The 134,647-nt window shown below is 37.3% G+C and overlaps 11 protein-coding genes, 1 long non-coding RNA gene and 1 pseudogene across 13 annotated transcripts; 3 read left to right on the forward strand and 10 right to left on the reverse strand.

The window, feature by feature from the left end:
• Nucleotides 1-10,066: 10,066 nt before the first annotated feature.
• Nucleotides 10,067-11,171, reverse strand: LOC121801067. The gene is made up of 2 exons (XM_042200533.1): nt 10,680-11,171; nt 10,067-10,615 (listed from the first exon to the last, which is right to left on the reverse strand). Exons 1-2 carry the CDS (start codon nt 11,169-11,171, stop codon nt 10,142-10,144), a joined length of 966 nt encoding a protein of 321 aa, XP_042056467.1. The 3' UTR covers nt 10,067-10,141.
• Nucleotides 11,172-18,936: 7,765 nt separating this feature from the next.
• Nucleotides 18,937-20,207, reverse strand: LOC121799699 (F-box protein PP2-B5-like). The gene is made up of 4 exons (XM_042199146.1): nt 19,907-20,207; nt 19,697-19,815; nt 19,447-19,625; nt 18,937-19,350 (listed from the first exon to the last, which is right to left on the reverse strand). The coding sequence occupies exons 1-4, from the start codon at nt 20,189-20,191 to the stop codon at nt 19,148-19,150; spliced, it is 786 nt and encodes a 261-aa protein (XP_042055080.1). The 5' UTR covers nt 20,192-20,207; the 3' UTR covers nt 18,937-19,147.
• Nucleotides 20,208-20,645: 438 nt separating this feature from the next.
• Nucleotides 20,646-22,531, reverse strand: LOC121799698 (putative pentatricopeptide repeat-containing protein At1g12700, mitochondrial). Its single transcript, XM_042199145.1, has one exon. The coding sequence runs from the start codon at nt 22,459-22,461 to the stop codon at nt 20,659-20,661; it is 1,803 nt and encodes a 600-aa protein (XP_042055079.1). The 5' UTR covers nt 22,462-22,531; the 3' UTR covers nt 20,646-20,658.
• Nucleotides 22,532-26,108: 3,577 nt separating this feature from the next.
• On the forward strand, nt 26,109-28,913 carry LOC121801068 (probable disease resistance protein RF9). Its single transcript, XM_042200534.1, has 5 exons — nt 26,109-26,234; nt 26,312-26,622; nt 26,682-26,686; nt 27,203-28,650; nt 28,737-28,913. The coding sequence occupies exons 1-5, from the start codon at nt 26,109-26,111 to the stop codon at nt 28,911-28,913; spliced, it is 2,067 nt and encodes a 688-aa protein (XP_042056468.1).
• Nucleotides 28,914-45,708: 16,795 nt separating this feature from the next.
• On the reverse strand, nt 45,709-53,526 carry LOC121799701 (glutathione reductase, cytosolic-like). 2 transcript variants are annotated; one of them, XM_042199148.1, is made up of 17 exons: nt 53,358-53,526; nt 52,384-52,535; nt 51,885-51,949; nt 51,407-51,476; nt 50,717-50,788; nt 49,749-49,952; nt 49,507-49,580; nt 49,344-49,427; nt 48,581-48,668; nt 48,310-48,391; nt 47,617-47,690; nt 47,299-47,406; nt 47,101-47,165; nt 46,704-46,817; nt 46,329-46,428; nt 46,160-46,213; nt 45,709-46,094 (listed from the first exon to the last, which is right to left on the reverse strand). In XM_042199148.1, the coding sequence occupies exons 2-17, from the start codon at nt 52,522-52,524 to the stop codon at nt 46,002-46,004; spliced, it is 1,488 nt and encodes a 495-aa protein (XP_042055082.1). In that variant the 5' UTR covers nt 52,525-52,535; nt 53,358-53,526; the 3' UTR covers nt 45,709-46,001. The 2 variants fall into 2 exon arrangements, with proteins under 2 accessions (XP_042055082.1, XP_042055081.1); XM_042199147.1 differs by having other exon boundaries at nt 53,354-53,524.
• A 3,912-nt stretch (nt 53,527-57,438) lies between these two features.
• On the reverse strand, nt 57,439-59,515 carry LOC121798779 (putative vesicle-associated membrane protein 726). Its single transcript, XM_042197957.1, has 5 exons — nt 59,156-59,515; nt 58,267-58,408; nt 58,070-58,190; nt 57,902-57,964; nt 57,439-57,786 (listed from the first exon to the last, which is right to left on the reverse strand). The coding sequence occupies exons 1-5, from the start codon at nt 59,343-59,345 to the stop codon at nt 57,643-57,645; spliced, it is 660 nt and encodes a 219-aa protein (XP_042053891.1). The 5' UTR covers nt 59,346-59,515; the 3' UTR covers nt 57,439-57,642.
• Nucleotides 59,516-60,115: 600 nt separating this feature from the next.
• On the reverse strand, nt 60,116-60,768 carry LOC121799343 (major allergen Pru ar 1-like). The gene has a single exon (XM_042198669.1). The coding sequence runs from the start codon at nt 60,702-60,704 to the stop codon at nt 60,228-60,230; it is 477 nt and encodes a 158-aa protein (XP_042054603.1). The 5' UTR covers nt 60,705-60,768; the 3' UTR covers nt 60,116-60,227.
• Nucleotides 60,769-61,484: 716 nt separating this feature from the next.
• Nucleotides 61,485-62,349, forward strand: LOC121799705 (major allergen Pru ar 1-like). Its single transcript, XM_042199150.1, has one exon. It carries the CDS (start codon nt 61,725-61,727, stop codon nt 62,199-62,201), a length of 477 nt encoding a protein of 158 aa, XP_042055084.1. The 5' UTR covers nt 61,485-61,724; the 3' UTR covers nt 62,202-62,349.
• Nucleotides 61,929-68,354, reverse strand: LOC121799702 (annotated as a pseudogene).
• A 6,903-nt stretch (nt 68,355-75,257) lies between these two features.
• On the reverse strand, nt 75,258-79,995 carry LOC121799704 (cyclopropane-fatty-acyl-phospholipid synthase-like). The gene is given in 20 exon segments (XM_042199149.1): nt 75,258-75,462; nt 75,544-75,649; nt 75,741-75,821; nt 75,910-75,993; nt 75,995-76,032; nt 76,164-76,257; nt 76,370-76,443; nt 76,534-76,695; nt 76,965-77,024; nt 77,101-77,163; nt 77,386-77,509; nt 77,621-77,673; nt 78,019-78,114; nt 78,192-78,294; nt 78,388-78,536; nt 78,620-78,642; nt 78,737-78,917; nt 79,023-79,146; nt 79,745-79,823; nt 79,940-79,995. Coding segments are annotated over 18 exon segments (1,659 nt in total). The 5' UTR covers nt 79,116-79,146; nt 79,745-79,823; nt 79,940-79,995; the 3' UTR covers nt 75,258-75,387.
• A 12,158-nt stretch (nt 79,996-92,153) lies between these two features.
• Nucleotides 92,154-94,569, reverse strand: LOC121799125 ((-)-5-epieremophilene synthase STPS3-like). The gene is made up of 6 exons (XM_042198467.1): nt 94,390-94,569; nt 94,016-94,289; nt 93,549-93,921; nt 93,217-93,435; nt 92,991-93,129; nt 92,154-92,880 (listed from the first exon to the last, which is right to left on the reverse strand). The coding sequence occupies exons 1-6, from the start codon at nt 94,489-94,491 to the stop codon at nt 92,329-92,331; spliced, it is 1,659 nt and encodes a 552-aa protein (XP_042054401.1). The 5' UTR covers nt 94,492-94,569; the 3' UTR covers nt 92,154-92,328.
• Nucleotides 94,570-99,321: 4,752 nt separating this feature from the next.
• Nucleotides 99,322-109,038, forward strand: LOC121801069 (transcription factor MYB114-like). Its single transcript, XM_042200535.1, has 4 exons — nt 99,322-99,351; nt 107,518-107,659; nt 107,779-107,908; nt 107,973-109,038. The coding sequence occupies exons 1-4, from the start codon at nt 99,322-99,324 to the stop codon at nt 108,289-108,291; spliced, it is 621 nt and encodes a 206-aa protein (XP_042056469.1). The 3' UTR covers nt 108,292-109,038.
• A 5,009-nt stretch (nt 109,039-114,047) lies between these two features.
• On the reverse strand, nt 114,048-114,671 carry LOC121800302. Its single transcript, XR_006050472.1, has 2 exons — nt 114,539-114,671; nt 114,048-114,335 (listed from the first exon to the last, which is right to left on the reverse strand). It is a non-coding gene; the product is annotated as an uncharacterized LOC121800302 (long non-coding RNA).
• Nucleotides 114,672-134,647: the final 19,976 nt, after the last annotated feature.

Here is a 134,647-nt window from a genome sequence, read left to right on the forward strand (position 1 = left end):
CAACACAAGTCCGTGTCTCAATCCTCCTTTGGGAGGCAGAGCGTTGGACAAGGTCAAAGCACACCACTCAACAAACAAAATGTGTAATGACCTCAGATCCAAGGACTATTACATACTTCATGTACTAATAAACTGTAGACACTTAACAAAACAGTTTAATAGTAGGGTATACCAATACTCACCAAAGTATACCATGTGTCCATCACGAGTATCTAATATCTCATAGTTGTGAGAACAACTACATTCTCGAAGAATGTGATGCAAACCACATGCTAACCTATAACATATCTTCAATATCCCATTCTTGACGATCATTGGTTAGGGCTATTTTAGAATTATACTATATCATTAATGTCTCACACCATTAATGACAGTCATAATTCAAGGGAACAAATATTTAGAATAAAATCAAACATTTAAAACAATTATTCCAATAAGTGCACAAAACCCATAGAAAATGAAATTTTCATATAATGTGATCAAGTAATATTGTCTCAACACAAAATGTTTCTAAGACATATAAAACTGTAACTCCCACTGATTCAAAGCCATCTACCAAGATGCTTAACACCTAAGCTCTCAAAGTGCTTGTTGTGTTTTGCTATACATAACGGTTTGGTGAAAGGATCAGCCAAATTATCATCAGTGGGTACTCTTTCTAATTTTATGTCGCCTCTTTCAATTATTTCTCTGATCAGATGATATCTTCTGGGAACCCAGTTCTTTAACGAAATCTAACAAAGCAACTGCTTCTTTGGCAGCTTCAGATGCAGCAATATACTCGGCTTCGGTGGTGGAATCGGCAGTTGTACCTTGTTTGGAACTATTCCAACTCACTGCTCCACCATTGAGGACAAAAACATATCCAGACTGAGACTTATAGTCATCATGGTCTGTTTGGAAACTAGCATCAGTGTACCCAGTAACTGATAATTCTGGTTGTCCACCATAGACTAAGAAATATTCTTTAGTCCTTCTAAGGTACTTGAGAATAGTCTTAACTGTTTTCCAATGTTCCTCACCGGGATTTTGCTGAAGTCTGTCTGTCATGCTAAGCGCATAAGCCACATCTGGCCTAGTAAAAATCATGGCATACATAATAGATCCTATAGCCGAAGCATACGAGATCCTTTTCATGTTGTCTCTTTCTTTGTCATTAGAAGGACAATCCTTCTTTGACAATACAATGCCATGTCCCATAGGAAGAAAACCTTTCTTAGAATTCTCCATTGAGAAGCGCCTTAGCAACTTGTCTATGTAAGTGGATTGTGATAATCCTAACATCCTATTTGGTCTATCTCGATAGATCTTAATTCCAAGGATGTAGGAAGCATCACCCAGATCCTTCATCATAAAGGAACTAGACAACCACTCTTTCACGGATTGCATCATGGAATGATCGTTTCCCATAATCAAGATGTCATCAACATATATGATAAGGAAGACAATGTTACCATTCTCGCATTTACTATAAACACATGGGTCCTCTTTGCTTCTGACAAAACTAAACTATTTGATTGTTCTGTCAAAACAAATATTCCAACTCCTCGAAGCTTGCTTAAGTCCATAGATGGACTTCTTTAGTTTGCACACTGCATTCGGCCTTTCTTTCGATACAAAACCTTCAGGCTGCGTCATATAGACATCACCTTCTAATTCTCCATTGAGAAATGCGGTTTTGACATCCATTTGCCAAATGTCGAAATTGTAGTATGCAGCAATTGCAAGTAATATCCTAATGGACTTGATCTTAGCAACTGGCGAAAAGGTTTCATCATAGTCAATGCCTTCGCGCTGACTATAACCCTTTGCCACTAACCTAGCCTTGTAGGTTTGTACTTTGCCATCTGCATCTCTCTTCTTTTTGAAGATCCATTTGCAACCTATGGGGTAAACCCCATCTGGCAAGTCAACTAGTTCCCAGACTAAGTTGAAGTACATCGAGTCTATTTCAGATATCAAGGCTTCAAGCCACTTCTCTCGATCGGTGTCTGACACCGCCTCGGTATAGGTCTTAGGCTCATCGTCATCTAAATCAACTTCATCATCTTGGTTCTCAACCATTAGATTCAGTCTCTCAGGTGCACGACGAATCCTTCTAGGCCTATTGAGTTGGTTTTGCTCTGGTTCAGGCTGTTCATTCTGTATGTGAGAAGGTTCAGGAATATCACTATGATCTTCTTGAGGTAGATGTGATGCAACTATTGTATCATCTTGTCTTTGATGCATCTAAATGTCTTGAGGTGGTCCTTCGAGAGTCTCTCTAAGGTCCTCTCTAAGAGTAATTTCCCCTCCCAATAGATCATCAAAAACTCCCACTGAGTTATTGTCCAATCCAGTGGATAATATCTCATCCTCATTGTTAACTTGTGGTTCTTGAATTTCTTCAAGATCTACTGTATTTTGACCTTGTTCCTTGCAGACATAACTGTCTTCAAGGAACGTCACATTCCTTGATGTTATCACCTTGTGATTTTCAGGACAGTAGAAATCGTATCCTTTAGTTTCTTTAGGATATCCCACAAAATAACATTCTCACTTTTAGTTTCCAATTTATCAGTCATCATTTTCTTAACAAATGCTGGACAACCCCAGGTCCGGATATGGTTAAGACTTGCTTTCTTGCCAAACCATAACTCATATGGTGTTTTCTCGACTGATTTAGAAGGAACTCTATTTAGAATGTAAATAGCCGTTAGTAAAGCATGACCCCAGAGAAATAAAGGGAGACTAGCTAAACTCATCATGGATCGAACCATATCTAATAATGTTCGGTTTCTCCTTTCAGATACTCCATTCATTTGTGGTGTACCAGGAGGTGTCCAGTCTGACTGAATTCCATGCGATTTCAAGTAATCAAGAAATTCTCGGCTCAAGTATTCCCCTCCTCGATCTGATCGAAGAGTTTTGATACTTTTCCCAAGTTGTTTCTCAACATCACACTTAAACTCTTTAAATTTATCAAAGGCCTCAGATTTGTGTTTCATAAGATACACATATCCATACATTGTCAAATCATCAGTGAAAGTAATGAAGTACGAATAACCACCTTTTGCTTGAGTTGGAAACGGTCCGCACACATCTGCGTGGATCAACTCTAGCACATCATTAGCACGCACCCCTTTCCCAGAAAGTGGCTTATTAGTCATCTTTCCTTTGAGACAGAATTCACAAGCACCATATGATTCAAAATCAAATGAATTTAGATAGTCTAACTTTCTCAATCTCGCTATTCTTTTCTCATTGATATGACCAAGTCTACAATGCCAAAGATAAGTAGCATTATCCGTATTACATAGCTTAAGTCTTTTATTTTGCACATTGAGAATATTCCGTTTGTATTCAAGCATATATAATCCATTCTCTAAAGAGGCATTTCCATAAAACAATCCATTATTAGAAAACGAGCATCTGCTGTTTGCAAAATGGAATGAAAAACCTTCGATGTCCAACATCGGAATGGAAATAATATTCTTTGAAATAACTGGAACAAAATAACAATTATGTAAATCTAGTCTATGTCCTGAGGGAAGATCTAATCTATAAGTTCCCACGCGTTCGGCAACAACTTTTGCTCCATTTCCAACACGTAGGTCTACTTCCCCAGGCCTCACTTTCCTGCTGTCAATTAAACCTTGCACATTATTACAAATGTGTGAACCACAAGCGGTATCCAATACCCAGGATTGTGAGTTATTCATAGACATATTTATCTCAATGACAAACATAGCTGAGCTCCCACTCATTGCACCTTGTGCCTTGAGTCTTCGGCAGTCTCTCTGCCACTCCGTGAAATTTGACCTAGTCAATTTGTTTGTTTCCATCATACACTCATAAGATAAGTTTGACATATTATCTGAACAGAAAATAAAACGCAAGCAAATCAGAAAAGCATGCAAAGATCACATTCGCATCACTAATCAAACAAAGGCTTATTGTATTGATTAGCTCCCACTAATTTTGACATATATTATGTCCCCTAAACATAAAATACGAATTTATATCACATATAAATTTTAGTGGTCCAAGATCCAAGTCTATATTATTGCAGCCCCTGCTTTGGCTGATCACTACATTAATATCACAAGGTAGGCCTCCAAGCCAATTGCAACAACTATTTTGCAATTCTTGGTTTATTAATCCAATTAATATGCATCCATAAACTATTTAGGTCGCTTTGGCGTCACTAAACAATTTAAGCAAGTCAACCCCATCACACGATGCCAACCATGCATCTATGAATGAGCCTAGGCCTTGTAGATTTAGAGTAAACACTTTGGCGTAAAACTCATGGTCGAAAAGGCTAGGAACATCAAACAATTATGATGGACGATGCGTTTGTTTCAAAACAAGACTTATATTTTATGGGGAAAAGTGTGATACTAGTTCTGTGAATATAATATCCAATATTAAATTTCAAACAATTACTGGGCACCGCCTACCCAGACATAGTATAACACGGACTACACATACTGGGCGCCGCCTACCCAGACATAGTATAACACGGACTACACATACTGGGCGCCGCCTAACCAGACAATAAAACGGTCTCTAACTACTATAGTTAAAATAAATAAGCATAAATCAAATAGCATGCTTATCACATAGGATATCAAATAATGCTCAATGAATAAAATCAAATTTTATTCTCTAATTACATGTGGATTTAAAAATATATTAATTCAAAATAATTGAGGTCAAAATCCAAAACAGATTGCAATTTGCCGTAATTTTTTACAAAATTTTGTTAAAAGAATCGAAATCTAATTAAAACTTCTAAGCAATTATGAAACCAAATTCTTGGAAATTTCGAAATCAAATTTCGAAGCAGATCAATATATACTTCTTCAGTTCTTCTGATCCCATGTTTGTTTTAATTTCTTGCGGTTTTGTGCTGCGATTTATCTTAAACTCTCCCAATCTGGTATTGCGGCGAGGATGAAAGATTTTTCGAAAATTTTATTTTGATTCAAGATTCGAAATTTTGAATCTAATGCAGTTTCTTAAAACCGTTTCTAGAAATTCATCCCAACTACAATAACATGATTAATCCACATATAATTAGCAAATAGAACAAAATAATTATGAATCGAGCCCCGAGCTCTGATACCACTGTTAGGAATTCTTGTATTCATCTAATGAGCGCAGCGGAAATTGCATACAAGAATAACAGATCTAGATTCATAATCATATTGCAAGTTGAGCACGTAATACACAACGGAACTAAATCTTACTTGTTGTGTTGTTTTCTTCTACGATTGTGTCCTGCAAGTTGAATCCACTACTATCGAGGTCCACGTGTATTCCAATCCGATGCAGGAATTATCCCGGTACAATTGCTCCGTAGAAGAAAGCTAGGAATTCTCTCTACAGAGCTTTACGTATTTTCTCTCTAATGTTACGCTATTTCTCATCTCCCACAATGGAGAATAAATAACCATATATATAGACAAAGAGTCATTAGAGTTTCATGATTGTTGGGCTTATGGACTAATTATAATTGTAGCCCAACTATAATTATTTAATCCATATTAATCTAATCTAGCCCATATCCTTTCAAAACAACCGCATTTTACAAACAGAATCATCTACTCCAATATGTGCTACTTTTGCTAGCCTAGTTGTTACCAAGGCTGCACCCTTGATATTGGGGAATGACCTTTTCATGTATTCCAATTAGACGTCACCACGGTTCCGGAACCGGCGGTTCACGGTTCGGAACCGCCGGTTCCGGTTCAATAAATTGATGAACCTGAACCGGCCCGGCCAAGGTGTGGCGGTTCCGGTTCGTGAACCGTGGAACCGCCGGTGATTGGCCGGTTCCGGGCCGGTTCCGGGCCGGTTCGGCCGGTTCGGCGGTTCGTTTTGATTTTTTTTTTTTTTTTTTTTTTGCATTTTGTAAATTGTAATTCAAGTTTAAAATGTAAAAAAACTTGCGTAAATAACATTAGAATGAAGCGATGTACAAATGTAATTTTATTGATACAAATTACAACTTCAAAATTACAAATTACAACTTTAAAATTACAAATTACAAGTTAAAATTTACAAATTACAACATAAAAATTAGAAATTACAACTTCAAAATTATAAATTACAAAAGACTTAAAGTCTTCATTACAATTTACAAAATTACATATTCGAAATAAAGGGGAGAAAAAAGAAATAAAGGAAAAGGACTTGAGCTCAACTTAAATTTAAACTTAAATTTAAAATTTAAGTTGAAATATAAGTTGAGATGCCTACGTATCCTCAATGCTCAATTGCATTTTGGAATCAAAGTCCACGTAGTTCTCTTACCTTGCTTACCTATTTGGCTTGATCGGAAGTATTGGCGCCTACTCTTCTTCGTCGGGGAAGTAGTCTTGGTCGGGTTGTACTACTAGTTTGTCCCAATCCGGTTCTTGGTCTCTAATTTCGGCGGAGCACCAATCATCAAGTAACATGGTGGCTTCCATGTTTTGTCCGGTGAGCCTACTTCTTCGGTCGTCCAAGACGTTGCCTCCAACACTAAAGGCGGACTCGACGGCGACAGTGGAAGCCGGAACCGAAAAGATCTCCTTGGCCATTGATGCAAGGATGGGAAAATCTTTCTCGTGTGAAGACCACCAATCTAGGACGTCGATTTGTTGGGGAACGGGACCTCCTTCTTCCTCATTGAATGAAAAGTGTGAGTCTAAATATAAATCTAACTCACTTACCGAATGTGCCGTCCTTCCTCCGCTGCTGAAGGCGTATAGGTCCGCCAATTGGGATTGGGTGTCGGGGTCATCAACTTGGAAGAAGCCAAAGTTCTGTGTTTGACGGGGGGGTCTAGGTCGAACTTGGTGGGTAGTGTTGTACTTGACTTCGTAATCGTGAAAGAGAGACCGCAAGTCGAACTCAAAATTTCTTTGGAGGCTTGGGAGGTGGGGGAGGTTTATTTGGAATGTTTGGGCAAGGTTTATGTAGTTGTCGTCGTCGTCAGTTTGCAAAGCTCGGAGTGGTTCAAGATCAATAGAAGCTAAACTGTTGTAATAAAATTCTAAAATTTTGAAAGTACCAACTAGTTTCCACTTTGGATCCAAAACTTTGGCAAGCAAAAAAACTGTTGGGATCTCATTGAAATACTTGAGCCATTTTTCAACCATGTAATATAAAACACACATAAGCTCAAGATTGTTTGCGGAATTTTTCATTGCAGTTTTAAAACCAAGTGATATGATCATGCAATGTTCTAAAACACGAACGGATGTGCAATAATACACACCCGATAACTCCATAGTTGCACTTCGAAAATTTTTGAATAATTTAAATAAACTCAGGCTTTGTTCCCAACAAGAAGATGTTAGATATAAATCATCAACAGGGTAAGTTCTATAAAAATCAACTAAATAGTCTATATGCTCCATTGTAGATTGCAACATGTCATATGTAGAGTTCCATCTAGTAGAAACGTCTAAAGTAAACTTTGTGTACCTTATTTTCTTCGAGTGGCAATACTTCTTCCACGCCTTGCCAATTTGAGGCTTCCAGTGGATCAAGGATACAGCTGTAGTAATAGGTTGAATATGTCTTTGCCATAAAGACAAAGCATCTTGTACACATAAGTTTAAAATATGACAAATACATCGTTGATGAAAATACTTACCACTTATCACCGGGGAGCAAGCCGCAATTAAATCGGATATACTTGCGGTGTTGGCGGTTGCGTTATCAAAACCAACCGAAAATATCTTGTTGCATAACTCATACTCATTCAAAACTTGAATAATTAAAGAAGCAATTGCTTGTGCGGTGTGTGGGGGAAGGAAATTGTCTAAAACCAATCAAACGTTTATTTAAAGACCAACTATTGTCTATAAAATGACAAGAAATACCCATGTAAGAATTTCGTTGGAAAGAATCCGTCCACACATCGGAGCAAATATTAACTTTGTGCCCCAAGGTGGATAGACTCTTTGCAATTTCCATTTTTTTTTCAAAATACTGCCGGTTGTTAGATCTTTGAGCAGTAGAGGGGGGAATTCTTTTTGCAGCAACATTAAAAGCTTGTTGCATAGTCATTTCATATTTTCTGTCATTAAAAAAATTGAACGGCAAATGTTTCATTGCCGCCCATCTTACCATGGTATCGGTAGTATTTTTGGGATCGTATTTAAATAGTGGCGTACCTGTTTGAGACGATGAGCCGGCGGGGAAGTTGATTTGGGTTTGGGATCTAGAATGCCCAAATTCCACGGGGTGTTTTGCCTTCAAATGGCGTGTGAGAGTACCATATCCCCCACCGATTACAAATGGATAGACTTTATCGCAATAGTTGCAATAAGCTTTGAACTCGCCTGTCTCCACGGTAGTGGTCGAATCATCAGGATTAGAAATTACCACCGGGACCTTCTTGTAATGTTTGGTGAAGATGTCGGATTTCAACTTTGGAGGCATCTTCTTCTTTTGTCTCCCGGAAGGAGGAGGAGCTTCGGCCTCCTCGTCATTTTCGCCAACTTGGCCGGCGCTAGAAGGTGGGAATTGATGCGATCCATCGTCGCCTTCGTCCGATGATAGATTCACATCGTATTCGAAACGCGAATCCGAATGTGGCTCTTCGTCGCCGAGGGTGGCAAGTAACAAGGCCGCATTTCGATCTTCTTCCTCCTACGAGAATTATACACATTAAAACATATCATATAACATATTAAAACATATTAAAACTTACTAAAACATATTAAAACATATAAAACTTACTAAAACATATTAAAACTTACTAAAACATATTAAAACATATTAAAACATATTAACATATTAAAACTTACTAAAACATATTAAAACTTATAACATATAAATCAAAGGAAGGACCACGCTGAGGCATTCCACAATAGGCCATCTTGCACAAGGATATAAGAAAAGGCGGTAGTCCGCACATAATCTTTTTCCGAGCAAGTATACCAAATGGTGCTCTCAAATTAAAGACTTATCATATAACATATTAAAACATATTAAAACTTACTAAAACATATTAAAACATATAAAACTTACTAAAACATATTAAAACATATTAAAACATATTAACATATTAAAACTTACTAAAACATATTAAAACTTATAACATATAAATCAAAGGAAGGACGACGCTGAGGCATTCCACAATAGGCCATCTTGCACAAGGATATAAGAAAAGGCGGTAGTCCGCACATAATCTTTTTCCGAGCAAGTATACCAAATGGTGCTCTCAAATTAAAGACTTATCATATAACATATTAAAACATATTAAAACTTACTAACATATTAAAACTTATATCATATAACATAATAAAACATATTAAAAAACTACTAACATATTAAAACTTATTATAACATATTAACATAGTAAAACATTTAATTTAGAAGTTTAGAACTTACTTGTAATCGAAGAGCGGCTCGCCTTCCCACCTCCTCCGCAACTTGTGCTCTAGAAGGGGCACGACGACGACGAGAGTCACTTTGATCTTGGGCAATTCCCTTGCCCCGATCACCACCACGACGAGATGAAGACATGATATTATGGAAATTGGAAGTAGAGAATAGAGAGTAGTGTTTATGTGATATTAACGTAAACAAGAACAACGTGAGTAAATTATGAGCGCAAATAACGTAAACAACTTGAGAGAAAGAGGATGGAGAATAGAGAAATTGAGATTGAGAGAGAAATTCTTATCAACACAAGAATGGGGTAAGTAGAAAATGAAGATGAGAGGGTTATTTATAGGGGAAAAATGTGATTAAAAAAAGAAAAAAAAAAAGAAAAAATTTCAAATTTTTGAAATCCGGCGGAACCGCCGGTTTTACCGCCGGAACCGCCGGTTTACTCGTTGAACCGCCGGTTTTTGGTCAGAAACCGCCGGTTTCGTCAACGGTTTTCTGACAAAAACCGGCGGTTTCTGACCCGGTTTCTGAAAAGGCTACGTCTAGGCCGGTGGTAGCCTGAAAAGGTGTCGGAACCGGTGAACCGCCGGTTCGGAACCGCCGGTTCCGGTGAAAACCGACGGTTCGGAACCGCCGGTTACGGCTCGCAAATTTCATGAACCTGAACCGGCCCGTCGGAACCGCCGGTTCCGGTCACGGTTCGGAACCGCCGCCGACGGTTCCGGTTCCGGTTCGGAACCGCCGGTGACGGTTCCGGGCCGGTTCAGCCGGGCCGGTTCGGTTTGGTGATGTCTAATTCCAATGGCTTTATGCTCCACACATCATCCAAAACAATGAGACATTTCTTATCCAACAGCTGTTCACACAATCTCTTACCCAAATCCTCATCTTGTTTTATCCCATCTTTATCAATGTCCGGACATACTTGAGAAAGAAGATCCACCAAGATTTCTTCAAATACATATTCGGGACCTAATGTCAACCACAAGTGGTGGTCGTAGCAACAGCGGATCATCGGATCTTCAAAGATTTCCTTAACAAGCTCGGTCTTAACAATACCCGCCATTCCAAGGAAGGAGATAGCCAACATTTTAGGGAAGAACATTTGGGGCAACATCACTTTCTTTAGATATTCTATATGCTTAGAAAAGTTAATGAAATCAAGAAGTAGATCTCTCTCATCTTCATCAAGAAAGGAATAACTCTCACTAGATAGATCTTCCTGGATTTTACACACCTGACATATACAAAATCCAGTTCAAGAATGGTCCAAGAAATACTAGAATCCAAAAAACTAGTACCTCGGATATTTCATCATCAACCATGAAAATGGGATTTTGTGGATCCGCTGCTAGTTGGTTCCAGTACTGCGCCGTCTTCTCGGCCTTCAAAAGGTGGAGAAGAACCTTCAATATGACAATATCAAGACTCCTGCAATTCTGGAGAATCATCTTACCAGCTTCCTCGAGTTCAGCAGGGCACCCCTCAGGACCAAACAAGCGACTACGAAACATAAACCACCATGTGTCTTGAATGCGGCAGGCCATATTGTAAAACATGTATCTGTTTCGAATCCGAAGCGGCTTCTTTTCCTGCCTCCTCGTAGTGAGCACTACTGCGCTTCCATTAACTACCACTGGAAACGAACTTTCCAGAAAGTTCCAGATCCCCACATCGCGTACACCATCCAACACGATCAAATATCTCCGCCCCTTCAAACTCTCATACAGAAACTCACCATTTGGGGCGGTGTATCCGCCATTTGTACCCGGAAAAAGAAGAATTCTAATCATAGGAAAGACGCGTTAGCGTCTCGCGTGTTTAAATTATACACGCATTAGGCTCTCGCGTGTTTAAATAAAACACGCGTCCTCCTCTCGCGTGTTTAATTATACACGCGACAGCCTCTCGCGTGTTTTATTTAAACACGCAACACGCTCTCGCGTGTTTGCCTTGAATCAGAAGACGAGGCAGAACCCCTTCTCCTTCATTCCAGCGATCCCCTTCTCCCCCTATCCACGCGAAAATCGGCGAAATCGGCCAAATTCCGACGAAAATCGAAGTCAATCGGTGAAATTAGCTGCTCTCATTCCGAACTTAATTGTTATTAGGTAAGTTTTGACCCTTAATTTCAGTTTTGTTGGTTATAGTTTTAGGTTGAATGATTTTAAATTTTTGGTTGAATTATAATGAATTTGTACATTATTGAAATTGGTGTCGATTGCTTGTTGAATTATTGAAATTGGTTTCAAATAGTTGGTGTTGGGATGAGTTTGTGATGAATGTTGTGGTTAATTGTGATGAATTTGTGAATTATTGAAATTGGTGGCAATTTTTTGGTGAATTATTGAAATTGGTTTTGAATGTTTTGTGTTGGGATGAATTTGTGATGAATCTTTTGTTTAATTGTGATGAATTTGTGAATTATTGAAATTGGTGGTAATTTTTTGGTGAATTATTGAAATTGGTTTTGAATGTTTGGTGTTGGGATGAATTTGTGATGAATCTTTTGTTTAATTGTGATGAATTTGTGAATTATTGAAATTGGTGGTAATTTTTTGGTGAATTATTGAAATTGGTTTCGAATGTTTGGTGTTGGGATGAATTTGTGTTGAATTGTGAATATTAGGATGTCGCAATATGGACCAGAAGATCCTTCTGTATTGCATTATCAGCACAGTCATATATCTCGCAAGGCGTGGGCAGGCGAGGAAACATCTCCATTCAATATTCGGCGCTTTGAGGGACATTTTTGGGAAATAGATAATCATCACAGACAAGTGGTTGATTATGTCTGCAGGTTTGGTTTTGGTGGTGTATTTTTTTGTGGGAAGGCTCTAGATGTAGATCATTCATTGATTACAGCTTTGGTCGAACGTTGGAGGCCAGAGACACATACATTCCATCTTCACGTAGGGGAAGCTACTATTACATTGCAGGACGTGCAAGTATTGTGGGCTCTACGTGTAGATGGAGCACCGTTCACAGGAAGTGGTTATTGTGACTCTGGGTGGAGGAGTCTATGTGAAGAATTGTTGGGCTTTTATCCCCTTCAGAGTGAGATGAAGGAAAACGGCATCTTGGCATCGGCCCTATTATCAGAACCATCTGAACCATCACAATTATCAGAACCATCTGACCCATCACAATTATCAGAACCACCTGAACCACCATAACCATCACATGTCACATTTGGTACATCTGGTTGTTCATCAACCTCCCTCCGAAATGTGTTGAATTCAAACCTATTATATTCATCATCCCTCCTAGATGTCCCGATATCAAAACTATGATAATCATCTCTCCTAGACGGTCCAACATCATGATGAGTGATTGGTGGTTCAAATTGCAACGCAGTAGTAACAGGAGTATATTCAATAAAAAGTTCAATTTGCCGTGGATTTTCAGAAAACATATACTCCAACAAATTATCATCCACTGGTGTAGCTATATAATTCACCACTCCACTAAACAACACAGGATGCCTCCATGTTAAATCAATCGTATGTGCATCCAAATCAATTCCAATTTTTTCACATATCATTGAAACTAGCTGATAATAAGATATCTTTTCATTCAATATAATAAATGATTTTGCACGCGGAGGATCATAAGCAACACCCAAACCTGGGAGCTGAATGATTTTCCCATCCCAATATAAACTCACAAACACCATCAAACCTGCAAGCAAAATAAGTACGACATAACATCATATACTTTTAATTCAACATACTTAAATAAATATTAAATCCGAAAATTCAATACCAAGTTCAATGCTTCGATAATATATTACGTTTACAATGCTCACATATAACTACATCAATGGCCTAAATTTAATGTTTTTCTTGTCACACAAGGTCAAACCATGAACCCTAGATCTATGCCTACATAACATATAGCAAAGATAATTGAAATTAATGCTCAAAAATTACCTAACACCACTTAAAATAGGAATTAGAACATCAAAATAACGGATTACCTTCGATTTCCGTCGGCTAGAGAAGTTGGGTGTGAATGAGATTGAGAGAATTTTTCGATTTGAAAATGAAGATTTTGCCGTCTGGAGTGGAATATGATTCAATGCAGACACGCGGGAGCGTTTCGTGTGTTTAAATGAAACACGCAAGAGCGTCTCGCGTGTATAATTAAACACGCAAGAGCGTCTCGCGTGTATAATTAAACACGCGAGAGCCTAATGCGTGGTTCTTTTAAACACGCGACACGCTCTCGCGTCTTTCCTATGATTGGAATTCTTTTTTTTCGGGGTACAAATGGCGGATACGACGCCCCATAATGTCGTTTCGTGGAATTTAGCCCATTTCTGCTTCTCCTATGGCGCCGAGCGACTCAATACTAGGCTCGTTTATCTGAGAAAGGATGCAAACAAGGATTTCCCTGCGGTCGTGTAGGGCCCCCACGCGAAGCCCCGCGGCGCAGTCGAAGCAGTGCTTCAGATCTTGGAGAATGGCTGCGGCGGCGATTGTTGTGCCGCAGCCGAGCTCGCCGGTGATCTGGAATATTCCGAAGTCGTTAGGCCTCATTCTTTCGGTGAGACGATCTCTGGCCTCGTCGTAATAGACTGAAACTGTCCCCTTTTTGACATAAGATTGGTCATCGTTGTCATGATCTTGCTCAGGCGAAAAATGGGGGATTTCTGCGACGGAATCCTCGGTGATCTTGTCGAGTGTTTCGCAGAAGGATTTGATTCCTTGACTTATTTCTACGGAGTTTTGCCAGCTTCCAGATGTTTGTTTTCTGTTGTCATTGGAGTCGTGGAATTCGAGGAGATTTTCTAGGTTGTGGGATTCGTGTGTGATTTGTTGGTCGAGAGCATTCAGATTTGGGGTGCTGCAGTCGTCTAATGCGGTGAGAAGTTTTTGTAAGGATAGGGTTTGTTTATATGCATGTTTAAGGAGTTTTCGAGTGTTGGGAAGTAGTAAATGAGAAGAATGGAGAAGGCGGTGCAGTGTTTGCTTGAGAGAAATCACAGCAGCATGAGCATCCCGATGGTTTTAGACGATCAATAACTCAGCTATAGCCTAGCCACAAATTCCTCCTGCCACATCATTAGGGCAAGCAACTGAACAAGCAATAGTCTAGTCATAGCCTAGACACAATAAACAAAATAATAAAAATAACAATCATACAAAATACGGACTTCAACTTTTGACACAGATACGGGAAAATGCAATAATTTTATTTAAATAAAAAAAGGTATATTAAAAAAAATTACATAATTTAAAAAAAAAACCTAACTCCGTGCAGTCATCCGCGCCCACAACTCTTCAATTAAATCCTTTTGGAGTCGAATATGAGTTTTTACTTGTCGCATGTCGGCATGTGCTTGGAGGCGGCCGGCTTCATCGTGAGGTACCCCACTTCATACGTTCGGGGCGGCCACGTCGTGGCTTGGACCGGCTTCATTATCGTCGTTGGCCCAACTAGTCAGTTGTACACCTTCATCTTCGACAATCATGTTGTGCATGATAATACAAACGTACATTATATCAGCAATGCAGTCGACATGCCACAACCGCGTTGAACCCCTAATTGCCGCCCATCGAGACTGGAGCACACCAAATGCGCGCTCCACGTCCTTGCGCGCCGACTCTTGCCGTTCCGCAAAGTAGGCCTTCCTCTCATCTGATGCGCACCTGATCGTCTTCACAAAGACGAGCCACCTAGGGTAAATCCCATCCGCCAAGTAGTAGCCCATATCATGCTGGTTCCCGTTGGCGATAAAACTAATGGCCGGACCGACGCCCTGGGACTGCTTGTTGAAAAGGGGCGACGAGTTGAGGACGTTGAGGTCGTTGTTCGACCCGGCTACCCCAAAATATGCATGCCAAATCCACAGCCGGTAATCAACTACGGCCTCGAGGATCATCGTTGGATTCTTTCCCTTGTAACCGGTCGTGTAGAACCCCTTCCAGGCAGCGGGACAGTTCTTCCACTCCCAATGCATACAATCTATGCTGCCTAACATACCTGAGAACCCATGCTTCTCCCCGTGCATCTGCATCAGCTCCTGACAGTCTTCGGGCGTAGGGCTTCGAAGGTACTGATCACGGAATATTTCAACCACGCTCTGATAGAAATACTTCATACATTCAAGGGCAGTCGTCTCACCGATGTGGAGGTACTCGTCCCACATGTCTGCCGCGCCTCCGTAGGCCAACTGCCGGGTTTGCCAGCCGCATAGTGCATGAAGAGGAAATACAGATATCGACACTCCAAAGCCTCAACAATACGCATAAACAGGGTCATGCTCATCCTAAAACGCCGCCTGAAAAGGTTGGCGTTAAACCGCGGCTCCGGTGCGAAGTAGTCTTCATATAGCCGCTGATGTGCAGCTACGTGATCCCGCTCAATCACTGCTCGGCGTTGGACAACGGGTCGAGGTACCGCCGGCTGCAATGCCCTCTGTAACAACCGGTCTATCTCACGGGACGTATACGCCTCCAACGCTTCGTTCATTCGCCGGTCGTACTCCTCAGCATCCCCACCACTACCACCACTACTACCACCCGCGCTACTCATTTCGCGTTGTTGCTCTTGTACAGAAATTAAGATAGAGAGAATACTCGTTAAAACAAATGCTGCAAATGAAAATAACGTCCAAATCGCGTATATATAGTGTTTCAAAAATTAAATAAAAAAATAAAATAAAATCCGCTTGCCGATCGCTCGCCGATCGGGAGCCTGCAATGGCGGCTAGCCGATCGGCGAGCGCATCGGCCAGCGGTCGGGAATCGGCGTGCGTTCGCCGTTTTTTCATCGATTTGGCGCTCGCCGGCTGCAATGGTTAGGCGAGCGGACCGGCGAGATCGGTTAGCCGGTGGGCTCGCCGCCATTGTGGATGCTCTAAGCCATCGGTGAGAAATGAGAGTAGAATGAATAATGCTGGTCGACAATTCAATAACTCAATTTTAAATTGTGCTGGGATAGAATGTCTGCGGTAACAAAAAAATTAAATTAATAATATATAATATAGTTGATGGAGATTGAAGTAATTGCAAGTTGCGACTGACTATTGAAGTCAATCCTTATTAAAGACGGGGCACCGAAAGTGGTGCTGGCCTGTCCCGTTGGAATGGATGGCAACGGATCACCGTGAGTGTCTTGTCCCGACCTTAAGGGTTGAGCCCATTTCAAACCACAAGAGATAACCTATAACATCTCCTATTACATACACACGAACATATCTCCTATTACATACACACGAACATGATGAGTCATCCATCACTTATCATGTGGGTACTAGGAGATGTTAGTGTGATCCTTATTGTGTTCTGATGGACCTACGCGCCTCGTTGATGTGGCGTGTCGTGTGAGCGTCTTATTTACCAGTTGAATATTACATACATTCACGAGTGAGCGTCTTATTTACCAGTTGAATATTATTTTATTTTATTTTTTAAAAAGATCAGCGAAAATTAAAAATAAAAATTTCACACTTCCTTAAATATTGGAGTATTGTATTTTACTACTCCCCTTGTATCACTTAAGATGCCATATTTTCTTTTTAGTTTGTCCCAACTAAGATGACACATTTCCTATTTTGGAAACGTTCTCTCTCCAATTAATGCATCCAACCACTTGTTATCACACCTATTAAAATATTTATATTTCTTGCTATCTGTATTTTAATACTTACACCCATACTTTCTTTATCCAATTAAACATATTAATCAATAACTCCTAAAATCTCGTGTCGGCCAAGAAATGTGTCATCTTATCTAAGACGGAGGAAATATTTTTTATCATCCAGTTCATTCCAGAATTATCTATAAATACCTCATTCATAAAAAAAACCACAACAAATTTTTATTCTTACTAATTTTTCTCTCAAATTTTCATTATCAATTGTGCAAATATATGTGACCAACCACCACCACCGTCTGGCTGGTACTGGTGGAACACGTCGTCACGGATTACCCGACTCCGGGTACCCAAGGCTCGGCGACACCCAACATGTTCGGAGTGCGGGTACGCCCAACATGCACCCCAATCACATATCTCATCCTATTTTTCCCGCTCTCTATTCGAAATGAATCCTGATGACGTCAATCTTACGGGTACTTTCAGCACGCTCCTTTTGATGATTCTTTGATAATCCTATCTTGATCATGTTCAATTAGCTTGCTCGACAAAAGGTCCATTTGTTTACCATAATCATATTGTAGCGGGTATAGTTTAGTGGTAAAAGTGCGATTCGTTCTATTAACCCTTAATATAGTTAAAGGGTCTTTCGGTTTTATTCATATTCCGATCAAAAACTTTATTTCTTAAAAGGATTCAATCCTTTAGCTCTCAATGAGAAATCTAAGAAAAAATAAGGATTCTCGTGATTTGTATCCATGAGTCACTTAATAAATGGAAATGTTGTATTATGAAATTGCGAAACAGAATTTTTGAATTGGACCAAGACTTCCAATTGAATAAGTATTAGTAAAGGATCCATGGCTAAAGATAAAAAGAAAACTTCTAATCGTAACTAAATCCTCCATTTTTATTTCTAAAAAAAGAAATTGGAGCAAAATAGCTATTCAGCGATGACTTTGGTTTACTAGAGACGTCGGCATGTTGTTTTAGCTCGGTGGAAACAAAATATTTTTCCTTAGGATCCTCTGAAATAGAAATAGAGAACGAAGTAACTATAAAGGTTGTCAGAATCACTTTCCCCTAGAAGGATCATCTAGAAAGCGATTCGTTTTGTTTTGTCCGTATTCAAATAAAAAGCCAATGTAGGTGTTATGGGTACAATTTTATTCGTTTTGTTCACTTCTTAGATCTAAGAATTTTATCACTTTCCATAAAGGAGCTAAATGTAACCAAAGTTTCATGTTCGGTTTTGAATTAGAGACGTCCAAAGAACTGAATCGACGTCGACTATAACCCCTAGCCTTCCAAGCTAACGATGCGGATTCGATTCCCGCTACCCACTTTTTCTAAATAAATATTCTTTAAAGCAGTACATGTTGGCCTATGGTCAGCGGTATTAGGAGAGGCAAATGTAATGAAGACGATAACAACAGAAAGAATAGGTACCTAGACCAATCCTCCATTGGGAGCCGGTTTCCGGAGAGCATGTCGTAGCCGTTGAATGGCTAATTGAGGACTACTTTGCCGACGAACGCTGGACCTAGCTCTGGTGTAGCCCATGAGCCCCAAAATCGGGGTTTACCTCTCCAATTCCATGAGGTTCTTCATTAATAGACTACAATACGCGAGTAAGAAGTCCATGCTCAACTCCAGCGCAATATGATAAAAAAAAAATTGATCACGTAACCGTTGAAGCTTGTCTGTACCTTTTTTTTAGTTTGTTTTTCGTTATATATTTTTTGGCATTTTAATATCACAAAGGTTTTAATATTGTATTCTTAAATCTATTTTATTTTGCTATTTTACTTTATTTGATAACACAAAATTTTTTTAAAAATGGAAATGGTGGTGAAATAAGTTGGGGCGAAATTGTGCGCTATTGTAGGTGTTGGTGCTAGAAGATAAAAAAAATGAGGATGAACGGACTTTTAGGGCGATTTATAGGGCCTAATGTTATGCTAAAAAGTAAATTTATGTTTATTATAGTAGACAACAAATTCGAATGCCAGTTATTATGAAGCAAATTCGAATTCGAAGATAAAAGAGGTGAAGACGAACAAGTGATTAATGGAATGAGAGTAATTAACTAATTTCACAATTTGAAGACGAGCTTTAAGACATTATATGATTTCAGTATCTTTTAGCAAGTTGCAGCATTTGATGACTAGAAAGGTCGAAACTCAATGCCTTCGAGGATGAGGCCGCTCGTGATGTAGCCACTCGTGTCGAGCAACTGCACTTGTACCTGCCCATTTTCTCCTGCATCAACATAAAATTCTCCAAGCTGTATTTCCATCCACCCATCATCTCTCTCATTTCCTTCTTGAAACTTCACCATCTTGGCTTGCTCCTCTGGATACCCAATACCTGATTTCAAGCCTCAAACAAATTCTATATCACAATACAGAATATATATTCACACTAACAGAGACTTGTAATGAACTGAGATAAATGAGTATTGACCTGGTACGTTGTAAAAGTTTCTGACTATCGATACTGCTGAGTTCAAGTTTGCATACATCTCCGCAAATCCAAATACTAGGTATGCAGCATAACAACTCTCCGATGACAACAATTTTGACTCTATTTTGCCTTCGATGTAGATGCTCTGTGATTTTTCGAACTCAACCACCTCTGAGAATCTGCAAAATATGCCTCATTCACATTTCATATCGAGGATGATCAACAAATTCTTACTAGGATTGGTGAATACCTGGATTGTGGATGCTCATTGAATTTCCCACGTCCATCAAAGCCTCTTGACGACATGTAAAGGTTCATAGCTCCGAGCAGGAAACAGTTCTTTCCAGTCCTTCTGTCCAGAGAAAAGCTCTGTATGGCAGGGGAGTAGTATTTATCTAAAAATTGTAAAAAATAAAAGAGAGAAGATTATGAAAATTGAATAAACCATCTCATGTGCTACCATATTCGATGATTCCCACACTACTTGCCGTTTTCCAGGTGGCAGCATCACCTTCCAGTCATTTCGATCCGATAAATCAGAATATTCCATCGGTAATCTACTTGTGTCTGGAATAACTAGCCAAGGATCAAGATGGCCAAACTGAAAACTCAAGGAAGAACTGTGTTGGGAGGAAGATGAAGATGGTGACGTGGAGACGGAATGAGTCAAGGCTAATAGCTTGTCCTCCTCCCTGCGGGAAACGGCCTTCACCAGCCTCTCCCAATTGTCGTAGTTCTTACCCATCCCAGCTCAGTATAAAACTGAAATCTTCTCTTTCAGAATATAATGCTTCAACTTAGAAAGATTGTACTATTTGTCAGGAAATTTTGTGGAAATTAACCATGGAGTGGACAACCACACATTCTAGTGTGATCATGGTAAAGTCTTCGCTGCCGGTCTTCGTCAACCCCACTATACAATGGAAAAAGTATCCTCAACTATTGAATGCTTAATTAAACTATAAGTCCCTGGCTGATTTTGGAGACTGTAAAATTTTGGTGCTTGTATATTTATTATCAAGTAATAACGTCCTCAAGTTTCTAGAGGTCAAGACTAATACTCCCTCTGTCCATAGGCATTTCACATCTTTCTATAACGACAGGTAACTGATGATGGAAGTAGCTGTGTGGATATTACATTCATCGACAAAATTGCTTCAAGATCCTAGCCTCAATCCCGCTATCTCACATTACAAATGAGCTGGAACCATATCATCCTTCACGGAGTCCTTTAGGCACCACTTTCTTAATCATTTCAAAAAGAATATCATCTTCATTTTTCCCTTCTACTTGATCGAGTAACATGAACATAGTCCCAGTATCTGCAGAGAGTTCTCTTTCACACATTTCTTCCAAGAATGGAATCGCATTAAAGACATCATTTTTCTTTAGCAACCCCTGGACGATAACATTGTATGTCACACTGTTTCGTGCACAACAACTTCTCTCCATCTCAATAAGCAAAGATTTAGCATCCTCCAAAAATCCTTCTTGACAGAGCGAGCCAAGGATCATGTTATATATTTGAACATTGGGTTTCAATCCTCTGGAAGGAAGTTGGTTAAAAACTTCCAGAGCAGAGTCCAACTTTCCGGCTCTGCATAATCCATGAATTAGAGTACCATATGTAATTATGTCAGGAGTAAAACCCTTTTCCTTCATTGTATGGAGAAGTGAGAATGCTTCACCAATTTGCCGCATCCTACACAGATGGTCCAACAATATACTGTAGGTATTTAAATTTGGAGCTACTTGTTGAACTTCCATGTCATTGAAAAGCTTCCAGCCATCCCCAAATCGACGTTCACCAAACAATCCATCTATCATGGTGTTGTAGGTAGCTGCCGTATACTTCAAACCTTGCCGAGGAATCTCATGAAAAAGACCCCACGCTTTACTTATTTTCCCTTTCTTGCAGTATCCATTGATCAAGCTGTTATAGGTAATGATAGAAGGCTTAAGGCCACTACGTGCAATATAATCAAACACTTCCTCTGCTTTCTTCATTTTCCCTTGCAAACAATATCCATCTATAAGTGCATTGCACGCAACAACATCTAGACAAATATCTTGTCCTTTCATAATTTCAATAAGATCCTCAGCATCTTCCAAATTTCCCTCCTTGCAAAACGCATCCACAACTATAGTGCAAGTGACCACATTTAAAGGGATCCCAGAGATTACCATTTTATTCACCAAGTCTTTAACCTCTTCCCATCTGCCAGCATCACACAAGCCCTGAATCAACGGATTATACGTTGAAACAATGGGAGAAATATCTCGTTGAATCATCACATATAGGATCTCGAAAGCATCATCCAACATCCCCCTTTTGCACAAGGCATCAATAGTGGCATTATAAACCTTAACATCGGGTCTCCACCTCGTTCTCGCCAACCTGTGAAGCAACTCACGCGCAGTAGCAGCAAGTCCAGCTTTACAAAGCCCGTTTATCACAGTGAGAATCATAACATCACTAGGCTCACAAAATTTCAAAAGCAGAATCATTTTGAACAGCTTCTCTGCCTCAGCAACCTTGTGCTCCAAAAACAGCCCTTTTATCAGAGTGCTGAATGTCGCGGCATCAGGCTCGTAGCCGCGCTTGTAAAAGCTGCCCAATATAACAAACCCTAAGTCCGTCCGATGCGAAAGGCAGCAGCAATCAATCAAGATGTTCATCGTGAACTCGTTTACAGGGGCACCCCTTTGACGCATTTCGTCGAACACGTTGAGGGCAATGGAGTAGTGCTTCATCTTAGCAATAACAGACAACAGTTTGTTGTATACCCGGACAGATGGCTGCGGCCGCAGCCTAACCATTTCTTGAAACAGGCAAAGCGCATCATCTAGTTTATTGATACGGCTGAAATCTATTGGGGGCTGCGGCGCGATATTATGGAAATATGAACAGCAAATTGTGATTGAAGGAGGAAAAGTATTGGATTTGCGCGAAGAGTCAACCAAAACTCCTCTTGCAATTAGTTGAATTGCAGATGCAGTGGCTTTTCGTCTCATCTACTTCAGCGCGAGAGGGGACAGATTAAAATATGAAATGAAGTCTACAGATGAAAAAATGAAGTCCTACTACAACTAAAATTGCTTATATTTTTTCTACCAAAAAAAAAATAGTTAAGTATATTTCAAGCTGGTTATATTTAAGCAATTCATTTTTAAAAAATTAGTTATAATCATATTGGATTTCCGAAATCCAATAGTTTAGATTTGGAAAAAGCAATTAATTTTAAATTTTTGGCTGACTTCGTGGTTAGTGTCATAACTTTTTAAAGCAAAAAACTTAAGTAAATCATAATTTTTATATTTTTCACAGTTATCCTATAAAATTAAAATTTCATTGAAAAATTGTCATTTAAATTATTATTTTTTAGTTGAATGCAGAAAAAAATTGGTACTTCTTATAATACATACCGTGATTAATTTCCAGATGGTTAAGGGAAAATACCAATTTTACAATGGAATAATGCCAAATTTGTGTTCGAGTTAATATGGACCAAATGATAAATTTAATATGGACATAAAAAGCAGACAAAGGAACCAAACGATAAAGTTAATATATATGGACACTAACCATAGAAGACAAATGATAAAGTTAATACGATTAAGGAAAAATGCCAACTAACACAAATGTTAAAGTTAAAATGGACATTTTTGTGTCCATAATTTTTAGTTAGCTTAATGATAGAATGATTAATATAAAAGTACGGATCCGCATTTCTTTGCTTCGCTTCCTTCTTTGTGTCAGAAGGAGTGATTCTTTTCATTAGTATCATCCTCATATTTTCATATTTTAAGTATAGTTTACTGTAAAAAGAAAAGTGATTAGACCTGCTAATCAGCCATATCAAGTTATTCCGATTTTGTTTTTCTGCCTCCGAAAACAATCTAGCTAGTATTATAATATTTGAGCCAAATTTCAGGTGAAGTAAGGAATTCATTCCCGCTTTGCTTAATTTATTTAGCTGCTTTTTCCATCAAAGTTTGTTTCTTTTCTTTTATTTAGAATTATAATGAAACCCTAATTACATTTAACTCATTACAATCCTGCTTCCATTTCACAAAAAAGTTAGACCAAATCACCAAAGCAATGGTGGATGCTGCAGTCGGCTTCGCTCTGAAAGAAATCCGCGTTTTATTTTCGGAACAAGGAAAGCTCTTATGCGGCGTTGGCAGCGCAGTGGAGGCGCTCGAGACGCAGCTGAAAGAGATGAAGTATCTCCTCGAAGACGCTGACACAAGGCGGCACCAAAGCAAAACCATCACCAACTGGATCGCCGAGATCAACAAGGAGATGCAAGAAAGCGGCATAAAAAGGAGCATCATTGATCATACAAGGGAATTAACCTCAGCTGCCTCCGACAACACGAGGAAAACTGTTACGGACGTCCTCCGTAACGAGGCCGGATGGCTAACTTCTCGGAGAGATAAGGTGATCGAACCTTCGACGTGCTCGAAGGAAAGGCCACGATTTGCGGTTCCACGGACGTTCTCCGTTGGGCAGCAAATATGGAACGATAATATTCTTGTTGCTCAAGACAAGTTTAGGGAAAATATGTAATTCATTGATTGATTGAATGATAACAAGCTCTGCTATTTATAATACTAGAATACTACTACCCTAACTTAATGAACAAGAAACAAATATCTAAACAAATATGGGAAAGATATGGTGAATCACAATTAACTAAATAGAATAATATCCTATGAATATTCCCTAATAATATGTAGAGGATGATCGTATCAACTCCCCCACGGTTGAAATTCACCTTGTCCTCAAGGTGGAAACCACGAAGCAACAAAGAGAGTTAAAAGAAGAAGCATTGGTGATTTATCTCCTCCCGGATCAAATGTGCCTGGTCGCTGGAGTTGAGCAAATGCGGATCCGTTTCCTACCTCCTCCTTTATCTCTAACTCCCATTGTGTGGGATTAAGAAGATCACCACTTTTGACATCATCAAACACCACGTCAAATGTAAATTTCCTCCAATCAACGACATCTGTCATCTCCAATTCCTGATGTGGTGGAACAATAAAATCACCAATCTTCTCATCATATACCCCGACGAGCACTTGCCGAGGCATATTGTCGGTTTTGACGTTCACGACCTTTTCCAGGGACTCGTCGTTTGGAACATCAAGATTAGCGCCCCCGTTGTGAGCGGGGTTGTTGGAAACATCTTCAACTAGATTTTCGTCATCAATATTCTCCTCAAATACGCAATTCAACCGGACGAGAAGGGCGGCTTGCTCCAATCTATAAATACGCAATTTCTCGTTGTAATCACTTACGGCAGCTGGTTGGGCCGGGCAAGGCGAACGAACCTTGAGACTGGAAATATTGGGAAGACCATGTTGCTTCCCTGAATCAATAAACTTGCTGGACTGTTGAGGCCGGTGCGTGGAGCCAGATCATGGCGGGGCGACAGTAGGCAACGGTTCTGTGCGGTTATCCAACGATCGGTTGCACCGTGGTGGCTGGTATGTAGGCTGCGTGTACAGCACTTCCGGCGGGTGGTAAGTCGGCTGCCATTGCTGATATCCTGCGTGGAAGGTCCCCTGGCGGCGATAGTCGGGTGGGTCCCAACACGAGGGCTGATGGAGCTGCTCGGCGTGGCCGTTTTGAGGCTGCTGGTGTCGCCACGGATAGTGTTCAGAACTCTGGCTTTGACGGTTGTTTCCACGATCGTGCCAGCCCCCTTGATCCCAATTGTTATCAATGATTCGAGGTTGGGGTTGGTCATGAAAGCGCCCCCGATACCTCCTGTTAGGAATTTGTGGAGGATCTTGTCCATCCGAGAACAGGAGCGACGGTGGTTCTCGCCATGGTTGTCTTGCGCGGCAATGTTGGTCTCCATCGTTGGCCGTGAAATCATGTAGCCAATAAGGCGGCTCCCATGTACCTGCTCGGTGGATCTTCCCGCCCCTGTACCTGTCCGGCGGGTAGGGCGGCCGACTGTGGGCCAGATAGTTGTGGTGGGTTCGCTGCGCGTACGGCGGTGCTGGAGTCAGAAGTGGGGGTGGCCGGTCGTTCGCGTTCATACGCGACTCCAATTTGTCCACCCGTCGATCCATACTGTCGAGGCGTGCATTTAATTTATCAAACCCTAATGTGATTGGGTCGGCCGAAGCCTTCCCCGATTGGTCGGGACGACGCGGCGGGCCTATATGCAGCGCCGGCGTTGCTTCCCTCGTCGGCCGTTCCGACGTAGATGGGCCATGGTATGTTGACGTCATGAGTACGGGATGAAAGCACCAGTTGTTACGGACGTCCTCCGTAACGAGGCCGGATGGCTAACTTCTCGGAGAGATAAGGTGATCGAACCTTCGACGTGCTCGAAGGAAAGGCCACGATTTGCGGTTCCACGGACGTTCTCCGTTGGGCAGCAAATATGGAACGATAATATTCTTGTTGCTCAAGACAAGTTTAGGGAAAATATGTAATTCATTGATTGATTGAATGATAACAAGCTCTGCTATTTATAATACTAGAATACTACTACCCTAACTTAATGAACAAGAAACAAATATCTAAACAAATATGAGAAAGATATGGTGAATCACAATTAACTAAATAGAATAATATCCTATGAATATTCCCTAATAATATGTAGAGGATGATCGTATCAAAAACCTTCCCCAATTTTGAGATGGACGAGTGCTTTGTCGGGAAGGAGGATGACCTGAAGCGGCTTGTATTGCTAGTAGCTGATGACGAAGAAGTGCATCTGGTTGTCTCAGTGTGGGGGATGGGTGGTATAGGCAAGACGGCCATTGTGAAAGGGTGTACAACCAAATAATTGAGGCCAAAAGGGGTGGCTTTGAATGTTTCGCGTGGTTTTGCGTGACTCAGCAATGCCAGGTCCGATCGGTTTTGGAGGGCGTGCTGAAGCAGCTGAATCCGAAGAGGAAGGAAGGGGTGTGGAGTCTGAATGTGGAGGAGATGATCGAGCAGCTGTGTGAGATACAAAGGTGTAAGCGATGCCTGGTTGTTTTGGACGATGTTTGGGAGATTAGTGATTGGGAGGAGTTGAAGCGTGCCTTTTATGTCCGAGATGTGTGGAGCAAGATCTTGGTGACGACGAGGAAAAGGGATGTAGCGGAGATTGGATTTCCGGTTGAAGTTGAGCTTCTGAATGTGGACGATGGCTGGGAACACTCCAGGTCAGTTGTTCATGCTCACCTCCTATTACTTGATCATATCATTAATATTTCCCATATAGTACTAGTAATTATCATGTTGTGTAGGTAAACATAGGAGGATGTTATATATTAATGTACTAAGTAGATGCCTTTAATTTCTCATAAAATTGAAGTCCGCATAAAAATTCAAATTACTCATAGCAATCCACCTAATTAATCATCAAAGCGATACCATTTTGATGTGTTGACTTGTCATTTCAACATTAATTCTTTTATGTCATCTTCACCTCATTTAAAATCGTCATTGGACACACTACATATATAGAATTTAAATTAAATGCTAGAATACTTGATCGTGGAAAACTGATTACATATTAAAAGTTCATGTATTTTTTTCACTCTGTTAAAAGTTCATGGTAATGACCTAAATTGGCTTATTAGTATATTTAAATTTTAGGGTAAGAGTAGATATGATTATTAGTATATTTAAATTTTTGTGGTTAGAATAATATTTTTACTAAAGCAAAATGATTAACTATATATGTTGCCTCTTTCAAATAGTATCATTTGATAAATAACAAATCATTATTTTGATATACAGAAATATTTATAACGGAATCTGTCAAAAAAACTGGGAAAGAAATGGTAGGGAAATGCGGCAATTTGCCGCTAGCAATTTGTTTACTTGGTGGGATGTTGAGAAAGAAAAACTCATTAAGGGATTGGGAGTCAGTAAATGAAAAATTCAATGTAGTTCTCTATAGCGGCCACGACAAAAGGGACAATGAGATTGATGGAGTGGTAAATTTTAGCTATCAAAATCTACCTTATTATTTGAAACCATGCTTTCTCTACTTGGGTATATTCAAAGAGGACGAAAGCATAGATGTTACTCATGTATATGGGATGTGGATAGCACAAGGCATGATTTCGAATGAGAGTATTCGACAAAAGGATGAAACTTTAATGGATGTCGCCGAGCTCTACTTAAGCGAGCTAGCCTCGACGTCCCTTGTCCAAGTTGGAACAACTGATGATTATCTTTCACCCACAAGAAAATTTGATACATGCAAACTTCATGACGTAGTAAGGGAACTATGTTTAAAAATAGGGGAAAATGAGGGCTTTGGTGTGGAGAATTCAGAGTTTAAAGATGGGAGTTTTAGTACCATACCACGAGTTGCACGACATATGTCGATCTATTTCAAAAATAAACACAACCGTCTTATAAACTCTGATCGTAGAGAAGAACACCTTAGCAAACATTTAAGATCTCTTCGAATACTCAATGGTGTAACATGGGATGCCATTGAATTTGGTGTTATTGAATTTCCACCACAAAGTATAGTTGATTTCAAGAAATACAAATTTCTAAGGGAGCTAGTTATTGAGTCGTTCAAATTTGAAGGAGGGAAGTTACCAAAAGGAATCACGGATCTTCTTCTCCTTCGATGTATTCGTTTGCAACATTGTGTTCTTGATAAGCTACCGTCGTCTATAAGAAATTTGGTCTACTTAGATACCATTGATTTAGTTGGGTCATGGAACGTTCGAGTACCAAATGTTTTGAATGAGTTGTTTCGATTGAAACACTTGTTCCTCCCTCCGTATGAGAAGGACCACAAGATTGTAAATCATCGGTTGAGATTGGACGAGGGTGTAGCTGAGTTGGAGAGCCTGGTAGGGTTCAACAGCACTGTCCATGAGTTAAAATGTGCTACAACAATCAAGAATCCCAGGGTTTTTTCAGCAGAAATACACGACAACGAAAGCTTGAAAGTTATTCTCAACGCCATCGCTACAAGCTGGAACAAGCTACAGATATGTGTGGTTGAGATTGAAGAGGGCTGCCGGCTAAAAGGTGAGGAAGAGCTGATGGAGATATTGCTTACATGTCCCAATCTTTATTACTTGAGAATATCTGTTGAGACGGAACAAGGCATACCGGTAAGTAGCGACTTCATTAGGTCAAGGCTTGTGCGGTTGCACTTGTTGAGCTCTGGGATTGAGCATGATCCGATGGGGATATTGGGAAAGCTTCCTTGCTTGGTTGAATTATGCTGGAGATGGGGATCGTTTGTTGGGGAGGAGATGACGTGTCGTGAATCTGATTTTCATTGCCTGTCCTTTATGAGATCGAGTTTGATAATTGTCCGGATTTGGAGATGGTTCCGGATGGATTGAGATGGATTCGTAGTCTTAAAAGAGTCACGGTTTTTAACATGCCAGGGTTGGGAAAGAGGGTATTGGAATCAGGAGAGGATTTCCATAAAATTAGCCATGTCCCTTCGATTAATGTCATCCGTGACTAGCTAGTCACCATCCACTCATGTAATAGTCTTTCATTTGCTTAATTTGTATATTCCCATTGTTGGAATCAAAATTAGTGATACACGTGATACATGTCGAATACAATTGATAAATATATGTGTTCATGTTGCCGTTTGAATAATCTGAAATGAGGAAATCGAACATGGCCTAATAAAACTTGTGTTCCTTACTTTATAAAACATGATGTACAAAGAAAACACTAAGATATCAATCAGAGTTGCTTAACGCGGACAAGAGGTCGAAACTCGATTCCCCAACTAAAAGGCCACCCTTCCATCGATTACTTGTCTCGACGACACGTGCTTCCATCTCCTGCTCGTCTCCGCCGTCCACATAAAAACTTCCAATTTGGAATTCTGTCCATCCATCACTACGGCATACGGCCTTCTCTCTCCCTCTGCCCTCTCACCAATATCGTAGGGGTCGTATGCTATTTTAAAGACTAGATACGCCCTATAAATGGTGTTCGAGGTCAGCAGCCACATAATAAGTCTTTCTAATTAAATGTGGATCAAGTAGATATAAGTTGGGAGGTTTCCACTTTTCGTTTAATTTATTTCAAATGAATGCTAAACTGTTATGTTATTTGGTAGTATAGTAGTTAAATCATTTTTAATTACTCCCTCCGTCCATGAAAAATAGAGCACATTTACCATTTTTGGTTATCCACAAAATATAGAGCACATTTAAAAGAGGAAAGTTTTCAACAACTTCTCTCTTACTTTTTTCCATTCTCTCTTACTCCCTTCGTTCCATGTTAATAGAGTCATTTTTCGATTTAGAGAAGTTCCAAGTTAATTGAGTCATTTTTAAAGTTAGAGAAGTTCCAAGTTAATTGAGTCATTTCTACTGAAACGCTGATTGCTTTGTGTCTTTCTTCTTCGGTGTGCATTTGTATCGTTGTGGACTGCTCAAGTCAAATTATCAAACTGATCCGACCAGCTAATTGTATGCCCTTCTACCTGTGAGAACAGGTTAGTGGATCTAGTTGAAACTCAGGCTGATCAACTTGATTTACTTCGACTCTAGAGAGAAGAAAGAAATAACTCAAGACAAGCGTGCTTTCAAAACCTTAACCCACTAATACTATTAACTAGTATAGGAAAGTAAGGATCGATCCCACAGAGAAGAGGCGTTTGAGATTTGCATGCTGGACACGAAATGGGAGTGGCTGCTGCCACGCTTCTAGGTATGGGTTAAGTTAACTACTGAACTAGAGTGATTAAACTATTAAACTGATCAACTCATAAAAGCTTAACTAGTCTACTTGATCAACTCGACTGAACTTTCCATAAATGGACGAACAGAATAAATGGGGCTGTCAGTCCCCTACAAAGTGTACGATAAATTAAAAACTTTCTAAAAACTTCATTTTCTTTAACAAATCAACATGGAAAACAGAGTAAGGATCAGATCTGAAAAGTTAAGGAAGACGAAACATCATAACAATCCATGAAATTAAATATACTCCTAGAATCTAAGCTGCGGCCACAAAACTAACCCATGATCATGCAGAAATGAAACATAAACGCCCAGATCTAAACATCCTAAGACAACTCAGACATGAAACATAAGATCTAATCAAATCAAAATATAACCAAACATTTTAAACTAAGATAAGCACCACAAAACAGAAATCAAAAGCAGATCTGAAATACCATGCATGAAAATAGAACACATTGTCTTGGAATGAAATCAAAACTTCAAATCTACTAAATCAAAAGCATCAAGGGTCAATGTCAACAAAAGGAAGCTGAAAACAAACTACGAAAGCAGGAAATTGTTTCATCGCCCATTCTCAGAGCGGAATACAGAACCGAAACCTGAAGAACGCAGAAAACCAGCTCCAAACTACCAGCTAACTAAACTGGACTAGGAACAAGTGTGTGTGCGCGATGGAATCAAGAACAAGAAGTGAAAGAGCTCCAATTTCAACCTCAGAAGAGAGTTGAAATCCTAAAGATATTCTAACTAAGAGTGCTTGTGAGACCCCCACTTCACTACTCGCTCCGGACTCTCCTTTCTCTTGTGTTGGGCTTTCCTTTTATAGAGAAGTATAGGGCTCTGATCCCCAGGGTACCCTTCTCTCTGAAATGTCATTACAGCCCTTCACAATTTTGTAGTGGGGTCTCTCGCCCTATCTTCACGTGGAACTTCTGTTGGCTCCGTTTGATTTTTGACTTGATCCACTCAATGCCGCAGTTTTTTGCTTCTTTTCTTACTTCACACTTTCACCCAACTGATTTGTTCTTTCTTCTGAAAATGGCGGATTTCACACACACCTGGCTCAAAAATAGACGTTAGTTCATGGATTTGAGCGCAGTTTTACCACAGAACACGTGCATAAAACGAGCCTCATCATCTACTTTTGGCAACAAGTAATTCTCTTTTTTACTTTATCCTCTCTTCATATCTCTTACTTTATTCTCTTATACTTTTTCACCATCCATTTAACACACTATTCTTAAACTCCGCGTCGAAAAGAAATGCCTCTATAAATAAGGAATGGAGAGAGTATAATATTATGGACCCCACATTTAACTAACATTACTTCTCTCTTACTTTTTCCCCTTCTCTCTTACTAATTATATGGACCCCACATTCCACTAACACTACTTTTCTCTTACTTTTTTCCCTTCTCTCTTACTTTACCAATTCCACATTAAAACTCGTGTCATTCTAATGTGAATCTTAAGGATTCAATAAACATATGTTACCCGGATTTGTTCTTGCAATAATATCCAATAACCCAAACAAGAAATATGACAATAAAAAGATGGAAAAGATGAAGAAGATGATAAATGTTATGATTTAGATTCGAGCTCAAGAAAGAAAACCCAATGGCTACTTTCACAAATAAAAACCTAATGGTTCCACCAACTAGCAACACAAGAACTAACAAGCATACCTTAACAAATAATTTAAGCCCGGCAATAGATTAAATACAACCACAAGAGATTTTGGATAAATCTTCAATGATGAAGATGGGTGCTCACAAAGGAGTCTTTGTTCTTCAATAATGTTCAAAATCTGCATAGAAAAACCCTAACATGTCTATTAATACTAGGAGTGAAAATGAGCAAAATAAAACAAATCTTGGTCAAAAAGTCACATCCCGGACAAAACGCCCGACCGGGCGTTTCCCTAGGCTCATTTCGCCCGACCGCGTGAAGTTTCTGACAAAACTTGATATGTCGACAAAAACGCCCGACCGGGCGTTTTGCATGAGGAATATTGCCCGACCGCGCGTTTTGTTCTGCATTACGCGGCTTTCTTAAAACGATCATAACTTCCTTATCCGGCCTCCGATTGAGGTATGCAAGATACCCACACGAAGCTCTTTTGACGATAAAGACAATGGTCTGAGGAGTGCATTTGGATTTTATCTTCATAGTGAAATTCCAGTTTGAATCAGACCTTTGAATTTGGCTTGGCACCTTGACATGTCTCCACCCTCTTCTTGGACCCCAATCAACCCATGGCCCTCGACATCGTTGTCTTCTATGATTGTGAATACCCGGATTCACATAATCCTCTCCTTCTTTGTGAAAGGATTTGTCCTCAAATCCGGTTATTTGATTTTTCTTTTAGACACCCGGATTCACATCATCCCCTCCTTCTTTTGAAGGATTTGTCCTCAAATCCCAATCAAGTATACCTACAAAATTGAGCGAGTCCAAATCAAATATCATAGTACCATACAAGAGGTTGATTTCTCTTCGGAACCCAAAAGACATTTCACTATACAATGAAAGATCATCATCAACCATTGACACATCATTCTTGCTCAAATTGACACACTCACGTTCAACATATAGAATAGATTCATTATAACTCAAATGAAGCTTGCACGAAAAGATACCAATCAATGAAATATATTCATCAACGTAGATTTCACACCATTGCCTCAACAATTTCAAAAAATGGTCAAAAATATAGGAGCAATGTTTCCATTTACTCCTAGGCACAATAAGCACAAAGCCATACATATGAAACTTGTAAAAAGCAACCACACATAGCATAAGAGTCTCATCAAAATAAGTCCCATGTAATTGCTCGAACAATTTTAGAACAAATCCACAAATATTGAAATAATGCATTCTCATGCCATTACTCACAATACTATCCACAAGAGACACGTGGGTGGAAAAATTCTTCGCGATATGGCCATAGAATATCTCAATCCCATTGAAGGGTTTTACCAATTTCCAATAAAAGTATGTAGTAGACCAATGAATAAAATCAACAATATATGTACTCATCTTAAGTCTACTAATTCCATTGATACACTGAAACTCAAAATTTCCAACAAAAGAAAGTTTAGTCATCTTAGCATGTAAGGAGGTCATTCCAACATTCAAGCTAAAATCCATAAGAGAAATGACACACCTATCAATGTATGGATTTATCAAGAAAGGGTCAACATATGATGCAAAGATAGACTTGGCATTCGAAGATTCAAGCTCTCAATGCCACAAATCACCAATGACAAAGCTATCATCACAAGTCGGCTTTGGAAAATCAATCTTATTCACATGTGTCACTCTTGAATTTATAAAATCATGCTTTAAGTACAAGATAGGCTCAACATGGTTCAAATTAATTTTTCAAAGCAAATTATTGTCCAACACATCTATCATATCTAAGCACTTCAAAGAAACACCACAAGTAAGCAAGGATAGTGTACTTGAACCTTGGGCTATGAGTGATTCATCTTGATATTGCTTCCATGAGCTTATTACCGGTAAGAAGTTACTCGGTACATCCACGACTCGGGGTTCACATTCTAACCCTCCCAATTCTTGTCTCATAAAGTCATCAAAGAGAAAAGACAAGTCATAAGAGTTAGTGAAATAAGGTGCATTCTCCTCACCAAGGGCAAAAAGGATAGGGTGATTTAGAGCCCTCCCAAGGTTGATCTTAGTATCTAACAAGCAACTTTTTTTCCTCACATGCTTGTAGTTTTTCTTTCTTGGTTTATTTGATTCACACTCACCCCACCACTCTCTCTTGGCTTTTGCGTCTCACATTTTCGCCTTTTTTCACACTCTATTGGCTTTTGAAGCATACTCTCACTCTCTAGCTTTTTCTCTTTCTCTCGATTCTCTCCCAAGTGCTTGTTTCCATTAGCAACCTCATGTGGCTTTGGTTCGGTGTTCAAGATTTGAAGGGCATTAAATGACTCATATTCGTCCTCGGCTTCCACTATGGGTGTGCGTCTTCTTCATGTGTGGCTGTGGACTCCTTTTCATCCTCAAGTAGCTCTTCATCATCATCTCTCACCCTCCTAGAGTGAGGCTATCCATGGAACTTCGGAACTCGTTCCCTTTTAGTGAGATGCCGACATGCATCGTCTAACCAATCCTCTACATGGTTATAATCATGTTTGCTTCAGTGATTGGAGTATGCGGCTTCACTCCACTTCGTATTGTTTTGTCCCCTCTACTTCCCATTCGGTCACTAGGTGGTGTGGAATGATTATGTGCAACTCGGTCTCTTAAGAGGACTACATCATCTCAGAACGCCGTAAAGCCCCTTTTCATAGTATTCATTCCTCCCAGTACCTCGTGCAATTCTTTCATGATTGAGGAAAACATCTCTTCAATAGTTTCATCGGATGATGAGGCGACTTGCCTTGTAGGCGAGTTATGCATATAGTTCTCCATTTCAAGTACCTACAAAACAAATTGCACAAGACTAGGGACAAGTCCCTTTTTGTTAGTAACACAAACAGCACACACACCCGGGAATGAAGAATTTAGTGAGGAGCTCACTTCCCATAATATGTACCCCTTTCCCTAAAACTCACACCCAATGTCGCTCGGAAGGCTTATAAATTTTGGTGGCTAGGATACTCTCCCTCACTTGCTCTCAAAGATGTTAATCCACAAGGGTAGCACAATTCACAAACAAGATATGCAACTAGACAAGTTATTACTAGTTCTAGAAGCCAAAAGATAAGTGAAAGTAAGGTGTTAGGCCAAAGGGACAAATCAACAAACACTCTGTGTGCACAATTTCACCCAACAACAATAGACCCAACAATTGATGCAATTTTGGTCTACAACTTTGGAATAATCAATTTGACATACCCAACAATATATATACCGATTTATAGCTAAAGCCCATGGATATTTTTCTTTTTTTTCTTTTTTTTGATGATTTTCTAACAATTACAAGAACAAGAACTAATGGCTCTGATACCAAATAATGTGAATCTTAAGGATTCAAGAAACATATGTTGCCCGGATTTGTTCTTGCAATAATATCCAATAACCCAAACAAGAAATATGACAATAAAAAGATGGAAAAGAAGAAGATGATGATAAGTGTTATGATTTAGATTCAAGCTCAAGAAAGAAAACTCAATGGCTACTTTCACAAACAAAAACCTAATGGCTCCACCAAATAGCAACACAAGAACTAGCAAGCATACCTTAACAAATAATCTAAGCCCGGCAATAGATTAAATGCAACCACAAGGGATTTTGGATAAATCTTCAATGATGAAGATGGGTGCTCACAAATGAGTCTTTGTTCTTCAATAATGTTCAAAATCTGTATAGAAAAACCATAACATGTCTATTTATACTAGGAGTGAAAACGAGCAAAATAAAACAAATCTTGGCCAAAAAGTCACATCCCGGACAAAACGCCCGGCCGCGTGAAGTTTCTGGACAAAAACTGATCTGTCGACAAAAACGCCCGACCAGGCGTTTTGCATGAGGAATATCGCCCGACCGCGCATTTTGTTCTGCATTGCTCGGCTTTCTTAAAATGATCATAACTTCCTCATTCGGGCTCCGATTGAGGCACGCATGATACCCACACGAAGCTCTTTTGACGATGAAGACAATGGTGGTCTGAGGAATGCATTTGGATTTTATCTTCACAGTGAAATTCCAGTTTGAATCAGACCTTTGAATTTAGCTTAGCACCTTGACATGTCCCCACCCTCTTCTCGGACCCCAATCAACCCATGGCCATCGACATCGTTGTATTCTATGATTGTGAATACCCGGATTCACATCACATTCACAATGTGTCCTATTTTTTGTAGACGGATGGAGTATTTGTTTTCATATAGCAATACAAAACGGGGTAGTGATAAAATGCAAACTTTATATATTGTATAAACTCCAATCCCTCAACACAGTTTCAACACAATGTAATACAGTGTAAAATTTCAAGATTTTTTATGTCAATACAGTGTCAATACAATATCAACACAACATCAACCGTTGATACTACGTTGACATTTTTTGTTGCTATTATGTTATCATTTGTTGTCATTTTCTAACGGTCCAGATCATAGTTTATAGTTTGTACAATATTTAGATTTTGCATTTGATTACATCCCAGTAATATACTCCATCCGTCCCACAAGAACATGAACTTTTTTCTTTTTAGTCAATCCCACAAGAATATGCAATTACTAATTTTAAAAAAAATAAATTCTCTATAATGAGATGATAACTTTTGTAGTAGTATTAGTATTATACTAAGTAAATTCATTATTCAACGAATTATCAAAAAATTTCATTAGCGGCTGCGTGGAGTGTGGACGGTAGGGTATGCGTAAGTCTACAAGTGAAAGATTAATTGAAGTCTACAAGTGAAAGATTAACTTATGCGTAAGTCTACAAGTGAAAGATTAACTGAAAAATTACTGTAGCAAATGAACTTAAGCTACGTCGTTTCTAGGCACATCAGCCCCTGTTGCGTTCTCAACACAGCAGGGGATTCACTCCCCTTATTTTCTAATTTCTACTAACAATACTTTAATTACCTTTTATTTGTACATTTCTCTTACTTTACCAATTTTATATTAAAACTCATGCTGATTCTAAAAAGTATATATATTCTTTTCGAATGGAGGGAGTATATCAGTAGAACTCACCTTCCACTAATATTTTTCACTCACTTTCTACTATATTTCTTAAAACTTGTGCTCGATCAATATTAAAGTAAAACTCATGCTCGATTAAAATTAGCTTTAAAATTGATGGACGGATGGAACACTACTTTTTTTTTGGGAATGATTTAAATTTGCAAGCTTTATTCCAAAATAAGTTAATAACCAACCACCAAGCCCAATAATAGTACACACGACAAGTGAATAAAGCATAAGCCTAAGAATTGTAAAAATGAAGAAAGGAATGATGGGTTGGGCATAAACTCAATACCCTGAACGATGAGACCCGACCTCCATTGATGGCCTTCTGATACGAGTCTTATACTATGAATATTTAGTTTAGATATATTAGGGATTTGCGTATCTTTTTCTATATCTTTGTTTTCTTGTTCATTAAGTTAGTAGCATTATAAATAGGAGTTATTGTTATCACTTTTTTCATTCAATCAATATAATATTTTCCCTAAACTTGTCTTGAGTATCAAGTATAATTATTGTTCCCTATTTGCTGCTGATCGGAGAACGCACCAGATGTTACGGACGTCCTCCGTAACGTGACCGGCTATCTATCTTCTCGGACGGATAGGGTGATCAATCCTTCGACAAGCTCGAAGGAAGGCTCACGGATTTGCTGATTCACAGACGTTCTCCGATCAGCAGCAAATAGGGAACAATAATTATACTTGATACTCAAGACAAGTTTAGGGAAAATATTATATTGATTGAATGAAAAAAGTGATAACAATAACTCCTATTTATAATGCTACTAACTTAATGAACAAGAAAACAAAGATATAGAAAAAGATACGCAAATCCCTAATATATCTAAACTAAATATTCATAGTATAAGACTCGTATCACCTTCCCTCCCTAACAGCCATGTCTCCACCACGCTGTCGTCACCTCGATTTTCATAGAAGCTTCCCAACTCCACCTCCATCCATCCATCGCCTCTCCTCACCGCCACTCTTCCACTCTGAGAACCATTGGCGCGTTGCAGTTGCTGCATCTCATCCTTCTCCGTAAACCCGTCGCCTAGCCTTACCGGCGGAGGGCTGGGTCGCCGTTGACCGTGGGGTCGGTAGTTCCTACCCCACGAGTTCTGTTTCCCGGGGCAGGGGAACTTTCCAGTTGGTCGTTGCAGGTGCACCTCAGCAATCTCAGTCAAGCCGTCGCCTATACTTACCGGCGCCTCTCCAGTTCGGCTGTGACGGTCGCGACCATTCTCCCGCCTGAACTGATCCAGAATCTCATCATCGCCGTCGACTTTATCATTCATGAATCTCACAAGTCACAAATGCATTGGCCGATTCGAGTCCGTAACTATTTCGATCCTGCTTGAAGACTAGATAACATCCATAGACGGTGTGGGAGGATAGCATCCGTGTGTTTATGGCGCCTCTGATTTCAAGCCAACAAACTTCTTTTAATCACATTTGTTTACGAATCCATGTTTTTGTATTGAAAAATGTGGGATTGGGATTATGAAGGGACCTTGAATCTGGATAGGATGTCGAGAAAGTAAGAATGTTAACTATTTGAGGACGGATGAAAAAAAAAGATATTAGACCATCTCCAATGGTACACTAAACCTAAAATGGGATAGGTAATTAGTTCCAATAGTATTCAAAAACCAATCCCATTTTTAGTTTTTTAGAAAAAAAATATCTATCTTTAGGTTTACACTAAACCAAAACCTAAATTTTTTAAAATTTTATGAGTAAAAGAAGCATAATACAGATAATATTCTTTAAGTTTGAATTTATTGTAAATGATTGGAGATGCTCTTAGTGTCAACTAATGAGGGACGGAAGGAGCATTTTAGTGTTGATAACATCTGTTAAGATTAAATTAGGACCATCAATTTTCAGATCTAATGACTAGAATTAGCAATTGCTGAACTTATAATGGAACAAAATTTATAATTCAAAATTTCATTATAACTTTCTTGATTAATTATTAATTTATAAAATAATAATATCATTAATTAGTTATTATAATTATTTAATAAATTATAAATTATTATTATGATAATGTAACATCCCAAACTTTTGTGACTCTATTATTTATGTTTTTGAAATTTTCGAATATGAGACTTTTGTTTTATGTGATTAAGTGCTTTACGTGAAATAAATTGTCGTGGTTGATGTGGAATGATGAGCTTGAGTTTTTATATTTTTTCCATTGAAGAAAAAAAATTAATAGGATCATGCATTTATTCTTTTTCGAGTCAATTCATTGAAATTTTCGGCCCTTCCTAATTATTGAGATAGTATTTCATTTCTTGGATTTAATAAATTGTTTTGGGATTTTTCTTATCCAAATTAAATCCAAACCAATTGATCCCTAAATTGTATCACATGAAATTCGAACTCTAGCCTATTCATCTTGGGAGTTTCGAAAATCCCCTATTTAAAATGGGAGGATGAATTAATTTCTTTAATTTAATTAGGTGCTTTGTTGACTCCCTTCCTTCGAATTGAATCCAATTAAATCATGTCATATTTTATTTCTTCTCCCAACTTAAATAAAGAGTTGAAACAATTCCTTGGCCTTTTAAGCCAAATTTTCGGCCCCCCTCATGATTTTGTAGGGGAGAATTTATTTGTTTCCTATTTTGTGGAATCCCTTTTTATTCAATTAAAATACCATACTAATTTCCTATGTCTAATTAAATGGGGATGTGAATATTTCCTTTTAATTCTTACCCATATCACACGCCCCATGCTCCTATTTTTCCTTGTGGAAATTTATTTAATTGTTACCTATTATATGAGAGTCTTTTCCCATAAAGAAATTACCAAATTCAAATCCTATTCTATTTAATTGAGGATTTAAATAATTTCCTTGTGCTTTCCTCTAGTTATTTTCGGCCCCACCTTATTTTCCTACTTGGAGATTTAATTTATCTGTTTCCTTGTATTCATTATTTTTATCTCCTAAGTTATGAATATATTCTCAAAGTAAATACCAAATAAATTCCTTGTTGTGTGCTACATGGAATTTTCGAAATTCCTCCCTCCCCACAAGCCTATTTTATTATTTTAATTGTGGGATTTATTTAATTGTATTTTCCCCACAATTACTTAATTAATTAAATATTAAACATAACCCTAGACTTCAAATACCACCTAAACAAACCCTAGCCCCCATTTCTCCCTCACAAAAAATTGTTCCTCCCTCTCTCCCTCACTCTCACACGCCTCTCCCCTCCCTCTCTACAATCTCTCCAAAGATCCCCCATCAAATTCTTGTTCTTGCATCCGTTGAAGCCTATTTTCCAAGAGTCTCTGACGAATCGCATCGTCTCTTGTCCCTACCGATCCGTTTTCTTCAAAGAAGGTATAATTGCTTCACTTTCCCTCATCCTTTTCGTTTGAACCATGTTCTTGAGTCCTACATGCATGTAGTGGGTGTAGGATTGATAGATCGCAAAATTTAACGGTGGGAAAGTGTAATTTCATAAGAACTTTGATAGTTATGTGTTTTTGATTGAATTCATGTGAAGTTGGATTGGAATATTTGGTGAATGGTGTGAGTCTATGTGCAAACATGTTTATGAGAAACTTTTAAGCATGACTTTGTGTGTTTCAAGCATGAAAAATTGGTGTTTGTTCGATGGAAGAGGAAAACCCTATTTTCGAAACTATGAACCTGAAATCTGTGGCGTACGACCAATAGCTTCTGATCTGTAATTGACCAATCAAACGATCGAATTTTGATATGAAATTTTTTACTGAGTAAACTCCAAGGTGTTTTCTGTGTCTCGTGTGAATTTCAGCCCTTTTTGTCGAAAAATGAATTTTTAATAAATTTTTGAAGTGGACTGCGCAAATCTGCCAGAAACTTGTGTTCTCGCCAAGAATGTTTCATTTTCTGTTTGACCGACCAAATGACCTCTGACTGATGTGATTATTGAACTATATGAAAATTTGAAGTGTCTTCTGAGTCGTGTAAAATTTTCAGCCTTTTTGGGCATTGGATAAATTTATGGTGAATTTTTCAAATGAGCTGCGCAGTGCTGTCAGAAGTTTTATGTTCCGACTAGAGAGTTTAGTATTTGATATGGCTGACTAAATGACGTGATTTCAGTGTGAAAATTTGTATGGATGAACTTGAATGTGTCTTCTGTGTTGTGACCAAAATTTAGCTTCATATGAGGTCGGGTGAATTTATAGTGATTTTTTTTACAAAACGGTCGCACAGTTCTGCTAGTTTTCTGCCTTGTTAAAATAACTCTTATTTTCAAGTTTAAAAGTATTATATGATGCATGTATGTCCAAGGAACGTGTTTAATGATGTGATCACGTGAGATAAGTTGAAATATATTACGGTGTCTTTCCATTTTTGTGACGTATGTTGGGGTTGGGTAATTGAGAAAAACGATGAGAGAGAAACGATAGGACATGCATAGTAATGTGTTTTTGGTGGAAGGCTGACTTGTGTTGTCATTTACAAGGGTGATTGTGTATTCGTGAACTCGGGGAACGAGAGTTTCCATAAGTTGGGTTGTGAATTGTTAAGCGAACGAGGTGGACTTTCTTTTCAAACCTTTTTATTTTCCGAAAATATTACGTGGTGTTATAAGGGTGGTTTAACTGTTATGTCATGCCATGTTTTTGTTTGTGAGATTGTTGTCTGATGCCTAGTTCGTCTGAGCTTGCTCCGTTAGGCTATAGAGTTGTGTTGTGAAACGAATTCGGGTCTGAGTAGGGCCGCAAACCCTATCAGGCTGTGTACACTGGTGGGATCGTGAGCCGTCCTTGCTAGTCAGCCGGTCTCGTGGGCGAATAGTGTGGCCACACTTTCGTCGCACTGCGATATGATGATTGTGATTGATGGATTGATGTGAAAAGTGGGGAGATAAATTGTCTGGCCAGACTTGAAATGTTTTGTGCTCTCGTGATATTTTTTCTTGCTATCTAAAACTCGAGATCACTGGTATGGATGACATAATTATATAAAAAAAATGTTTTCGGCATGAGCCCATTGAGTACAACAAGTACTCAGCCCTGCATATTATTTTTCTTATGTGCAGGTTGAGCAGGATGTTGAGCTAGCCTTAGGATGTGTTGTGTCTTCATACATAGGCGTGATTCTTGACTCTCTTTAAACCTTATTTTCCGCTGCTACATTTTGAACTATGTCTCAAGACCTTAAATCGTTTCCGTATCGTGTTTGAACATGTATGGTTGTGTTAGGTTTTAACCAAGTAGTTACGTCGTTTTGAAAATGGTGTTTTCCGTAAATTAAATTAAATATTTTTCTTAGAAGTTGATTGGGTTTTTAATAATTAATTTTCTCCGCTGCTTTCTTTTAAAGATATTTATTATGAGTCGTTTTTATTCAATAGAAAAGTTATAACTTTAAACTTCTTTAAACCAAAATGTTTTTCATTCTTTTAAGTTAATTAAGTTTTCAAATAAAACGCTATCCTTGCATGTTGTATCACGATCGCCGCGTTTGTAGTAACCCTAGTATGGGCGGTCGTGACAGATAATAATAACAATTATAAATAATAAATAATATAGTAATAATATACTCCCTCCGTCCATGATTAAATGTCTCATATTTGACCGGCACAGGTTTTAAGAAATTGTTTGACTTATGTAGTAAAGTGGGTAGAAAAGTTAGTGGAATATGTAGTCTACTTTTATGTATTGGTTTTATAATAAAATGTGAGTGAAATGAGTTAGTGGAATGTATGGTCCACTTACCAAATATAGTAAAAGTGAAATGAGACATTTATTGGCGGGCGGACGGAAAAGGAAAAATGAGACATTTATCCCTCTCTTCTCTTTACTATTTGTTATGACAAATAGGACAATTTTGTAATTGACAAACGAAAGAACGTAAAGAGACACAGAATTTACGTGGTTCACCAACGTTGTGTTGGCTACGTCCACGAGCAAGAACGGAGAACAAATTGTATTATGACTGCGGTTACAGATATAGAGTTTTGTGTCATACTTCTATATAAATAGGTACAAGAGATGAACTGGGCCTAATACAACAATTAAGGCCTAAAACAGAAACATATCATAGCGTCGGGCTAGCGGCAAACAGAATTGATTCAAGGCATCCTAACACTATTAATGGACCTCACTCTACTTTTTCACTCCATCTCTATTTCTTAATCCAGCGACAACATATAGAACCTTTCATTTCTTAACCATCTATTCTCTTTAGCACATACAGATTAAAATCATAAATTAAAAAATGCATAATTAAAAAAATATCCTAGAAAAAATACACAATTTAAATCTTAGAAATTTAAAAATTACATATGCTAATAAAAGTTAAAAAAAAATTACTTGGTCAGCTTGCTGTTGTGGCGCAAACAATGAGTCGGCATAGGAGGGAGTCCCAATTGAATCCTGGAAGCCCAATTATATTCCTTGGCAATGTGCTCGAATATGGAATGATATTATACGGGAAGTGAGTCCTGCTAAAGGCATTACAGCAATTCCTGCTAACTGAGTGAGCAAGTTGGTGCTAACTGCTAAAGGCATTACAGGAAGGGTAACTCTAATTAAGTAAGAGCGAGACCTGTCCTTAAACATAAAAGGGAAAGAGGTGTTGATAAAATTTGATCTGATTATAATGAGTAAGCACTAAGGCAATTGGGTGGTGGCCGTTCAACCAATTCCAGCTCTCGATCTTCCGTCGTGAATTTTACGATCACCTACACGAGTAAGAACCAAAATTTCCCATTTTCGTTGCCAACTTATACGGTCAGCTTGTGTTGAATGCAAGCAGTTACCTGGAAGATGAAAGGAATGGGAAGAAGAGTTAAAGATCTGATCATTACTGTTGGAAACAACTCAGTGAAGTGGTGAGGGATGGATGGAGGTGGATGTGGATGTGGGAAGCTTCTACGTTGGAGAGAGAGATGAAGGACAAGTGGAAACGCGGCTACGGAGATGGAAATGTGGGCTTTTTCTTCCACGCTTCTCTTCTTTCCAATCAACATCTGTGTGGGCGTAATTTTTTTATTTTGAGTGAACTGCATAAAATAACCCTGACCTTTTCAAAAGTTTCACTCCAGACCTCTGACTAAAAAAAATATCGCTACAAGCCTCTGACCTTTAACATAATCACAAATCAGGTTTTTTCGGACTAAAAGACCCTTCAGCCCTAAAAGGGCATTATGGGCATATCACACGGACTTCTGCAATGGCGGCCTGCGACCTGACGCGATTTGACGGCTGTGCGTCAGCCGTCAATCATGATGACTATGCGTCAGCATACGTGCCACGTATACCAGACTTCATTTGTGATTTAACAAATACATTTCAAAAATTTCACTTTATGGTTGTGTCTCATCTTCTTTTTTATTTATAACATTGTATTTTAATTAATTAAAATACATTTAGTTTATAATTAAAACAACATACTCCTAGAAAATATGGCCAATACATATAAGAATCATCCAATGTAGTTTTTGAAGTTGCATTTTTAAATGGAGGGATGTGCACTACATACAGATATGCTTCATTGCTACTTAAAATCGAGAGCCTAAAATAAAAACAAATTTTATCAAATAATTCAAACTTTTTCTGAAGTCGAATCTACAAATTATTTAAGTTGTACACGACTTATATTTTAGTATGGGAGAATACATAAGACGTAAAAGTTATGCACAAAATAAAAAAAATAATTAATAAAATAGAAAAAGTATTTAGTGAGAATTAAAAAAGCCAGTCATTATCAAATGGTATTAATGTACTAAGGTGTTTTTTAAGTGGAAATGTTTGAAATTTAACATTATAAAGATAAATCTTCCAGTTTGTTTTTTAGTCATGAACAATTAATTGATTTGACAACTTCGCGAACATTACATATTACAGTGAGTTAGATTAATTAATTCTAGTACTCCACTATTCAATATTGTATGAGTGTTGTTTGCTAAAATTTGCTTATATAATTATCAAGCATTGAGTTGTTTCCAATGATAGCACTCTTTAATTTGAAGATATGATATAGTGTATGTTTTTAATTGGAATTATATAAGTTGGGTCTAAACCGAATTAATACTATATCGCAGATTTGATACAAAGATAATTAAGGTTGGCACATGTAATGTCTTTTTATAATTTTTATTACAAGACAAAATACAGTCTTAACAAATTTTTATGGTATTTTTTATGGTATTTGTGAAAACAATTAAATCAACTCAAACAATCAAATTTAATTTGACAAAAGCACAGCCATGTGCAGAGCTTGTCTGCAAAAATGCAGCCATGTGCATAGTAAAAATGACTGAAATGACCTTCAAGGCATAAGGGCCTTTTAGTCCGAAAAATGGCTACAAATATCTCATTTGTGATTATGGTTTAGGTCAGAGGCATGTGACGATATTTTTTTTAGTCAGAGATCTGGAGTGAAACTTTTGAAAAGGTCAGGGTTATTGTATGCAGTTCACTCTTTTATTTTTATGCTTCAACTTTTTTTCCTTTAGGCTGCTTCAACTTTTTTTCCTTTAGGCTTAATTTATTAGGGTACCTCTACATTGTATGTTTAATGAAAGTGTTTAATTTTATAAGTATGAAATTTCAATTATCTATTTTTTATATAAAATTTAAATTATGGAATTCAATTTCAAATTCAAATTCAAATATTTTGCGATACCAAACATTAGATTTGAAATTGAATGCTCCAATTCCAATTCCACGAGCTCATTTCCATGATACCAAACTAAGCCTTAATTCTTTTATGTTTTCATTACATATTATACTCGATTTACTATATTTAATTAATAAAACTTGAACTACTTAGACTTAAGTGAGCAAGAATTTAAAAATGTGTTTTGCCACAATGAAATGACATCTCATTCCATATATAGATCATAGGAAATGATATTGTCATATGATACATATCCTTAAATTAATCAAAACTCTAGTTTATTACTACAAGTTACAACCATTCATACTCCTGATAAAAGTTGTATAGCAAAATAAGGGAATATCAAACATAGGAACATTTACTAGCTATGAAACAAGCTTTATTCAACATTTGCAGCTGTATCATTTTTGCTAAAATCCAAAGTAAATCCAACAAATCTATCGCATATAAAACATCTCCCACTTGTATGATTTATCGCTATAATATTGTGTCCGAATACCAGATATAATCAATCATGTGAGATCAACTCTCACAGGTTGGTCCGAGGTTTGCCACCCGAGACCCGCCTCGTCACTGACCTCATTGTCACAAATTCCTCAGCAGCAGAAGGGTGAATCCCAACCTGACAAAAATCATTTTAATGAAAATTCATGAGAGAGAGAGAAGGGAGAGTTTGTGGAAACTCACAGTACTGTCAAATTGTGCTTTGGTAGCTCCACATTTGAGAGCAATGGCAATGCCCTGTGACAGATAGTAATATTAGCTTGCCTTCATTGTTGCTATTTTTTCTATGATCATAGATAGACAAGACAACAAACTAAAGGCACACAACAAATGAGGAAGAATTGACGAGGACCTGCATGATCTCAGCTGCGTCTGGCCCACACATGGATGCTCCGAGGACTTTATCTGTCTCAGCATCCACGATAAGTTTCATCATAGTTTTCTCTTGACGTCTGTACCAGCATCAACGTGTTAACAGAGAAACAAATCAAATGTACATAAAATATATTCTTGCGCCATATTTTCATGAAACTGAACCATCTTCTGTGTACGTACATTTTAATAGCATTCTGTCAGGAATGAAGCATTTAAGGTAGAGATTTGTTCAATCACTAGAAAACATGATTTCGTTTTTGAAGAATATCATTGGATATCCATCCCTAGCAGGTTGTTAGATTCTGACCTATGTTGGTAAATAGATTAAGCAATTAATTTCCATCAAGCATACCCGGAAATGGTGTTCTTCATGGGATTGAACGTAGATGTGAAAATCAAAATGTCGCCATTTGCTTTTTCTACAGCCTCTTGCTCGCTGAGACCAACTACAGAGAGTGGTGGTATGCTGCCAAGTAAAAGCAATACAAATTTTCAACTGAATTCACTACAAAAAAATTAAGCAAATATTGGCAATAGAAACTGCCAAGTCACAAATTGTTTTGATGTCATTTGCTAGAAAAGGGCTAAAAGCATTTTTTTAAACATGGTATGTAATCAACCCATCCAACCCACGAAGCTGCCAGCTCGAGAAATATAATACAGGCCATGAGATGCGATTGTCTAACCTACACCCCTTTGATCCACATAAAGAATGAAATAAGGATTCCAAAGGAAAAAGGCGGTAATACCAGAACACGGCACAGGCAATATTGCTGTAATCAGGTGTCATTGGCTTTCCACCAAATACAGTGTTCTGCAGACAACATACAAGACATTTTCAATAACAAATATTATAGCATGAGAACTAAACTATGTCCATATGCATAACCGAACGTGTTTATAGAAACAAACACATGAGTTATGATGAGAATTTCAGAGTAACATACTGCAAAGTAGGTGCCTTCCATTAAAGCTACCGGAGTAAGATTCATTCGATTTGTAACATCACCTATTGCCCATATGCTAGGTACGTTGGTCTGAGAGTATTGATTAACCTGACATTCCAGAGGTGAAATGGGTTATGGTCACCGAGAAAGAAACCAGACTACCATATATCAAAGGGAAATTTAACAAAGTGCAACATGAGAAAATTAGAGAATCATGTCAGTAAAATCTAACACTTTAAAAGGGCATTATCCAAGTTCATGCGATTCTTTAAAACATAGAGATGATAATCATGAAACATTCAGTAAATAAGAGCTGACCTTTATAGCTCCAGCCTTATCAAGTTCAACACCTACTGCTTCCAGATTCAACCTTTTTGAGTTAGGAGCCCTACCTGTAATTAAGGAGACAATCGTAAACAGCGTCTGAGTAGAGAAAAAATAGGTTAGCCTAACATTAAAAATGCATAATCAAATCACATAGAAACATTGAAGTATGACAAATCACATTCTCGGCATATGAAACGAGCTCTGGAGAACCATGTACTGATGAACGACAGCGCTGATTATAACACAAGACTGGCAAGAACAAACTATTAACTTATGTGCATCAATTTTGCTCTAATGAATTTGACTGCTGTCATGTAGACCATGGATGCATATTAATTAAGCTGAAGCAATTAAACAAAAGGATGATCAAAGCAAAAGTTTGAGAGACTAGCATTTGATCAGTTACAGCTGAAATATGACTAACCTAATAAACAGATACCAAAGTGCTTATATTTGCCATAAAATTTTCGTGAGCCACTACTTTTACATAATAAAGAGAACTGCTAGCAATGGATCAAATAAAAAATCCAGCATGTAGCAGAAGAATTAACAGTAGATGACGACATCATCTCATGCAAGGACGAGTCTCATTAGTGATGGCAGCAAAAATAAATCACAGTAGTTCTTGCAACTACTACTGTCAACTTAGACATAATAAAAATACTTAAGTCCCGCTAGAATTACCAGTGGCAAAGAGCACAACATCAGCCACAATTTCTTCACCATGGTCAGTGCGAACTTTTATACCGCCTTCTGTTTTAGCTAGCTGCATCATTAAGTAATTGCATTAATGAAACACCGCAAAAGCTTCACTGTCATAAAACTCACACATTTAGCAACATAATTTTGTTTTCTGTTACCAGCCTCATTTTCTTCTTTCGGTAAAATATTGTGTTTTCAAGGGTAAATGCCAGAGGAAAACAATGCAAAGAATGAAAAGTAAACGAGAAAGTACCTCTGATAAACTTGTCCCAGGATGAAGGTTAACACCCCTGCCTTCCAGATTTTTTGCAACTACCTCTCTCATCTCATTATCAAATCCTCTGTTATAGGATTTTATGTGAATGGAATGAGGCCCAGTTAATCAACAATATATTCATTAAAACCTTTTATTAGATATTATAGCATTGACAGACAGAATACTAACTTATTCAAAATCATGGTGTTATCATTTCCTTTTAAACTAAATTGTACACACAACTCTCACATCTAGTATCATAAACAGAAGGCACATACAAGAGAGAAAGGAAAACGTAATGAATATTAAATTATGGGGTTATTCACGGCTCTTGTTCCTAACTTTCAGAATTTCCCAAAATATGTTCTCAACTCACCTTTTCACTTCAAAACTCTCAACTTTGAAAATTGTTCAATAAATATCCGTCGGTACAGAAATGGAATATGGTGACAAAATGATGAATCACCGGAATCTAAGGTGGATTATACGTGGACTTCTTTTATGCCTAAGCATCAAAACAATGTCATTTCGATGATTAGAGCCTAGTAGGTGAAAAAGAAACTGAAAATCACTCGGCCATAAAAGGTGATGCATCACTGAATGAAATGGATGGATATTGAAACCACACAAGATAGATTAGCTTAAGGAACAAAGTGAAGATGAAGCCAAATCTATGTATGCGTATAAACCAAACGCTTCATAACAACAGCAGGCGGCTAGAAACCAAGGTAGACGATGGAAGTTACAGAAATCTTATGACCTTAAAGGAAGTTCCTTTCTGTAGAACAAATCCACTTTCGCACCCATTCCTCGCCATATTGAGGCGAACTCAACAGCAATATATCTACATCAAAGAACAAAGGGTCAGAAAATTCTAAGCATCCTACATAGAAGCACTAAAAAGGCACAGTGAGGTAGAATACCCTCCACCAAGTATGACAGCATGCTTAGGTAGCTCCTCCAAGCTCAATGCCTCGTCTGATGTGATGCCTAATTCCTAAAAGTAAAAGAGAATCAGAGATAAACATAAGGTAGGTACAGTGAAATGGATAGATTTCAATATGGATTGAAATCAAATTACAGAAGGCATTAAGATCAACTCTATACACCCAAACTAAAGTGAAAAGATTAGAAAATTAGATCATATTGATCATAACTAGTATACCTGGCCTGGAATAGGTGGACGCTGAGCCCGGCTTCCAGTTGCAATCAGAATATATTTTGCTGAATAACTAATTTTTGTTCCATCCAACTGAATAACTTCAACCTCATTAGGGCCAATAACTCTTCCCTCTCCTTCAAATAGCTTAACTCCAGCACCGGAAAGTAACCGCTTGTAGATTCCATTTAGTCTATGTATTTCTTTAGTCTGAAAGTGGATAAAATGAAAACTGACTATAACACAAGATGACTGTGATAAGAACATAAAATTATAAACGTATAATGAGATTATGAGATAAGTCTCATAAAATAGTTTTTGTTGATTTAATGAGATATCTGATGTGCCCTTAAGCTGGTTTATCAGAACAAAGTCACAATAATATAGCTAAAATCCTCCCTACAATTTAAAAGGTTGTTTTAGAGTTTCTAGGTAGAGTGTATTCTTCATCCTAGTTTACCCTCACCTTCATTAAGTTACTTGGGTGTTAGCTCTTTGAAACAGCATATACGATGTTGGGAGCCTATGAGATCTTCGAAATAAAAAAACCAAACTTCTTATGAAACAACAGATCTTATTTGAGAAAATGATTATCTTCGAGTCATTTTACAAACATCTTAAGAGGTGAATCAACTAAACATCTACAACCAATTTTATTTTGGAGTGTTACGCATTGAACCCTCTAGGTACTCGAAACCACGACCTACTAGTTGGTGGGGAAGCGTCATACTAATTGATTTGCACTGTATGGCTTATTTTTTAAATAAGATCTTCCATCTTATAAGATATAAGCATATGAAAGTAAGGTTCGCCATAAATCATTTTACCAAATGTGTTTATAGGTTTTTCTCCTAGTAAAGAATAGAGTTATATTAGGTACTAATATGATTTCCAAAGCTAAAACACGACACTTATTTTGAACAGTTGAACTACAAAATACTTATCTAAATTTTTTTCTTATATACTCCACATACCTTCTTTTGTAAAAGTTTCTTCCAATTGAAATCAATTCTCTCATTCACATCCCACCCATAGTTCCTTGCATCCTGCAATTCCAGAGCACCACTTCGTCAAAATGCACATATTAATGATACTAGAATAATCTATAAGATAATGATACATATTAAAAGTTTCTTCCACTGACAGGGCAAAATAATTGAAAACTAGAATCGGCAGTCTAAACAACAGGATAATCTATCAGATAATGCAGTAACATGATGTTTATTTTTTACCAGCAACCCGTTGCATTTCAACCAGAACTAGGAATATAACTAGTCATGTTCACAAACAACCATCAAATATTATGCAGCAACATGAAAAGGAAGTAAAAGTATCCAGTTCAATACTAGTTCCTAACAAATATTGCACTCCAACAGAGGATGTAACTGTAAGTATAAAGAGCAGAAAACTAGCCAAGCTAACAGACGAAAGAAAATAGTCAGAAACACAATACATTTTTCAATCATCTTGTCATGCTATCAAATCAGAGGCTCACCACCAGTTCATGCACTAATCCCTATTGAAGACCAGGTACAGTTCATGATAGGGAAAAACTAACAAAGCTAACTGATATAACAAAAGCGCCAGTCGGCCAGAACTCTTCAGAAACACAACATGTTTTTCAATCATCTCCGTCTCCTAATATCATTAAATCAAGATCTCACCTCCAGTTCAGGCCCAAACGAAGCGCCATATACCAAAATCTTTTTAGGAACACAACCACGAATCACACACCTGAAATATATAAAACAATTGTTAGTTCTGAAGCTTAATTCCAAAGCCCATTATTCCAAACGTGTCTTTCAGAGTAAAAAACAACACTAACAAAATGCATTAGCTAAATGAAAACAATTTACGTATTCCTAAATCAAAATTAAATTAAACATAAAACACACTTGATATTCCCAGATAACCGCCAAATTTCATAATCAAGGTAAGGTAAGACATCAATTCAATAAATCCAAACAAGAAATATGTCCTCCCTGAGGAAAGAAGAAGGTGAAAATAGAGATAATGAAGGATGTCTGGCACAAACTAGTAAAAATTCCATCAACTGTCACCAAAACTATGAAACAAGTCACATGGCTGAAAGAGGAGAAGCATAACTATGAAGCTAAGGTGTCCACTATTATATATACTTACGTTCCGCCAACTCCTCCAATAACTTCAGAGCTGATAGGATGAAATGGAAGCTCACAGATACCAACCTGGTAACAAAATGAAATTATGTCACATACATTGAAAAGAACCTAGCATTATCTGCAGAATACAAATAACAGAAAAGGACAATTAACAAGTATCTCTCGAACTCAGGAGTCAGGGGTGAATATCCTATTTAAGCCTCATCAACTGCGGAGAATGACTTCTTTAGACATGACTCGGTCAATGGTGAAGGATCAGTGGTCAGTTAGAAAGACCATGAGCATGGTTGCTACTTGCAACCAAACCCCACCGACATCTAGATATCCATTATTGAACATTATACAACAGAATTGAAAAGGAATCAACAAATACTGTAAAGTACTAATAACATTGAAAAAAATGGTGTTAGCCACCAGTACAATAATCATAAATTTATCAATAAAAACAGAAGTGAAACTTTTTATCATGTTAAGCATATAGTATTTCACAGAAATTGTACCTTAGCTCCATTCTGGGCTGAAAACCGCGATGCGCGGACCCCACCACTGCCTGCCCCGATAACAAACAAATCGAAGTCATAGTGAGACTCCACCTCACTGGTTTTGTCCAACTCTCCATCAATAAGCATCTTTCTTGCCATTGTAATATACTCTATACCCAAAAGGACCACAAACAAACAAACAAACAAACAAATCATAAAATAAAAAAATCCAAGTACACAAACTCAAGTAATATAGCACTGGTAAGCTTATCAGTGTTATCAATCTCGTATGGCGGCTTATGGCGGTTCGCCTAAAAACCGCCACAGGGATATGGCGTATTAGTATGGCGGATATGGCGGTCAATAATTAAATAAATAAAATAATACTTATTATTTATACATAATTCAAAAATTGGAAAATAACAAAAATATAACATCTAAAACTCTTAAAACAATTAATAAAGCATAAAATACAGCTCTAACATCCATGTTTCTTGCATAATGCCCCATTCCTAAATGCAGTACACACGCAATGTTGTCAAATGGCGGATATGGCGGTGCTATGGCAGCGCCATGTTGCTATAGCATTTCCACCACAGAATGCCATGCCATAGCGCCATGGCGCCGCCATATCCGCTATTTGATAACATTGAAGCTTATGACAGCATCTTTTCCACAACCGAGAGCATCAAGTGCAGTAAAAAGTTATAAGCAAGCCCAGATCGATCGCAGTAAACAAAGATAATCTCGATGCTCAGTTATACTATGCTGAAAGCTGATGGCTTAATCCAAGTCAAAGGGAGCATACTTTTTTCAAGCTCAGAATATCGCTACTACTATTTGATTATTTCGATCAACTCGTAATTATCTACGAATTTCCTTGGTTTAATCAGTGATAAGAAAAATCCCGGTTTAGCATAATTAAGAAGGAGGAATATGATGGCAGGTAAAATTAACTAAAAAGAAGAAAAAAGTCAATGTAATGTACCTGCCTCAACTCTCTCTTCTGTGTGTAGGGATTTGTTGTCTTCTTAACTTATGGGATGAGATAAATAGAGAAAGAAATGAGGGGAAGAAGGTATCCGGATCGTATTTGTGAGAAACGAATCAATGACGAATGTATTTATTGGTGTAACGTGGAAAAGCTTGCTTGCTTGGTTACAGAGACAGAGGTGGGGCCGCCACGAGTGTGTATGAATATGAATGATTGGTCGTCCTTTCCTTTTAGAGCAAAAGTTCAATTAAACTACCGTTTCATCAAATCGGACTAGTTACTTAGTGTCAAACAGAAGGCATGATCGGAGGCTATCAAAACTAATTAGCAATCAAGAATCAATTAGAGACACGATTGATAGGCAATTAGATAAAATTACATTAAACACTAATTGGGAGTAGATTAAGGGCATTGATTGTATTCCATAACTAGACCACAAGCTGACCCTATATAAGGGTGGTGGACTTGTTCATTGTAAATACAACAAAAAAAAACATTCACAATGTAGTCTTCAGTTTCATTGTTCTTTTATTTTCTGTTTGTATTTTATTTTCCGCATTATATTTTCTAAGATGGTATCAGAGCAGCTAATGATCCGTAATTCGTTAGTTTGTTTGAAAACCAATTGTTAATATACCTATCTAAAAAAAATTTCTGAGAGTTGTGCTCGTCGTAGACAATCTTTGAGGTGGGATTCTTGATTGCTCTACTGTAGCAGGGACTTCCAAAACCTGGCTTGAGTCCTGTCTTGCTGCAGATGGACCAGAAGAGATCCCTCTGATTTGATCAAAAACGAAAATTGATCCATCGGGCGAAGAAGTAATCTGGTGGCGAATGCGACGGACGGAGCTTGACCCGATCGCCATGAGAGAGAATACAACCTCCTCCCAGATCCATCTCGAGGGCGACTCGGATCCACAGGAGGAGATGAAACGAAAGATGGCAAAACGGAACAGAGGAAATCAAGGAGGCAGAGGAGTCTCCAGGATCGGACCGCCGCGACCGGGCTGCCGGCACCGCAAATGCAGCGGGTAGAACCGGCGCGTCTACCGCCGAACGAGAAGAAACGGTCGAAGCTACAGCGGTCTGATCTGGAGAGCGGTCTGGAGATGATACGTCAATTAATTCGTTAAGATAACCAAACCAAATCGAGCAGAAGAGGAAGGAGACAGTGAGAGTGGTGCTAGAGAACAACCAGATAGTGTTAATTTGATGAGTCTGACCTTGATTTGACTATGACCTCGAGGTGTCGGTCGGCCTCCCTCAGCCCGCAGCACACGCCGCCACCGGTGAAATGCGCTGGCGGCACCAGCGTCAGCCACGTTAGCGTCGATGTCACGATGGCAAGCTGCTCCGCCAACGTGGCCTCACCCTTCAGGTGCCTGCTTAGGCTGTAGAGGTCGTACGCGCCAATCGCAATTGCCGCCGCCCACGGCCAGAATACCCACGTCCAGCTCAAGTACATCCAGAAAAAGGGGCTGAAGAGCAGATTCGCCGCCCATTTCGACGCTGCGATCGCGACGGAGAGCGCGAAACACCATTTGCATATGTCGAGTGGCGTTAATTGGGCGAGGGATGATTTTAGGGATTCGAAGGAGAAAGTTTTTCAGTGGTTGCCGCCAATCTGAAGTCGAATACAAGCATTTGAGCGAGCGGATTTTGGGAATACAAGTGGATTTGCAGGTCGAATTGGGGGGAAACGGAAGAGAGGAGTTCTCGGTCTGTCCGGCTGAGGGGGAGATGAAGTCTCCGACCGGACAAACAGAGGAGAAGCAGACCAGCGGTTTGGAGCCGGGTGAAGAGGTCTCTGCCGAAGAAGGCGAGACAGCAGCGAACGGCGAACTGGAACGGTGAGGCGCGACGGACCTCGGACAATGAACGAGGGGTCTGTCCGCAGAGGGGGAGAAGAAGTATCCGACCGAACGAGACCACCCCAGATCGAGGTCGAGGGCGGCAGAAGAGAATGAGGCGGATGAAGTTGGAACAAAGCCCAAAGGTTCCGGAGACAGCTCGTTGACGGCTTCTAAAGTAGAATCCGTCACAGGGGGAGAGACTGTCACCGGGAAGGAGGAGAGGCCGCGAAAAAGACATCAAAACTGACGGAAGAGGTAATAGCTAGGCCAGAAAGGTTGCTGAAGAAGAGTTGATCAAGTGCTCATGTCCAGCAAGTGTGCTGTAGGAGGCAAGTTCAGCTTTTCAAGTTGATCAAGTGAGCAGATCAACTTGATCAAGTGCTGACAGCAACAACATCCGACTACTGAGAGTCTCCGAGATGGAGATGCTAAAATGAAAAGGTTTGTTGGTGGTCTCTGATGAAGAGGTGTCGCTCAGCCACTGTTGAAAGGAGGAAAGCTGAACGAAGCACCATCAATGAAGAAAAAAAAAGGAAATGAAATTGGCTCATGGTTTGAGCTGTGGAAAGGGCCGAAAATGGTCTTCCAAAAAGAAATGAAATTGACTCATGGTTTGAGCTGGAATGGGTCGAGAATGGTCTAAAATTGGCTCCTCCGAGTAAAAACTGTCAAATTGGCTCCTAAGACGAGCAAAAACTGTCGGAATTGGCTCCTAAGACAAGAGCAAAAACTGTCGCAATTGGCTCCTAAGACACGAGCAAAAACTGTCGGAATTGGCTCCTAATACACGAGCAAACACTGTCGGAATTTTCTCCTAAGACATGAGTTTAAACTGTCGGAATCGGCTCCTAAGACAAGAGCAAAAACTGTCGGAATTGGCTCCTAAGACATGAGTTAAAACTGTCGGAATTTGCTCCTAAGACACGAGCAAAAACTGTCAACCAAAATTGAAGAACTCCTTGATATGAGTCTAAACTATCAATGATGATTTGAAGAAGCTCTATTATAAGAGCATAAACTATCAATGAAAAATTGAAGGACTCCTAAATACGAGTATAAACTATTAATCAAACTGAAGATCGTGCAAGTTAAGTATCGAAAATCTCGATACTCAACTGGAGGGGGAGTGTCAAACAGAATCAATATCAGCATGATTGGAGGCTATCAAAACTAAATTAGCAATCAAGAATCAATTAGAGACATGATTGATAGGCAATTAGACAAAATCACATTAAACACTAATTGGGAGTAGATTAAGGGCATTGATTGTATTCCATAACTAGACCACAAGTTGACCCTATATAAGGGTGGTGGACTTGTTCATTGTAAAAACAAAAAAAAGCGTTCACAATGTAGTCTTCAGTTTCATTGTTCTTTTATTTTCTGTTTGTATTTTATTTTCCGCATTATATCTTCCAAGACTTAGTAGTCTACTACAAATAGCTTCTTTTTATTTTTATTTCGTCACATCTTTACACAACCCAATCAACCATTATGTATTGTTTAACTCTTTAAAGTTTATAAAAATGAATTAACAAGAAAATATGGAGGAAGTTTAAATCAACCCTAAAAGTAGTCTTAGTTTGTTCCCAACATGTGAACTTATTGACTTGGATATAGTAGCTTTAATCAATTAGAGGTCTTCATTATTTAGATATTTTGAGACGTGTTTTGATTGGAGAGTAGAATTTGGGACTCATATGATCGTTATCGTTGAATAAACAACGATTTGTATTTTTTTATTAATTGTTTGTAATTACGATCTCAATAATCTAACCTGATTTTCTATATCCTCCAACGGTAAGTAATTGTGGCTCAAATAATAATAAGGAGCCCAATCAAATAATGGGCCTCAGGCCATACACTTACTAAACTAATTAACTAAAGGCCCTACTTTACTTCATATAGAACTAAATATAAATACTTTTCACCCAAAAAATAGTTTTTTCTATCATCTTTGTTCGTCTTACAAAATTTATAATATTAAATACCAGTAATAATTTATTATATTACACATTTTCCACAAATTAAGCATATACAACTTTTATTTATAGCAGTGATTCAGGGGTTGTGCCATGCATGCATCACCATTATTATTATTAGTATTATTATTATTGTTAAAGTGAGTTATTCTTATTATTGTTAAAGTGTGAGATTGAATTAAACCACTAAAACCCAAAATCCTTCCTGCACCCTGGCAAGATTCATATATGGAACAAAGAGAGCGAGAGAGAGAGACGAAATGGAATTTAAAGTAGAACAAAGATACAGCAATAAACTGTCTGGAAACAAGAACCATCAGCAAAAAAAAAATCTAATCTGCTACTAATCACCTAAGAGTATATTTCATCTCTGAATCAGAGCGATTCTCAAGTTGCAGACAAAGAAAAAAGAACTTGTTTTAAAAAATGCAATGCATATATACTTGCATTAACATTTGAAGCCATGGCAGACAGAAACCCAAATGAAGAGAATTATAAGTATCAAGAGGCCAATCACAATCAGCTTGATCTTCATATTCTCAAACCACATATTCCTCTTCAGCTGTGTCCCTTTTGCTTTAAAATCCTGGGCCTGAAACCCCAGGCATACAAATATGTTTAAGGAAAACATAAAGGAAATAATCCTATGCATATTACTAACTGCAGCCAAAACATTGAACAAGGCACCCAAGAACTGTCAAACTAACCTGTGACCTTAGATCCTCACTTTTGTCAACAAGCAATTCAATCTTCTCCCCTCGGTCGAGAACCTAATAAGTAATTAACAGACTTATTAACAGGTATGATCAAGATGAACGATGAGCCATAAGAACACCAAGCTCTAGCCAGTGAGATAACACAGTTAACATCTTTACCTTTTCAATATTTTCAATCATAACACCTTTTACTTCAGAAACCTGAGACTGGACCTTCGCAAGGTTGTTCACTTCGTCAGGGTGATCAACACAATACTGCATATGCCCTTTCAGTTTGGGGCTGGAATACCATAATGAGTTTGACACGTCATGAAAGACGGTAGAAGATATTGTAAAACTAAAGAAACATCTTATACCCAAACTCCTTGTTGAGGCTATTTTCGCCTGCAGTTGTAGCTTTGCCTCCTCCATATCTTTTGTTGAAATCTTCCTTAACACGCTCCAGAAATGCAATGGGAAGCTGTCTACCAGTAGATTCCACAGCAACAACACAATAGGCTACAAACGCAGCATGTAAAAGACAATTATACAGTCCATAAACCAAGAAGATCCAGTAACTGAAAAAACAAATGCATACATATTAAAGACAAATAACAAGACAATTCTACACATTCATAGAACATGAACTCTAGATATAGCCTTTTCCATTTTTATATGTTAATCTGTCACCAACTGCTCACATGAAAAGCATAGAGTGATTTGCTTTAAAAAAGTGCCTCTTTCAAAGGAATTGAAACTGAGAATGAGGGTGAATAGTGGCATAACTTCGTCATAATGTTCTGCTCAAAGTAACAGCAAACCTTAATTCTTTTCTGTAAAGTTCTTACAAACAAGCATCAGCAATCTTCCATTTAAATATACTACTCTAGCAACGCAGAAGGATTAGCGACTTAATAGAAGATGTTACACCTCATGAACTACTACACCATATAGTCGATCTGTGTGAGTATAATAGTACTAGACAAGTGTGTGATTATCTGTTTATAGATTTAGCACTTCATGGATCTTTATTGAATCAACAACGCAACCACCATTCAAATTTTCATACAACATGAAGAATGTCATGAATCGCACTTCACAAATCACATCTCCTTGTAATTATCTAGCTCCAATTTGCACATTATACAAAAATTAATCATAAGCAGAGAAGGGCGTATATGCAAATATTATGCGTGAAAAAAACGAGAACAAAACATGAATTGATAGATATGGTGAGAGAATGTGAAAAACATGAAAGGAGCGTACTGAATCCATTTTCGACGTGATAATTGAAGGTATGCCCATCGCAGTTGTAAGTGAATTTATTGCTGGAAGCGGGAAGCTTCTGCAAACACTGGGAAGCAACGGTGGTGAAATTCCCTTTGAATTCAGTGTACTCGACCAAAATTGTGGTGCCTCTGGCGACGAAACTGTAGATCAATTCTTGTTGACCCATGATTGATTATCTCTTGTGTAGGTGAAGATTGAAACGCGAAGGAACATAGATGATGAGAAAAGGGGGAAATGGAGAGGAGATACAGGCCAGAGAAAGGGGGAGGAAAGGTGAGGTGGGAATGAATTGAGATGAGAAATTTGGGGGAGAGATTGCGGGAGACATTCAACAATTGTTGAGAATTGAATTTTGGAGGGAGACACATTTCCGTTTTGCACATTATACTCCAATAAGCATATATTTTCAGGGTGCGTTAAACTAACACCATACCATTATTCTTAGCCAATCATTTGTACATGTGGACGAATGATCAGCTTGTTATATGGTAATCCTAAAAAATGCTCAAGGGTAAATTTCTCGGCCAGCAATATCCAAAACGTTAGACAACAATTTTTTCTCAGCCAGCAATATCAAATACGCTAGACAGCAATCTATAGATTGCTGTCTAACGTTTATACTATTGCAGTGTAGCGTTTATAATATTGCAGGATACGTAGTGTCACAGTATCGCTTTAAGAGGTGTTGTCATTTTAACACAAACTTTTTTTTACTCCAATAATCTACTGCACCTATCAACGTTCCTATTTATATTCAACACACAAACATTTGTAATTGTATCTAAATCTAATTAATTACTATGTTTTTAAGAATTAGTAATTACTTATTCATTTATTTCTAGCATTGATGAGTATAATAATTCAAAATTAACACATAAAGCTCATTACGCTATAATAAGCACTTTGTGAACTCAATTACGAGTTATGAAATCAAGATAATACAAACAAACTTCTTATTATAAAGATCATTCCACACTTACAAGAAAAACAGCTTATTCAGTTACACCACATCTTATTCATTCACTCACGAAGGTTTTTCAACTTATAATTAACTGTCGGGATTGGCTTGAACATATGCCTCGATGGCTTTGAACATAGCCATGGCCTTCTCTTTCCCCTCTTTGATCTTCTCCTCATTAATCTCGACGTCGCCTTTGGTGTTGTAAATGCTCCTGTTCTTGCAGATGCTTCCTCCATCCTCAGTTGGGACGATTTTGATGTGATAAGTGATGGATTCAAGGACTCCAGCAAGAGCATCACCATCAATGATGCTGTAGGTGTGTGTCAAGTTCTCTTTGTCGATGGCCTCCACACGGTGCTTAGCACTCTTATACTGACTCCCTTCGCCAAAATGGATGATCTTCACAGTCCCAACGCCGCCATCTCCTTCCAATATCTCGACGCTCTTGATGGCCTGAGGCATGATCTTGGGGATGAGAGTGTCGGCGTCAAGCACCATGGCCTTAAACATCTTCGCAGCTGGGACTGACGATGGGATCTCAATATCATAGGTGATGGCAACCATTGTTTCTGAGCTAACTTTAAATTGGATGAAATGAATGGATAAGCAATGAGAGTGTATTCGAGTTGTTTTGGTTGAAATGTGATGGGAAATATGGGAAACACACTTAGCTATATATAGTGTAAAAAAGAAGATTCTTTTAAACGACTTTTTCGGAGTTTATACTTATACTTTATTTTAGCAAGTCTAAATATTTAGCAATTAGTAGAAAACAAAGAGGATCGAGTCATCGACCAATGGTTAGCACCTCACCATATGAAATTAATGATTGTGTTCACATATGTCGGTTTGTTAATCTTCTATTTCATTACAAAATTTATAGTATTATACTTTGTCACATGATCATTAGAGTAGTTACGAAATAAAAGAATAACAAGTGGATTATGAAGAGGTTGACTAGTCTATAAAGGAATGCTGATGCACAGTCTATCATATCACACATCGGATATGCATGTCATTAATAAATCATTTGAAGAAATGTTCTTCAATGTCTAACCTAGAAATTATGATTAATTTGGTGTATTATGGAGTACTATATTAAACAATAAAGTAGGCACCAGCATTTCTGTGTATACAAGTCAATTTCATCATATCCAATTGTTATTCTTTTGTTTTATACTTTTATACATTCTCTGTTTCTAATGATCGTGGTATAGTAAATAATGGAGTATGATTTTAATTTTGTAATGAAATAGTAGTAAATTAACAAACCGACATATATATGGACAGAGCCATTAATTTCATTTAGTGTAATAGAATATAAGAGTCCACAAAGAGGTGCTAACGATATAGGTTGATGACTCATGCTCTTTGTTTTCTAATTGCAAAAAAATATCATATACTTTGACATGCTAAAATTGTAGTTGAGCCTCGGAAAAACTCGTGGAAAAGAAGCTTCTTTTGACACTACATATAGCTAAGTGTGTTTCCCATATTTCCCATCACATTTCACATAAACACACTCGAATTCACTCCCATTGCTTATCCATACTTTACAACCAATTTAAAGTTAGCTCAGAAACAATGGTTGCCATCACCTATGATATTGAGATCCCATCATCAGTCCCAGCTGCGAAGATGTTTAAGGCCGTGGTGCTTGACGCCGACACTCTCATCCCCAAGATCATGCCTCAGGCCATCAAGAGCGTCGAGATATTGGAAGGAGATGGCGGTGTTGGGACTGTGAAGATCATCCACTTTGGGGAAGGGAGTCAGTATAAGAGCGCTAAGCACCGTGTGGAGGCCATCGACAAAGAGAACTTGACACACACCTACAGCATCATTGATGGTGATGCTCTTGCTGGAGTTCTTCAATCCATCACTTATCACATCAAAATCGTCCCAACTGAAGATGGAGGAAGCATCTGCAAGAACAGGAGCATTTACAACACCAAAGGCGACACTGAGATTAATGAGGAGAAGATCAAAGAGGGGAAAGAGAAGGCCATGGCTATGTTCAAAGCCATCGAGGCATATGTTCAAGCCAATCCCGACTGTTAATTATAAGTTGAAAAACCTTCGTGAGTGAATGAATGAATGAATAATGTGGTGTAACTGAATAAGCTGTTTTTCTTGTAATTGTGGTGATTTATTTTCTAAATTGAACGTTACGTGTGGAATGATTTATAAAAGTAATAAGTTTGTTGTATAGTACTAGTACTTTTGATATCTTGATGTCAAGAATTGGTGGATAATAGATAGTATAACTTCTATGATTTGATTGATAATAAGTACTCCAAAGATTATGACAAACATAAAGTTCAAAGCAATATATATGTTGTATAAAATCATAAACTAAAGGTCGCCAAAGGTTATGAACCTCCTCTTTTTTTAGAAATGGTTATGAACCTCCTTGTTCTAATGTTAATGTCACACTTCATTTATTTGTAATAGTTTTTAAAGACTAAAACAGAGTAAAACCTTATTTCAACTAACAGAAAGCAGACACCCGAAAGATTAGTTGTCAGAAGGCAGACGATTGTATGGAGCACTCCCAAATGCAGCAACATCACCAGGTCTATTTAATACAATCTGTCATTAATGGGAAATAATAAAACATTACTTACAAGATTAAATTTGTCACTAATTAGTCACAGAAAAAAGTGTTTAAAAGAAAAGCTATGTATGATACCTGATAATTTCCGATAACCCAACATTTGAATCCAGCAGCACAATAGTCAAAATAGTATTCCCATGTCCGTATGAACTTTTCATCAAATCCAAGAGCATGAATTTTACTAATAACACACAAGTTTCCTTCAGTAACTTCAAAAAAAAATAAGAATGAACTGTTAAGGAGAACAGTTTAATTACCTTCGGTTTTGGAGGAAGTTGTGCCGCCAACTTCTGAGGGTGTGGTAGTAATGATATCCTATTTCTTCTAAGTGCACGACGCTGCATAAAATCAATTTAACGAGAAATGCATCAATAAATAATTACTATACATTTTATACACATTTATTAAAATGGATCACCTAAATCTGGAAGCAGCAGCCATTGCATATATTGCTCGGTTAAGTGAAGGCAAACATCCACCATGGAATATATATTCCTTGACAAATCCATCCATGCGCCTCCAATCTTCATATTTCTCATCAGCTACTGCTGTGAACTGAGATAAAAATCAAGTAGTTTTATATGAGTTTATCATTTAAGGGACAAAAACACCCTTGTTGTTGATACCAAAAATCAAACAATTTGGTTTGCTGGGAAACTAAAAATGGAGAAGGTAGAGGTTACCTGAAGAACAAGAATACCATTGTCTGCTAATGAAGATTCACAACATTCGAAAAATTCTTCCATATAGTCATGCCCCACGTGTTCTATCATTTCACTGCAAATTCAGCATGAGAATTGTGTCTTGTATATATATATATGTAGCTACAGTTAAGCAGAAACTTACTTCAAGAGTTTGAATTAGTTGGAAACATTAGATCAAAGGACTCACCATGATATTATCCTATCATATCTGTAGTTGCTAGGCAATTGGCGATAGTCACAAAGAAGAACTTCAATTTGATCCTGATAATAAAATTTATTATGGAAATAAAAAACATGGGAATCTTTTCTTTACATGTGTGTTTATGACAACTAAATAAAATGTTATTACCTGTAAACCTGCTTCCTTCACTTTTGCTTCTATGTATTGCAGCTGACGCTCTGACAATGTAATGCCCGTATATTTGCATCCTGTTTTTTTCACTACTTCAATTGCTAAACTTCCCCATCCACACCCTATCTCTAGAATGTGATGATCTGTATTGATTCTTGCCTGTACTTGAAGGGATTATCAAATGTAGTAATAAAACTACATATATAATTACTAAACCATCCTTACAAATATATATGATCATTTTATAGGTAGAAATAAATTTTGTAAGACAATATAATTTTATAATAGTAATAGTTACATAGATAATGTATAGTAGTATAGCTTCAATAATAGGGATATAGTATGCAAACAAAACTATGCAAAACAAGGCTCTTTTAGGAGTAATAAAGATAGAGTACAAGTATTATTAGTTTTGTTATTACTATTATCAGTATAATAAGCTAAGATATACTATTGGTTTTCTGGGTGGGTGGAAAACTGGAAATTTAAGGGTTTTTAAGGAAACTGCTCCACTCTTCCAGTCTAGTGTAAATATATCCCATCAAGAAACACGAACTCTTCAATATTCGATCACTGTAATAGCACATGCTGATTAAGTTTCCAGAGAAGGAAAGCTATAGCAGATTTGATCTATTCACTCTAAATTTCACCTTTTAATGAGTAACTAGATATTCAACCTTTCCCACAAAGCTTAAGTAGTTAAATATATCAAATTAATTACTATAGCATCCCTAACGATCAATTCAAGATTGAAGGAATGTTCAAGTGAATTTCACCTTTTCAATCAAAATATGGACTTTCTGGAGCTGTGCATTCTTCAAATCTTCAAATGGATTCTGCAATGACAGTTTGAACTATGAATATTGGTACAGACCATCAACAGATCTATCTATTGAAAATTTGAAATCATTAGTATCACCTGAAATATTGCACAAGAATACGTCATTGTCTCATCCAAGAACAGAGAAAACAATTCATTACTCTGCCAAAAGAAATAAAATGAAATTGAATTACGATGAAAGAAATAAAAAGAACAGAGAAAAAAATTCATTACTCTGCCAAAAATTATGTGTTTGACGTCACATGTACATCCACTAAAAATATTGCATACAATGAAGTATAGCAAATTAAACAAAGTAATAAAGATTTGTATTCCTGTGTTATTCTATAATTATTTTAATGCTTTGAAAACATATAGCCACTTACTAGGTCATAATGGCGCGAGATGTTACGCCGTGCCTGGATCAGTGTGTTCCTCCGGGAAACATGCTTGATGAATTTTTTTGTGGTTGCTGTTAAAGTTGTGTACAGAAATAGTCTCCAAGGTTTCCTAGGAATATCAACACAGTAAAATATATCATTGTATTACGTTCTATAAAGCAATCAGACCAGATAAACGTACAAATAGCTCTTGATTATAATTACCTTGCCTTGTGTAACTCAGCACATGCATTCATCTCTGCATTTTTTATAATCAGCTGCAAAATACAAGTTCCATAAAGTATATATTCAAATAATGATAATTGGCGAGTTATAAGTTATCAAATATTATGAATTTTGGATCCATTTACTTACTAGAAGAAAGTTGAGAAGACCTTCATTTGCATCGACAAAAGAAATGTCACCATTAATGTAGGCATCGGCAAAACCTAAATCGGCCTCTGTTGCGACCTGTGAGAACAGAATCTAGTTTGACAATAAATACTTATAAAATTCAATATTCTTTAGGGGTAATAACCTAATATTACCTTCCAATAAAACTGAGGTTTCTGAACTCTCACAGTGACCTGTAAATTGCTCTTTCTTGTTGTACCTTGAAATGTAAAGATTTTACCACCTTCTTCCAAAAAGCTGTTTCAACAGAATTTATCAGTTGTATACATTCTTTTTAAGTAGAAACCGAAGACGCAATATGTTATAATGTTGACTAGAAGCTCACATTAGACACCCAGTAGCAATAAATCGCTGAAAGAACCTCGCAACGACAAAACAAGCACCAGTTTCAAGACGGGATGGAACCATGCATCTGGGGATGTTTGAATGAGTATAACGTTTTGTCAGCATGCTGTTTGCAGCAAGTATTCCTGCCTGTCAAGATCAATTCATGTTAATAGAATAAAAATAGGAATGAGAATAAAAATTGTACTAATGGTGTGAAAAAATACCTTTACTCCATCCTCGGGGAAGCCATAGCCTGGAAGCATAAAGGATTATACCATAAAAGTCTATAAGTAATCATACACAACTTAATGGATTGCAGAAAAATTTTCTAGATAAATTTTTAGCACCTTGATATGCTCCACAGAACCAAAGTCCTCTCTTCCCTTGGATATCACTGAGGTTTGACAAAGCCGTGCTTGCAGAAACTGATGGTATAGGATGGCTCGTTGACAACTTCAAAGAAGTATGTTTGGGTGTACGAGGTGGATTTAGAGTAAAAAAAAAATGGAACCCTGGGTTCACTAATGTTCTGTACATCCATTGAGAAAACAGGTCGCAAGATACTGGGTTATCTAGCAACTAAAGTTGGAAGAAAATCATTTTAATCGATAGATCATTTGATTCAATGCACAAAACCTGGACATTGTTGAGCCAATAAGTTATACAAGCACTTTCATTGATAGCTCCAAGAAAATTCCTCAAGCTCCATGCCCCTCGAATTTTTGGCATCAAATTTTTGTCATGGTGAAGGAAAATATCACTGTAGTAAGAGTTCAAGAGTAGAAGTGGGCTCATGACTTTGGAGATTAGTCTGAAAATACTTCCATCTAAGGGGAAAGTTCCACAAGATAATGATTATCATAAAGGAAACCTGTAGGCATACTGAAAAGCGCCAAGTATTCTTAATTCCTCGTTTGTCGCCTGCTTTCCTAAGATGTTTAGAGCATCTGGAGGATGTGCAGCAATTATGCACCGATCATATACTTCTTCCAATCCATCCTTATATGTAACAATGCAACCTGCATCATTCTTTGTTACACTCATGTGAAAAATGTAAGCTCGCATTAATGGAAAGATAAATATAGTACCATTTTTTTGCTAAGAATTCAAATAACAATAAGGTGATGAGAGCAGACAGGAAAGGAGTAGTGTTTGATGCATACTTACCCTTGTCATTTGTAAAAACAGAATATATTTCAGAATTGGTTTTCACTTGACAGCCTCTACCTTCCAGCTCTTTTTGAATCTGGTAAAGAATTATATATGAAAAATCTTATTAGAGTTTATTCACATTTAATATCTATGAATAATGCCTTGTTCCTCAGATGATATTTCTAGATTAAAAATCTAAGAAACTCACTACCTACCCCATCGACATAACTTTGTGAAAGCCATTTCGGTGTAAGCCGTTTCGTGAGACCAATAAACTGCATAAAAGAAAATAACCTTAACATTTTAATAGAAATATATGGCAATGATGCCACATTCACTAACAAATGTAAATGTCGACCTCAAGAATGTCGAAAATGCTCAAGAATGAAAGTGTTAAATAGGCTGAGAAGGTCATCACTGCAGAAGAGCATGGCCAAATTGAAGCACAAATTGGAATCTGTAAACAAAAACATAATTTAAAGTCAGATCTTTGCTTGCATGACATGGACAAGTATGATTTTTAATAGTCATACAAGGAAAGCTTTCTGGAATATCTCAGAGTAACCACGGGATTGGACAAAGCTCCCCAATGTTTCATTCCTGTCAATATCTGGATTGTTATTGAGCTCTTCAATATAACTGCAATTGTTGGAGACATTCATTGAGAAAATACTTGAAAAGGGATTAACTCTAATACCAAAAGAGGCTCAGTGTTGTTAGGATAATACTTACAGAGAGGCGTTGTCTCTGAACTTAATGATTTCCCTCATCATTTTCCAAAACCATGGATTCAACACATTCTTTTTCTGTGCAAACAAACTTGAGAGTCCATTTCGAGTTCCCCAACACTGAGTGTCAGAAACCTCAGTATCAACTCCAACACTCTCAAATAGTTCCATCACCTCCGGATACATAGCCTGTCCAATAAATGAATCACACGTAAACAACGCATTAGTTCCACTAAAGAGTGATGATAAAATTTCAGTTTTTGGATTAACAACGAATGGAACTCTATTGACAAAAACTCATACAGGCTAATTGGGTCAGACAAAGTATTTTGTGAAGAACACAACTGCACAAGTGTCCCCAGCTTCCACCAAATCTTCTAGCATCAATCGTTCCGATAACCCCATAACAACATCCGCATGCAGTTGAATGGGAAAGCAAGAAAAGATGAAGAATCATATGCATATCCCATGCCCAGACAGGTAAAATCACCAGATTCCGTAAAGGCCGAACTGGTGACAAGTCAGGCATTTCGTCGAATATGAGATGGGCAAGTATCTAATGATACAATATATTACATATTTACTACTATATCATTATCATCTGTTTTGCAGTTGATGATTGTTTCCAACCATATCTTTGGATGGTAAAACAGGCTCTTGATTTTTCATCATATTGTTGAGTGACAATCGACAGTTAATTTCATACAGGCCCTTACTCATTTTCTCGTTCTTCTCATTTTCTTTGAATTATTTATAATGATTTTGGTTTTATTTTTAATTTTAATTATGGAATTATCCTAAGTTATACTCCCTTTGTCCGAGTACGCTCTCTTTCCTTTTTAGTCTGTCCCATAAAATTATGCATTTTTTTTTAATTTTAAAAACTATTTTATTTCTAATAAATTTTAGATTCATTATCCACTAATAATATTTTAATTACTTTTTCTTTATATCTCTTTTATCTTATTAACTATACATTAAACCTTGTGTTCAACCAAAAATGTACATTCTTGTGGGACGAGGGAACTATATTAATAGTATATATTTGTGAAATATAAGTATAAAATCAATTAATCTACTCCTATTATATAGAGAAATGTTAGTTTATTTGTTTGAAGTGACGATCATATACATAATAGAGGCGAGTGTTATACTGCTAACTCAATATTTAATTGCTAACTACAATTAAATAATAGTCATTAGATATTCAAATCAAGGGTCTAGATCAATAGCCTCGAAATGTCATCAACAAAAAACGTCAATAAAGGTATTAAGTTCAATTTACCACAAATTAGTTGTAACTAACTTTTAAAAAATATCAAATAACTTTAAAACACATATAACTTTCTCGACTTAAATTATTTTTTCACACAACATATATCAAATTAAAGATAATTTCATAAGGATTCTAACGAGATCTCACTTGCATATGTTCCGATCTCAAAATTTGTAAAAAAAATCAAAAATTTTCAATTTTTTCGTAGAGCAACAAATGTTAACATAGTATATAAAATAGGTCAATATAATATATGTACAATGTCATTCTTAAAGCAATGTGTTGACATTCTCAAAGCATTGTGTTGATATGTTCAAAATACTATATTGACATTTTCATTCAAAACCCTAATTTAGTAGTTTTTTTTATCAATTGCGATTTAATTAATAAAAACAAAAATTACACGTGGTAAATTTTAGACCACTAGATTTCTAAAATCCTATAGTCTTAAATTAGTTGTAGTTAGCAATTAGAAAGTGAGTTAGCAATTGATCACTCCACATATACATATATTAACATTGTTCTCGTTTAATCAACATTTATGTTACTTATGTTAATACAAAATTTTAATAAAAATAATCTCATAATCTAAATCTATCATAAACGAATTCTTCAAAACTAAATAGGTTATGAAAATCGTAACCAAATACTTACCTATGCGATCGGGCTCGGCCCTACTATGCAGCTATGCTATTGGGCTGGTCGATCTGGCCCGAACCCAAATCTAGCCCAAACTCTACTCAACCCATATCCAATTTATGCAAGTAATACACTTTTTATAAAAAAAATGGTTATAATAAATAAATATGGTGGTTATTATTATTAGAAGTTGTTTTTGTTAACAAGTATTATTTTTATAAATAAAAGCTATTGTAATTTTTTATGGAAAATCATTTGGGGCGAGTTCTAACCTTAGTAAAAAGTTATTAAAGGGTTATTAGAGCATTTTCATGGGAATAGGTAAATGTAGTGGAGAGAAATAACTACCAAATTTATTTATTCTTTATAAAAATTTATTCTCCAATGAAGTTTATTTGTGAAGGTACTATGCATTCTTTAATCAATTTTGAAATGTACATTTACCTCCTCTTCTTACAAAAGGTAAAAAAATTAGTTATTTTGCTTACTTTTTTTATTATCTCTTCTCTTGGAGCTCTCTTGGAGCTCATTTCTTTGTAAGAAGATATAATTACCTTTTATAGAAGGTAAATGAGAAATATAAATTCTCAATTTATCTTTCCCATTTGGAGATACTCTTAGCTACTTTTTTTAGTGATACATTCAGAACTATGGTTTATTATTTGAGTAAAAGTCAATTTTAGCCTTAAACATATGACTAAAATATGAACTTGGTCCAAAACATTCACTTTTCGAAAAACAGGTCTATATCAAATGAAATCCTTGTCTGAGAGGTCCTTTTTGATGATTTCGTCAAAAAACTAACGGTCATGTCACTGTGCAATTAGCGTTGACCGTTAGTTTTTTGACGAAAACATCAAAAAAGGACTACTTCAGCGTCATTTGTTATGCACCTGTTTTTCAAAAAAGTGAATGTATTGGACTAAATTCGTATTTTGATCATATGTTTAGGACTAAAATTGACCTTTACTCTTTATTATTTTATAAAAAAATGTTGTTGTGTATCGCACTATTGTATACTCCCTCCATCCTATAGAAATAGACTGAATTTCTTTTTTCGTCCGTCCCTCAGAAATAATCCATATCCATTTATCATAACTTTTTTTCCTTTTTTACTTTATCATTTTGGGTCCCATTAGAGGTCTCCAAACCGAACCGAACCGGACGAACCGGCCCAGAACCGTCACCGGCGGTTCCGAACCGGAACCGTCGGCGGCGGTTCGAACTGGGACCGGAACCGCCGGTTCCGACGGGCCGGTTCAGGTTTGCGAATTTTGAAGAACCGTAACCGGCGGTTCCAAACCGCCGGTCTCGCTGAAACCGCCGGTTCGGCGGTTCCCGACAACTCCCGACACCTTTTCAGGCCTGCTTCCTAGCCTTTTCAGAAACCGCTCCCACGGCCGCCGGTTTGGGCAGAAACCGTTGACGGAAACCGCCGGTTTCGACCGAAAAACCGCCGGTTCCGCCGCGGTTTTTAAAAATTTGAAATTTGAAATTGACGAAAAACCGCCGGTTTTCGGTATCATCTTCACACAATCACACTACTCTCTATTCTCCACTTTCAATTTCCATAAATATTTATATCATGTCTTCATCTCGTCGTGGTGGTGATCGGGGCAAGGGAATTGCCCAAGATCAAAGTGATACTCGTCGTCGACATGCCCCTTCTAGAGCATAAGTTGTGGAATATATGAGTTATTGTCACCGTCCTTTTATTATTGGTCAATCATTATCTATCTATATACTATCTCATAATTTCCTACCACCCATGCCATAACTACTTGATCTAAGACAAATATCAAAAAATACACTACAATCGTTAACATAATTTGAACCCCCAAAGTTGAAATCCTGCGTCCGCTACTGGTGTAGCTAACATTTAGATTCAACAAATTAATTGGAGGTTTAGATTCAACAAATTAATTGGAGGCAGCGTAAAAGATAGCCTAAGCTAAAGGTATAGCTAACATTTAGATTCAACAAATTAATTGGAGGTAGCGTAAAAGATAGACTAAGCTAAAGGTATAGCTAACATTTAGATTCAACAAATTAATTGGAGGTAGCGTAAAAGATAGACTAAGCTAAAGATATAGCTAACATTTAGATTCAACAAATTAATTGAAGGTAGCGTAAAAGATAGACTAAGTTAAATGTATAGCTAACATTTTGATTCAACAAATTAATTGGAGGTAGCTAAAAGATAGACTAAGCTAAAGGTAATACACATAAAAGTTGATATAAGGAGTTATATATCAAACTATGTTAGCTCTGGAGATGTCATCTTTAGAATGGCAATAGGTTTGGTATCAAGCCATTAAACATTTTTCAGATTCAAATTTGTTTAAATATAATGTCTATCTACTTGTAAAGTTGTACAGGTTCATATCCATAATTTCGCTATTCATATCCGTCTCGAATCCATAACAACTCATAACTTTGCTACCCATTTATTTCTCGAACCCAATGTAACCTTTAATTATTTACTTGAACCTATTTAAATTTATACAATATCGAATAATTAAATATACATTTATAGACATGGGATTAATAGCGAATCAATTTAAAATGCAAAACCAAAGAAAATTGGTTGTTATGATAGAACATCTAAGATAATTTTTTTCATTTTTAATTTATTCAAGGAAATTCGAATTTTAAGAAAATATAGATAATATATATTTTTCTAATATTTAGCATTTGCGATGATCATTTCGAGATTTAAGGAATGTGGGACACACTTTACCCTTTCAATCAAATACTTCATCCGTCCCTTATAATTTGTCACTATTTGACCCGACACAAATTTTAAGAAATGTAATAGAAAGTGAGTTTGAAAAAGTTAGTAGCATGTAAGTCATACTTTTATATAGTTTTATAATAATATGTGAGTAGGGTGAGTTAGTGGAATGCATGTCTACTATAAAAAAATAGTATTAAAGTGAAAAATGACAAATTTTTAGGAACAAACGAAAATAGAAATAAGTGACAAATTTTCAGGGACGGAGAGAATATGAGTTTTCCTGAGCTGCAGTATTGAGTCCTAACCGCCAAACTTAGATATGCCAAATGATTTTTCTACTAATATTTTTTCTGTTATTTTGTGATAGTTTTAATTATTTTTTACTATTAAATATGTGTGTTGTTTAATTATTTTTGGTTGGGTAAACGTTTTTAGTTGGGGGAGGGGTGAAGGGAGTAATACCTAATGCGTTTGTTATCTTGCACTTGATTCGGAGTGAGATAATTCTTTTATACTATTGGCTTATGGAATAATTAAGATATGGTAAACTTTTATTTCTTAATTTATGTAATATTATTACTCCATTCTTAATTTATGTGAATAATAGTAAGTGTATAAAATGATTAATTATTATTTTGATTTGTCATGGATAAAATATTCTGGTAGTTTAGGTAATAGTAGTCGTACACACTTACTACTAAAAAAAAATTAAATGAGAATTTAATTATGACATCCCAAAATACTTTTATGGATGGAAAGAGTATAATAATAAGGTTTGACTTTTGAGTAATAATACTGTTAGAGTTGATATTAATTAATTAAAGTTGTTTTAAGGCTAGGTTAGCCCCATAAAATCCTTCTAGTAGTAGGGCCATTGAAACTGGCCAGACTCTGTCACTACAATATTTGTAGTAATAATTTTCTAAATGTTTGAGATAAGAGTGAGTTCGAAAATTCAAAAACAAAGCAGGAGGCTGTAGGCTAATGGGCGCTTCAATAAATACTCTCACCGTCCTATAAAATTAGTTTTTTTTCCTACTTCGATCCATCCCACAAAAATAATTCATTTCTATTTCTCATAAGTCTTTTTTCTCTTATAAGATAAACTTCATTTTTCACTAATAATCTTTCAATCACTTTTTTTTTTACATTTCTCCAACTTTGCTAATTTTATATTAAAACTCATTCCGTCTCTTAAATTTTTATTTCTATGGAATGGAGGGAGTATTGAGATTTTGAATACTTTATAAAATTAATTTATGATGGATCTTAACATGCTGAAAAACTTTATTTACGATTCGTAAAATTAAAATGAAACATACAAACATCAAAAGGGTTTTATAGTAGTTATCATTTTGAGACTCAGTTTATCTTCCTTATAGTAACTTATTTTCTGATTCAATTATCTTTTATTACTGGTAAAAATCTTCTCCGATGGATAGTTGAACGAGCAACTCTGACCGCTAGTAAATATCGGGACTTTGCAATACCTGATTATCACAATTTTATATAGGCTCGTTCCATTTGCAAGATTATATCTCATGATTAACTTTTTACGTATTATATTTGGTTGATGAGATTGAATCTCACAAATAACCCGACTAAAATAATCTTACAACTTAATCTTATATGAATTATCATATGATAATTAGTCATAACAACCAACCATCACCTATATTTACTATAGAAGTTCGTGGAAAATTCATTAAATAAATGTTAAAGATTAAAATAGTTTGGTATTTACACAGATAAATTAAAGAGTTTATTTTATATTAGTACTAGTAATTCAGTTTAAACCAAGATACATGGGTGGTGTTGGTTTTAAACCATCAACAAATGCCTGACTTTTGAAAAAATGCAGATGTACTACTTGCTGCAGCCTTGTTGCAATATTATAGTAAGAGAAGCTCCTTGTTATAAGAGCATCAGCAATGGCGCCCGTCCCGGTAGACGTCCGCCATTGTGCAAGGTCGCGACGGATACGGATGTCCGTTGCGGACACCGGAGTTCTGCGGCGTTCCGCGGACGTCCGCCATTGAGGAGACACGACGGACGGCCGTGCGGACGTCCTGATTTTTTAAATTTTTTTTGTTTAAAAGTCTATATATACGGCTCGTTGAACTTCATTTCATTCACACCACTTGTTTTAACAAGTTTCTCTCTCTCTAAATTTCTTTTATATATCCGTAATGGATGGTAGTGGTAGTGGTAGTGGTAGTGGTGAGCATTATGAACACATGATGCAGCTGATTCATGCACGTGTGCGGGAGGCAGCGGATAGGGAGGAACAAGCGGCCATGGAGCCGGCGGTACCTTGACCCATCCATCGTCGATCTATAGGGAGGAACAAACGGGCATTTGGTGTGCTCCAGTTTCGATGGACGGCAGTGAAGGGTCCATCACAACTGTGGTATGTTGACAGCATCGCCGACATCATGTACGCATGTATTATCATGCACAACATGATTGTCGAAGATGAAGGTCCAGTGCTGACTGATTGGGCCAATGATGATGCTGATGCTGCTGGTCCAAGCCATGGCGTGGCCACTGGCAATGTACGCATGGGGATACCCCATGACGATGTCGATCGAGTCTGTACATTCGCCGACCTGCGCCAAACAAGCCCATATTCGACTCCAGAACGATATAATTGAAGAAATATGGCAACGGAGGGGTCGTCGTTGATGGAGTTTTTAATTGTTGAAATGTATTTTTTTTTATTTTGGTGTAATGTACTTTTCTTTTTTTTTAATTAATGAATTTTTTATTCCATATTCGTTTCGAATTTTTAATTCCGTAAATTGTTTAAATCCTTAAATTGTTTAATTTGTGAAATTGTGAATTTTTATTAATGTGGGAAGTCCGTCGGGATGTTCTTGGGGATGTCCGCCACTGTACAGTGGGATGTCCGTATGACGTGGCATCCGCAGTGGGAAGTCCGTATGACGTGGCAGGAGGTGTTTTTGGGATGTCCGCCGGGACATCCGCACCACTGCGGATGCCCTAAGTTAATGTCACACTTCATTTATTTGAAATAGTTTTTAAAGACTAAAACAGAGTAAAACCTTATTTCAACTAACAGAAAGCAGACACCCGAAAGATTAGTTGTCAGAAGGCAGACGATTGTATGGAGCACTCCCAAATGCAGCAACATCACCAGGTCTATTTAATACAATCTGTCATTAATGAGAAATAGCAAAACATAGGTCATTTATTTGTAACAGAGAAAATGTTTAAAAGAAAAGCTTGTGTGTTACCTGAAAATCTCCGATAACACAATATTTGAATCCAGCAGCGCAATAGTCAAAATAGTATTCCCACGTCCGTATGAACTTGTCATCAAATCCAAGACCATGAATTTTACTAACAATACAAAAATTTCCTTTAGCAACTTTGAAATAATAATAAGAATTGACTGTTTAGGAGTGCAGATAGATGTATCAAGTTTAATTACCTTCGGTTTTGGAGGAAGTTGTGACGCCAACTTCTGAGGGTGTGGTAGTAATGATATCCTATTTCTTCTAGGTGCACGACGCTGCATAAAATCAATCCAATGAGACATGCATTAATAAATTATACAATACCTCACACACATATTTTTTAAGATTGAAAACATTTATCACCTAAGTCTGGATGCTGCAGCCATTGCCTGTATTACTCGGTTAAGTGAAGGCACACATCCACCATGGAATATGTATTCCGTGGCACCGCCACTCTTCATATTTCTCATCAGCTACTGCTATGAACTGATGAAAAAATTCAACTAGTTTTTTATAGTTTATATTGGGTGAAGTGGAAAAAACAAGACTGTTGTTGACAACAAAAATCAGACACTATGGTTTGATGGGAAACTAAGAATGGAAAAAGTAGAGGTTACCTGAAGAACAAGAATACCATTGTCTGCTAATGAAGATTCACAACATTTAAAAAATTCTTCCATATAGTCATGCCCCACGTGTTCTATCATCCCACTGAAAAGCCAGCATGAGAATTGTATCATGCATATGCATATGTCATTACAGTAAAGCAGCAAATTAATTCAAGAGGTTGGGTTAGTTGGAAACATCAAAACAATGGACTCACCATGATATTATCCTATCATATCTGTAGTTCTTAGGCAATTGGCGGTAATCACAAAGAAGGACCTCAATTTGATCCTGATAATAAAACCAATAACTTGAGAAATCACAAACATGGGAAGTCTTTTCTTTACATGTGTGTAAAACAACTACATAAAATGTTATTACCTGTAAACCTGCTTCCTTCACTTTCGCTTCTATGTACTGCAGCTGACTTTCTGACAATGTAATGCCCGTATATTTGCATCCTGTTTTTTTCACTACTTCAACTGCTAAACTTCCCCATCCACACCCTATCTCTAGAATGTGATGATCTTTATTGATTCTTGCCTGTACTCGAAGGGGATATATTCAGCATATGAGAGTTACTATGCGAGCCCCATCCACAATAAAAAAGGATTAGATTTATGTTATAAATTTATTATGTAAAATATATAAATCTTATCAAAGAAAGAAACATAGTTACAGCTTTTATCTATTCACTCTAAATTTCACCCTGTAATGAGTAACTAAGTATTCAACCTTTCCCATAAATTTACTCAATTTTATCATCCCTAAAGATCAATTAGAGATTGAAGGAATGTGCCAGTGAATTTCACCTTTTCAATCCAAGTATGGACTTTCCGGAGCTGTGCATTCTTCAAATCTTCTAATGGATTCTGCAATGACAGTATGAAGTAACAATATGGTACAGACCACCAGCAGATATTGAACATTTGAAATCATTAGTATCACCTGAAATATTGCACAAGAATACGTCATTGTCTCATCCAAGAATAGAGAAAACAGTTCATTGCTCTGCCAAAAGAAATAAAAATGAATTGAATTACAATGAAACAATTGAAGTATAAAGATATCACAATGTACTCGTTATGCAAAAAATTATGACTTTGATGTCACATGCACATCCACTAAGAATATTGCATACAAGAATAACAAATAAAAGAAATTAATAAAGATTTATATACTTTGTTAGTATATAATTAGTTATAATCCTTTTTAAAGCATATGGCCACTTACTAGGTCATAATGGCGCGAGATATTACGCCGTGCCTGGATCATTGTGTTCCTCCTGGAAACAAGGTTGATGAATTTTTTTGCATTTGCTGCTATAGATGTGTAAAGAAATGGTGTCCACCGTTTCCTAGAGATATCAACACAGTAAAATATATCATCGTCTTACGTTCTATAAAGCAATCAGACCAGATCAACACAGACACACATACACAGGGAAATACCTCTTGATTATAATTACCTTTCCTTGTTTAACTCGGCACATGCATTAATCTCTGCATTTCTTATTATCAGCTGCACAATACAAGTCCCATAAATTATATATTCAAATAATGATAGTTGAAGAGATAAAAGTTACTCCATACTCACTCAGTTCATCAAATATCATTGGTGGACGACACGGGTTTTAATGCGAAATTGGTAAAGTATGAGAGAAAAAGAGATAGAGTAGGTAAAGTATGAGAGAGAAAGAGAAAATATAGATAAAGTAGGAGAGAGAAAGAGAAAAGTGAATAACAATTGGAAGTAACTTTCCATTTTTAGTACTATGAAAGTAATTATCGTGGACGGACGAAAATGGAAAGATTAGACTATTTTGTGGACGAAGGAGTATTATTAATTTTGGATCCATTTGCTTACTAGAAGAAAGTTGAGAAGACCTTCGTTTGCGTCAACAAAAGAAATGTCACCATTAATGTAGGCATCGGCAAAACCTAAATCGGCCTCAGTTGCGACCTGTGAGAACAGTATTCAGTTTGACCATAAATACTTACAAAATTAACTATTTTTTAGGGGTAATAACCTAATCTTACCTTCCAATAAAACTGGGGTTTGTGAACTCTCACAATGACCTTTAAATTGCTCTTTGTTCTTGTACCTTCAAATGTAAAGATTTTACCGCCTTCTTCCAAAAAGCTGTTTCGACAGTAATTGTCAGTTGTATACTTGTATACATTCTCTTTAAGCAGATACCGCAGTACTATTTTATAATGTATACTAGAAGCTCACATTAGACATCCAGTAGCAATAAAGCGCTGAAGGAACCTCGTAACGACAAAACATGCCCCGGTTTCAAGACAAGATGGAACCATGCATGTGGGGTTGTTTGAATAAGTATAATGTTTTCTAAGCATGCTGTTTGCAGCAAGTATTCCTGCCTGTTAAGATCAATTCATGTTAACAGATAAAAATCTGGGTAGGAATAAAATTGTACTTATGGTGTGACAAAATATGCCTTTACCCCATCCTCAGGGAAGCCATAGCCTGGAAGTATAAAAGGTTATACCAAAAGAGACCATAAGTCATCATACACAACTTAATGGATTGCTGAAAAAGCTTCGAAAGAATTTTATTGCACCTTGATATGCTCCACAGAACCATAGTCCTCTCTTCCCTTGGATATCATTGAGATTTGACAAAGCCCTGCTAGCAGCAACTGATGGTATAGGATGTCTAGTTGATGACTTGAAAGATGTATCTTTAGGTGTATAAGGTGGATTAAGAGACGCAAAAATTGGAACTGTGGGTTCACTAATATTCTGTACATCCATCGAGAAAACAAGTCGCAAAAACTGGTTATCTAGCTACCAAAGTTGATAGAAAATCTTTTTTATGGATAAATCATATGATTTAGAGTGCAAAACCTGGGCATTGTTGAGCCAATACGTTATACAAGCATTGTCATTGCTATCTCCAAGAACATTCCTAGAGCTCCATGCCCCTCGGACTTTTGGCATCAAATTTTCGTCATGGTGAAGGAAAATATCACTGTAATACAAATTCAGTCGACTACTGACTTTAGAGATTAATCATAAGAAAAAATATTAATCTACCATCACAGGGAAAAGTTTCACAAGGCAAATATTATCACAAAGGAAACCTGTAGGAATATTGAAAAGCACCAAGTATTCTTAAATCGTCGTATGTCGCCTGTTTTCCTAAGATGTTTAGAGCATCTGGAGGACGTGCAGAAATTATGCACCCATCATATTCTTCTTCCAATCCATCCTTGCAGGGACGGATCTAGATACTAGTTAGCATGGGCAAATGCCCCACCTCAAATTTCATCACATATACATAATCTATACATGTAAAATATATTTGTTTTAATTTTTCACTAATTGCCCCTCTTAAATCTCTTAAATTTTGTCTATATATATTTTTGCCCCTCTTCATATAAATTCCTGGATCCGTCCCTGCATCCTTGTATGTAATAACAAAGCCTGCATCATTCTTTTGTTACACTCATGTGCAAAATGTAAGCTCATGTTAATAGAACGATGAATATATTATTTATATGCTAAGACTTCAAATAACAATAGGGTAATGAGAGAAAACAAGGACTAGTGTGTTGACGCATACTTACCCTTGTCATTGGTCAAAACCGAATATATTTCAGAACTGGTTTTCACTTGACAGCCTCTACTTTCCAGCTCTTTCTTAATCTGGTAATAAACCATGTAGTAAAATCTTATAAGAGTCTATTTACATTTAATATGTATGAACATGCCTTGTTCCTGAGATGATATTTCTGGATTAAAGAATCTGAGAAACTCACTACCTTAACCTACCCCATCGACATAACTTTGTGAAAGCCATTTTGGTGCAAGTTGTTTAGTGAGACCAAGAAGCTGCAGAAAAGAAAATCATAACAATCATTTTAATAGAAATAAGTATATTGTAATGATGCCACATTCACTAACAAATATTAATGTCTACCTCAAGAATGTCTTGATTGCACAAGAATGAAAGTGTTAAATAGGCAGAGAAGGTCATCGCCGCTGAAGAGTATGACCAAATTGCAGCACAAACTGGAATCTGAAAACAAAAGCATAATTGAAAGTCAGACTGCTTAGATGACATGGACAAGTATGATTTTCAATAGTCTTACAAGAAAAGCTTTCTGGAATAACTCTGAGTAACCACGTGATTGGACAAAGCTTCCCAATGTTTCATTCCGGTCAATATCTGGATTGTTATTGAGCTCTTCAATATAACTGCAATTGGTGGAGACATAGATTGAGCAGAGACTTGAAAAGGAATTAACTCTAAATCTCTAATACAAAAAGAGGCTCAGTGTAGCTATGATAATACTTACAGAGAGGAGTTGTCTCGGAAATTAATGATTTCCCTAATCATTTTCCTAAACCATGGATTCAACATATTCTTCTTCTGATCAAACAAACTTGAGAGTCCATTTCGAGTTCCCCATTCGAATCCTCTGCCATCATCCAAACTCAGAGTATGAAGTGTCAGAGACCTCAGTATCAACTCCAACACTCTCAAATAATTCCATCACCTCCGGATACATAGCCTGTCCAATAAGCGAATTACACGTAACACCCACACACGCAATTTTGATAGCATTAAAGAACGCTTTACTATCTTCAGAATCTTCTACTATTATGTACGAGTTCAACTCAACAGTGATGATAAACTTGGGTTCACAACAAATGGAACCTTTATGCCATCAAGGGCTAATTTGGTCAGACAAAGTATTTAGTGGAGAAAACAAGTGTTCTATAACAGCAACAGCCGCATGCAGTGGAAATTTGGAGAACAAGAGAAGATGAAGAATCATAAGCACATTCCATGCCCAGACAGTAAAAAAACGTACGATTCCGGAAAGGCCGAATAGGAGAGGGTCAGTCTAAGCAAGGGTTCAAGGAATATCAACATTCAAGCATTTCGTCGAACAATAGATGGGCAAAACATCGACTGATTAGTTCTGGAGATCTGGTGCTCATTCCTAAATCAAGCTCCATATAGATTATGGCATGTATGATTATCATCGTATGTATAGATTTTTGCAGTTGATCAGTCCCTTTTTCCCAAATTGTTGTGTAACTCGTTGATGCTATTGCTACATTGTTAGCTTACTGTGTATTTTTGTAACACTTCATAACAGCTGGTTGATGCTTTTGCTACATTGTTAGCTACCGTTAGGATCGTCGACTGCAACATTAGTTTGATATTGTCCGTTTTGGGTCAAGCCCGAACGGATTTATTTTTGGGTCACTCCCAAAAGGCCTCAAACTAATTAGGGTTGGACAGGAATTATATACACCTTCCAACTTCCCTCACTCATCCGATGTGGGATGGGTTTGTACCCCAACAAACCTCCCCTCAAACCGAGACCACATCGGGAACGCAGTCGACACGAACATGGGTCGTTCCAGCCCTGGCCCCTGGGTCATCCTGGGCCCGACTCTAACCCGAGTCCTTCAGGGCCCGACCCTAACCGGGGCTCATCCAGGCACAACCCATAGCCACCTGGGCTCTGATACCACTTGTTAGGATCGTCGACTGCAACATTAGTTTGATATTGTCCGCTTTGGGTCAAGCCCGCACGGATTTATTTTTGGGTCACTCCCAAAAGGCCTCAAACTAATTGGGGTTGGACATGAATTATATACACCTTCCAACTTCCCTCACTCATCCGATGTGGGATGGGTTTGTACCCCAACAAACCTCCCCTCAAACCGAGACCACATCGGGAACGCAGTCGACAGGAACATGGGTCGTTCCAGCCCTGGCCCCTGGGTCATCCTGGGCCCGACTCTAACCCGAGTCCTTCAGGGCCCGACCCTAACCGGGGCTCATCCAGGCACAACCCATAGCCACCTGGGCTCTGATACCACTTGTTAGGATCGTCGACTGCAACATTAGTTTGATATTGTCCGCTTTGGGTCAAGCCCGCACGGATTTATTTTTGGGTCACTCCCAGAAGGCCTCAAACTAATTAGGGTTGGACAGGAATTATATACACCTTCCAACTTCCGTCACTCATCCGATGTGGGATGGGTTTGGGAAATAAACACAGGCAATCACGAATATGAAAGAGAATGAACACAAGAAGTTGTTTACCCAGTTCGATACAATGTGTATCTACGTCTGGGGGCGATGCCAAGCCAGGGATTTCACTATATAATTTCAGGATGATTTAACAATGAGGGAGCACCTCTATTTATAAGTAACTAGAGAACCCTAATTCTAGTCAAACTAGGAAACATATTCCATAAGGAAATATCTTTTAAGGAATAAATCTATCACAAGGAAATATATTTCAAGGAAACAAATCCTAAACATGGTAGGAGATATTTTAGGCTCCATAATTAACAATCTCCCACTTGGAGACTAACAACTCCTAAACAACCATTTCCTCGTGATCTCATCCCTTCATCCGCTTAGCATCGCCTAACCTTCTCTTCAAGTTCCAAGGCCAATTGAAGCTATGCATAGCTTCAATTTCTCTAAGGTCACCACCTTAAACATGTCTGCAGGATTCTAACTTCCAAGTATCTTCACAAGTTGCAGGATTTTCATCTCCACTAGGTGTCGGATGTAATGATATTTCAACTCCACATGCTTTGTCCTAGAATGAAAACGCTGGATTCTTCGCCAAGAAAATAGCACTCTGACTATCACTGTAGAGTATGCTACTCTTGTTCTCCTTCCCAAGTTCATCTAAGAAACTCTGCAACCACACCATCTCATTGCTTGCCTCTGTCGCAGCTACATATTCAGCCTCCGTAGTAGACAAAGCAACAGTCTTCTGCAACTTAGAAGTCCATGAAATAGCAGTACCACCATAAGTAAATACATACCCGGTTGTGCTTCTTCTCCCATCAAGATCATTGGACGCCAAGTCTGCATCCACATAACCTGCCAGCTCGACATTCTTGCCATTGAAACATAAGACGCTTTCTGTAGTACCTCTCAAGTATCGAAGGATCCATTTAACTGCTTCCCAATGTTGCTTGCCCGGATCACCCATGAACCGGCTCACTACTCCCACTGCTTGTGCAATATCAGGCCTCGTACACACCATTGCATACATAATACTGCCAATTGCTGAAGCATAAGGAATTTTCTTCATTTCAGCACGTTCTTCTTTTGTACTCGGCGACTCCTTCTTCGACAGCTTAAAGTGACTGCCCAAAGGCACACTTACTGGCTTCGAATTATTCATGTTGAATCTTTCCAAAACCTTACCAATGTAAGCAGCTTGCGAAAGATACAATTTTCCTGCCGCCTTGTCACGCTCGATTCTCATGCCCAAAATTTGATTAGCCTCTCCAAGATCTTTCATGGAGAATCGTTCAGACAATTGCCTTTTCAACTTATCCATCTCCTTTTGATCACCTCCTGCGATCAACATATCATCAACATATAATAACAGAATAAGATAGCTCTTGTCAAACCTCTTGTAGTAACAACAATGGTCAGCGTAGCATCTTTTATAGCCAATCTCCATCATGAATCCATCAAACTTCTTGTACCACTGCTTTGGAGCTTGCTTTAAACCATACAAGCTCTTCTTCAACTTGCATACAAGGTTTTCCATTCCTTTTACTATGAATCCTTCAGGCTGTGTCATGTACAACTCATCCTCCAAATCACCATGAAGGAATGCCGTCTTTACATCCATCTGATGTAACAATAGATTTTCTGCAACTACCATACTCAACACTAAACGAATAGTAGTTAGTTTCACAACAGGAGTGAACACATCTGTATAATCAATACCGTATCGTTGCTCAAATCCCTTGACAACCAGCCTAGCCTTGTAGTGCTTGCTACCATCAGCTTCACCTTTGATTCGATAGACCCACTTGCAATGCAATGCCTTTTTCCCTTTAGGAAGTTCCACAAGCTCTCATGTGCCATTTAGGAGAAGAGAGGCAAACTCGTCATCCATGGCAATTTTCCACCTTCGTTTATCAGGGTCTTCTCCTGCCTCTGCATAACACTCGGGCTCACCACCATCAGTAAGTAACAAATAGAAATTAGAGGGCGAGTACCTATCAGGTGCACGTCGCTCTCTAGTCGATTTAGGCAGCGGAATAGTCGGTGGTGGAGTGCTTGGTTCTTCTTCAAGCACCTCTTCAGCATTCTGACTCTCCTTGCTCCCACTCGAGTTTGAGATGTCTAGCTCGACCACTTGTGGCTCAGAACTGCTGGGACTTGACGCCTCCAATCTATCCTTGTACAATACCTGTTCATTGAAGATGACATCTCTACTGCGAATAACCTTACGGTTCTGCTCATCCCAGAGTCTATAACCGAACTCATCGCCTCCATAACCAATGAACGTACACTTAATAGATTTAGCATCCAACTTACTTCTCTCAACGGAACTAACATGAGCATAAGCAACACAACCAAAGATGCGTAGGAAAGATAGATTTACCTCTTTTCCTGTCCAAACCTCCTCGGGTATCCGAAACTCCAAGGGAACTGATGGACCTCTATTAATTAGGAATGCAGCTGTGTTGACTGCATCTGCCCAAAAACTCTTTGGCAATCCACTTTTCAACCTCATGCATCTTGCTCGCTCATTCAGCGTTCTGTTCATGCGCTCTGCGATTCCATTCTGATGTGGAGTTCCTTTCACAGTTTTCTCCATGCGGATTCCATTCTCGGCGCAGAATTCCTTGAACTTTGCAAGTTCATATTCTCCTCCATTATCGGATCTTAGACACTTCACCTTCATCCCGGTTTCAGTTTCAACAAGGGCTTTCCATTTCCTGAAAGCGTCAAACGCATCGGATTTACTCTTCAGAAAATAAACCCATAGCTTTCGAGTAGAGTCGTCGATGAAAGTCATATAATATTCAGAGCCTCCTAGGGACTTCACAGGTGCTGGTCCCCATAGATCAGTGTGGACCATCTCCAACTTCTGTGTCTTCAATTTTCTGCCTCCTCTTGAGAAACTCACCCTTTTTTGTTTCCCAAACACGCAATCCTCGCACATGCCAACTTCAACAGTTTTCAGGCCAGGCAGTAAACCTCTTGAGCACATTATCTTTATCCCTTTCTCGCTCATGTGGCCAAGACGACAGTGCCACAAATCTGCATTATTTGCCTCACTTGCAATATCAATGCAATCTTTGGAGTTAGTTGTGGTATACAACGTACCCTCCTTCTTACCTCGAGCTACTATCATAGCTCCCTTGGTAATCTTCCAATTGTTACAGCCAAACGTCACGGTGTACCCTTCTGCATCAAGCTGCCCAATCGAAATCAAACTTCTCTGCAATCCAGGAATGTGTCTGACTCCATTCAGTTTTATTACGGATCCATTGGACGTCACTACCTTCACGTTTCCCTTTCCCACGATATCTAAGGGCTCGTCATCAGCCAGATGTACCTTCCCAAAATCGCCAGAAACGTAGTCTTCCATTATCTCCACATTGCTGCAGGAGTGAAACGACGCCCCAGAATCCAATACCCACGATTCCATCGGACTACTGACGCTCAAGACCAACGCCTCGCCATCGTCATCAGACATGGTAGCGTTTGCTGTCTTCTTGTCCTTTTGATCCTTATTCTTATACTTCTTCGGTGCCTCACATTGATTTCTAAAATGCCCAAACTCATCACAATTCCAACATTTAACTTTATCCAAATCCTTCTTGGATTGACTCCTTCCTCTGGAATTTGATCTTCCACGATTTTGCTTTCCCTTCGATCTGCCTCTCTGTTCTGTATTCAGTGCTGATCCCGAAGTAGAAGATCCTGATTCTCTCCGGCGAACTTCCTCACCAATCATCAGATCTCTTACTCTGTCAACTGTTAGTTTTGTCTCTGCAGCAGTAACTGCTGTCACTGTGCCAGCCCAACTCTCAGGCAGAGACGATAGCAAAATCAGGGCACGAATTTCATCATCGAATTTTATATTAACCGAGTTCAGTTGCGAAGTAATCATGTTGAACTCGTTGAGATGTTGTTGCACCAGCTTTCCCTCTTGCATTCTAAAATTAAACAATCGTCTAATCAGATGTACCTTGTTTGCCGTTGATGGTTTCTGATACATGTCCTCCAAGATCTTTATCATCTCCTTTGTCGACTTTGCTGCAGTCGTGTGATAAGCCACATCCTTGGACAACGATAGCCTAATCGCGCTCATCGCTTTTCTGTCCAGCAGCTCCCACTCCTCATGTTCCATCTTTTCGGGTTTGGTTTTTAAAGGCTTCCAGAGATCTTTACCGTACAGGTAATCCTCAATCTGCATCTTCCAAAATCCGAAATCAGATCCATCGAACTTCTCTACAGCAATTTTCTCGTCGATCCCCATCGTGATTTCTGCCTCTTAAACCCTAGGCTCTTGATACCAGTTGTTGGGAAATAAACACAGGCAATCACGAATATGAAAGAGAATGAACACAAGAAGTTGTTTACCCAGTTCGATACAATGTGTATCTACGTCTGGGGGCGATGCCAAGCCAGGGATTTCACTATATAATTTCAGGATGATTTAACAATGAGGGAGCACCTCTATTTATAAGTAACTAGAGAGCCCTAATTCTAGTCAAACTAGGAAACATATTCCATAAGGAAATATCTTTTAAGGAATAAATCTATCACAAGGAAATATATTTCAAGGAAACAAATCCTAAACATGGTAGGAGATATTTTAGGCTCCATAATTAACAGCTACTGTTACTCGTTGACTCCAATAACGTATATAAATAAGGGTAATTTGTTGAAATAATCATAAAATTTGATAGATTTGTCAAAATACGTATAACGTGAAAGCCGAAAATCATTTTTTTGCAAACTAACAAAAGTTAATGATATAAATATAGAATACGACCTATAAATAAAAGCAATCCTCTAATTATTAAAATGAATTATTATGTAAATGATAATTGTTATAAATTAAAGTAATTATTATTGTAATTAAAATTATTTTATTATTAAGTATTTCTTTCGTTTTCATTAGAATGTAATTTATGATGTTTATTTATTAAGTATTATATTTCCTTTTTATTATTTGATACTTACTATTCATTTCATTTATAATTTATTATAAAATTAGTACTATTTTTTTTTTAAATATCTATTCCTAAATATTCACTAACTTTTTTCTATCTGTTTTTTTATAAGACATACTAACAAATTGAATCCAATGCTTGTGTGTATTGTAGAATATCAGAGACTCCGAGGGCACACAATTGTACAGATTTTGTTTTACTACTATATTTTAATGTAAAATTTTCTTTGATAATTGAATTGAAAATTAGTTTAAACGTAAAACAAACGCAAAATGTTGTCGTGCACGAGCTATTGTAAACTTGTGGTAATTGTATTATAGCATTAATTATTGACACGTAACATTTGATTTTAATTAAGGTTAACAAGTTGATATGAATATAACTTTAAGGCGTGGAATGATTTTCTCTCCTTTCACGGAAAAAATAGTAATTTGAGTTTTAGAAAGCCAGAGAATTTGGTAGCCGAGCAAAAATAGCAAAACCAATATCAAGACGAATGCCATCAATCGTAGTCGTCTTGGCTTGGCTTGGCCGCCTAAGCTCGTCTCCTTCTCATGTACCACAACCTCCAACCCTTCTCTCGCCAAAACGCCCGCTTATGCCACCGCCTATGACCGCCACTCTCATCATCTTTGACATTGATCTATATAGGTGGTGTTCAGTTGGCAAGATTAAATCTCATAATTAAATATGTATCATGTTTGGTTCATAAGATTGAACCCTTCAACTTAATCCTAGATGGATAGTCTCATGATAATTAGTCATGGCCTTCCCCCTTCAACTAAAATAATCCCACAACTTAATCCTAAATGGATAGTCTCATGATATTACTCATGGCAACCGAACGCCACCATAGTATATTATTATTACTTCATACATACGATATTTATCAGTGGATTTGAAAAAAGAAATGTCATTTTTTAAAGAAATTGCTACATGCATTAGGGACAAGTTATTTCGCACCAAATAATAATTTTTTCTACGTAGTATGTAGTAATGTTTACCTCGTAGTGAATTTGTATGGTGAGATTGGAACAAAAAGTATTGTAATATTGGAAGATTGGACAAGTTCTTATATAGTTGCATCGATTATATTCAGATTTATAATATGCACAATATTAAGGTCTAGCTATATATAATTTCCCTTGACAGCTAGCGTTTTTAGGTAGTTGTATCGATCACGGCCAAACTCATTGTCTTCGACATTGATTTGTACATACTATTATTGTCACATTTATTGTGGATTTGTACAAAAACTAGTAAATGTGTTTTTTAAAGGAAATTGCTGTTATGAATAAATTCTTAGTGCCAAATCAGATTTTTGCAGATACATAATATACCTTGTAATCAAGTTGTATGATGAGACTGATACTAATATTGTACTAGTACATATAAGGGTGTGACCAATCGAGAAATGATAAGCTACATGCCTTATGTGAGCTTCTTATATGAGCATCGATCTTGTTTGATGCACGTTTAGCGTTGTTCGTTTCGACTTATATATTTAATTTGATTCTAATACATTAAAAACTGTTATTGAAAATTTTAATTTCACAAAAATTAAAAATCGAAGCTCGATTTACTAGTTTTCTCTACAATTTCAAATAAAATAATAAAATAACAAATCAAGCTTTGATTTTTATGAATTTTGTGAAATAAAAAATTTCAATAACAAATTTTAATGTATTAGAATCAAACTAAATATATAAATCGAAACGAACAATGTTAAACGTGCGCCAAACGGGATCGGTGCTCACATAAGGTATGTATCATATAATTCCTGGCGACAAACCTATGTTAGTTATTGCTATCTCACCTATATATACACATAAATAGAACGGCGATAAGTTTGGTATCCACCTATTAATATCCACTAAATTTTAAATTCAAGTTTATTTAAAAGTTCTCTATTATACACGTTCACAGGGACGGACCTAGCTCAATCCAAGCCGCCGCTTCAACGGGGGCTTGGCCGGCGCCGGACCAGTACCCTGCCATGACCGTCCCCTGAAGTATGCGTGGACAGAGTCTGTAAGATAGAAAGAGGGGAGGACGAAGAGATTTAGAGCATCCACAGCGGCGAGCAATTGCTCGTCCGTCCGTCCGTGCCAGCGGCGAGGCACCGCTGTCCACCGCTGTGCTCTTGCCGCTGGCACGACGCTGCTCGATGCATCGAGCACGTCCGTGCCAGCGAGCAGGCGACGTGGGGCGTTCTGATTGGCCAACGACATATCCGTTGGAAAATCATTTAAAAAAAAACAAAAATAATACCAAAAAATAAAAAAAATGACCGTTTTTTGCCCCCATTTTTCTGTATTTTTTTGAATTCTTTTTTATTTTTTTCCCCAAAATCATCTATAAATACACACGTTCATCATCCATTTTTCACATCATATCATATCTCATTCATATTTTTCATACAATTTATCTACACCTTCATCTCTCACTCAAAACCTCAAATGGATTTCACTCATCTCATTGCGGAAGCGGAGCGCGAAGAACAAGAATAGTACGAACAACATCGTGTCGCTTATGAAGCATATGTCGCAGCGAATATCCTCGCCCCTCCTCCTCAACCAACTAGATCAACTCGCCGCTACATCCATCGTGACCGGGAGGGAGCCCACGAAAGGCTCGTTGCCGACTATTTTTCCGACCAGCCGCGGTTTCCGGAAGATTACTTTTGGCGCCGTTTTCGCATGTCAAAGCGCTTATTCATGTGTATTGTCAACACATTGTCCGCCCGTGTTGAATACTTCCAAACAGGTCCAGATGCAGTCGGTCGGCAAAGTCTCTCGGCATTGCAGAAGTGTACGTGTGCCATCCGACAACTCGCTACTGGGCAAACGGCCGACCTCTTCGACGAGTATTTGCATGTCGGTGAGTCCACTGGAATCCTTTGTCTTAAAAATTTTTGCGAGGGTGTTCATTCAGCTTTCGGTGATGAATTCCTTCGGGCACCCACCACCGATGATTGCCAACGGTTGCTTCGTCTTCACGAATTAGTCCATGGCTTTCTCGGCATGCTTGGCAGCATTGACTGCATGCATTGGAGGTGAAAGAATTGCCCAACTGCTTGGAGGGGGCAACACTTAAGCGGCCACAAAGGCAGCGGCCCAACACTTATCCTTGAAGCAGTCGCCGACTACCGCCTATGGATTTGGCATGCATATTTCGGTATTGCCGGATCCAACAATGACTTGAACGTGCTCTATTCTTCACCCCTCTTCAATGATGTGTTGAATAGTGTAGCACCGGCGATCGACTTCACCGTCAACTGAAATGTATACCACATGGGTTACTATCTCGCCGATGGTATCTACCCAAGGTGGTCGACTTTCGTGAAGACGCTCAGCAACCTGCAAGACCCGAGACGGGTTCTTTTTGCGCAGCGTCAAGAGTCCGCGCGGAAAGACGTCGAAGGAGCCTTTGGGGTCCTTCAAGCCCGATTCAACATTGTGAAGGCATCGTCTCGGCTGTGGTACGTGAAAAATATCGCCGACATCATGTACACGTGTATTATCTTACACAACATGATTATAGCCGACGAAGGACCAAGGGCGACTAGCTTTTACGACGAGGATGAAGCCGGAAGCTCAAGCGCGAGGTCTCCCCCACGCCGAGGTGTGTATACCACGGTGGGTGAGAGGATCGAAATAAGGCACACAATGCGCGATACCCGAACCCACGTTGAGCTACAAGAAGACCTAATCAAACACATGTAGGTGAAATTCGACCACGAGTAGTGGGTTTTTTAATTTTATGAATTTAATTATGTAATTTTTAATTTTTAGGAGTTTAATTATGTAATTTTTAATTTTTAGGATTTTAATTATGTAATTTTTATTTTTTAGGATTTTAATTATGTAATTTTTAATTTTAATGTATTTTGTAATATTATTCCGGGTATTTTTAATACATTTTAATTTTGTGGAAATGTTTTTATTTAAATTGAATAATGGAATGGTGGGACCCTTGTGCTCGTCCTTGCGGAAGAGCACGGATATGGGAGTTGTACTCTTGCCTAAGAGCATGCATAAAAATGTCTTATAAATAATTGTAACCTCATTATATATAAAATTAAAATTTTTAATAATATTATTACTATTATTATTATAAAAAATTTCAGCATCGGCTTGTATAAGTTTCTGGCTCCTCCCTGCACGTTCAAATATGTAACTTGACGAATCCATAAATGTCAATTAATTCCTTGAACCTATTTAAATTTATATAATACTGTATCTAAATAATCAAACAGAGTTATTATCATATGTTGCATTTTTCTCTGCTTCTAAGGTTCATTAAAAGTTAGTACTGTCTACAAGATTATTATTTTGTGCAGAAGATCATGTTTTAAACATGTTTTGAGTTGTTCGAGCTCGGGTCGACACAACTTGTGAAAAGTTCAACAACATACAATTGGAGCTCGAGTTCAATAAAAAATTATACACTAGTATTTATTTTTATTGTTAAAACTCAAAATCTTAATCAAAACTAATTGTTCAATAAATTTCTTAATAGCTCGCGCTAAAATGGAAAATTTTATAATACATCCATTATGCTAGATAGAAAAGTTTTTCTCCAAATTTATTTTTGTGAAGTTAATTTTATCTACCTTTTTAATTCACTATTTTTAACAAATTAATGTTCCAGTAAAAAGTACAATGAGGATTTGATCTACGCATAATGCTTTTTTATTTGTAGTTGATAATGTTATAAGCTATTTAAATAAGGATAATTATCATTTAAATTACAATTTTTTGCACGAAGGCTATTACCCCGTACTAGATCCCATAAATAAAAAAAATATCGATTTATCGAGTACTTAATACCGGTTGGTATAAAAAACTAGTGTGCATCACCCCTGATAAAATACAACAAGAGTTTATATTTCATAATTAACTGGGATCTATTATTTTAACAAATGTAACATTATTCCAAATGCAGCCACATCGAGTAGTAAGAGTATGCTCAAGCCAGCCAGACAAAACTATATAAAATGAAACAATAAGTATATTATTCAATTTTGTGATAACACCAATGGAAGTGGAACAAATACAAAAAGAGAAAGAAAAGAAATTGCCTTATTTTGTGAAACATGAAATCAAACGTGTACATATTAATATTTTCGAGACAACATTAAACAAAAACAAAGAGAAAATATATGGCCTTATGTGGTCTGCGTCTCAACAGGATCGACAAACAAAGCAACGATGTGGGGCTTGAGAACCTTCTCAGGTTGAGTGTATCCATCTTCGTTGCCTTTGTAAGTCACATCAATTATGCGTTCAAGATTCAGAATCCGCATCAAAACATCCCTCGAATAAGGAGATGGCCTCATACACTCCTCATTTATATCCTTCCATGCCTCTGTTGCTATTTCGAAGAATTTAGCGACCGCTTCTTCTATTGTGGCGCCATTGTCCCTCATGTATGACTCTATGCCTGTAGCACTCTGTCCTCTCTCCTTTTCGACCTCGTAAGTAGCTATGTCATCAATGACTCGACATATCAGTAGCCCTGCCACGAGCATTTTAGGCTTCTCGCTTAGCCATTCGAAGTCTTCCTTGGTGGCAGATTCATCCCCCAACAACGCTGTTGTTGTGTGGTAACAGTAAGTGCAAGTGATGAGGGCATTCTTCAGATACTCCTCAAAAGGTGGTAAATATCCTTGTATGAACCACTTGGCCTCAACATGGTAGCTTCTCACCAATTCTTTCAGCTATTTTTGAAATATAAATAATAATAGTAATATTAGTTTATATAAATTCATATATGTGGAGTATTTTTTAAGTGCATGTATAAAGGAATAATTAATGTTTGAACTCATACAGATTCTATGGCATAGTGTGCAGCATAGGATCTTCCTTCCTTAGCCAACTCTTCTTCAAATTGCTCATAGAGTTCCAAAAGAGCTTTATAGAATGGCCTTACATACTCAGGTAGCTTATCCATCTCTTCAATGTTCCACCTGAATAATACAGTAGTAATTGATCAAGTTGTGCTCCATCCAAGTCAAGAAGAGATCTGGAAACAAACTCTAAGTTTAGAGGTCTACCTCTCAATTGCCTCAGTGAAAATGTCGAGTTCTTCAATGACACCGTAAGCATCATAAGTGTCATCTATGATTGAGGTCATGGCGATGGTTTTAGTGAGCATGACACGAGCACGAGAGAATTGTGGCTCGTGGTATACTCCCATAGCCCAAAAGAAGCACTCCACCACTCTATCTCTCGCGTATGGAAGTTTGGAGACTAGGTCCAATTCTTTCCACCACCTACACACACACACATATATATATATATATACAACATCAATAGTATTAATTAGTTTTTACATATTTAGAAGTATTATTAACAAATTTAAGGCCTCAATCATCATATATATTACCTTGAGACTTCATCGAGCTCCTCCTTGTGTAGCATTTGCAATAGATTGTAGTCCAATTTAGCAAACCTCAAGAGAGATTCATTCTTGTGTTGGTATTCTTCATAGACGGAGATAAAGTTACGAGCTTCGATTCTTGGATTTCCATAGTGCAGAGGTTGAATTAGAGCATGCACAACCTGTTTGCTAAGAGGAGATTCAAGGTGTGGCGCTATGGACTTGAGAGTGGCAGTAGCAAATTCAAGCGCATCGTCCAGTATAGTTTCTCCACGTGTTCTGAGGTAGGAGGCTTCATAGAGACTTAGCAAACCCTTGCCATCATTCTTAAGGCTTTCCTGGAATTTGCCCTTCTCATCGATCCATCTACCAAAAATGTCTGCTTCACCAACAATATACAGTACGTATATTAGTATTTTGATGTATTTTCATAGCTAGCTGTGAAATTAATTAAGAGTAAAAATGATACGTACGAGAAGATAAACGGTGGCCATGTTGCCTGAATAGACGGAAATGAAGTGCAACAGTGTACAAATCATAGGATTCAGCATCACTATAATCTGTATTTAGATTGAAGAAATGGTGCAGTTTATCTTCAATCTCGTTTTCAAAGTGATAAGAAATGCCAAGACGTTCGAGCGTGTCAATAAGGTTCATTGCTTCAACCAGATTGTTTTCAGAAGCTGCCATCATATCCAAAACTTCCTTCTTACACACCTCAACTGCATTGGAGTGTTTTTGCGCAGCCTATATATATTGGTAATGGTAAACATTAATATATCAGAATGAAAGTGAATAATACTATGTTATACACTGAAATGAATTAGAGTAAGAATGATGAAAGTACCTGAGCAGCAGAGCCATGTTTGATGAACTGATCACCCCACAAGCTCGGGGAGAAATTGGCGACGGGTCGCTGAATTTCTGCTTGTGAATGGGGTGGAGCCATTAATTTGATTTTTGTGTATTATTAGTATTGGAAAGAGAAGTTGAAGCAGAAGGTGGTAGAGTGTAGTGGAAAATGAAGGAGTTGCAGAGCTCAATTTATAATGGAATGATGGCTTAGACTTTTCAATTATGCGTGGCAGCCAACTTTTCCGATTGAATATTCTTAAAGATGGTAATCGAGAGAGGTATAGATAAGTTGGTAAGGCATATTGAGAGTAGGAAGTAGAAAGAAAATCTTTCTTGTATGTTTTTCTTGTTCATATGAAATGCTCATCTCCCTAGTATTTATAGGGAGATTTGAGTCCCTTGAAATACAACAATTAAATGTGTATTGGAACTACATCATGCTAGGGACTCTACACTCTAATAAATATGGGCGGCCATCTAGGAACTCTACTGTAATAAATGAGGGCGGCCATTTATGATTTCTTTTTCCAACACTCCCCCTCAAGTTGAGCAACGGTGTCTCCGATACTCAACTTGCCCAGAAATTCTTTGAAGACTTTAGGACTCAATGCCTTGGTTAGCATGTCTGCAAGTTGTTCCTCAGATCGGACGAAAGGAAATTCGATAATCCCGCTTTCAAGTTTCTCTTTGATAAAGTGACGATCGACCTCAACATGTTTGGTCCTGTCATGCTGTACGGGATTTTCTGAAATGCTAATCGCAGCTTTATTGTCACAAAAAAGCTGACTCTTCCGAGTGGGCGGAAAGCCAATTTCTGTTAACAATCGCCTAAGCCAAAGTATCTCCATCAGGCCACTTCTGATTCCTCGAAATTCGGCTTCTGCACTTGATAGAGCTACAACTTTTTGCTTCTTGCTTCTCCAAGTGACAAGGTTGCCCCCAACAAAGGTAAAATATCCTCCGGTAGATTTTCTATCCACCGGATTGCTTGCCCAATCAGCATCGGTGTATCCATCAATCTCCAGATCTTTCTTCTTTTCTAAGAATACCCCATAGCTGGCTGTTCCCTTTAAATATCTCACAATTCTCATGACAGCATCCATATGGTCTTCCTGAGGCTGATGCATGAATTGACTGACAACTCCAACTGCATATGTGATGTCGGGCCTAGTATGAGAAAGATAGATAAGTTTACCTACTAACCGTTGATATCTTTCACGGTCTGTAGGCTTAGCTCCATCCACAATCTTCAATCCATGATTGGGTACCATTGGCGTTTCAGCAGGCTTGCAGTCCAGTAGGCCCGTTTCTGCTAACATGTCAAGAACATACTTCTTCTGCCTTAGAAATATTCCGTGCTTGGATCTCAATACTTCAATTCCTAGGAAGTACTTTAACGCTCCCAAGTCCTTCATTTCAAACTCCCTGAAAAGATTCTCCTTTAGATTTTGGATCTCCTCGGCATCATCTCCTGTTATGATCATGTCGTCAACATAGATTATTAGACATGTCATTTTGCCGTTCCTCTTCTTTAGGAATAGTGTGTGATCTGAATGGCTCTGTTTGAAGCCATGTTTGAACATTGCCTGGCAAAATCTTCCAAACCACACTCTGGGGGATTGCTTTAACCCATAAAGAGTCTTCCTAAGTCTGCACACCTGTCCTTTTCCAAATTCTTCACAAAAACCTGGGGGGACCTCCATGTAGACTTCTTTGTCTTTCTCAAGTTCTCCATGAAGGAAGGCATTTGTAACATCAAACTGGTATAATGGCCATTCCTTACATGCAGCTACAGATAGAAGTGCTCTTACTGTATTTAGTTTGGCCACAGGGGAGAAAGTTTCTTCGTAGTCTACTCCATACACCTGAGTATATCCCTTAGCAACCAATCTTGCCTTGTATCTCTCGATTGAACCATCTGCACGTCTTTTTATGGTGAAGATCCACCGACATCCTACTGGTTTCTTTCCCGGAGGTAGAGTACACTTTTCCCACGTTTCATTTTTTATCAAGGCATCAATCTCCTTCTTCATGGCTTCCCTCCAGTGCTTGTGTTTTATTGCCTCTTCGAAGGACTGCGGAATCTCTTCTTCTTCATAAAGTGCAGCTTCGAACGCCCTAGCCATTTCGGTAAGGTGTCCCTGGGTGAGATTGGCAATGATGTATCTCGATTTCCGCCCTTTCCAGTCTGGCGAATATCTGCGAGGAGGAATGCCCCTTGTACTTCTTTGGGGCAATCTGTCGTGCCCTGTCTCTTGTTCCGTCGGTGGTTCATTTGTATCACTTCTGTTTTTCCTGTCACTGTCAGTGGTTCCAAGTAGGGTACTAATATTGGGATCAGAAGCTTTTACCTCAGGATTCAAGGACTGGTCAGATAGCTTGGCAGTGTCCTGAAGCGGCACGTTATGTTCCTGTGGATTTGACTGCCCGGTGGTACTGCTAACTTCCTCTGTTGGACCGATTTCTATGACAGGATTTTGGTCTGATAGGGTAGTTTGGTTGTTTTCCCCCTGAATATCCTCCCCCTGAATGGTTTCTCCCCACAGAGGTACCCAATTTAGTGCGTCACTGCTTGGATTTTCCGTCTCACTCTCCCCCTGACCACTAGATTGGCTATAGAAGTACTCACTCTCAACAAAGTCACAGTTCATAGTGACATACATGCGATCTGTTGACGGGTCATAACATCTATACCCTTTTTGATTTTTCCCATACCCCAAGAAAACACATTTGACTGCACATGGTGAGAATTTATCGCGATCATGTTTGGGTATGTGAGCAAAGACAGTGCAACCAAAAACTTTGGGTTCAAGATTGAGAGAAGAGGGAATTGAGTGTTTTGAAGAGAATATTTCTAAAGGGGTTTTGAAGTTTAGGATTCCTGTTGGAAGACGATTTAGAAGGTAAACGGATGTGGCTATGGCTTCAGGCCAGAAAGATTTCGGGATGTGGGACTCTATTAGAAGTGCACGGGTGATCTCAAGGATATACCGGTTTTTCCGCTCAGCCACCCCGTTTTGTTCAGGTGTGTATGCACATGTTGTTTGGTGAAGGAGACCTTTTTCGGTGAAGAAGGTTTTCATTCTAGAGTTCACATATTCTCTCCCATTATCAGATCTAAGGACTTGGATTTTGGTGTTGTACTGGGTTTGGACAAGGCTATAGAACTCAGTGAATTTTTCAAAGACTTCTGATTTTGATTTTAAAAAATAAATCCAAGTCATACGAGAAAAATCATCAACAAATAGCAAAAAATACCGAAATCCTTGACCCCCGGTAACCGGAGCAGGGCCCCAAACATCAGAGTGAACTAAAGCAAACGAAGATTTTTCTCTAGTTTTGTTCAACTTGAAGGAATGTCTATGACTTTTAGCCAAAACACATGTTTCACAATTCAAAACAAGTGAAGAAGAAACAAGTTTGGGAAAGAGTAGTCGGAGATATCCTATAGATGGGTGCCCTAACCGACGGTGTAAGAGCCAAACCTGTCTTTCATTCAGTCCATGAGTTAGCAGCGCAGTACTGTGTTGGGCAATCTCATCTACGTAGTACAGTCCATGTCGCTCAGTGCCACGCCCAACTATCGTCCCCGTCTTGATATCCTGTAACATGCAAAAACGAGGCTGCATTAGAAGTTTGCAGTTAAGTTCTTTCGTGACGTGACTCACTGACAACAGTTTGTGGGACAAAGATGGAACATAAAGACAATTTGAGAGGCGAAGGGTTGGTGATATAGATATAGTTCCTGCCCCCTCTACTTGTGCTAACTCCCCACTAGCTGTTTGGACAAAAATTTTTGTGGGTTGAGAAATATCGAGGAAGTCCGATGCATCAAAGGACATGGTATCGGTTGCCCCACAATCAAAAATCCAATGATAGTCTTTAGGTCCTATGTTTGAGGAAGATGAGTACGCTAAAGCTTGGAATTTGTTTGTACAAGTAATGGAAGGCTGAAATTCAAAATGTCGGGGTGTATTTTCATTTTTGTCGAAAGTACGGGGTGTATTCTCGGGAATTCGGACAAAAGAGGGTTTTTTTGTGTAATTTTTCGGTCAACAGAGGTGGATTTGGTAATATCAGAATTGACTGGGGGGCAATTTTGGAGGAATTTTTGTGGTGGGGTTCATTTTGGAATTTATCTGAACTTTGTGGGCTGATTTGCAAAATGGACATGGATTTTTTAGAGAACCCCTTTTTCGGCCACTCTTTCGTCCCCCCTTTAGCAATTTCAGCCATTCTTCCTGCCATCTTTTCGTATCCGTGACTGCCGGAAGACAGCGGTCTAGCGTCGGCGACGATTGTTTGGTCCTCACCGCCTGCCAAAAACCAGCGCATCCTCTGTTTCTTTCTTCTTCTCCGCGGCAAAGCTTCTGCCGCCGACGCAGCTCCTTCAGCAGCCTCCGCCGTCGCTCCTTCAGCCGCCGCCTCTGCTTCAGAATTTGACGGATGCTCTTGCCGACCGATGTTGCTGCTTCCGTCGACGCTGCTGTCTGTGACGGCGTCTTCTTCTTCGACGAAATGAGAAGGGGTTTTGCCCTCAGCCATAGCTTGAGCTCTCTTCAAAATCCTATTCTTCTTCTGAGCTTTATCCTGAGGTCTGTGTTTGAGTATCATCTTAATTAGGCTAGTTGCCAAATTCTCAGCCAATGTTTTGGAGAATTGGTGAATTGGCAGTGGCACCTTCAAGCGCTGCCTGAGGATCATCTTCTTGCGCTGAATGCGCACGACCATTTCTGTGTGGCTGCTGCTGCTGGACTCTACGCCGAGATTCTTCAACTGGTAGGAATTTTGGCTTTGGTTTGTGTTGGATTTGTACAAATCAATTAGATTTGATATTGTCTCGATCAATAATTTGAGATTGTGTATTTGGCTAACCTCCATTGAAGAAAGTTTTTTAGTTTCCTGCTTTGATACCATCTTAAAGATGGTAATCGAGAGAGGTATAGATAAGTTGGTAAGGCATATTGAGAGTAGGAAGTAGAAAGAAAATCTTTCTTGTATGTTTTTCTTGTTCATATGAAATGCTCATCTCCCTAGTATTTATAGGGAGATTTGAGTCCCTTGAAATACAACAATTAAATGTGTATTGGAACTACATCATGCTAGGGACTCTACACTCTAATAAATATGGGCGGCCATCTAGGAACTCTACTGTAATAAATGAGGGCGGCCATTTATGATTTCTTTTTCCAACAAATATAATACTATTATTTTGGGCTGATACTAACTTTGTAAGAGAGTGAGACTGGTGCAGTGTATACTAAATATGACTAATGGATTATTCTCTAATTTCACTCGTGTGTTTTCCAGGAATGGAATGAGACATTAGATTTGCCAGTTCCAATATATTGACCCCAATTAAAAATTTGACAACACCCACCTCTAGTACTCAACATAAGACTATAATTAATACTTCCTCCCTCCCCATCCCATTGGTGTTCAGTTACATTCTTTTTTAGATCATAGTTGAATTATTTCCAATTTTAGAAGAAATTTAAATTTTTTTTTTGAATATACGCTGGACCTTTTGGATTAAGGCTGGCATGCCTGATATCCTTTTTTTGACCCCTCAAAATATTGTGTAAGAATTGTTTTATACACAACAAATACAGTAGTAAGATATAGAAGTGAATAGTGAGAATGGAAAACCTCCACTAAAATTAGTATATGGATATATTACATAGCAATATATCCAATAAATTACAATTGTTGATACATTCTCTCTTATTTTCTTTGTCTATCTTTCACTAATTATAATTAGGTGAACACCATATATCAATATTAGAAGCATTGATAGTTATTTATCTATTCTCCAAACTTATCGGTAAATAAAACCCAATAATCACCCCCCCTCCCCCACCTGAAAAACTGTTCGCCTTAGTATTAATTGATTGACGTCAATTCATTTCTTTTATGCACTAGAGAGTACTTTCTTTTATGATTCTTCTACTAATTATATTGTGGCAGTTAGGTGTCAAAAAAATTATTTTGGCAGTTTCTTTTTTAATCACTCATTAGCCTTAGTATTAATTGATTGACGTCAATTCATTTCTTTTATGCACTAGAGAGTACTTTCTTTTATGATTCTTCTACTAATTATATTGTGGCAGTTAGGTGTCAAAAAAATTATTTTGGCAATTTCTTTTTTAATCACTCATTAGCCTTAGTATTAATTGATTGACGTCAATTCATTTCTTTTATGCACTAGAGAGTACTTTCTTTTATGATTCTTCTACTAATTATATTGTGGCAGTTAGGTGTCAAAAAAATTATTTTGGCAGTTTCTTTTTTAATCACTCATTAGCCTTAGTATTAATTGATTGACGTCAATTCATTTCTTTTATGCACTAGAGAGTACTTTCTTTTATGATTCTTCTACTAATTATATTGTGGCAGTTAGGTGTCAAAAAAATTATTTTGGCAGTTTCTTTTTTAATCACTCATTAGCCTTAGTATTAATTGATTGACGTCAATTCATTTCTTTTATGCACTAGAGAGTACTTTCTTTTATGATTCTTCTACTAATTATATTGTGGCAGTTAGGTGTCAAAAAAATTATTTTGGCAGTTTCTTTTTTAATCACTCATTAGCCTTAGTATTAATTGATTGACGTCAATTCATTTCTTTTATGCACTAGAGAGTACTTTCTTTTATGATTCTTCTACTAATTATATTGTGGCAGTTAGGTGTCAAAAAAATTATTTTGGCAGTTTCTTTTTTAATCACTCATTAGCCTTAGTATTAATTGATTGACGTCAATTCATTTCTTTTATGCACTAGAGAGTACTTTCTTTTATGATTCTTCTACTAATTATATTGTGGCAGTTAGGTGTCAAAAAAATTATTTTGGCAGTTTCTTTTTTAATCACTCATTAGCCTTAGTATTAATTGATTGACGTCAATTCATTTCTTTTATGCACTAGAGAGTACTTTCTTTTATGATTCTTCTACTAATTATATTGTGGCAGTTAGGTGTCAAAAAAATTATTTTGGCAGTTTCTTTTTTAATCACTCATTAGCCTTAGTATTAATTGATTGACGTCAATTCATTTCTTTTATGCACTAGAGAGTACTTTCTTTTATGATTCTTCTACTAATTATATTGTGGCAGTTAGGTGTCAAAAAAATTATTTTGGCAGTTTCTTTTTTAATCACTCATTAGCCTTAGTATTAATTGATTGACGTCAATTCATTTCTTTTATGCACTAGAGAGTACTTTCTTTTATGATTCTTCTACTAATTATATTGTGGCAGTTAGGTGTCAAAAAAATTATTTTGGCAGTTTCTTTTTTAATCACTCATTAGCCTTAGTATTAATTGATTGACGTCAATTCATTTCTTTTATGCACTAGAGAGTACTTTCTTTTATGATTCTTCTACTAATTATATTGTGGCAGTTAGGTGTCAAAAAAATTATTTTGGCAGTTTCTTTTTTAATCACTCATTATTATTTTTTTTTTTTATTTAGATCGGGATGCTAAACTAGAATTTACTCATAACGATTTTCTAGTGCATGTGCAAGCATAGTGATACTGATAATAATCTAACATGGGTTTTGCGAAATTTTTAGACTGTGGTTTGATCACAATTTTCTTAATATTTGATCTACCATAGACTTACTTACACGTCAGCAATTACAGGTCATAAATTCCAATTGGCACTTCCATTGTTCGGAAATTAACGAGGAAAAGTAAAATATGGAGCAGTAAAATATAGTTTCAATAAATTTCATTCTCATGTTCAACCGAAATTATATGTCGTCATCTGGGTAGACTTGGACCAAATGATTTTTTTTGATGATGCATTGCCATTATTGTGATAGATAAGAGTCCAAAATGTTTGCTGCTAAAGTTCAAAGAACTCAGCATATTAAATTCCTACATCTAATCGGTAATATCTATATACTTTCTCTCCGTCCATCATTAAATGTGATATATTTCCTTTTCTGTCCACAAATAAATGTCTTATTCCACATTTACTTTATTTGGTATATAAACCCTACGGGTCCTATTATATTACTTATAGCATCATAATCCAAAATCAAGACTAAATCTCCACCGTTAGATTTTAATATGAGCGGATGAGATTAAATCTTATGAATTTCAATAAATAGTAGACAAAATATCAACAAAATGGTAAGATCGTTATTCTGTTATCATATCACAATTTTCGTGTTTTTTTTATATCAACATAGTGTATTACAAATATCAACACAATGACATGAGTATTTCAACACAAGTACACGAAAATATCAACACAGTTTTATTGAGATTTAACATGTAGTATTATATTGAGATTTTACACGAATATATTGAATTTTTTTTATGTATTTGTTGATAAACTGAAATAAAAATCATCAAATCTCACCATCCGAACATCGATGGAATATATGCAATTGAGATCTTGTTAGAATCCTTATAAAATTACCTTTAATTAGATATATTTTTTGTGAAAAAATAATTTAAATCTAGAGAGTTACGTAAATTTAAAGTTTTAGGATAATTTTAATAAGAGATAATTGATCACATCCCTAGACCCTACATTCAACTAATTCAACCCACTCATATTTTATTGTAAAATCAATATATAAAAGTAGGCATAATATTCCACTAAGAGCATCCACAATAGCGGATGTCCCGACGGATGCCAAACCGGCGAGCCGGTCGTCCGTCCGGGACGTCCGCTATTACGACGAAATGGACGGACGCGGATGTCGGCGACGGATGAGAGGTCATCCGCGGGTGTGAGCGGACGTCCGTCGTGACATCCGTTATTGCGGTGACACGACGGACGTCCCGGCGGACGTCCCAATTTTTTAATTTTTTTTAACTTTATATATACGGCTCGTTGAACTTCATTTCATTCGCACCACTTGTATTAACGAGTTTCTCTCTCTACTTTCATTTCTTTTGAAGATAAATGGAGCATGACAGTGATTCTCCCGCCACGAGCGAGTCACAAGTACACGAAAATATCAACACAGTTTTATTGAGATTTAACATGTAGGAGTATTATTTTGAGATTTTACATGAATATATTGAAAATTTTTTATGTATTTGTTGATAAAAAATCTGCTTATCAACATATATGAAAACTGAAATAAAAATCATCAAATCTCATCATCTGAACATCGATGGAATATATGCAATTGAGATCTTGTTAGAATCCTTATAAAATTACCTTTAATTAGATATATTTTTTGTGAAGAAATAATTTAAATCTAGAGAGTTACGTAAATTTAAAGTTTTAGGATAATTTTAATAAGAGAGAATTGATCGCATCCCTAGACCCTACATTCAACCTATTCAACCCACTCATATTTTATTGTAAAATCAATATATAGAAATTTTTTGTATTGTTGATATTCCTAAAATCACAACCAATTTAAAATGAAAAAGTTTGTCTCAGGGTATCATTTTATTCTAAATAAATGAAAAAATATACTCTATTTTGGAAGACTGAAGAGTAAATGAAAAAATATAAATGAAATTAAGATCGGCGCTAGTCTTTGTTTAGAATTTTTTTGACTTTATAAGTACCTTTATTTGACTAAGAGTAAATTAATGCGACTGTGAAGACTGAAGAGGAAGACAAAATTGCTCTCTTTATTTAGTATTGCATCGAAATTCTTCTTTGAAATTTCGATTTTCATTCAAACTTCGTCAGTTACCTGAACATGGCATGCTGCCATTCTTATTTACAAACAAGAATAAAGGTGTTTACTTTATTATGTTGTAAATTGAAGCAAACTACAAAACTATTTGGCCATGGCTTAATTTAATTACTCCACACAACTATTTGGAAATTGGAATTAACTATGTCGTTCATTATATATAGGCGAATACATTGAATTGTTCTTATTATGCCGCTTAATTCAAATACTAGAAAGTCAGGTATTGATGAATTTATCTTATTTATCCATAATTATATCATACACTAAATATGACCAGAAAATAATTGTGTTTTTCTAGGAAAGAGCTAGGTAGTATTAGTGCTATATTACAATATTTCTTTCGCTCAGAGTAAAGAAAAAGAAAAATAGAAACAATGGTTGAATATTATTAATATAAAATGAGATACACACTAGAAAGAGAAACTCTTATAATTAGACAAAAATTAATTTTGGTAGATATACAAAGATTGAAAATATGAGTATATTTCTTGGACGACTAGAATATACTATATTTACTAATAAAACACTATAATTAAGAAATAACAATATAATTGGCGTTATCTGGTTACTTCTCCCATTTAGGTGAGCAGCTTAACTAATTAGTCTCTTCTTTCTAGCATTAAAATAAAGAAAATGGGGTTAATTAATAATTAAGTGCTCAATCTGTCCCAACTAAGTTGAGTTACTTCTTTTTTGCATTCATTTTGAAAAAATCGTAATAAATAGTTGAAATGAATATATAGTAAAGTACAAGTGAGAATAATATAGATAAGAGTTATTATTCTAGATTTTACTTTATTATATATCCACTTTAACTATTTATTACGATTTTTTCAAAACGAGTGCAAAAACGAAGTGACTCAACTTAGTTGGGACGAAGGGAGTACCTTATAACAATACTCCACCTGTTACACTTTAAGTGACACATTTTCATTTTTGGGATTTCCCACTCTAAATGACACATTTTTAAATATAAAATCATAACTTTGCCTACTTTGTTCATCTCTCTTACTTTATTCTCTTCATTTTACTCACAAAACAAATAGTATTATATAAAATCTAATGCCAAATTAGAAATGCTCCACTTAGAATGAGAAGGTGGGAATATTAATTAAGGTTTATATTATAATATACGTAAATCTTAAATCATACTATGTCTAATTTAAAAGAAACTATAAAATATTAATTAAAAGTTTCAATTAAAATCCCCTACTATATAGTATTAAGTTGTAACAAAATTATATAGGAGTACTAAATATCGATATATTTAACGTGAATTAAATGCTCGAACCTGGGTATTTAAGTCTAAAACAAACTATAGCTCTTACGACAAACTGTCAAGTCTAAACAAACTGTGCGTTTAGGCATCAAATAAGCCAAAGTTAATTTGCCCACTAAAGGGTCTATATTTTTTGCATTAAAATCTACTTTCAGGTTGCTACAAATTAATTACACCCTTCCGGTGACAGTTGACTAAATAAATTTGTTAAATAAAGACGAAAAAATTAAGATGCAATTATTAGCATTAAGAAACAAAAATTATAATTCACACCTAAATATCAGTGGAAAATATCATAAAATTACGTACTACTACTATATTATTATTAATTCTTTCATTTGTTCCTCATTATGTGCTCCGACTTTACACGAATTTTAAAAATTACTCCATATAGGAAAATAGGTGGAATGTTGATCGAACTTGGACATCCAAAAATAAATCCTTCTATAAAAATTGGACCTATAAAGTCCGTCTAATAGGCCTGCTAGGCTATTCTGGCATTGAGAAAAAATGGCCCAAAAATAACTAGCTGAAAAAGCTCACATGATGTTGTCGGAGCACTCACAATGGAGGCCTATATTCGGAGCTCATCTCAGAGCTTATCTTCATTTTTTCATGCCACGTCAGCAGGCCCATCTAAGAGGCTATATCTCTGCAATGAGAGTCCATCCCAGAGCCTATCTCAGAGCCAATCTCATTTCCACATCATCATTATTTTTATATATTTCACTTGTAATTGTTGGTGTAAATTAAAGACAATGTAATATACGACAAAAACAAATTCATTAAAAACAAAATAAAACATCCTACATTAAAAAAAACAAGATAAAGATAGATGAAATTGAAATTCATATCACCATGGAGAGAACTAAAATTGAAATTGAGATTGGAAACGGATGAATGTGAATTGATGGAGAATGAAGTATAAGTAGGGAATTAAAAATTGAATTAAATTTTAAAAATATATTAAAAAATTGGGGTATCGGCTGAGGCTAATCATCGGCGCTGGGGCGAAGGCCTTGGGGGTGGAGATTGGCTCCCTCTCCATAATGGGAGGCCAATCGCTCGGTCCTTGTGCTCGGCCTTCATTGTGAGTGCCCTTAATAACAGGTTATAATTGTAAACGAAGTCATGTAAATTTCATTAATAAAAATAAGTTAATGTAACGAACTCATGTAAATTTCATTAATAAAAATAAGTTAATGATTTTTAAAAATCATTAACCTATTATATATTATTAATATGACAGACATGTTTTTAAAATTGATAAGGTAACTGATGTATGTGTTAAGTGTATTGAAAAAAAATGATACTAGTAAAAATTACTTGCGGTCTCGTTCACAATTTTTTTAATGCACTATCAAATAAACTCACAGAACTTAGACTAGTGAGAAAATTGAGAAAAATAATCAAATTCATAACTTTAATTATTGATTTTTAAATTGTACGATTGACCAAAAATTTTATCAAAATTTATTATTTGTCCCGTAATCTGGTTACGTATATTCGTTAAAATAATTATGCAAATTCAGCTTCACGACGTTGCTTAAAATGGAATTTTGGAAAAGAAAAAGAAAACCCAAAACTCGAACTATGATTACTTTTGAATCCAATTAATAAGAATATAAGGAGCCGAGGTTTGACAAACGTATACGGAAACTGAGAAATATAGTTAGGCCTACCACCCCTTATGCACATATGAATGCATTTGGCTATAAGTTAATACTTCATCCGTCTCGGCAAAGATGACACATTTATTGATCGGCACAAATTTTAAAAGTTATTGGTTAAAGTGTTTAATTGAATAGAGAAAATGTGAGTGAAAATATTAAAATAAAGAAAAAAAGATAGATGAATATTTTAATAGGAATGGAAAAAAAATTATACGGTGCATTCATTAGAAAGAAAAAGTTTTTAAAAAAAGAAAATATATCATTTTATTTGGGATAAACTAAAAAGAGAAATGTCGACGTAACCCCGATTTCCAAGTGTGGCTTCTATCTTGGCAAATTCGATCACGTGCTAATTAAACTAGGCGGTCGCCTACCCCAAGACTAATATTAAATCAAAATTAAGCAATAGCAAAGTCAAATCAACTACTACTATAGCAATAATTAGTTTTTCCCCGAATTTGGGGATATTTAGACAAGACTGGGGTTGTTTGAAAGGTTTGGAAATTGGACAAAAATGGTTATGTCGATAAAGATGGGTTGAAGAAAGGCGCTTGGAGCGAAGATGAAGATACTAAGTTGCGATCTTATATCGTCAAATACGGCCATTGGAACTGGCGATTGCTCCCAAAATTTGCCGGTATACTTCATCTATTTTTATTTAAATACTGATGGATTTGAAATCAATCATATATAGTCATCTTGATTTGGGATTAATTATAGTAGTTGGATTTATATTTATATTTGTATTAATTTCAGGGTTGCAAAGATGTGGAAAGAGCTGCAGATTGCGATGGATGAATTACCTGAAACCCGATGTGAAAAGAGGGGAATTCAATCAAGAAGAAAGAGATCTCATCGCCAAACTTCATTATGAACTCGGACACAAGTATGATAGTGATTAATTATTGATCACAATTACTAAATCATTTAATCAATTATTGTTTGAATAGGTGGTCTGGGATTGCAGCCAAACTGCCGGGAAGAACGGACAACGATGTCAAAAACTACTGGACGACTCATCTCCAGAAAAGGGGAAAATGGGGTGAGATTTCCGAGGAAGAAAAATCAAGCAATAATCGCAAGAAAATGGAAAAATCATCATCGAGAAGCGATGTTACGTGGGTAGATCCGAAATCAGAAAAGACGAAGGTATCTAATTCTGAGATGTTTATTCTGGAATCATCCAATTCGAATTCATCACTAGTTTTGAATGCTTTCAATTGGGATTTGAATTTATCTGTGGAGCAAAATGGCCTTGAAACTTTATAAAGGGATTCCAATTTGTCATTCTTTTTGTTGCCCATCAATTAAGACCCAACTTTCTTTCTTCTTTTTTTTTCATTTTTGTAATCATATTTTTTTCATGATTCAAGGACAGTTTCTGACTCAGCCATTCTTTCTCTTTTTTGTTGGTTGTTCTTTTTTTTCTTTTCTTTTCTTTTCTTTTCTCAATTCGACTTCCCATTCTAATTGTAACTAGAAATTTGTTGTATTAGAGTCGAAATAATGTAACGTGTATATGAGTCCTACATAGGAGTACACGTGAATACGTCAAAACGAAATTGGATGGACTAATATGGCAATAGCCCAATAATCAGCTTAATGATCAAATATGGGCCAATTTCTGGACTGCTCTGTTTTAGCTTCATCATTCTATACTCTACTAACATATTGGGCCATATCTTTCGGCCATTACAAATGTTTTACTTTTTGTTGGATCAGCTGCATTGCATGTAAGTTGAAACCAATGAAAACCTTGTCTTTAGGCCACAATGGAACTGGGCTAACCTGCCGCAAATTTTCCAATTTTCATATATGACAAGAAATAAAACAGGGAATGGATCCCCTGCTGTGGTAAATTGCACAGCAGGGGTTGCTGTGTATACAAAACGCAGAATTTTGACTATAAAACGCAGTTAGTTGATTTTTCATATGTTTATATGCATTATTTTATTATCCTTGCATTTATTTATTGTTATATCACTTTGGCAGCTTTAATTTTACTTTCTTTGTTAATTATTTTTATAGGTTATTTTTTTACGGCTAATTAGTTCTAATATCTTTCATTTTATTTTATTTTGATAATTATTTTAAGTATTAAACGTATGTCGTTTTCTTTCTTTCTTTTTCATCATTTTATTTTTTTCTTACATTTTTCATGTTTTGAATACAACAAAACTAAAAAAATAATATAGTTATGATTATCATTCCGAAATATGATTATCATATCCTGCTGTACAGAAAAAACATTTGTCATTCACAAAATATTATTTTATTCTTTTAAACTTTCATTAATCTTTATTCTTATCTTAAATAGTTTTAGTCCTTGAAACACACTACTACAAAATCCAATCACAAATAAATGAACTCAACTATCATTCTAAAATAAAATAATTACTGAAATGAAATTAACATGAAAGATATTAGTATTAATTAGCTGTCTTAAAAACATTACTTATATAAATTATTAACCATGAAAGAAAAAATAAAGATGGCATGCATATTAAATTATATAATTGTGAAAATGGATGCAATACTGTGCTTTTTAGTAGCAATAAAAAAACGTAAGAAAACAAATTATCCATATGAAATCAATGACATGCGTTTTATGTTCAAAATTCTGCGTTTTATACACAGCAGCCCCTACTGTGCAATTTGCCACAGTAGAGGATCCATTCCCAATAAAACATGGGCAAAATTACATTGGGATGGCCCACCAATAGGTAATTGTATCTATGTGTTCAGTTTACATGATTTGGGTTCATTTTCAAGAAAATGACGGCTCCTTGTTTGAGTGAGTTGACCAAAAAACCCTAACACAAGCATTGATTTGTGCAATTTAAAAGTGGGGGAAACGAAAAATGTAGGGGTCAATTAGTCAATTTGCTTCCAATTCTAGGTCCAAGCTTTCAATGCAGAATTGAAAATCACCTTATTGTTCAGATTTGATTCTTGCGTATTGGGAGGTGAATAGTGCGGCCCCTGCCTCATTGCGAGGGCTCGCAAGTTTGAAATAGTATAAATTGAACAAGAGAATTATAAAGAATTGAACCCATTTCTAGTCATTTCTTATAAACTGAACGGGTCCTAATACTAATAAATAATATCGATAAGATTTTTTTTATATTATTCAATTTTATATAAGTTATTGATAAAATATTCTACATTAATGTGTAAAAAGTACTACTCCCTCCATCCGTCATTAGGAGTCATGGTCACTTTTGCTCACTTGTTTTATAGTAATGATAATAAATAGTTAAAGTGGAAAAATGGTAAAGTAAGAGAGAGAATAATGTTAAGAAGACAGGTAAAGATTTTGGTAAATTTTGAACTTGAGATATATATATTTTATTGTTAAATGTAAAAGTTGATTGGCGGTGGATCAAATAAACATTAATCACTCTACCATTAGGTCATTTTTCATCATCTCGACGATTAGCACTTATAGGAGAACAATTGGTGAATGAATTTCATAGTTTATTAGTTTTTGTACACTCTTATAGTTGTGGAGTAATTAATTACTATGTAATCCTCAACATTAAATATCCCAAACACATACAGAAACAAGAAATTTACAATATACATTAACATTAGTAATACTGTTATAAAGTGCAGTAATTATAGATGTTTTAGCATTACATTAAGCACTTGAACAGAAATTAGAAAAGCTTTCATCCATAATCCTATGTGAAAGCATAAACAGATAAAAAAGCCGACTTTAATGTCTCTTTATTTTACTAGTAGCGCCGACGTAGGTATTTGCTACAGTACGAATACGTAGTTCTGTATCGATAAAACTGACCGATTTCAGTCCGAGTTCGACAGCTTGTTGAATAGAGTTCGAGGAGTTCCCGAAAGCAAGCTAGTGACTCTGTACATTGAGGGATTACTGCAACCGGTTCGCAACCAGGTCAAGTTTCAGTACCCCCGTCCGTGGCAGCGGCTATGGGTATGGCCTTGGCGGTGGAGTTTGATGCGGCAATTGAAGGGCAGCCGGCCCAACCGGCGCCCCAAAAGCGACAATGGCAACCTCGGGAAGCGCCCCCACAACCTGGACCGGTCAGCGTCCAGCCGCAGCCGCCTCAGCAGGGGAATAATCAACCCCAGCGGCCAGGCCCTCCGAAGAGCGGAGACTATGCAGGTATCCCCGTGATTCGGCTGTCCGCGGCTGAAAAGGCGGAGCGCATGAGAAAGTGCCTTTGCTGGTATTGCCCGGAGAAGTGGACACCTGGCCACGTGTGTAACAAGACGTTTTTGGCGTATATGGGAGTCAATGAGAATGAACCGGGGTGCCACGGGAGGAGTATCCGCCCGAGGAATTAATCACCACCGATTTGTCGCATATTTATGCTATCGGGGGCAAACCGCGTGCGGGTTCTATGATGCTACAGGGGCAGATTGACTCCGAACCAGTTCAGGTTATGGTCGATACGGGCAGCTCGCACGATTTTCTAGATCCTAGGGTGGCTGAGAAGTTGAAGTTACCCCTCACTGCGATACGCCCGTTCAGGGTATATGTGGGGAATGGGGCTTCCTTGGTATGTTCCTTCGCTAGCGTGGCCACCAAGCTGCAAATTCAGCAAGGAACCTTTACAATCACTCTCCATATTTTACCTATACACGGGCCTGACGTGGTGCTGGGATTGGACTGGTTGCACTCATTACAACGAGTGACGAATGATTTTGTAGCGGGCACGATCGAATTCCTTCGAGACGGGGCGCCGGTCTGCCTCAGAGTGGTTCCGGCAGAGCCGCGAGAGGTGTCCTTCCATTCAGCATCACTGTTGTTATTACATGCGACCGACGCCCACGTGTTTGAGCTAGTACCATTGCCGGCGGCATCGGATGTCTATGTGGAAGAGGCGGTGTTTCCCAAGGATCTCCCAGCCTCGGTAGTGGACGTGTTGGAGCGCAACCGATCGGTCTTTCGGGTGCCGACAGGAATGCCACCAACCCACGCATTTGACCACAGGATTCACTTACTGCCCAACTAGAAGCCTGTGAACGTCCGGCCCTACAGGTACCCCTATTTCCAGAAAACGGAGATCGAGCGACAGGTTAGAGAAATGCTTGAGGCAGGAATTATCAGAGGCAGGAATTATCAGAAGCAGTCACAGCCCCTTCTCGTCACCGGTGCTTCTAATAAGGAAGAAGGATGGCTCATTTCGATTCTGTATCGATTACAGGGCCCTGAACTCGGCAACGGTGCCAGACCACTTTCCCATCCCAACGACAGATGAATTATTTGATGATCTGGGGGCAGCGCGAGTCTTCACTAAGTTTGATCTCAGGGCAGGTTACCATCAGATACGGATGCACTCAGAGGACGTGTTCAAAACGGTGTTCCGCACACACGACAGACATTTTGAGTTCCTTGTCATGCCGTTTGGATTGACAAATGCTCCATCAACATTTCAGGCAGCAATGAATGACATTTATCGCCCTCTACTCCGTCAATCCGCATTGTATTCTTTGACAACATCCTCATCTACAGCCCCACAATGGAAACCAACACTGTTCATCTACAGGAGGTGCTCTCAATGAAAGCACCAATTGTTTAGGGTGCACGCCCTCAACAAGATTCCGGCGACGACGAGTGGTCGACGACGAAGGATAACTACGGACGTCCCGGGCTTTCCCCGAGATCAGCTCCAAACTAGGGTTTTGCGGAAAAGTAAAGAAGACGATAAAATTGGGAAAATATGTTATTTCTTGATTGAATGGGAAGAATACAATGCCTCCTATTTATAAGACTTCCATGACTTAGAGAACAAGAAAATAAAGATCATATTAATATATGCTAAATCAATACTAAACTAAATAAGAGAGAATTGGGGATATTCGTAGAGATATTCCCGTATCAGTGGACCGGTAAAATGGTTTAGTTCCTCTAGATATCAATTTCGATCCTTTTCTGCATATTTTTTAGTCTATTTTGCACGTTTCTTATGAAACACGTCAACATACCAAATAGTACAAATATTACTCCCCCACGTCCCATAGAAATAGCCCCTTCAATTTTTGATAACTCTTTTATCTCTAATGAGGTGGGCCCCATTATCACTAACAATAATTCAATTATTTTTTTTATCTCTCTCTTACTTTACCAATTGTGCATTAAACTCGTATCGTCCCAAATGGTCATAATTTTATGGGACGGAGGAAGTATAATTCCAGAACATATTTTTAACGAAAGACAATAAAAAGCCAAAACTAGCCAAATTTAGGTCTTAAAAACATACAAAATTCAAATTTATCACTTATTTGTTGAATGCTTAATCTAGTTAACTGCAGGTTGCTTAATTTAGTAAATTGCTACAAGTTGTTTCAACTACATTCCTATTTTGCCCAGTTCCCATTTAGTTAGGTAGTTGGGTTAGTTTCTTTTACCTTTGTAGTTAGTTTCCCAATCCAAAAAAACTAAATCGTGGTTGAATGGCCAACCTCCTCTGTCATGTGAATTATCCTAAAGGTCTGATTACCATTTCTTATGGGTTCGCCCCAACTAATACTATCTGATAATCTGAGTACAATATTCTAGACAAGATTTGTAATTTGGCCGAATTGGAAGTTATATTTCTAGTTGAAACATACACTTTTTAGTTGGCATTATGTGGGCTGGATACAAGACACGAGCTAATGAAAATGTAATATAGCTACTAAACATACAGTTTAATCGGGATAAATCTTATTGTGTTGCTGTAACATAGCTACCAAATAATGTCTTAAAGTGGAGATAATATATACACTGTCCTATATATCCTTGTTAGTTCATGTATTCAAGGTCAAGTTTGGAATTAGTAGTTGGTTGCGCCATGTCAATTTCATCTCATTGATTGCTTTATCTTTGGGGCATATTAAGATTGTAGAAGCAACCAATTGTCATAACATCTAATTTTTATTTGGTATTTTTTTTCTTGATTTATTTGAAGGGTTGATAAACTTGGATATTACAAGCATTTTAGATTTAAAACTTGATAGTTTTGGGGTATTTGATGAATTTGCCAATTTTAAAGGACGAGAAGTAAACCTAAAACATACTCATATAACTCATAAAACCTTAAACAAGGAGTACAATATTGCTTTAACTCAAAACAAAATTAAAATGATATATATCAACATAATCATAAACACCATAGTACTGTTTGGAATAGTTTATTTGAAATTATTCAATAATGTATATTCAAAGTACTCTTAAAACATTGGGTGTTCGGGCTTGGATTCTCAAGGTTTGGTCTGGGCGGAAGGTGGCCTACACAAATTCTTGTAATCACATTTTCGAGTTTTGGAAGGGGGGGCCCTGATCGGTTTAACTGCTTCCACAAATAAAAATATATTAGCAACAATACACAATTTTATCAATTATTGTTGATAAAAACATCATACTTTAATTATGAAATAACACGACGGTTAGTGTCTCGTCATCAGCTGCAACCGTATATCTATATGTATATGTATATACTCATAAAACAACACCAATTAATAATAACAAGAGATGAACAGAGCAGACCTATACCTTTGATATTTGTAGTCTCCGCAAGTTCTCTAGCAAAAGCTACTTGGAGGGACATTAGGAGAACAAATACGACCAAAATGTTTAGAAATGAAATTACTTTTCCACCCATATTTGATGTTAAATGTTAAATGAGTCTCTTTGGAAGATATTTTGTGTTGGATTTGATCATCAATTTATAGATAAATTTTAATAAATGAGTGGTAGAGAAATTTCCGGATAATGTGGTGAATTAGTCAAAAAGTTTTTCCACATAGACATGGACATGAGCATGGGTAAGAAAACGAAAAGGATGACCCTCAATTATTAAATCTCATATAGTGTTGTTGTGATATAATAAAATAATTATGTAATCAAGACAAATAGAAACGTATTTTTGTAAATTTTCAAAGAATTGAGATAAGTAAATTTAAGCAATTGAATGGTACAGAATTGAGATATTCTGATGGGGTGTGTTTGAATTGAAGTTTATCTTTTATTTAAATAAGAATATAATCATTTTGCAACCGTACTTTTTTTATTTTTCATTTTTATTTGTGGTGTTTGAATTAATGATAATGTTATTTATAGTCCTTAATAACATATATTTGGTTTGTTATTTAAAGTCATGTTATAGTAAGAAATTCTAAAACTATATTCAGACATTTTCTATATTTTTAAGACTGAGGACTATATAGTAATTTCATGTAATTTAAGATTGAAATAATATTGTATAAATTATTATTACCACATTTTTCATAATAACAAAACAGCCATTTTTAGCCTTAATTTACTAGGCCATTCCCCATTAAAGGAACCACGTAAAAAAATTTAACCAATAAATCAACCACTAAATTAAGCCATTTAATACACACCTTAATTAAGAGCATCTCCAATGGCGGACGTCCGGTCGGACATCCGGTCGGATGTCACGACGGGCGACCCGGACGTCCGCCATTGTGGCGTTTAGGGTCGGATACGGACGTCCCGTGAGGACGTCGGGTGTCCTCGGACGTCCCTGCGACGAGCGGGCAGACGTCCGCCACTGTGGCAAGGGTCGGACGTCCCGCTCGGATGTCCGAAATTTCTTTTTTTTTTAACTCTATATATATGGCTCGTTGAACTTCATTTCATTTGCACCACTTGTTGTTAACAAGTTTCTCTCTTCTTTTACTACAAATTTCATTTCTACTTTTATGAATATGTATTCTTGCCCGTATTTTGCTTTCCCGTATTCCGTGTCAAAATTATATTTCCGTTTTTACGTAATTAAATTATAGTGATTTTTTTTTATTGCGGGATGTCCTAGTGGGAAGGGCGATGGGAAGGGTGGATTGTGTAGGGGATGTCCTAGTGACGTGGCAGTGGGATGGGAAGTCCTAATGAAGTGACAGGAGATGTTTTTGGGATGTCCTAGTGGATGTCCTAGTGGGATGTCCGCCCACTGGAGAGGCTCTAAGGAGGCCATTCCAAGACTGACGTAAATATGCTGATGTAGTCGGAAAACTTTTCCACGTGCACGTGGCTAAAAAAAGAACAAGTAGCCTCAATTATTATAATCAATCATGTTATAATTACATACACAATAGTTAGTAAGAGCACCCGCAACGCGGGCCGCAGACATTCCGCGTTTCGTTCCTTCCGAACGAAAACGTAGCGGAACACGTTACGGCGTTGCGTTTCGTCGCGGTTCCGTTCCCATGCCGTCCTGGGTGCCGTCGGCACGGTCTGTGCCGCCACGCGCCGAAGCGACGTGGCGGCCTCCCATTCGACGCGTGACGCCTACTCGCTGCCCCGCGAGTGGGCGTCGTCACGGTGACGCAATAATTCGTTTTTTTAAAAAAAAATTCGAATTGAATAAAAAATAATAAATTGCAACGGTATTGTTACCGTTTTTTTGCCGTTATTTATTTATTTATATATTTATTTTTAATTTATTTACTCTATAAATACTCCTAAGTTTTGGATGGTAAAGCGTCGGCCATCAACTTCGTCGCCAACAACCGGCTTTATAAAAATGGGGTACTATCTCGCCGATGACATCTACCCGAAGTGGCCTACCTTCGTGAAGACGTCCAGTGGGTCTGCAAACCCAAAGCAGGCTCTTTTTGCGCAGAAGCAGGAGACCGCTCGCAAGGATGTGGAGATGGCGTTCGGGGTTCTCCAAGCGCGCTTCAATATCATCAAAGCCCCGGCTCGTACGTGGTTCATGGAGAACATGGTCGACATCATGTATACGTGCATAATCTTGCACAACATGATTGTCCAAGACGAAGGACCCAAGGCGGGAAATTGGTTCGACCCCGAATCCCCCGGAAGCTCAACCGCAAGTAGTCCCCCTCGAAGTGGAGCGCATCTGTCTATACAAGAACGGTTATCTATTCGTGCAAGGACACGCGACTCTAGCGCACACACCCAACTCCAACAGGATCTAATTGAGCACATTTGGGCAAACTTTGGCGGATGAAATTATTAAAATTGTGTACTTTTATTTTTTTAGGATTTTAATTGTGTGCTTTTTATTTTTTTAAGTTTAAGTTGTAACTTTGTTTTAATGTTGTGTATTTTTTAATAAAGTGTATTTGTTTTTTATTAAAGTGTCTTTGTTTTAATTAAATTGAGTTGGAAATAAAAATAAAAAATGAAATTGAATGAATAGTAATTTAAGAAACGGAGGGTTGCAGGTTCCGTTTCTTAGTTAAGGAATGGAGTAAAAAAGTACAGTGGGGCCCGCAAATAGTAGTTTAAGGAACGGTTTAGGAACGGTATAGGAACAGCGTTGTGGATGGCCTAATAAATGTAAAAGTGAACTAGACAAATGTACCTAATATTTTACTTTTGCACATAAATGGTATCTAATATTTATTTTATATTGTTTTTTATATCTATTAATTACATTTTTGGTACCTAATGCAAATTTCATCCAAAAATGCCCTCTATACAATACATTTTCTCATTTGTGTCATTAAAGATATTTTGGGCATATACAAAATTAGTACCAAAAATGATATTATAATATCTTCTCTTATTCTCTTCACACTTTATAATATTAATAATAATAATAATTATTATTATTATTATTGTGATGTTATAAATTAATAATTTGTTTTTTTTAAATATCATTCAAATATACTTAATTAAAATTATAGTCATAATTATATTTAATTATTATTGTTACAATACTAAAAACTAGTATTAATTAATAAATAATTATAGTAATTATTTAAATATTGAATAATATAATATTATATAATAATAACTATTACTGTTATTATTATTATTATTATTATTATTATTATTATATATTAAATTATTAAATAATCAACATAGTCTCAATAAAAAATTTAAATTGTGAATTGTGTTTATAATGATATAAACAATTGAATATTTTTAGTTAGGTATTTCAACTCTAAAATGAGTATAGAATAATTTAATTAAAAATATATAATTATTTTCATTATTTTAAATAATTAATTTAATTAGGTGTTTTGTGCTTGTTTTATATTGTGAATGCAATTAGATGTATGTATAAAATACTAAAAAGAAAGAAGAGAAAAAAAAAGAGAAAACATAAATTAAGGGAAAATAAAATACTAAAAAGAAAGAAGAAAATGAAGAAAAAAGAAATCACATGTTTAGTACTATTTAATTGAAATTTCTAAAAATATCATTCATAACAAAAAAATCACATGTTTGGTACCTAGGGTTATTTTTGTCACTGGGTACCAAAAGCGATATAAAATAAAGATCATGTACCATTTATGTGCGAAAGTGAAAGATCAGGTACCATTTATGTAGTTCACTCTAAATGTAATATATTGTATTTGATAACTGCATTCTACTACAGTACATTTCTACTCCATATTAAACTAACAGGGATTTAATTATGAAATTTATTTTATGTTCGGTAAATTGCAATCTCGCAATTCAGCCCAACGACGACCGCACTACTCTTATACCTATAAATAAATTATAAACCAGAAAAGATTAACTGTTTGGCATTTCAGAAAGCAATTTTACGCATCTGAAGTAGATGATAGTCTTGAAATCTGGAATGTAAACATCTTTACGGACAAACTAAAATAAAAATATGAGAACACTTATAAATAAAAAACAAAGGAAGTACATTATTTTGCAAATTTCAATCTAGACTACATTCTTTTTAACTCTTCCAACCACGCCGGTCATCTACAATTTTGATTTTATCGTTATTAAATTTAAGAAAATACGTAATTTATAGACACAATATCTCAATATTTTTATACTAATGCCTTCTCTTCAACACACACACACACACACTCATTCTCTCTCTTCGGATTCTTGCTCGATCGACCTGGGTGTTCGATCGATGTTGGCTATTTTGAGTGCCTTTCAGAGTCTTTCTTTGAGATATTCGGTAAAAGGAGTCTTGTTTCATATTTCTTGTGATTATCTTTGATCTTCATATACTAACTTGGGTTTTAGTATTTAGGTCACATATTACTTTTATTATAAAATCAATCTTTATAAGTAGAACTCACATTTCATTTACTTTTTTTTATTAATTTTATTTACAATTAAATAATTTTTTAAAACTCGTATATAATATATGATGTCTGAGTGCAGTACTTAGTCTGACTATTAGTTCTCGTAATTCGATATTCGCACTCTTTAACTATGTTAGGATTACATGTACATTTGCAAGTTTATATTTAGTGCTACAAAAAAGTAATCTAATTTAATTACGAACCAGACGGTTGTGAGCTCGGGCCTTATATAAGTATATTTTGGATTAATTCTCGTTAAAGTAGGTTTCAACTGATGAGAAATCGATCTAAACATACTCATGTAATAAAAAAGTACACAAGATATTAAATTTTAAGCCCAAAGTGCCAAAATGCATGTAAACATTGAAAGCGGTCAAACGTTTCGTTAAAATGACTATATATATATATTGACATAATCATACAGTTTGCAATATTTTATTTGAAATTATTTAACTTATACTGTGATGGAAGCATTTGGTGGTTTGGGGTTGGAGTAGTCAAGGTTTGGTCTTGGGTGGAGGCAAACAGTGTTTGAAATGTGGAGATGCTTTATAGGTGATGGTTGGTGTCTTCCTTTTCGCCTCGGCTGTCACAAATAAAATTATATTAGCCCCATCAACCATGTTCAAACACTGAAAATGAAAAGTATTCACTTGTCAAGCAAATTTTGTGTGTGTGTGTGTATATATGAGCATATTCAATTTTTCATATTCTAAACACGCATATGTGACCATATATCTATATAACCATAAAAATTACATGAGTTAATAATAACAACAAATTAATAGAGCATACTTTTGGTGTTGGTAGTCTCCACAAGCTTGGGTCTCGGGCTCGGGTCTGGGTCTGGGTCTGGATAGTCAGGGCTCGGGCTTGGATGTAGGCCTCCTGCTTCTCGCATAAACGAGCTCCATTAAAATAAATGAGTATTCACGCGATCATAAATATTCATGTCACATTATTGTCTACTTATTTAGTACACTATTTCCTGTGCATATTCGATGTTATTTGTTAAATACGTAAAATGTGTCGGATAATTATATATATTTGATAGGGTCCTCGATCTAGCAAATCTCGTCGAAGTTATCTCTAATATTTTAGCGTATCTTTTATTTTAGTTAGTTGTCTTTATTTATTTCCCATATCTTTTGTAATCTTTTATTTTAATTATGTTTCTTGATTAGCAAGACATGTGTTAAGGTTTAGAATTCTATATAATAGAATTCTATCGTATTTCAAATCATTGAGAAATAAAGTATAATTACTTGTTCTCATTCCCGGTTCTGGCGGAAATCGCCCCCTAGCACCTCAACTAGGGTTTATCTTGTTCTTCGTAATCGTTCTTGTTCTTCGTTTCACTATAGTTTGTTGGTGCTCTAGTCCGATAGATCAAGGGTCTATCAATTGGTGCTTCCATTATTTACTCTTCCTCCATCACATCAAATTCTCTCAATTTTGCTCCAACCACACGCCAGATTTTTCCTCCCACTCCAAAGTCATGGTTGTTTTCATCACATGCCCAAAACCCACTCTCATCCCAAATTCACACTATTTCCTGATCCCTCTCCATAAACATTCACCTATTCTCATCTCGAAACGCTGTCGACGGTTGTTTCTTGGTAGAAACAATTACTTTTGTTTCCATGGCTTTTCTCCAGGAATCTTTACACCAACATGCTCTCCGCGAGATCCTCGTGGACTTGCGCCAACTAGTAGCTGCTCACAGCAAATTTCTAGCCAATTTAAGACATCATACACTGACCGAGGAGCCTCCGGGCAGCCTTGACGAGAGCTCACCTCCACATCCGCCGTGGCATACTCGGCCGCCGGCCCAGCAGCCAGTCGCAGAGTCTCCGCGGTGTTGGACACTTCCTCCGTCGATCACACAGCCGCCGCTGGAATTCAAGGGCGAGCCCTTACCGCACCTTCGCGTCGATCCCCCTCGCTTTGACGGCGACAATGCTCTGGATTGGATTCATAAAATCCAACACTACTACAATGATCAGTACATGCCGCTCCATGATCGTTTATACCTAACCCAATACTTGTTTGATCATCCGGCATCGGAGTGGAGAGAGTACTAGGAGAAAACCAATAAAGGCAAAGGTTGGGACGAATTTTTAATTGATGTCAGACAACGATTTGAGCCCGATTCACATGATGAGTACGTAGGGCGTTAACCAGCCCTACACCAGACCTGCCAGACCATGGCCGTCGTGCAAGGAGCCTCACCTCGACCAGCCGGGACATCCCGTGATGACCGCCAGGACATCCACAACACAACGTCGCTGGTGCAGGTGCAGGATATTATCTGCGCAGGGCCACCACCGCCGCTCATGGATCAAGAGAGTTTTGAGGCAAATAGCTGGGACTCACCTCAATCAAGAAAATATTGTTGAGAAGGCTGTAGATGTTATTTTCAATGGCCCATTTGATTCTGGACAGGTAGCTGTTATCATTGATATGGAGAAAATAAAGGACGTTGATTCCGACAATGGCGGTGGATTGCAGGGTGTGGCACGACCTATTCGAGGGTTTTCCGGTGATGCAGCGGGTCTCCTTGATCCATACTACAATGGCCGTAGCATTCCGTGGCAAGAAGGGCTCCCAAACCAAGCCATACCTAATGGTCTCCGAATTTTTGTTCACTCACCCCACGTTGTGAACGAGAATCTTGCCATTACAAATTCTTCTCGGGTGGAGATATTTCTGCATTGGCTCTCCAAGATAGATGATGGTGTGTTGGATCTTTATTATAGAGGGTTTAAAGAGCCGGCTACTAGTTGTACTTTGTCTGAGTTACAGCGGGATGAGAAAGCCTCTCCCATTGTTGCTGCAAATTCTGAGGGGCGTGAGGGAAAGGTCTCTACTAGTGCTGCCGAACACTCATCTAAGGTTGTGAATGCATTCTTTGAGGATTATGATGTTGAATCACCGGGCACGGATGTTAAGCCCATGTGCTTGACAGATGCTTTCGTTGAGAAGAACTTGGTGTCGCTGGCGATGGAGTTCTTCATGGAGAGTTTGATGTTTCTGGAGGAGCGGGTATCGTCGCCTTTCTTTCCTGCTTCAACATTCGCTACGACTCGTACGAGACGGGGGCATGAAACTCTTTGCTTTGATGCGATGAAAGGAGTTCGTATTTTTGACCCTGGAGATTTTGAGAGTATTTCCACCTTGGACGAGACACTCATGTTCTTAATTCATGACCCACCTTGAGGGCAAGGTGGTTTTCAACGGCAGGAGAGTTGATAGGGTCCTCGATCTAGCAAATCTCGTCGAAGATATCTCCAATATTTTAGCGTATCTTTTATTTTAGTTAGTTGTCTTTATTTATTTCCCATATCTTTTGTAATCTTTTATTTTAATTATGTTTCTTGATTAGCAAGACATGTGTTAGGGTTTAGAATTCTATATAATAGAATTCTATCGTATTTCAAATCATTGAGAAATAAAGTATAATTACTTGTTCTCATTCCCGGTTCTAGCGGAAATCGCCCCCTAGGACTTCAACTAGGGTTTATCTTGTTCTTCGTAATCGTTTTTGTTCTTCGTTTCACTATAATTTGTTGGTGCTCTAGTCCGATAGATCAAGGGTCTATCAATATTGCACAACATATGTCAAATTACACATATATAGCTATTTTTAGGTGAATCGATTTAATCAATTAAAATTTTAAATGAAATTTTGTTTGTCAGACCGGATAATAGGAATATAGCATGTGATAAGACACTATCAAGTTTTTTTTATGATTAAATTAGTCAGTGGGAAGATGAAATGCATAATCATGAGATCCAATATAATTTTCACACATAAAATAATTGTGAGATATAATAAGAAATAAGTTATAATAGGATTCTGAATTAGTTATATGAAAGTGAGATGGTTAATAAAAAGATGCAATATAATCGTAGCATTAGGAAGGGTTCGTGATGGATTGGGCTTTTAAATAAAAGAGACAAATTATAACTTTTAGCAATAAGTACTTAGGGCACCCAGAATGGGGCGCCCGATGGCGGCCATCGTCCTCGGGCGCGGACGATGCCTCCATTGTGGGTGCCCGCCGTCGTCCGGCCCCTAAGCCCACACCCGATGCATCGTCCGCGGAAGAAGCGCGGACGATGGCCTATCGTCCGCGCCATCGGGCATCCCATTGTGGGCTCGGCGGACGATGGTCGTCCATGGCACGCGTTTTTTATTTTTTGTATAAATACCCCCACCCCACCTTCATTTGTAACATTTCATTTCACGATTCCACTCTCGAAACTCACATTTATTATGAAATGGATTCAAGTCCCAATAGTCCGATGTTTGGTGAGGCGCGTTGGCCAGGTACAGAACCCGACGAATATCGGCCGTTCGACGCCAACACGCAGTACGATCCCGAATTCAATACGGAATCATACGGCTTGGATGACATGGAGCCATCTCCAAACCGACCCGTCGCCCCCTCCCGCCGCGCCGCCGCCTTCGCCAAAATGAAGCGGAACCGGCAGCGCGCGTACAAGTTGCCACCTCCGGGAACTTATGAAGAGTACGCCCCCGGCCGTACGAACTACCAGCCGGATGAAACCCTCGTATTGGCGAGGTGTTGGGTGGATATATCGGAGGACCCGATATTCGCGAACAACCAGAAGCAGGTGGCGTACTGGGAGCGCATCGCCGAGCGCGTACAAGCGCCATCGGGAGCAGCTCCGCAAGCATTGAGATCAGGCGAAGAAGCAAGTCAACCTGTTCGCGTCGGAGTACGAGAAGTGCGCAAGGGAGTAGGGGAGCGGCGAGAGCTTGAGCGACGTGCGCGCTAAAGCGCTGTTGTCGTACCAGTCCCTGTACGACGACTTCAAGCACGAGGCGATCTGGGCGCTCTTGAGGGACAAGCAGAAGTTCCAAGGCGGGATTCTGCACACTGGGGCGACAAAGAGGACGAAGACCACCGAAGCTGGTGGTTACACGAGCAGCGAAAGCGGAACTCGTCCGGTGGACCTCAACTGGATGTACATGGAGGAAGAGAGTTCCGCCACACCGATGTCCTCCCTGCGTCCCATAGGCGTCAAGGCTGCGAAGGCCAAGGGGAAGGCGGCGGCGACATCATCCTCGACCGTCGTCGCGCCATCGCCGATCCCGATCCCGATCCCGAGCCCGACGGCCGCCGCGTATGAGTCGTTGGCAACAGCCTCGATGGCGAAGACGTTGTTGCAAACGCACAAGGCCCTTAAGAAGTGTACGGACCCCGTCGAAGCCAAATATCTCCGGGGGTTGATCGATGAGCTGCGCCGGAAGTTGGGAATTGCGTAGATTAGCCAACTTGAATCGTGTAACTTTTGTGTAATTAATGCAATCTTCGCTGGCTTTTAGTTACTCGTTGTGTTTTTAAATTAGCTTGTATTATATATTTGAAAATATTTAAATTAATTAACAAAACAATAGTAATAAAACATATAGAACGCGCCTTAGGGCGCCCCATTACAGGGGGTAGGAGAATAAAACTGATGACGTGGCGCGGCTTAGGGCTCCCCATTATGGTTAGCAACTTAATGAATCTTTTGGAGATGAGCGAATATACATTTTTTCGAGTTGAACATTTAAGAAGAATGTAATCGAAAAAAAAAATTAATAAATAAAACCTCAAGTAATGAATAGTGAATACTCAAAGGGCATAGCAACAACTTCTTCTAAAAATATTAAAATAAGCAAGAATATAAGTATAAATATAGTGATTCTGAGTTGAGAGACCAATGTTAAAATAATATATAATTTTTATTATATAGGGCTTCGAACAAGGTTACCGGCTACATTTTATATCCTCTCAAACCGATCAATTAGAGCGTAAAAGACCATTACATGCATTTTTCACTTATATTTATTCACGAATTTAAATACGCTTCCGCTTTATCTTATTACAATCTCAAATTTTTGTCGTTTGTAGGATCCTGATATGATACAGTGTAAGAATGAAATTATATAAATAGAAATGAAAATATGGGCTTCGCGTTATTTCGGAAAGCAAAGCAATTATTTGGTCTGCTTCTCTATACAGATAAATATTTGGACCAATGTACTTCTGATTTGGGCACTGCAACAGCTAACGACATATTATGGGCTGTTAAAAGCTTTTTATTCTATGTGCCTAATTTTATTAATTAACTTTTTGGGCCACCGACTTAGGCTTTATAATGGGCCAAGACCAACTTATATGGGCTGTGGATAAATGCCATTCATAAGCCTATCTCGGGCTAATATGATTCCATTTTTTTATTGAGTAAAGGCCAAAATTGGTCCTGAACATATAGTCATTTTACGATTTTGGTCCTAAACATTATCTTTTGGATTTTTTGGTCCTGCACATATGGACATTTGATCATTTTGGTCCTCCGTCAATATTTCCGTTAAAAACTAACGGTCAACATTATCTTTTGGATTTTTTGGTCCTGCACATATGGACATTTGATCATTTTGGTCCTGCACATATGGAATTTTGATCATTTTGGTCCTCCGTCAACATTTTCGTTAAAAACTAACGGTCAACGGCCGATTTTTGACTAAAACAATGGGTTGGGTCGGGTCGTGTTTGGGTCGGGTTTGGGTTACACGTTAAGAAAAAAATAATATTTTCTTAAAATCTAAGCATAATATTTTCGTTAAAATCTAAGCATAATATTCTTAAAAAATTAATTAATATTTTTTAATTAATAAAATTAAAGTATAGTATTTTTTAATTAATTTTTTCATGAATTTGAAGAAAACATTATGCTTAGATTTTATTAAAAATAATTTTTTAATTATTTAATTTTATTATATAGATTTAATATTAGTATACTTTAATTTTATTATTTTGATTAAAAAATGATTATTTTAATTTGGTAATTTTTTATTTTATCGTGTAATATCATGTTTATATCGTATAATAACATCATGTTTTAGTCGTTATAATATTTTTAATCAACAAAAATAACTAAAAATTAAAGTTTTATAATTTTTTAATTAATAAAAAATAATTATTTTTTTTCTTAACGTGTAACCCAAACCCGACCCAAACACGACCCGACCCAACCAATTGTTTTAGTCAAAAATCGGCCGTTGACCGTTAGTTTTTAACGAAAATGTTGACGGAGGACCAAAATGATCAAAATTCCATATGTGCAGGACCAAAATGAGCAAATATCCATATGTGCAGGACCAAAAAATCCAAAAGATAATGTTGACCGTTAGTTTTTAACGAAAATGTTGACGGAGGACCAAAATGATCAAATTTCCATATGTGCAGGACCAAAAAATCCAAAAGATAATATTTAGGACCAAAATCGTAAAATGACTATATGTTCAGGACCAATTTTGGCCTTTACTCTTTTTTATTTTTGGCTACCAAAATAGAGTGTTTCTATTATTTGACCCATTGTGTAAAATTATGTTTAAACTTTTATTATGAAGTTACATGGTACACTCACTCATGTTACTTTAAAACTTTCTATATTGAAAATAAATTTATTAAAGCAAGGAATTGGCGACTTGCCAACTGACCTCTCTAATGTAGATTTGTTTGTTGAGAATATTAGGATAGTTTGTGTTTATATGCATAAAGGTGTTAGTTCACTCAAATGCCTATTAATAATGGCTAAAGATACAAACATATATTGTTGGGGTTGGGGGGTAAGTGGCGGTAAATGCATGCCAATTATTAACCTTTTTTTTTTTCATACGCGTAATATGTTGCCCAAAAGACAAATATTATAGATAGGACTAATATTTTGTTGTCAGGGTTTTAGTATTTGATTACCATACAGATTACAGAGGATATCACTTACAAATTAATATTAATATTCTCTTCGTCCCAATTAAATTCATTCATATTTTTTTATTGATGTCTTAATTAAGTTTGAGTCATTTCATTATTTTTTGAATAAAAACAAAACATCATATCACTCTTTATTTCATCACATACTTGACTCTCTCTTTATCTTTTCTACTTTATTCATCTCTCTTACTTTTAAACACAATTTTTTAATTTCTGTATCTAAAATTTTTAGCTCAACTTAATTGAGATGGAGTGAGTACTAATTATTTTCGAACAGAGGGAGTATACCTTAAACGGAACTTTATCCAAACTTTAGGCCACATCCAGCAGTGACGCACTCGTGTCAAATCTCTAATTTTACATTCTTTTTATAGATACTACATCTTCGATTTGCGTCTTCAGGTGATTAAGAGATATATAGGGGAGAATTTAAATAAAACCTCCTAACTGGAGAACCATATTCATCACTTTCATTACTGTTACATTTTAGATATGATTCTCTCGATTGATGTGAGAATAAGAATTCAATTAAAACAGAAGCGGCCACAACTAACTAATTAGACGAATTGCCACTATTATTTTTTGAATCAGATTAGTGTTACTTACTTTATTAGTTATGTAGTAGTCGACTAAATAGGTAAATTTACAGAAATATTTATTGAAACCATTTAGTGGTGTGAATAATAAGTATCGGAGCCCCTAGTTTCTTGAGCATGATGTGAAAATGCATAATGACTGTAGAAAGAGTAAGAACGCGTATCTTTTGGTGGGATACAATACAAGCCAGATACTGCATCTCATTTAGCAACCTTTTTTTATTACATCCTTTCCACTCTTCACTTTGAACCTAGTTTTGTTCATACCTTTAATTGCACCACTCCAATTAATAATATTTTAACATACATGACGATATCCCTTTTAAAAATCATACATGATGATTTCAAGTATGTAGCCATTCTTTTTATACTACTATTGTCCGATCAAAATAGTGAGAAAGCCAGAAATTTTATACGAGTACGGTTGTCCAATCAAAATAGTAAGGAAGCCAGAAATTTTATATGAGTTGAGGATATTTTAAGGAATTAAAAAGGGATAAAAGGATATTTTTAAAAAATTAGAAATTAATTATTAAAATAGCATATACGGAAAGTTCTCCCAAATTCATTACCATGTACATCAATTTAACTACAACTTATACCATTAGGGTCTACCATTAAACACTAATTAATAATAATGTGAGTCTCACTATCCACCAACACTATTTTAACTATCATTTCATTCATCTCTCTTACTTTACCAATTATGTAACAATTCACGTGCCATCTCAAATGTTCTTATTGTTATGGGACGGAGGGTATATGATTTTTTCGAGGTGGGGCATTTACCCCTTGTGGAGATACATTAGCTCCGTCCCTGTGTTTAACGAGTATCTTACGAGCGTAAATATATACATATAAATGTATTGTCTGTTAAGTTAGGGTCGGGCCTGGATGAGCCCCGGTTAGGATCAGGCATTGAAGGACTCGAGTTAGAGTCGGGCCACGGATGACCCAGGGGCCAGGGCTGGAACGAACCATGTTCGTGTTGACTGAGTTAACTTTATTACTTTCTTTTAAATGCTTAATATACTTTTGTTTTGTTGAGTCTCTTTTTCTTGTTTCACATCGACTTGGTAATCGACAAATTAAGTGGTTGAGTGGCCCAATAAGAGGCTCACTTTGACTTGACTCGGCTTTGATAAATCTAATAGAAAGTAGAAGGAAGATGTTAGTGAAAGATTATTCTATTTTTTATATACATAATAAAATGCGAGTGAGACGATAAAGCTAGTAGAATGTGGAGTTTATACAAAAATTCTTAATCGATAGATTGGGTTGATACGATGACTTAATTCGCCATAAATATCAAATTAGTAGCCAAAACACCATGTAACACAGAGAAAGGTAGAAAGACAAACTGTGGACTTATACATGTACATTGATAAACACACTTGAGAAAAAAGTACATATATATTTCAATTAGATTATGCATAAAGTTTTAAGTCCTTTCAGATATTCAAAATTAGGTTACATACTTGCATCCAACTGTGAGCATAAATTAAGTTTGGCCCATTCTAAAACTACCACTCATAGTAAAGAAGCATGCATATATATATATATATATATATATATATATATATATATATATATATATATATATGTCAGCTTGACTAAGTTAAACACCACTAACAAATGTAAGTGGAATATCTACGTCAAGTGGTATTGAATATAGTACTTCATTCCGGCTGATTATTAATCTTTGTCTAACTTCATATTCCAATTCCACTACCACTACGAGATATACTTTTATAGAGTCTTAACCTTGGTGATTATTGTTTGTGTCTCTAATCGTAGTTCTTTCTTTTTAGTTTTTTTTTTGTTTCACCATCAAATTGAAAATGAATCTTTTCACCAAAATATTTAGTGTGTTAAATGCGATACACTACAAAAGGCGTAACTTTACAGACGGATATGCATATACCATCAGTTATTTAAAAAATCTCCTTTGATAAAAACCCATTTAACCAACGTTACAAATATCATCGGTGTTTTATGTCACGGATTACGGACGGAGGTGGTGTCGGTACTACCCATGGAAAACATTTGTCGGTCAACATCAGACGTCACTTCGAGAGTTCGAGTACATTACACGACTTCCTTCTATATTGGGTATAGGTATACAATAAACACCAATAAATAATCATAACTACTCCCTCCATCTCTGAAATTTTGTCACATTTTTTCATTTCTGTCAGTCCAACAAAATTTGTTACATTTCACTTTTTACCATTTTTTATAATAGATCTCATATTCCACTAACTTATTCTCACTCACATTTTATTATAAAATTAATACTTTAAAAATATGGCCCACATCCTATCAACTTTTTCAACCCACTTTCTTTTACATTTCTTAAAACCCGTGTCCGGTCAAAGTGTGACAAAATTTGGGGGCCGGAGGGAGTATATGGACGTATTCATATCATTACACTAAATATTTATAAAATAGAAAATAAATCTCCACCCTTGGATCTATTAATCTGATGGCTATGATTAAAACTAACGACGTACATTATTATACCGTTTTCGTACATTAAAGAGTAAAATCGTAAACAAACTTAGATTAATGTACCATATACCCATGATAATGTAGCATCGTATGAATTTGTGGATGGATGGAAGCTATACTATATAGCATCCACAAATTCACAAATTCATGAGACGGAAAGTAATGTATGATATACTCATGATAATGTAGCATCGTATGAAATAGTGGATGGAAGCTACACTATACAGCATCCACAAATTCACAAATTCATAAGATGGAAAGTAATGTACGATATACTCATGATAATGTACGATATACCCAAGATAATGTAGCATCGTATGAATTCTCTTAGGACCGAAAGTTAACATCATTCAACATTGGTTTAGTAGTACATGGGGCTAGGGTGTAGTACTATCATATTAACATAACGTTCACTAACCGGAGGAAGTTAGATCCAGTCCCCTAGGGTCAACTTATCCATAGGGCTAGAGTATAGTATCCGCTAGATTACCCTAGTGAACGTTGTGTTACCGAGTCGGTACTACACCCTAGCCTCATGGATTGCTAAACCCTTGAGGAATGAATATAACTTTTGTCACTCATTCAACATACTGAGAATACCTATGATAATGTACGATATACCTATGATAATATAACATCGTATGAATTATCAGGACGGAAGCTATACTATATAGCATCGTACATTATCATGCGTATATCGTACATTACTTTCCGTCTCATGAATTTGTGAATTTGTGGATACTATATAGTATAGCTTCAATTCACAAATTCATACGATGCTACATTATCATTGGTATATCGTACATTACATTTCGTCTCATGAATTTGTGAATTTGTGGATGCTACATAGTATAGCTTCCATCCACAAATTCATATGATGCTACATTATCATGGGTATATCGTACATTAATGCATGAGACTTGTACATTAAAATACCACTGTCATACATTAACATCATATACTAATAGAACATGATGTACAAATATAACATGATATACAAATATAACTACATCATGTAGCGAAATCATGTACAATTGTGATTTACCATTTTTACCATTCTCAATTATTTTATTAATTTTTAAATGCCACGTGACTTCCATATCAACCATCAGATCACACCTAATCAATGGATGAAATTAGTTTTCCTTTTTAACAATTTTTTACGCATTAATCTGAATACATCCCTATATATATAATAACAATAATTATTCCCTCCGTCCCACTTTAGGAGTCCCGGTTGATCAATTTCGGGCGTACCGCTTTAGGAGTCCCGGTTGGGATTAACTAATTAAAAATGCCTACAAAGTAAGTAAAAAAATGTTAAAAGTGGGTCCCAACATCCACTACAACATTTATTTATTACACATTCAATTAAAAGTGAGTCCCAATATCCACTACAACATTTATTTATTACACACTCAAACACTTCCTTAAAACATGTGCACGACTCAACCAAGACTCTTAAAGTGGGACGGAGGGAGTATAAGATGTTACCTCTCTATTAATGGAGAGATAAAGATATATCTTTAAAATGGAAAAATGTAAAATACCTTCTAAAATACTTTTCCAATTAAAGATTGATTTTTCATAAAAAAGGGAAAATATGGTAATTATAAGAATTTAACTCTCTATTTACCTTTCTTTTTGGAGACGTCTTAATCATTTGTAAAGTGCATATTTTTGTCCTTTTTTGTTTGGAGAGATTTGTGATTGAGTTCATGTTTATTTTGTGTAAAGCTCCAAATTTAGAGGTTGGATTAGACAGCCAGGAGTTTCAATTTCGGGGAAGGATGCTCAGTAGTGGTTAAACCGCAGTAACCCATGCTATGCCAAAAACGCAGAGCTTTATTCATTAAACGCAACAAACATTTGATACACTACTATTCATTTAATCCCCATCATCCACACAACTTTATTAAATAATCCATTTACGTGATATTTATACATACTTTAAAGGCGCGTTAAATCCTTTTATTATTTATTAGGAATTCTAAATCTTTTTTGGCAAACCCTTTTAATTATAAGTTAATTTAACAATATTAAATAAAAAATACTAAAATAAAAAAAAGTGTGTGTCGTGGTTTAGTAAAAATTTACTTACATTCTTTAATAGTAGTATTATTATTTTCTTATGTAGTAAAAAAACTTAAATTCAACTATAAAAATGAGTTAAAATAAAAATGACTAGCAAAATCACAGAAATTGGCCCATGGGATTTAAGGTGCGTTCACTACATAAACAAATAAAAATATTCCATAAAAAAGAAAAAAATATTAACGAAACAACACACTTTTTTTCTTGTAATATTTTTCATGGCACAACTTTTTTAATAATAAAATCTATAAATTAATTAATAAAATAACTAACTAAAAGGATTAGCAAAAAACATTTTAATATACGGAGTAAAATATAACAAAAGAAATCCAAATAAAGATAAAATGATTTAATAGTACGCATTTTAAGTATGTAAAATCAAAATGTATATAGTATGGATTAAAAATTAAATTTGCGTGGGCGGTGGGAAATTAAATAAATAATACTGAATCAAATGGATTAAAGGAATAGTACAACAAATGTTTGTTGCCGTTTAATGAACGAAGTTCTGCGTTTTTGGCACACAGCATGATGTGCTGTGGTTTTCACCGCAGAGGATCTTCCCCATTCAATTTTCACAGTTGCTAGACAAAACACATTTTGTTTTGTTCTTCCAATTAATTGGGTCATTATGATTTTGGTAGCACAATCTGAGTTGTACCAATTGAACGGTTATAAATGCAAGTGGCATGCGCGAATTATAAGGAAGAAAATATTGAATTTGTTTAACCATAGCATCCGCAGCAGCGGGCGTCCCGATGTGCCGGGCGTCCGCCATTAGGCATAAACCCGGCCGACGCGGACGTCGCTTGCGGACACCGAAGTTCCGTAGCTTTCCGACGACGTTCGTCGAGACGCCCGTCATTGCGGTGCCACGACGGACGTCCCGGCGGACGTCCCGATTTTTAAATTTTTTTAAAAAAAATCTATATATACGGCTCGTTGAACTTCATTTCATTCGCACCATTTGTTTTAACGAGTTTCTCTATCTACTTTCATTTCTTTTGAAGATAAATGGAGCACCACGATAGTGATTCCCCCGCCACGAGCGAGTCACAAACGCCGACTTTTCCCGTTAGAGTTGGGAGAAATGCCGGCGGAAGTGTGCCGATGTCCGAGATGATGCCCGGAATGGCACCGATGATGCCCCAACCCCAAAAGGCGGGGATGATGCCCGGGTACTACAATATGTACCCCCTTGGTGTGCAGGGATGGGTGAGATGATGCCTCAAATGCCCGGGATGAGTGTCGCGATGACGGGGATGATGATGCCCGAGATGATGCAGGGCATGCCTGACGCTGCGGGGGGAGCAGGCAGGGGTCCCCCAATCACCTGGAGACAATGTCTATCGCCCATACATGGATTTATTGTCTAGTGATTCCCCCCAGAGTACTCATCTGGAGACTCGGTTCACCGACATTGAGACTTTCTCTTTTGAGGAGTTGGGGCTATCTACGGTCAGAGAGTCTCCCACTGAGATGCCACAGGCGGCAGGGAGGACGAGGAAGTAAGGGAGAGGAAAGGGCAAGGGCACTTCCTCGTCCTCGCGTGCGAGGAACGAGGGTGGGGCGGGGGCCGAGGAGGAGGGGGAGGAATCCGGCGGGAGAAAGAGGACCATCTGGAGCATAGGGGAGTGTGTCTCGCTAGCGAAGGCCTGGATCAGTATAGTCGAGGATCCCTTCGTCGGTGCTAACCAGCATATCGACAGAATGTGGTGGCGCATTAGCCAAAGCTACCTCCAATTCAAACCGCCAGGTGGGAAGCCTCACGATGGAGAGCAATGCCGGAAACAACCGGAGCGGCTGAGGAGGCAGCTCAGCCGATTTACCAGCATCTACCAAAACAACCTCCTCACAGCAACCAGTGGCATGTCCGCCGATGATGTGAACCTTCTGTCTCACCAGCAGTTCCCCGACAGTGAATTGGGTTTCGGGGAATTCAAATATTGGGAGGTCTATCTTGTGGTGCAGACTTCAGCCAAGTTTAGTTCGGGTGTTGAAGCTGGCTGGCCGAAGCGGACGAAGATCAACACCTCCGGGGAGTACAGCAGCAGCTCCGGTTCCCACGAACTCCCTGACGCCGAGGCAGAGTTCCCGACCCCTCAATCGTCTTTCCGCCGCCGTTGCCCGGTTGGGAAAAAGACCGCGATGCGGATGGCTAAGGAAGCATCAGCGAGTCCCTCGAGGTCCAATCTGCAACTCCTTCCCAGATCGATCCCGAGCTCCCCTCACTCGCTCGCATACAGCAGCATGAGACCCCTGCCCGTGAGTGACGCCGGGACCGGCCACGGGCACGACGGGACTGGCGGCGGGGACGACGAGGAGTGAGACGGGAGCCGCATTTGTCGAAGTTTGAGGTTGTTTTTTTTAACTATGTATTTTTTTTAATAATTATGTATGTTTTTTGTTTTAAATAAAGTGGTTGCGTATTCTCCGTATTCGTGTCGAAATTTTAATTCCGTAAATTGTTTAATTTGGTGAATTTGTGAATTTTTATTATTGTGGATGTTCGCTATTATGCAGTGGGATATATTTATGATGTGACAGAAAGTGTTTTTGGAAAGTCCGTCGGGGATATCAGCTGGGATATCCGTCCCACACTGTGGATGCTCA

This window comes from Salvia splendens, chromosome 4 (assembly GCF_004379255.2).
Source record: "Salvia splendens isolate huo1 chromosome 4, SspV2, whole genome shotgun sequence".
NCBI classification, from domain to species: Eukaryota; Viridiplantae; Streptophyta; class Magnoliopsida; order Lamiales; family Lamiaceae; genus Salvia; species Salvia splendens.

Bases quoted from the DNA above. Each gene is read 5' to 3' on its own strand.
- LOC121801067 (XM_042200533.1), bottom strand. From the start codon at position 11,171: ATGATTAGAATTCTTCTTTTTCCGGGTACAAATGGCGGATACACCGCC. The intron at 10,616-10,679 runs GTACTAGTTTTT...TGTATATGTCAG, and splicing joins TTGATGATGAAATATCCGAG to GTGTGTAAAATCCAGGAAGA.
- LOC121799699 (XM_042199146.1), bottom strand. From the start codon at position 20,191: ATGGGTAAGAACTACGACAATTGGGAGAGGCTGGTGAAGGCCGTTTCC. The intron at 19,816-19,906 runs GTAGCACATGAG...CCTGCCATACAG, and splicing joins TGTGGGAATCATCGAATATG to AGCTTTTCTCTGGACAGAAG. The intron at 19,351-19,446 runs GTCAATACTCAT...GCTTGAAATCAG, and splicing joins AAACTTTTACAACGTACCAG to GTATTGGGTATCCAGAGGAG.
- LOC121799698 (XM_042199145.1), bottom strand. From the start codon at position 22,461: ATGAGACGAAAAGCCACTGCATCTGCAATTCAACTAATTGCAAGAGGA.
- LOC121801068 (XM_042200534.1), top strand. From the start codon at position 26,109: ATGGACGAGTGCTTTGTCGGGAAGGAGGATGACCTGAAGCGGCTTGTA. The intron at 26,235-26,311 runs GTGAAAGGGTGT...TGCGTGACTCAG, and splicing joins GTATAGGCAAGACGGCCATT to CAATGCCAGGTCCGATCGGT. The intron at 28,651-28,736 runs GTTGAATTATGC...GTCCTTTATGAG, and splicing joins TGGGAAAGCTTCCTTGCTTG to ATCGAGTTTGATAATTGTCC.
- LOC121799701 (XM_042199148.1), bottom strand. From the start codon at position 52,524: ATGGCAAGAAAGATGCTTATTGATGGAGAGTTGGACAAAACCAGTGAG. The intron at 48,669-49,343 runs GTCATAAGATTT...ATCCTATAACAG, and splicing joins AGAAAGGAACTTCCTTTAAG to AGGATTTGATAATGAGATGA. The intron at 46,214-46,328 runs GTCCTCGTCAAT...TATCTGTCACAG, and splicing joins ACGCAGCTGAGATCATGCAG to GGCATTGCCATTGCTCTCAA.
- LOC121798779 (XM_042197957.1), bottom strand. From the start codon at position 59,345: ATGGGTCAACAAGAATTGATCTACAGTTTCGTCGCCAGAGGCACCACA. The intron at 57,965-58,069 runs GTAAAGATGTTA...ATTACTTATTAG, and splicing joins TGATTGAAAATATTGAAAAG to GTTCTCGACCGAGGGGAGAA. The intron at 57,787-57,901 runs GTTAGTTTGACA...CTGGGGTTTCAG, and splicing joins GTGAGGATCTAAGGTCACAG to GCCCAGGATTTTAAAGCAAA.
- LOC121799343 (XM_042198669.1), bottom strand. From the start codon at position 60,704: ATGGTTGCCATCACCTATGATATTGAGATCCCATCGTCAGTCCCAGCT.
- LOC121799705 (XM_042199150.1), top strand. From the start codon at position 61,725: ATGGTTGCCATCACCTATGATATTGAGATCCCATCATCAGTCCCAGCT.
- LOC121799125 (XM_042198467.1), bottom strand. From the start codon at position 94,491: ATGGCTCCACCCCATTCACAAGCAGAAATTCAGCGACCCGTCGCCAAT. The intron at 93,130-93,216 runs GTAGACCTCTAA...TGTATTATTCAG, and splicing joins TTCACTGAGGCAATTGAGAG to GTGGAACATTGAAGAGATGG. The intron at 92,881-92,990 runs GTATGAGTTCAA...TTTCAAAAATAG, and splicing joins CACACTATGCCATAGAATCT to CTGAAAGAATTGGTGAGAAG.
- LOC121801069 (XM_042200535.1), top strand. From the start codon at position 99,322: ATGGTAATCGAGAGAGGTATAGATAAGTTG. The intron at 99,352-107,517 runs GTAAGGCATATT...GTTGTTTGAAAG, and splicing joins AGAGAGGTATAGATAAGTTG to GTTTGGAAATTGGACAAAAA. The intron at 107,909-107,972 runs GTATGATAGTGA...TTGTTTGAATAG, and splicing joins CATTATGAACTCGGACACAA to GTGGTCTGGGATTGCAGCCA.